Source organism: Artibeus jamaicensis, unplaced genomic scaffold (assembly GCF_021234435.1).
Source record: "Artibeus jamaicensis isolate MK-2021 breed Jamaican fruit bat unplaced genomic scaffold, CSHL_Jam_final contig_332, whole genome shotgun sequence".
Classification (NCBI taxonomy): domain Eukaryota; kingdom Metazoa; phylum Chordata; class Mammalia; order Chiroptera; family Phyllostomidae; genus Artibeus; species Artibeus jamaicensis.
In genome coordinates, this window is record NW_026521788.1 from 22,347,803 (window position 1) to 22,467,240 (window position 119,438).

The 119,438-nt window shown below is 54.0% G+C and overlaps 2 protein-coding genes across 12 annotated transcripts; one reads left to right on the forward strand and one right to left on the reverse strand.

Moving 5' to 3' along the window:
* Positions 1-3,016: 3,016 nt before the first annotated feature.
* ADAMTS14 (ADAM metallopeptidase with thrombospondin type 1 motif 14) lies at positions 3,017-90,319 on the forward strand. Of its 11 annotated transcripts, none has more exons than XM_053663923.1 (22): positions 3,017-3,397; positions 5,026-5,480; positions 31,657-31,813; positions 37,576-37,766; positions 58,110-58,193; positions 58,940-59,096; positions 61,074-61,179; positions 62,935-63,078; positions 63,645-63,807; positions 64,866-64,979; positions 67,008-67,156; positions 69,219-69,394; positions 71,726-71,859; positions 72,240-72,363; positions 73,584-73,664; positions 77,608-77,771; positions 79,036-79,204; positions 79,686-79,818; positions 81,397-81,604; positions 85,918-86,047; positions 86,185-86,295; positions 88,264-90,319. In XM_053663923.1, exons 1-22 carry the CDS (start codon positions 3,073-3,075, stop codon positions 88,755-88,757), a joined length of 3,969 nt encoding a protein of 1,322 aa, XP_053519898.1. In that variant the 5' UTR covers positions 3,017-3,072; the 3' UTR covers positions 88,758-90,319. The 11 variants fall into 11 exon arrangements, with proteins under 11 accessions (XP_053519898.1, XP_053519901.1, XP_053519900.1 ...); XM_053663926.1 differs by having other exon boundaries at positions 63,675-63,807; XM_053663925.1 differs by having other exon boundaries at positions 58,940-59,087.
* A 10,313-nt stretch (positions 90,320-100,632) lies between these two features.
* On the reverse strand, positions 100,633-114,703 carry TBATA (thymus, brain and testes associated). Its single transcript, XM_037130678.2, has 9 exons — positions 114,660-114,703; positions 113,056-113,288; positions 110,960-111,115; positions 110,024-110,103; positions 108,635-108,808; positions 106,665-106,746; positions 105,806-105,950; positions 104,173-104,225; positions 100,633-103,122 (listed from the first exon to the last, which is right to left on the reverse strand). The coding sequence occupies exons 1-9, from the start codon at positions 114,701-114,703 to the stop codon at positions 103,004-103,006; spliced, it is 1,086 nt and encodes a 361-aa protein (XP_036986573.2). The 3' UTR covers positions 100,633-103,003.
* Between the last annotated feature and the right edge of the window lie 4,735 nt (positions 114,704-119,438).

Genomic DNA, 119,438 nt, shown 5'->3' on the forward strand with positions numbered 1-119,438 from the left:
TGATGCCGTAGATGTCTCTGCTTTGGCCCTGTTTGTCTCCAGAGAAGGGATGGCCACCTAGCCATTTCCCTTGCCCTCTGGCCCAGACTCTGAGCTATGTTTCTGTGTCCCTTTTTCCTAACAAAGTCTTCCTTAGTAGAAAAAACTTGGACATACAATACTGGCCAACAAAAGCAGCCATTGTAGCCCCAGGGAAGGGGGCGGGTAGAGAATCGAAGTGAGGTTTTGCCTTCTGTTCGCCAAGACTGACTCCAGGGAAGGCCCTGCCCCATTGCTCAGGAGTCAGGCTACTGGGATCCCAGCTGTGATCTGTCTCTCTTGATTTACCAAATCTAAGGCAGCAATGGGGTAAGCCTGGGGAGGCAGGGCTCAGGCCCCTGAGTTGAGAATGTTTGGAAAAAAATTCCAGAAAGTTCCAAAAGCAGAGCCTGGATTTGCCACGTGCTGAGTGAGCACCATGCCGAATCTGTGTGGATGACGTGCGGGCACAGCCAGCTGCAGCCCGTAGGCGAATATAGGTTCCATGCACATACTGTGCTGTTTTATGTAAGGGACTTGAGCATTCAAAGCTGTGGTGTCTGTGAGAGTCTGGGAACCATCCCCCGAGGACACAGAGGAAACACTAACTGGCTGCTGTCGTGCTGCTTGGGACAGAATACACTCTGCATTTCCGCGGGGCTCTAGAGTTTGTGTCTGTGACTTTAGTGATCCGCATAGTTTTCCCTTTGACAGAGACATACTGTGGCCCGCAGGGAAACAACTTGCCCTCGGTCACGTGGCCTGCACTTGGCAAAGCCCAGCCTAGAACAGTCTCCCGACTGCTACTCCTGTCTCTCTCTCCCCCTCAGTGCTAGACTCTGGCTTCTGATCCCAGTTCTGCTACGAATGAGCTGTGGGACCTGGGACTACTTCAGCTCTGAACCTGCCTCATAAATGCATTGGCCCCCAAAACCTCAATGTCATTTCGCTCATCCCACAAGCGCTGCCTCTTGGGAGCCCCTGGGCCTGGTGCTGGGGCCACGAGGATGAAGACTCCAGTTCTCTGCCCATGAGGCAGGAGCATAGTCCGAGCCCAGCTGCTACGGGACAAGGGGCCTGGCCCTAAGCAGGTCTGCCGGGGGCCAGCTGTAGTGTACGGGGTCTGGACTTGGTGCAGGAAAGGTTTCATAACATGAGTCCAGGTGACTATGAGGATGTGTTTATTAAAGCTTGGGACAGTGAAACAAGGAAGGGCTTAGCACGGAAGAAGCAACAGGAGAGGCTAGGCTGGGCTGCCTTTGATCACTGGGAAGTCAGAAAAAAGGGGGCCTTGGGCACAGGTTCAGGGGATCAGCCTGGGACAAGCAGCCGTCTGCCCATTGCCTTAGAGTTTAGGAGTCGCGTGCTTGTGAAGGAAGAAGTGGGGGAAAAAGAAGGAAAAGAAAATAGTGTGGGCTGCTCCCCAGAAAGCCCACACCCTGGGTCCTTTGTCTTGAGGCTTTTTTCTCTCTCTGTTGCAGCAGGAATCTTAGAGCAGTTCTCAGGTGAGGGTTTCCAAAGAATATTCACCAGTTCTCCAGGTGTGCTCCTCTGACTGGTCAGTGACAGGGCAGAGGGTCTTTGGTTGGTTGGTTCTGGCGCTGCCCATCTGGTTTTGCTGCTTTTCTGGGCCTGGAGCTGAAATACAACTGAGGCCTAGGTGTTATCTCCAGAGATGAAAGGCCAGGGGAAGAGAAGGTACCCTAGGGCAGCGGTCCTTGTTTTCTCAGTTCTTCCCCCACCAGTTTTGACCATCTCACCTGGCTGGTCAAGTGCTCCGCCAGTTTGTTCAGCTCTCTGTCTCAGTTTTTCTATTCCGCTTGCCAAGGAATTTTCCTAGCTTCTTACTATTCTGTCTCACAGCAAGGCAGGAGATACCTCTTCTCCCCATGGGGAGGTAGCTCTCATGGGGAGGTATCCCCATGAGGTAAGAGGGCAGGAACCCAGGCCTTTTCTCAGGGGACTCAGGGATTCCCAACAGGAGTCTGGTTAGAGCCTTTCCACCACAAGTTGGCCTCCCTTTAAGAAAGCCCCACAACACAATGTCTGAACTCAAAAGCAGAAAGATTAGGGGTCTTTATACACTTTACACAAAGATTCTTTATTCTACAGTTCTTTTAAAAAAATCTCCAATTCCCTTCTCTGGATTGCTTGAAATACAGTTCATTTGCAAATCATTAGGAACACATTTACAGAGTAAAGCCAGAGAGCAGAGCAGGAGTTGGGCTGTTTGCCTGACTACTGAGCTGGTCCTGGCAACCCACTCTCCTCTCTCTGACTCTTGTTTTTTCCCACCTATGGCTGTGTGGCAGGTGCTGCTGCCGCCAGGGGTGTAAATCGAGAGCAGTTATGTATTGAACACGGGCTGTGTGCTATGATTAAGACCCACTTCACAGACGAAGAAGTGAAGGCTCAGAGGTAGGGTTTCAATCAGGGCTGTCTGACTATAAAGCCAGGGCTCTCCCCTCACTGTCGCTCTGCCCCATTCTTCTTGACTGGGACACAGGCCAGTTACTCTGTGCTTGGGGCAGGTAGCCCAGGGGTCCTATTAGCAGGAGATGGGAAATGGGTGAACTTGGGCTAATAGATCCCAGGGGTCCGAAGGTTAGTGGGAGCATCATGGAGACAATCTCTAGGGGCTTCTCTCAGTCTCCCCACTCAAATGCAGTCGGTCATCCGTTCTGCCCTGTGGCTCTGGAGAGCCATCCTGCGGTCAAAGCAAGAGGAGCAGAGGAGCCAGGGAAAGCGGCTACAGGCTGTCACTCCGGGAGAGCCCGGGCGGCTGATGGGACCCTCGACCAAAACGCTCGGAGCCCCAGCTGTGGCTCTGCGTGGCACTTCCGATCCGGCGGGGCCGCATGCAGCTGCACTCTCCAGCACCGCGCCCCGCCCCCGAGCGCGCTGCGCCCCCAGTTCCGACCCGCGCCCGGCCCCGCCCCGCCAGTGTGCCCACCCCTGGCCCGCCCCCCCCCCCCGCCCCATCGTCCGGTCCCGCGAGTCCCGGGGAGTCAGGGTGCAGGCAAAGCGACCCACCAACAATTGGCACCAGAGGCGATGGCACGTCGGCTGCTTCGCTCTCCTGCCGGCAGCCTCTGGTGCCCGGAGCCAGCTGTCCACTCGGCGGCGCCGCTCCGGGACCGGGGAGCGGGAGGGCGGGAGGCAACGAGGAGGGAGGAGGCGGCGGCAGCGGAGGCCGGCCGGCAGGCGCTCAGGCAGCCCCGGGTGAGCCCTAGCCTCTCTCGCAACGCGGAGCTCGGGGCTCCGGCGCCTGCCCGGCCGGTGTTCCCGCGCGGCCACATGGCTCGGCTCCGCGCGCTGCTGTCCTGCCTGCTGCCCCTGAACTGCGCGCTCTGCGCCGCCGCGGGCAGCCGGACCCCAGGTGCGTGAGGGCGAGGCGCGCGGCAGCGCGTGGGTTATGGGGAGCACGCGGGTGCGGGTGACCGGTGGTGCAGAGAAACTGGGTAACGCGAGGGTGGGAGGGGTGCGCACCCGGGGCTAAGCTCTCTTTTCTTCCTCTGTGTCACTGACGCTGTCCCGCGATTTCTCTAACTTTCTGGCACAAGATTCGGAGAGAGACCCCAGAAGAAGATTTGGGAATACAAAGCCTCTTTTAGGGGCTGCACATCTGTCTCTGCGGTTTTACCCCCCCCCCCCCCCCGTACTCTCTTTCAGTGTCTTCTGTTTCCAACTGGTATGCACGTGTGCACATGTATGTGCCTGTGTGCAAGTGTCTGTCGCACACACAGAATCAGGCCGGCAGGTGGTTACTCCACACCCCAGTGAACATGCCTGTGCAGAAAAACGCACCCCTCTCCCCAGCATTGCCATGCTCTCTGCAGACGCCCTTCCACACACAGACCAGACACGCCCCACCTTCACCTCCCTGTGTAGGATGCTGTCCTGGGCGCTCAGAGCATGGGAGGTGGCTTCCGTAATTTCCAGGCAGGATGGTTGCTTATTTGTGAGCTCTGTGCATGTACTAAACGGATCCCTCCGGCTGAAGTCTTGGGGTTACTTGCTCTAAGGGGTAAGCGAGGGCAGAGTTGGTGCTTCCCCACCCACAACTGCCTTAGATATGGGGCATTTTCAAGACACACCACTTTCTAAGTTTTATCAGCACTGTGAAGGGGGCTAGGGAGGCAGGAGATACAGCTGTGTGGACATGAAAATTCCTCCCAGACTCATATCCATGAATCACTAGGCCTGGAAGCCAGGGAACTGTCATTTCTGCCTGGCTTGGCCTGGGCTCAGGGAGAGCTGTGTGAGGACGGGCCGCTGGCACCCAGCCCAGAGCATGGGGCCATGACCTCACACTCAGTTCGGCCTGAGTGGTCAGGTCACCCTGTGCATCTTTTTTTATGTTTGAAGATCTATACTTACCCAGCTTGGGACTGGGCCATGGAGAAATCTCAGCAGCCACTGTGCTGCTTAAAAAAGTTTTCTTTCCAAACTTGGAAAAATATAGAACTCGTACTCCCTCCCTTCCCTCTCCAGCTCCACCTTTCTCCTTGACACGTGCCCAGGATCCCCTGGGTTTCTAGGTGTGTTTGTTTTGCCAGCTGTGCTCAGGGAGCTTGGCGAGGAGGGTCCTACCCCAGGCTGGTCTGGTGACATCAGCACGTTGGGAATGTTTGGGCAGACCCTCTCTGTGCCCTGGGGGCTTTCGGGGAATTTCCGTGCCTTGCTCAGCAGTGCCCGAGGTTGGAAGGCTTGTTGCTAGAGTGACAGGGCTCTGTTTGGCATCATTTGTTTTCTTCTGCTAAGTTGAAAAAGCACCTGGGGACTCCCAGACACAATTTGCGTCCACAAAGTGCTTGAATACCATTCATCCAGGTGCAGAGACCCAGGGGCTCAGGAAGCAGGAGATAGGAAATGGGTGAACTTGGGCCACAGGGTCCCTTCAAGGTGACGCTCAACGTCGCAGATCGCTCCCCGCCCCAGTGGGATGTCTGGCTTTCTCTTCTCTTTGCACAGCCTGTACTGAAGTGACTGTTTGTTTACCTCCAGCAGAGCTGCTGCGTCCCTCCGGAAGGCTCCGTGACTATGGTGTGACAGTGCCCTGCAGCACAGATTTTCAGGGACGCTTCCTCTCCCATGTGGTGTCTGGTCCAGCTGCAGCCTCTGCAGGGAGTGTGGCAGTGGACAGGCCACCTGCACCACCCTCACGCTCAGGTCACCTCCGGGTGGCCCGCAGTCCCCTGCGCCACAAAGGAGCTGCCCCGCCCTCTGGGCCCGGCAGGGCGGGACGCTACTCCTTGTACTTCAATGTTACTGTTTTTGGGAAGGAGCTGCACTTGCGCCTGCGGCCCAGCTGGCGGCTGGTGGTGCCCGGGGCCTCTGCAGAGTGGCAGGAAGACTTCCGGGAGCTCTTCCGACAGCCCTTGCGGCAAGAATGTGTCTACACCGGGAGTGTCACAGGCATGCCGGGGGCAGCTGTTGCCATCAGCAACTGTGATGGATTGGTAAGGGACAAGCATTTCCTCAAGCCTCCTTTTGCGCCTCTCCCCAGGCCCTAGTTAACCCCAGGCCCTGGCTAACTCCAGTCCCTGAGCCCCGCAGACCTGGTTTTTTGCCTAGCTCCCCTGTGTGTGGGACTCCTGTGGCAGGTGGTGTGGTCTGGGCATGCCGCTGAGAACCCTGCATGCCCTGCTGGCACCACCTTTATGCTCCGCCAGGTGGGTAGTGGCCCAGCTAGGATGACGCCTTATCTGGTTCATCCCCTCATCGTCTGCCGGCAATACATCAGGACCGCAGCTGACCTGGCCGGGGTCTCTGAGCCCAGACACAAGCAGGGGGGAGGAAGACGGGCTCTGCTGGGGTGGATTCTTTTCTGTGCCGCGTACTAGCTGCAAGGCTTTGGTAAGTTACTTACCCTCCCTATGGTTCCTTCCTGCGCCCAAAGTGAGGGTTTCTTCATTCAGCACATACTTCCTTTGTCTGTCCGATATGCCCAGCTCTGTTCAGGCTCTGGGGGTTACAGCAGGGCCTGAGGCACACACGGTCCCTGATCTCCTGGAGTTGATGTGCTAGTGCTGATCATGGGACCCACCTTACCGGGCAGCACGGTGGTGGCACCTGCCTGGCACGTGGTCAAGCCTCTGTCAGAATTAGCTGCTATTATTTTTACTGTCATGTGCCCCACTGTCTGTGGCCCCTGAAGCCAGCCTGCCCTTCCCTGTGCCCTGCTCTGTGAGTTCCCTTTCTCAGCATCTGCCCCCTCCTCCCAGGCATCGCAGTGCAAACCGGGAAGCCACGAGTGGCTTCTCTCTTTCTCACGCTCAGTTCCTGCTGAATCTTGGTCCCTTCCCTGGTTCTTCCTCAGGGTGTCAGGCCGCACGAGCCTGTGTTGCAGCTTCAGGGCAGTGGGCACTCCTTTTGTGGCGCATGCTTGGTCAGGTATGGGCTGACATGTCCCAGGAAAGGACCTACTTGCCCCCCACCCTGCACCTTTATGAGAGGGATGAGTCCCTCCAGGGGATGGGATGGGGAGTCTTTCCTTTCTGGCAGCCTGGGAACACTTCCCACCATCCTCCCACCCTTCAGGGCATCTTCCTGCTGGATGTCACGGCCACCTTTGTCTAGACCAGTGCTTCTCAGTCTTGGTTTCATCATGCCCCCCACCCTGTGGCCAAAGAGCCTTTTTAGACATTTTTGCTAATCGCCACCCCCATACCATTTTAACAACACAGATATACTGAATAGATGTTTATGAACTGTATGTGTATCTGCACTTTATTTAGAAAGAGTGATTTTTTTGCCTTCTGAAGAACGAGATATTGCCTGTTGGAGGATGGGGGCCCGCTGAGGGGCATGGTCTAGGCAGCAGCTGGTTCTCAAAGTTGGGTGTGTGCTGGAATCACCAGGGATGCAAGAGTCCCGTGCAGCAGACTTTGAGAAACCCAGGGTGTGCGCACAGCTGAGAAGGCTAAGACCTCGCCCTGGTGCCAGGGTGAGCCTCGGCTGCAGGGGAGACCTCAGTTGGCCTGCTGGCCAGTGCTGTGCCTGTGGCCACAGCTTTTGGTTAAAAGTCCAAGGGGACGTTTGGAATAACCCAAGGGTGCAGTGTCCGTGCGGGTGGAGAGGGAAAGTGCTGGTGCAAACCGGCAGCTTGGCTGGGCGACGTGAACTCTTCCCAAAATCATTGGGTGTTCGGGCTGTCAGCTGTGCGGTGACGGGGCTGGGTCTGCCGCTGCTCGGACCGCCCCTGTAAACGCGCAGTGGGGACCTGACTGAGGGCAGTAGTGGATGGTCATCACCATTAATGAGTAACTGTTTGCACCCTCTGCTCCTGAAAACTTCCCTGTCGTTGAACTCATTCAGCAGCCCCTTGATAAGTGGTTAGTGACTGTTGGGTGAAGCAGGGATCGGGGTCATGGAGGAGCCTGGCCCCCATCTCAGCGCCCAGGAACCAGAATCACGTGGCCGCAGTCTGTGGTGTACAGTGACCAGCTGCACTCTGGTTGTTTGGGGTGGGAGGCTGCTGGGCAGGCCTGGAGCCAGGCTTTGCTCAGCCGATGTCGTTGGCTTGTGGTGGCCTCTGAGTAAATGTTCTGATCAGCGGTGTGACCTGGGCGAGTCCTAGCCTGTCTCTGGGCTTTACACTCCCCATTTGTCCAAAGAGGGGCCTCGTTTGATGCTCTCTGGCATTTGGAAATTGATTCAATGTGATATTTGCAGAAGCTGGATAAGATCTTGGAGGCTGCTCCGTTAATGGGCTTCGCTGCGGGACGAGGCTCGCACCCTTTGCTCCTGGGTCCCCTGCCCGTGGTGAGGGGTGAACGTGGACCTCACAGGGCTGAGCCTCAGGCTGGGCCCCTGTTTACGCCAGGCCACTGCCTGTGCCCTGGACTGTCCCCAGAGGCCTGTCCTTCAGTCTGGATCCCAGGGCTCTTTCCCCTGCAGGTTCCTGACCGGGGGCCCCAGCCCAGCACAGCGGCCTCTCGGGGCAGAGTTGCTTCCTCCTGGCCCTTTGGAAGCCTGCCCTGTGAGGGTGAGGGGTTGTTTACAGTGACCCAGCCGAGCCGCCTTTGGACTCGAAGGCTACAGGGCAGCATTTCAATGATAAGATTGAACTCTGCATGTTCATGTGGCCTCTGGATTTTAACCTCATTTTCTTGAACAACGCAAATAATGCGTTCTGAAGAAAATGTGTACTGAGCATGGGCTGTGAGCAAGGCCCACAGGGACATGTAAGAAAACGAAAGTGACTCGGATAATAACGGAACAGGAACGCGTCCCTCCCACAGCCCGGGCATAGCATGCGCACGGTCCCGGCACTCGTACTCTCAGTTCACCCATTAACTTCGCTCCTGTGCACACGGGGAGACTGAGCCGTGGGGAGGAGGTCTGAGGGAATGCAGACGGCTCGCGGTAGCAAAGGACCTTAGAGTTCGCAAAGCCCTGTAGTCGTGTGCGAGGTGTGGGCAGGTACTGTTCTTACCCTGCTTTGCAGAGTCAGGTTTCTGCCCTCGAGGAACTTGGGTGCCAAGCCACAGGGACCCCAAAAGTAGATTTACTATTAACTTGTTGGTTTTTCAGAACACAGTGGGGTGGGTACTCAGTAAGTGGGAGTGATTATTATCCGTGGTGTCAGAAGATGGTATTTGAAGTGGGCCTTGAGGGACGGGCAGAAGTTTGCTGGGTCTAAAGGGTAGGGCAGAGGGAAGAGCGTGAGCAAGTGAGTGAGAGAGCCCCATGCTGGACGGGGCCGGGGAGGGGACCCGAGAAGACACACTGGGCAGGTGGGCCTTGGTCTGACAGTGAAGGAAGCGGAGGACAGGAGAGGGGGGCCAGGGAAGGGGTGCAGCAGGCTGCCCTCTGAAAGAATCTGGCTGGGGGGTGGGAGATATGGCTGTGTAACTCTGGGCAAGATGCCTCCCTTCTCTGGGCTTCACTGGCCTCCTACGTATATCAGAGGTGGAAGTGGATACTCTCAGAGTCCTGTCCCTCTGGCATTGGCACTTTGTGACACGCAGCAGGAGATTGAAGGCCCTTGTAAACCCATAGTTAACTCCTCCCTCCCCATCGGTCCTGGGGCCTACTCTGTGCTGGGATTGGGCTGGGCTGTAGGTGCAGAGAGGAAAGACAGCAGTCCTGAACTTGGCCCTCACAGCTGAGCAAACCTGCCAGTTGTAAGACGGTCTGAATAAAGCCCTCTTGCCAGCCTTGCAGCCATGTGGCATTTTAGCTGCTCTGGTGAGAAGCACTGTGTCCAAAATGGTGGCTCGATCCTCATTTCAACTGGGATCTGCGCTGGGGACAGTGACCATCACCCCCTCCCATTCTTCTGTCATCCACAGCGTCACTCACCAGTGAGCACCTGGCACAGACAGCAGGAGGGTTCTGTGCACTGCGGTTAGTTCATGCCTCAAACTGAGCAATGGGCACTTGACCTTACTGCCCACCTGCTCTTCTGAGGGGTCTGGTGTTACAGCTGGGGGAGGGGTGGGAGGGATCGAGGACTGAGGAAGCTGGGACCCCTGCCCTGGAGAGTTTGTAGGCTCATGGGGACTCAGATATAAAGGTTGACAAATTAAAATCCTGTGTGAGGCAGCACGGCAGGACCCATTTGTTTTGCTTAGGGCATCCAGGAAGACTCCCCAGAGGAGGCGGCACTGGCTCAAGATTGTGTACATATTGTAAATAAGGAAGAAAGTGCAGGGCCGTGGCCAGCAGAGAAAACAACTAGGTCAGATAAGCTTGAGAATGAAACAAGGGATGTGGGAGGCCAAGTCCTCCTGCAGCGTTTGCTCTGGGGGCGGGGTCAGACCCTAGGGTTCCTCATCAAGAACGCGCCCAGGCAGCAATGGCAACCTGTGCTCCTCAAGGAGCCTGGCCAGTCATCGCCACAATCATCCCAATGCTCCCCTGACCCCCGACCTCCGAGGGCCTGTGGGCAGGGAGCACCTGGTAGGACCCCTGGCCGGGGGCCAGGGGCAGAACAGCCCATCCGCTAGTGATAGTGCCTCTGAGTTCCTGGGGGGAACATGGAGGCCACTTCTTTGTGGGTCCTGTTCTGGGGTACAGGAATGAGGTGAGCAGGTGGGGTCCCTGCCTCTTGGGGGGGCCCTGTGCTCACTGTGGCCAGCTAGAACCTGGACTGCCCAGTTTCTCCTCCCTCCTGGGTCCCAGGCCTTTCCGCCCTGCACTGGGGCGATCGGGACTCGGCTCTGCTGCCTCTGAGTCACCGTCTCGGTGCGGAAGTAGGCGCACGTGTAAGATTTGTCACCATCTGGTTTCATTTTCCACCGTCGGCAGATGGTGTGTTTTTAGCAGGTTATGCTGAGTGTACCTCCAGCAGACCGTGTGGGCGGGGCCGGGGAGGCTGAGTCCCAGCCCGGCTTCTTACCTCTGTCTCCTGTTGTGCAGGTCACAGAAGCTGTCTGAGCCTCGGTGCTGAGTTTTTGAAGGGGGATTACAGTGAGTAATGCAGGGGGCGGCATTGGAGAGGCTGGGGAATTGATGGCTGCAAAGGTCAGGGCTGCTTTTCGGGGGTGATGAAATGTTCTAAAATTGATTCTGGCGGAGGTCGCATGACTCTGTGTGTGTAACCAAAAGCCATTGAATCCGACAGTGTAAATGAGCGAATTGTATGGTGTGTGAATTATATCCCAGGAAAACTGTTACAAAAAGTGCCGGCCCGCAGAAAGGTCAATGGCAGTCACTGTTAGTGGTAAGTAAGAGGCTACAGTTTGGGGCGGCAGAAAGTGTGGGGTCTCCTTGCCTGATACAGACCCACCGTGTGGCCTTGAATAAGTTTCTAAACCTCTCTGTGCTTACGGTCCTCATCTGTAAGGAGGAGAGAACAGTCAAGGGCGTCCAACTTTTTGGCGTCTCTGGGCCACACTAGAAGAAGAGTTGTCTTGGGCCACACATTAAATTCATTGCAATATGTAATCACAAAAAAAATCTCATAATGTTTTATGTAAATTTAGGACTTTGGGTTGGGCCACATTCACAGCCGTCCTCAGCTGCAGGCGGCCTGTGGGATGCAGGTTGGACGCCCCTGGTAGGGCTGTTCAGAGGATTAATAAAATAGTATAAAAAAGTGAAGAGTCTGGTGTATGGTGGGGCCTTAAAAATGGGGCCATTATTAATGGTAATGTTTATTACTTTCTTACAGTAATGGCTACAGTAGTTACAGTTATTGTGAATAGTGAAAAATACCAAAAATACCCTCAGGGTCCCTTGTATTGCAACACTGAGTAGATTGTCCGAGTTCTGTATGTGCGTCTGAGGCCCCTGTGGTTTCCGCATTGTCCAAAGCCTGCCTTCCTTGCTGCTTCAGCTTTCTCTGCACAACAGGTCACACAGCGCTTGCTCAGGGTGTGGAGTGGGGCTTCTGTAGCTGGTCTGTAATACGCCTTCTGGGACAGGGGAATTGGGGGGGGGACACTGAGAGGTGCTAAGTGGGGCACTTCAGTCCTGGGAGTGCAGGGATGAAACTCAGCCCGCCCCTCCCATGCTCTTCGGTTTAAAGAGAAGGCCAGCGCACAGTAGACAGTGCAAAACAAGACAGGCCGCACCGAACATCCCTGTTCTGTGGAAATACCAGGAAGCACCGTGCACTCAGTGGGTGTCCCAGAGGTGAGTACTGAGGAGGAGAGGTGCTTCCTGGGAAGGAAGGCTTCCTGGGGAGGGGCCATTTGGGCCAGGTTTTTAAGCATCAGTAGGAGTTTTTAAAGCAAAGAGGTAGGAATTAAAAGCAGTCTGCAGGGAAGGAAATCCTGTGTCTTCACGGGGTACAGGGAGTGGCAAGTCACCCCAGCTCCCCGTGGGAGGGGGGTGTGGCGAACACAGTCTGGAAAATGTCTGCCGCGCCGTGGAGCTCAGACTCGCCCCTGTGGGCACAGGAGCCACACTAGTATTTGGGGAAGTGTCTTTTCTGGTGCACGCCGGTGCAGCGCTGGCACAGCAGACAGGCCTGTGGCTCCTTGGTGTCCTTGTTCTGGGGGCTGCTCCTGGTCGGCTGTGGAGTGAATGGGTGCCCCGCAGCTCCTCTGGGAGCCCGGGCTCCGCTCTGCCCTGCTGTCCGACCCTGCACCTGGGACGTGGAGCGGGAGGTCTGGAGTATAAGTGGTGCCCCCACCGAACCACCTCGCGGGCCTGTCCCTGCACATCTCGGGCTGCAGGCTGCCTGCACTCACACGTCCGTGCTGAGAACCTGGGGCAGGGGTGGGCTGTCTGGCCCCACATTAGTGTAGACCTCGCCTCCTTGCCCCAACTGCATCTCCAGCCTCGATGGTGGTCCCTGCTCTGCAGACCCCTGCCACGCCCCCAGCCAGTTCGTGCCTCCCTTTTGGCCCCTCTGCCTTTGTTCATTCTGTTTTCACCTCCCATGGTGCCTCCCCCTTCTCTCTGCTTGACGCATGCCCGACTTGGCCATTTGGTTCTCGGACATCAGACACGCGCCTCACATCTTTGCTTTTCTCCGAGCGCTGAGCACAGGGCTGGGCTCAGGGCACACAGGGGTCCTGACTTCAGCACCTGCATGAGCGGGGAAATAGCACAAGAAAGAGAAGAGGGCCAGCACGAGCAGGGGAGGTGGGATCGGGCAGACGGGAGGGGACAGTGCCCTCTCTAAAGGGAGTGCCACTTTGGCATCGGGACATGTGCGAATGTTTTCAGGAGAAATCCGAAATACGGATTTTTAAGCAAAATGGCCTGTTCTTTAAGCAAAATGCTCTGTTCTTGAACGCAGCAGGTTTGCTAGCTAGCAGCCGTGGATCGCGGGCAGGCAGTGTGAGCAGGGCATGAGAGCGTGACGGCCAGAGCCAGACCGCCTGGGTTGAGGCGCAGCCCTCCTTCCACTGCTGCGTGGCCTTGGGCAGTTTCCGAATCTCTTCAAGGCTGGATTTCCTCATCTGTAGGGTGGGGGTCGTAATAGCAGCCGCTTCACGGAGTTGTGGTGTGTAAAGAAAGGGCCGAGCTCGAGCCGTGCAGTGGCGGCACTTGTCCCTGTTCGATGCTGTGGCTTCACGGCTGCATCGGACGGGATGGCTGGGGGAAGAAGAGTCGGGAGAGTGTGAAGTGCTGTTGCAGCGCCTAGAAGAGTGGCCGCTTTTACTGCTGTGGTTGGGCTCTCGGGATGCATATGAACACTGAGACAGAGCCCGCGGCAGGTTTGTTTCCGGAACTCTGGTCGCCCGGTCCAGCACTCTTTGGCTTCCCAGGAGGCCCCATCCCGCCCCGGCCTCTGTCTGAGTGGATGGGTGGTTTTCTGGGTCCTGGACAGTTCTTCCACCTCCAAGGAGGTCTGATCCTGCAGACTCCCCACAGCGGTGTCTTGCCGGATTAATAACTCATTTATGATACGGAATAAAAGCCAGACATCACGGCACTGCCATTCCTTGAGCGGAGCCGGCCTCCGGGTCCAGCGAGGGATGGTCTGGTCTGGGGCAGGTTTTATTTTCTTCCCTGGCATCTTCCAGGCTGGCTGGAGCGCTGGCCAGTGTGCTAGGGGCTGCCTTCCGCCTGCCTCCCATGTCAGTGTGGCAGGGCCCAGGGTGGGGCCTCGACGAGCACCCGGGGAACCTCTGCATTCCCCTGGCCCTGCAGCGGGAAGTTCCCAAACCACTTGCCAGGCCCAGCGTTCTGTTTCGGGCATGAGGGCCTTGCCCTGCCTCTAAAGCCTTAAAAAACAACAGCAGCAGGGACTACAATAGCCGTGCTTGCAGGCCACCTCATCCCTGGCAGCTCCAAGGTGCTCCTTGTCAGCACAAATAATCCTCCTGGTGTGAGAACCGCCAGCGGTGAATCCCAGCTCAGCGTCTTCGCGGTTCACCCGGGCTTTGGTCTGAATGTGCGTAGCTGTGGCCCAAAGAGGCCTTTCAGTCCCCTCTTCACTTTCCAGACCAGAAAGCCGAGGCTCGGGGAAGGGAAGAGACTCACCCAGGGTTGTGCCGTGGGTGCTTGTCAGGGCGGATGGAGTCTGGGTGCCTGACTCCCAGTCCAGTGCTCTCCCAACGATTCCACGCGGCTTCTCTTCCATCAGTAGAAAGGCCTGAGTAAATAGGAATAGGCACTCGAGGTCATAAACCATGTGATGGCCAGTGATGCGGGGGCAGTGGCAGCGGCTTGAGAGCAGGATGCTAAAGAGATGGATCCAGTGGTTGCCCTGTGGGGGTGTCCTGGGAGTCCTTGGGGCTGGGGCCCAGGTGGAGGTGTTTACAAGGCTCCCATTGTGTGGGTCATTGTTTCCCTCCCCTGGGAGGCCAACTAAGAAAATACACACATCAACAGCCCCGTTAGCGGGATCTGAAGCTCAAAGGAACCTGGCGTTTCTTAGCCCCCGGTTAGCACTGCCAAGTCTGATCATTTTTTAAATACTGCGGGGCAGTGGGCTGCTCTTGTGTGCACAGTACACAAGGTCACGGGCCTTGCAAAACCTGCATCTCACTCTGTTCTGCTTTCTGCAGCACAGCTGAACAGGCCCCTGTCACAGAAGCCTCTGAAGGTGGGATGCTGGTCAGGACATGGTTGTCTGACGCAAACCCTGTTCCCAGTGGACCGCTTGAAGCCCTTTGTCAGCTTTTGCTTCTAAGCCAACCAAACACTCATACTTTTGATGTGTCCAGAAAACACCCGTGCCCCCAAGACACCCCGGCCCGCAGCGGAGGTTCATTTCCGCCCATGAGGCTGGCAGGAGCTCACGCTCCCAATTAGCTCCTGCAGCCCAAAGAGGCCTTGTGTGCCTGGCCCCGCAGGCTGCCCGCCTGGGTGCGCTTAGCGCTTAATACTTTGTCACCTCATAATTCACAGTCCCTGGATGGGGAGGCTGTAGGTAAAACGTGCGTTCCCTAAGCCACAGCCACATTTTGTGGGAAAGCAGAGCTTTCATTAAGGGCCACGTGCCCAGGGGAGTTTGTTTTAGAGGTTTGGCGCCAAGGATGCTCGTTTAATGTGGTTTGGTTCCGAAGTTGGTGCTCTGTGTGGATCAGTACTTGTCCTCCTAGAGCATGTACCTGGAAGAAGGAAGGACAGAGGTACCTGAACGGGGGTAGAGCACCCACCAAGAACCCCTGGGGGCACAGAGGAGGGAGGGAGGATGGGAGGGAAGGGCATTCCTGGCAGAGCTCACAGCCAGGGGCAAAGGCCTGGGTCCGAGTGGTTCTGGCTACACAGCAGGTCCCGTGTCCGGGTGGGAGGATTCTGTGCTCTCAATTCCAAAAGGGAAACAAACGGGCCTTGACAAGAATAGCAAGTGCTGGGGTGGTCCGAACCGCCCTGCTGCCCCTCCCAGTGGTGGTCGTGGCCTCTCTAACTGATTTCCCTGCTGCCGTCCTTTCGTCTATTCCCCAGGACCTCCTGTAATACCCCTTGGGGAGCAGCCAAGCAGGCTCCAGGAGTAGCCCCTCCTCCCGGTCCTCCTGGCTCCTGTGCCCTCCTGGCTGGGCCACCCCTCCCCAGATACTGCCAGCACCTGCCCCTCGTCTTCCTCAGGCCTTTGCTGAGGCGTCACCTTCTTAGTGACATCTTCCCCGACTCCCTCATTTAAAATTTCAGCCTTCAGTTCTCTATGATTAATTTTTCTCCATAGCTATTTCCATTTGGTTCCATATTTTTACCTATTTAACCCCTCGGTAGAACATTAGCACTGGTGAGGAGGACCTTTTGGCTGTGGCCCCAGCAACGAGAACAGGGCCTGCTCAGTGAACATCTGAGGAATGAATGAGTGGCCGAGTGGATAACGCGTCTTGCAGACGGAGGTTCGGAGAGGTGAGAACAAACACATGAAGTGAGTAGGGGACCTGGTGCCTGGCCGAGTGGCCAGGATGCGTTGTTAGTGGCTGAGGGCTCAGCGCTGATGACAAGCTCTGATGAAGTGTCCCAGTTCTAAGGGACCTAGAAAGTGCGCTGCTGGCGGCGGGCCCAGAGCAGGATTACAGACAGTGAGATGCCTCCTTTGAGGACGATCCCCAGCCATTCTCGGCTCCTGCCCGCCGTGCTGTGCGAGGGTGCGGTGAGGCCTGAGGGGATGGGTGTTTTAGAGGTTTTAGAGGTCAGGCGTTATTCCGTAGAGCTGGGCCTGGCACAGGGACTCAGGCAGCTGGGTCTGCCCCTTTCCGTCCTCCCCTGCTCACCCATCTTCTGTTGGGAACTCTCCACACCCCACATCCCCCATTCATCGCTCCCTGCAGACCCACCACGTGTCAGACTACATGGGAAACATTTTTCATGCTTAATCTCGTGGCTGTAAGGCCATGTCAGCACCCCGCTGGGCCAGGCTGACGGATCAGAGGGGAGCCCTGGCTGGACCACTGACCTGGGACAGGTGACCTCAGCCTTGGGAGGGACCAGCTACATCTTTTCTCTGGAGCTGCCCCACCATCAGCTTGTCTGCTTCTGAGGAGGAGGGTTCGGGCTGCAGGGCCTCAATGTAGGGGGCCACTTCTCAGCAGGGCCTGGCAGCCACCCACCTTCTGGCATGTGAGGAACGCTTCCTGTCTCCTCGTCCCGAAGCTGCCGCCACCGCTGCCAGGACTCTGGGCCAAGCAGGGGGCCAGGCAGTGCTCCCAGCCCGTGCTTGGTGGGCTGTGGCGGTGATAGAGGGGGAGCCTCAGAGCCACGTGGCTCCTGGGCCCAGGGAATGGAAACTGGGGGAGCCTGCCAGCCTGGCAAGGTCTGCCCTTACTCTGGCTGGACTTGGGGGGGGGGTTGCAGCAGGAGGGGAGTCGCTGACACCTGCAGTGTGAGGCCCTGCTCTGCCCGTGGGGCCAGCGGCCCTGACACTGGGGTTCGGGCCCTGAATAGTGAGCGCCTTTCCTTTAAGGATGTTTAGTGAGCTTTTGAAGACCTAAGCGACTGGGTTTTCTATGGCCAGAGGACGGGATCAACTGCCGCCTTCATTTTCATCTTCATCAACATCGTCCCAGAGGTACTGGCTTGGGGACGCCCCAGCTGGGGTGGCTGTGACATCATTGATTTGCCACTGGCGGCCCGGCAGATCACAGTCCCCCTCCTCTACCTGCCGGACCCCCACCTTGCTCAGGGAAATTTTAGTGAATTATTCCTTACTCACAGTGGAATCACACCTCGAGGAGAGGAGATGGGTAGGCTCTAAGGCTGCACCCAAGGCCCAGACCACCTGTGGTCCAGATGATCCGCGGTCATGCTCAGCCTGGGGAGATGCCCACATCTCACAGGAGGGGTGTGCAGGAGCCGGCCGGTCCAGCCTCCCTCCCCCCAAGCAGCCTCTACACCACTCTGCAGGGAGGTTGGATGGCAGAAGGGGAGTTAATGTTGTTTGCCTCTTTTTAAAAAAACTTTGCTTAAAATAATTGTTACACGGTTATGACATGCTCACTGTAGCAGGCAGACAGACATTCTGTGCAGGCTTGGCTTTCCTTTTCAGATGAGGGAATTACAGAAACGAAAGACCTAAAGGCTTAAGGAGAGGAATCACCTACTAGTTTGCCACCCAGAGACAACTCTGCGATGTGGGTGTGTTTCCACCAACCTTTTATCTGTGCATGCTCTTGGTCACTTTAAAAATTACCCTGAACCAGACTTCTGGGCAAGATGGAGGCCTAGGTGGACACGCTTCACCTTCTGGCGCAACCATAAGAAGGATCACAACTAACCTCAAAACAAAAAATGCCCAGAACTTCCAGAAAATCGAACTGTGTGGAAGTCCGACAACCAAGGGTTTGAAGAAGACATATCATCCAGATGGGTAAGAGTGGCAGAGCCGGGCAGAGAGGACATGGTGTGGCAGCAGCCAGCAGAACAGGTGGGCTCACATCGACGTGTAGTGGGTAAAAATCGGGAGGGATTCCTGGGGAGTGGATGATCCCAGCTCCAGGCCAGGCCGTTCAGCCCAGGGTTCCTGTGCTGGGAAAATAAAGCCTCATAACTTCTGGCTATAAAAAAAAAACCAGTGGGGCTTGGGGTGGTGGAAGAAACTGTTGGTCTCTCAGAAGAGTCCAGTAAAGGGCCCACGTGGTTCTCGAATGTACGCTAACACACGCACTTTGAGAACCAACGCCAGGACAACAGCTAGAGGAGTGCCAGTCGCATACGGAAAGTGGATAAAGTGACTGGAAATGGAGAGAGAGCTGAGCAAACCTCCAGCAGCCAGGCAGCAGCATTGTCCCCTTTCCAAGCCCTCCCCCTCACGCAGAGCCACAAAGCAGTGAAGTGGGTTGCCCAGCCCTGGCAAATACTCGAGTCTCTGCCCTACACACTTAACAGGTTCACTAAGGGAGTCAAAGCAGTGCTACCTGACACACAGAACCAAACACAGGGAGGCTGCCAAATTGAGGAGACAAAAAAATATGGCCCAAATGAAAGAACAGAACAAAACCCCAGAAAAAGGATTAAATGAAGCAGAAGCAGCCAACCTATAAGATGCAGAATTCAAAACACTGGTGATCAGGATGCTCAGAGAATTCACTGAGCATGGCAAAAACAAGGGAAGAAATGAAGGCTATACTAAGTGAAATGAAAAAGTCCACAGGGAGCTAACAGTGAAGGGAAAGAAGCCAGGGCTCAAATCAGCTATTTGGGACATAAGGAAGAAATAAACATTCAACCAGAACAGAATGGAAAAACAAGAATTCGAAAATATGAGGAGAGAATAAGAGGACTGTGGGACATCTCCAAACATGACAACATTCTAATCATACGGATGTCAGAAGGAGAAGAAAAAAAGCAGGAAATTGAAAACTTATTTGAGAAAATGATGAAAGAAAACTTCCCTAATTTGGCGAAGGAAATAGACATACAAGTCAAAAGCAGAGAGAGTCCCAAACAATTTGGACCCAAAGAGGACCACGCCAAGACACATCACAATTAAAATGCCGGAGGTTAAAGATAAAGAGAATTTTAAAAGCAGCAAGAGATAAGGGGACAGTCACCTACAAAGGAGTTCCCATCAGACTGTCAGCTGATTTCTCAAAAGAGACCTTGCAGGCAAGAAAGGACTGGCAAGATGTATTCAAAATGATGAAAAGCGAGGACCTACAACCAAGATTACTGTATCCATCAAAGCTATCATTTAGAATTGAAGAGCAGTTAAAGTGCTTCCCATTCCCAGATAAGGTCAAATTAAAGGAGTTCATCATCACCAAGCGCTTATTATATGAAATGTTAAAGGGACTTGTTCAAGAAAATGTCAAAACTACAAACATTAAAATGACAACAAACTCACAACTATCAACAACTGAATCTAAAAGACAAAAACAAACTAAGCAAACAACTAGAACAGGAACAGAATTGCAGAAGTGAAGATCACATGGAAGGTTATCAGCGGGGAGCAGGAAGGGGGAGAAGGGGGGAAAGGTGCAGGGAATAAGAAGCATTGATGGGTACAAAATAGACAGGAGGAGGTTAAGAAAAGTATAGGAAATGGAGAAGTCAAAGAACTTATATTCACAACCCATGGACATGAACTAAGGGGGGGATTGCTGGAGGGGAGGGGGGTACCAGTCAGAGAGGGGCAAAGGAGGAAAAGTCAGGACAACTGTAATAACATAATCAATAAAATATACTTAAAAAATAAAGGTAACCCAGCTAACCACAAAAAAATAAAATAAAGTTACTCCGAATCAGCCTGTTCTCTTGGTAAGGACTTGTCCCCTAAGGATGCTCAACCACTGGTATTTTTTCCTGTTTATAGGCAGGGAATTTGAGCAGGTCAAAGCCGGGCCACAGTGGAGCCAGGAGTTAGAGACAAGCTGTCTTGTGATTCCAGAATGTTGCTCCTGGCACTCCCTTCATGAGACACCAGGGCTCCCAGCACACTTTGAATGACTGTCACGATACCCATGAAGCAAACTAGAACATGTGCCTGGTCCTTGCTGCCAGATAGGACCCTTCCAGGTGCTCTGTGTATGATCTCAGAGCAACCCCACTGTATAGGGCTGTTGTAATCCTGAAGCACAGGAAGTTAAGTGACTCGCCAAGGTCTGAGTAGCAGAGCCGGATTCTGGCTCTAGGGTCTCTGCATTTACCCACCACACACACCCACCAACCACATCACCTCTCCCCAGAGAAGGATTCTTGCTGCAGATGGACTGGGACCAGCAAGACCTCAGTATCTTTTCCCCAGCACCTCTCTGGGTGTGGGGCCTGCAGAGGTTATGACCTTAGGAAGTAATGCCAAGTGGTCATCCCAGATAACTTCCTCCAGATGGTGGAGGCTGCCCGCTTCCTGGTGTGTCTGCCGACCCTTGGGCCTACTCTGGGAGTTCTAATGCTGCCTGTGTGGGGCATGGCAGGGTGTGCCAGTTGAGGACGGGCCTGGTGATTCTCGGCTCCCTGCTCCAAGGGCTCTTCCTCCTGCCTGTCCCCAAGGCTGCAGCTTGAGATGAATCAGCTTTCAGACTTTCCTTGGCTTGGGCCCAGGCCTTGGCAGCCCAGCCTCTCCAGCAGAGCTCCCGTGGCTTGGGGCTTGCACATCAGGTTTGAATTATATGGAATCTCAGCATCCGCAGGCTTTCATCCCAGCTATGCTGACTCATGCTTTCGTGGTAGTGGGCAGCCTGTGTGCGGTGTGTGTGTGTGTGTTGTCTGCCTGCACATGTGTTGTCACTGTGTGTGTGCTGTTTCTGTGTGTCATCCTCATGCACACGTGTCACCTCCCTGCATGCGTGTCATCTTTTGCTTTATTGAGATATAATTCATATGCCATGCAGTTTACCCATTTACAAATCAGTGGGTTGTTATCATATGTACAGAGTGGGGTCATGAGGACCACACGCAATTTTAGAACGTCTCCACGTTCTCAGGAAGAAACCCTGTACCCTTCTGCCATCACTCTCAGCAAAGGCTGCAGCCCTGGGCGAGCCCGGTTTGTGTGGCTTCGGCCTGGATGAAGCACACAGGCCTTCTGACTTGTGCTGCGAGGGTCTCTAGCTTTGCTTGGCCTTGAACAGGGCAGGAACAACCCTCCTTCGTCTGTTGCAACCGCTAATCTACTTTCTGTCTATAGATTTCCCCCTCTCCTGGACGTTTCATATCCATGGGTTCATATAATATGTGGCTTTTGATGATTGGATTCTTTCATTTGCATAATGTTTTCAAGATTCACCACGTTATAACATGTACCGGGACTTCATTTCTTTTTTATTTTTATTTTTAAGGCCTCCTTGTCTTTTCATTATTTAAATTATATTTTATTGATTATGCTATTACAGTTGTCCTGATTTTTCCCTCTTTGTGCCCCCTGTGCCCCCCACTCCCTCAAGAAATCCCCCCGACATTGTTTGTGTCCATGGGTCATGCGTTTAAGTTCTTTGGCTGCTCCATTTCCTGTACTGCACTTTACACCCCCACGGCTATTCTGTAACCACCTATTTGTACTTCTTAATCCCCTCACCTCTACACCCGCTCTCCCCTGCCTCCCCTCCCATTTGGCAACCATTTGGTAACTTCTTTTCTTTTTTAAAAAATATTTTATTTATTTATTTTTAGAGAGAGGGAAAGGGAAAGAGAAAGAGTGGGAGAGAAACATCAATGTGTGGTTGCCTCTCATGTGTACCCCACTGGGGACCCGGCCCACAACCCAGGCATGTACCCTGACTGGGAATCAAACCAGCAACCCTTTGCTTCACAGGCCAGTGCTCAATACACTGAGCTATACCAGCCAGGGCAAACTTCTTTTCTTTTGCTGATTTTAAGAGTCTCTCTTTACCTTTAACCATTGACATTTTAATTATGATGTACTTTGGAGTGGGCCTCTTTGCATCCATCATAATTGGGACTCTCTGTGCTTCCTGGACTTGCACGTCTATGTCCTGCACCAAGTTAGGGAAGTTTTCTTTCCTTATTTTTTCATATAGATTTGAAATTTCTTGCTCTTTCTCTTTTTCTGGCACTTCTATAATGCGAATGTTGGACCTTTTGAAGTTGTCCCAGAGGCTGTTCATACTATCCTCATTTTTTTAAATTCTTTTTTTCTTGTTGTTCTGCATGGTTGTTTTTTGCTTCCTCATGTCCCAAATCATTGATTTGATTCTCGGCTTCATCTACTCTGCTGTTCTTTCCTGTAATTGTTTATTTCAATCAGTGTATCCTTTCTTTCTTACTGGGTCTTTTTTATGGTGCTGAGATCCTCACTAAGTTCCTTGAGCATCCTTATAAACAGTGTTTTGAACTCTGCATCTGATAGATTGCTTATTTCCATTTTATTTAGCTCTTTTTCTGGAGTTTTGATCTGTTCTTTCATTTGGACCATGTTTCTTTGTCTCCTTGTTTTGGCAGCCTCCCTGTGTTTGTTTCTATATATTAGGTAGAACTGTGTGACTCTGTGTCTTGCTAGTGTGGCCTAATGTAGTAGGTCCCTGTCCTGCAGGGTCCAGTGACACAGCCTCTCCTGTCACCCAATCTGGGTACTTGAAGTGCACCCTTCATGTAGGCTGAGTATACTGTCTCCTTGTAGTTGAGCCTTGATTTCTGTTGGCAGGTCAATGGGAGGGATTTATCCAGGCCAGTCAGCTGCAAGGACTGGCTATGATCACTGACTACCAAGCTCCACAGTCTGTAGATGATCAGCTGTAGAGGAGCGGGGTGGTGGTGCTCTGACATGGTCTGTAGCTGTCTACTGGGTGCGCTGGCCTTGGAGTTTCCTGGGTGGTGCAGGCCAAGGTCAGCCCCTGCCTGTGTTTTGCCCAGGGCACCCTGCCTGAGCTGTAAAGCAATGCGAGGTGGCTGCTACTCGTGCTGGGCTTAGAGATTCTGAAGGAAGCCTAGCTGTGAATCTAATCTGGCGGCCACTAGGGCTCACTGAAGCCAGCAGTTGCTTATTTGATAGGATTTAGGAGCCAAGACCAGTCACTCTTATGGAAATGCAGCTTGGGTGGGCCCACAGGGTGGGGCAGAGCCTCTGAGTATCTCCCAGGAGGGTCAAACAGTGTTAGCCCTGTTGATGGAGTCTCAGATATGTCACCAGCTTGCTGGCTCTGTTTGGTGAGGGTTTAGAAAAGGGACAATGGCCTCTGTTTGCCTCGATGCCAGACACTTCAGTCTCTCCCTGTGTACCACTGGTGCCTTTCAAGCTGCTACCCAGGTGCTGGAGCTCAGAGAGACTGAGTCTGAGTAGGTGAGTCTGTGAGTGGCTCTGTAAGAGGAACTGCTTGGGGCTCTAGTAGTTTCTTCCACCAACTGAATCTCTGCTGATTTTTGCAGCCAAAAGTTGTGGGGACTGATCTTCCTGCCACTGGAATCCTGGGTTGGGGGGCCTGGTGTGGGTCTGGGACTCCTCGCTCCCAAGATATCCCTCCTAAACTTTTATCTATGAGGGTGTTGGATCAGCCTGCTTTGCACCGGCGCCCCTCCTGGCAGCCTGGATGAATGTGGTTTCTTTAATCCCGTAGTTGTCAGACTTCATTCAGCTCGATTTCCTACATTCCCGAGTGATGGTTGTTCTGTGTTTTAGTTGTAATTTTGGTGTGGTTTGCGTGAAGAGGCGAGCCATGTCTGCCTACGCCGCCATCTTGGCCAGAAGAGGCCCTTCATTCCTTCAGTGGGTGAATAATATGTCATTGTGTGATACACCACATTTTGTTTATCCACTCATCAGTTGATGGACATTTGGGTTGTTTCTACTTTTGGGCTCTTGTGAGTCGTGCTGCAGCGAACGTTTGTATAAAGTTTTTGTGTGGGCATATGTTTTCATTGCTTTTGAGTATATACCAAGGAGTGGAGTTCCCGGGCCCTATGGTAACTCTGTTTAATATCTGAGGAAATGCCAGACCGTTTTCCAGAGTGGCTGCGTCACTTTGCACTCCCAACAGCAGTGTACAGGGCTCCAGTTTCTCCACATCCTTGGCAACAGTTATCTGACTGCTTGATCCCAGCCCTCCTAGTGGGTGTGGAGGGACATCTCACTGTGGGTTTGATTTGCATTTCCCTAACGACAGACGGGGTCAAGCACATTTTCACATGCTTATTGGTCATGTGTATATATTCCTTGGAGAAATGTTTACTTAGATTCTTTTTTTTAAATTTTAAATGGGGTTGTTTGTCTTTTTGTTATTGAGTTGTATGAGTTCTTTAGATATGCTAGTTATAAGGCCCTTATCGGAAGGGTAGAGGCTGGTCTCTCACGACCTCATGCACACGCCCAACCCCCTCATGTCCAGCTCGCAGTAGGTGCTTCATGAAGACCGAGGGAGGAAAGGATCTGGGCCACCTTGGGGAGTTCTGGCAGGAGTGGGGGTCCCAGGGTGTGGGGGTGTGTCGGGTGGAGCCGGCTCCCTCCCACCCGTTGAGACTCAGAGACAGCGGCCTAGGATGACCCATCAGAGGTTCCAGAACCTGCAGATCATGTCGGGTGAGGCTTTCAGCTGACCTGACATCGACAGAATGATGGATGGTGGGAGAGACAGGGAAAGGATTTGAAAAAAAACAATCTCTGGACCCACCACTCCCCTTGGTTTTTAGCTTGAGTGGCTGGGAACATCATGGTGCCATTTTCCGGGATGAGGATGACCAGGGAGGAAAAGGTCTGCTTTTATTTGTATTTTGTATTTTATTTAACCTTTATTGTATTTTTTTCCCTTTACCCTTCAGTCTCCTAATACTCCTATCCCCTCAGCAGTCACCACACTGTTGTCCGTGTCCATGAGTCCTTTTTCCTTTTTGCTCAATCTCTCAATCCCCTTCCCTCCCCCCTGCCCTGCTAGCTGTCACCCTGCTCTCTATCTATGAGTCTGTCCCCATTTCCCTTGTTAATTCACTTTGTTCATTAGATTCCACATATGAGGAAATCATATGGTATTTGTCTTTCTTTGACTGGCTTATTTCACTTAGCATAAGGTTCTCCAGGTCCATTCATACTGTTATAAAGGGTAAGAGTTTCTTCTTTTTCATGGCCAAGTAGTATTCCATTGTATAAATGTCCCAGAGTTGTTTTATCCACTCATCTCCTGACAGACACTTGGGCTGCTTCCGTGTCCTGGTGATTGTAAATAATGCTGCACTGAACACAGGGGTACTTATGTTCTTTAGAATTAGTGTTTTGGGTTCCTTCGGATATGTTCCCAGAAGTAGGATCACTGGTCAACAGGCAGATCCATTTTAACTTTTTGACGTATCTCCATACTGCTTTTAGGTGTGCTTTAAGGTTTGGTGTGCCCAGTGGAGGCCTGGGGTCTCCATCCAGAAGGCCGTGAGACAGTCCTGCATGGATTCTGGGAGGGGTCAGGGGCTGGAGCTGTAGCAGGGGAGCTCTCTGAAAGCACACACATGGTATTTAAAGCCATGGGATCGGGAAGTTTCCAGGGGGCATGTGTGGCTGGAGGAGCTCAGTGAGACCAGGACAAGGAATTGATTGCTGGCTCTGGGCACTTGAGGTCCCAGGTGGCCCGGATAAGAGCAGTTTTCAGGAAGTGGTGGCTCCAGAAGGCCCTGCGGGGTGGGGAGAGGGGAGGCACGAGACCTGGAGGCAGAGGCAGTGAGTGTAGATGCCTCTTTCTGCTTGGGAGGAAAGCAGAGACCGGCAATAACTGCACTGGGCTGGGAGGGAGCGAGGGAAGGAGTCTCCCCGACGGGAGGTCCCTGGTTGCACCTGTGTGTCCATGAGAACAATCCAAGGAGAGGCAGCAAGCACGGCGATGCCAGAAAGAGGGTACTGACTGCCAGAGCTACGTCCTCAGGGAGGGGAAGGGGAGGTGATTCTGAGCACAGGGTGGTGTGAGGACGGAGGCGGGCCCTCCTGATGGTGTCTGCTTTCTCCTTGGAAACAGGAGAGGGTGAGGGTGGGGCAGCGTGGGACGTCTAAGCCGCTGGGAGAACTGGAATGTGGGCAGAACACGGAGGTGAGGCAGAATCCCTGGCCAGCAGCGCGCTCACGTGAGGGTTGTGACCGCTGGTTTCGAGTGATCCAGTGGGCCCCACGTGCGTTTCCTCCATCAGTGTGTGGACATGGAGCGCGTGGCTGGTTGGGTGGAACCAGGGTAGCGGCTCCTCTGGGAAAGGAGGGTGGAGGGGAAGCAGGAGGGGAGAGTCACGTGTGTTTACAGGGGAATTGGGATTCTAGACCGAGAAGTCCCAGTGGTGAGACGGGGTGTGAGGACCTGGTAGGGGGCCAGGGAATGACAGTAATAAAGTGGTGGGGTCACACGTTGGAGGTCCCAGTGAAGTTTAACAGTAGTGGAGCCAGCATGCTGGAGGGATAAGCGAGCAGGGCAGAGGCGGCAGGGACGGGGACTGCTGAAGTCAAGGGTTCTGAGGTGGCAGCGGGTGATGCGGTCCTGGGAGGGGTCTGGGAGGGGCGTGTGGCAGTGCCTGGCGTAGAAGCAGGTTGCTGGGTTGGGGGAGAACCTGGTGGAAGCCGTTTCTGGTTCTCACCGCGCTCCCAGTTGTGTGCCTCACCGCAGACTCCACTTGCTGGGTTTTCTTTCATTTCCTACAGCGGAACAGTTTCAGGCTGAATTTGCTGGAAGCCTAGAACCTGAGACAGCACAGCAGGCAGTAAAACTCTCGTAATGGAATTTCCAGAACAAGTTCAGGCCCAAGAATACGCTCTCCTTGGGAGGTGGTGGGATGGTTGGGTTGGAGGAGGCCTGCCCTGCTCCTGTGTCTTCCTGGAAGTCCCCCGTAGGCCAATCTTGGAAGGACAAGGGAGAGGAGACCCGACTCTGCTTGAGCTGCCATCTTGAAGTGCTTCCTCCTGGCGTTCAGCAGGGGCTGGTGAACCTGAGGGCGCAGATGTGGGTTATCCCGTCCCAGGGACAAGCTGCATGCCCTGTCTGGGCCCCAGGCTGCATCCTTGCTTGTCTCTGCATTGGACTCAGTGCAGATGGAGCCCTGCCCTTGTCCAAGCCTGGGCTTCTGCACTGTCTGAGGGCGTGCATTCCGGTCCTTGGGGGTGCCTTCCTGGGACCTCTCTCTGCTGCCTCTGTACCCTTGCCTCCCAATTTACATGCCAGTATGTGCAATTTTAGAATAAATGTGTTTGATTATATACATACAGGCCAATTCCAAAATCACATGGCTCCAGTTATCCACTAAAATATTGGGGACCTCGCCCGGATGATAGCTACTGCTGACAACTGAACTTGCCCCCTCGGGCAGGGCACAAAGTGGTTTCTAAGCCAGCATGCAGCTCTCTGACCCCCAACAAGTGTCCTTCACTCTCTGGAATTATACTCTGGAGTCGGGGGCTTCCCCTGAGGAGAAGCAGGCTGGGAAACCTCAGTTAGCATGGCCTGGGGCCTCCGCCCGGAAAGACAGCAGAAGGTGTCACCTTTGCTACTGAAACAATGTCACAGTGATATCAAACAGGCCTCCCCCATCAGCTAGTCACCTCCTAAGAAAGGCCCCTCAAAGACAGTTATATTAAAGGGTCGTGAGCTTGGCTGGGGGGCCAGCCTACTCATTGCAGAGTTTCCATTTAGAAAAATAGCCTGAGGGTCTGACTAGTGCATGGGCTCAATTGGGTGTGAGCAGCTTTTTGGGTAGTTTTTATTGCATAAAGAAACTTTCTCACATGTATTTTCTACTTATTTATTATTTCCAAAAGAATAAGGTATGGGTGAAAACAGATATGGTTGACATTGCTTTTCCAACTAAGTAGAACTAATCTTACCCCCCTTTACTTCTTATACAGAAATCTGAGTTGATTTTAGAGCTTTAAAATTAGCCACCACTTTTCAGAAACATAAACATCTCATAAATTGAGAGGCAGGAGTAATTCGGCAAGGAGGCAGAGAGCCAGAAAGTTCCCTTTGCCAGTCTGTCTACCCTGCGCGGGGCCCGGTTTCCTGGCCAGGGCAGAGCTGGAGGGGATCATGGGCCAACCCCTGGTGTCGCAGATGGGAAACCGAGGGCCTTGTGGGAGGGACTGGCCCAGCCTGCAGCCTGATCTGGTGTCTGGGCCTGCCTTTCCATCCCCTCAGAGGCTGAGGGGGCACCCAGGCCCGGACAAGAACTGCCTGTCAAGACTGGACACAATGCACAGAATGGACAAGGAAAGCTGCTGGGGAAGTTCTGCCCTTGATCCTGGGGTCGGGGCTGGTGGGCCCCCAGTCACAAAGGGGCTTGAAACTGTTTGTCCAGGTTGCATATTACAGGGTTGTCTTTGTCCTAAACAGTTAAAGTGGGGTGGGAAAAATAGAGATTATTTCACTCTTGCCTGGGGAGAGGCTGGTAGGCAGTGTGGGGGCTGGACTCCCCTCGGGCAGAGCAGTGCTGAGGGTGTGATGACATGGCCTGCGGGGTGAGAACCCTTTCCTGCCGAGGCTGCTTCGCCTGGGAGTGGAAGGGCTCTGTTCCTGTGAGGGCTGTGCGCTGAACCCTCTCCCCATCCTCCCGCCAGGGTGGGCGGAGCACTGGCTTCCAGGGGAGGGGTGCTTTTTGTTTGTGTTTGTTTGTTTGTTCCCCCAGAGGGGGAAGTGAACATCTTGCTTGCTTTGCAAGATCAGACCAGACCAGAGGCCCAGGGATTTGCAAATGGAACTATGAAAGAAAAGTTTCTTCATCCCAAGGGGCCCTGAAGGGCAGAAGCAGGGCCCAGGGACGGCCTGAGGTAGTACAGCCTAGTAGTTAAGAGCCATGCGGAGCTGGGCTCCTGTTCTAGGCCTGTCACTTATCTGCCAGGCGACTTTGAACAAGTTACCTAACCATTCTGAGCCTCTGTTTCCTTATCCGTGAAATGGATCTAATGTGTGTGGCTACTGCATAGGATTGTTGTAGACTCCATAAGATCTGTAAGTATAAGTGGCAGATCCTGTTGTTATGATACACTCTATAAAGGGTAGCGTGTAGGTAAGTGTGCTTCAGCTAAGTAAAACATTGTGAGTGTCCTTACATATAAAAGATGGTATCTTGAGGGAGTTGTCTATCACCAGAGGCATCCAAACAACAGTTAGAGGTGCCCTAACCGGCAATGTGGTGAGGTTTTGAAGCCCCAAACCCTGGCAGGCATGACGATCGTGAAAGGCCAATGTGGCCCAGGACTGTGGGCAGGCAGGGGTGGGCTGGAAGGCAGTGCCTCGCAGCCCAGCCTAGGGCTGTGTGGATCATTCTGGAACCTGCCCCCATCATATGAGGCACTGAGATCTAGTGGCCAAATCGACTCACTGGGTGGTGAGGCAGGGAATGCCAGAAGAATCCTCCTTGTGTAGTTGGTTAACCAAGTCTCAGAACGGGGGAGGGCCATGCCAGGTGGCCCAGTGTGTAGGGGTGGCTGAGTGGGGTTTTCTGCCCCCTGGCCTGGAGAATTCTACTGCCAGGCTGCTTCTGGAGGTGTGATGGGCAGAGGCAGGAAAGGCTGCAGTACCTGGCGAGCCCGGTTTCTATGACTTTGGCCTGGATGAAGCACAGGCCTTCTGAGTGGTGCTGTGAGGGTCTCTTGCTTTGCTTGGCCTTGAACAGAGCAGAACAACCCCCCATGGGTATCAGAGCAGGGTACAGTAGGAGGGATGGGATGGGTGCGGGGCGGGGCGGAGAGTCTCGTCACAAGCCTCGTGGCCACAGAGCTGCAGTAACTTTGCGAGGAATGCCCTGGGCCCTCCCGCCCCACAGCCCTGTGTTCCCTGGAAAACAGCCCTCCTTTGGGGATTCTGCTGGGCTGCCGTGGCAGAGGCCCTTCGACTGGGCCACGTGGTCCGCGTTTCGGCTCAGTCTCTGCGCATGAGCCTGGACACCTCCCGGGTCCCCACACTGCCTTTATACTTCCATACCCTTGTCCAGGCCCCTACCTGACATGCCCTTTCCAGCTCAGGTGGGCTTCTTGTGCCTGCCCCCCAACAACTTCTCCTTTCCAATGCGGTCATCACCCTGCTGCTGGCCATAGGGTTGTAGCAGGGACTGCAAGTCCCAGGGTGACCATACGACTCAGGCTGGACCAAACACAGCTCCCATGGGCTGTTGCAGATGGGGCTATGGAAGGAGAGCCTTGTCTCTGGTGGCGGGCTGGAGACGTGTCTATAAGAGTGGGCTACATAGCCTTGTCTGGGAGAACAGAGTTACTGCAGAGGGTGCTGAGAGGAGGGGGAAGAGGGAGCTGAGTGCCTGCCCCTGCCGTAGTCTGCCATGGGGCCAATATACTCCACTTGGAACCAAGAGGGTTCAAGTTGAATGTCTGCCTCCTGAGAACCTGATGGTTACCCGCTCTTCCGTCAGACCCACCCACCACAGCAAAGAGCCCAACACGTGGCCACACTCTGCTTCTCCGTGGGCCCTTCCCTCCAGGTGATGAGCAGCTCACAGCCGAAAGCTGGGCTTTATTTATGATCTGTTTCTCCCTGCCCTTGGCACCTAGCAGGTGCCAAGGCAAAAAAGTAAAATCGCTTTGAAAGAAAGGAAGTACGCACAGTATAAGGTTTGATGTTGACATTTTAATAAGCAGACCAGAACTTTTGCAGACAACTGAGTATCTCCTTACAAGTGGTTACCTTGGGAAGCCCCACACTTATTCTGTTACAATGCCACTACTTTTCCCTAGAACGTGTTTGGCCTCCCGATTGGGTCAGTCTGTGAGACACAGGAGGCTGCCATCTTGGTCTTGATCCAAAGTGCGGTTTTCAGTCTGACCCAGAGCTTCAGCTGGAAGGGGCAGGGAAAAGACTGGCCGCTGCTGGGAGGCCCCGTGGGGTCCCTAAGGAGCAACCTCAAAGCAAGCTGAGGCGGGAAAACTGGGGAAACTGGTAGGTTTCAGGTTCATAAAGTGGCTGTTGAAAAGAGGCACTCCTCCTTGGACGGGGCGGGGCCAGCACGTTTATAAAAACGGTCTCTTCATTCACTGCTTTGTGTTCACAGCTGTATTCCCAGCATCCGAAGCAGTGCAGGTATGCAGTAGGCACTCAATAGATATTTGTTAAAGGAGTGAGGGAATTCAACAAATAGATGTATCTGTGAAGGATTGCCTTCCATTTCCCAGGCACTGTGGTGGGAGGGCAGGTCTTACTCCTCTCACCAAGTGGACCCTCGCGTTGGGGTGGGGGGAGGGCCGCGCAGCTACACACACATTCACACACATTCACACACACCTAGTTATAGGTCAGTGCCCCGGGGATTATTGCCTCCACCGGGGCCTAATAACATATTGGCTGGGCTTGGCTAAGGTTATGTGTTTTTATTTCCAAGGCCAATACCTGATGTTTTTTTACAGAAACTATTTTGATGCAAGAAAAAATTAGATTAAAAACAGAGCACAGGCTCCCGGGGCATGATCCCGGCTCATTTACGGTCAGTGAACAGCTGCTTTCCCGGGCCCGCACACACACATGCCTGAAATCTGAAATAATAGCACTTTGTACTGGAGTGGGGGGCCAGCTCCCACCTTCGAGGCAATGAGGCCTTACCAATAGGGTTTTCCCCTCTGCCTGCAGGTAAAGGCAGCCCCCTGTGACGGTGGCAGTGTGGTGCGGTGCCCTGGTGCATGTGCGTGTTCTTCACGGCTGTGGCCCCCCCTTTAAGCACCGGAACCCTTCGTTTACGTGAAGCGTGTGTAGCACTCTTGAGTGCACAACACAGTGAGAGTGGGTCCGCTTTTCCTGAAACCGGCACGGGCTCCCTCGCACGGCTCCTTCAACCCCTTCCAGTGGCCTGCGGATGCCAGAGCTCCCCAAGGCCCGGGAGAAGAGCCCGCCTACCTGTGGTCTCATGCACGTGGTCACAGATGTGTGCATTCACTAACAGTCACTTGTACTGTGCCGTGTATTCACGCCTCTTCTCTCTCCCCCCGTTCAGGCCGGCCTCATCCGTACAGATGTCACCGACTACTTCATTGAGCCCCTGGAGCGGGGGCAGCAGGACAAGGAGGCGAGTGGGAGGACACACGTGGTGTACCGCCGGGAAGTCCTCCGGCAGGAGTGGGCGGAGCCCGGAGGGGACCTGCACAACGAAGGTAGGCTGTGGGCAGGGCCCCAAGCTCTGCTCTGCCCACACCTTCGCGGAGTCTTCAGGTAACTTCAGGCCTTCAACCCCTCCATGCCAGGCCATAGTCTTCTCATCTGTAACGTGGGACTGGGCCATGCAGACCTGCTGCACCTACCGTGCCCAGGGCTTTTAGAGGCTACCATGACTGGCTGCATGCAGCTGGGGGCCAGAGGAGCTCCCTGAGCCCCCTGAATGATGGAACCTGGGACCGCAGCGTTGCTTTGCAAGGGCCGTTTCTCTGCTCAAGTAGCAGGTGGAATGGCTGCAGTTCGCTCTTTCCCCTAATGCTCAACTCAGCCTCCAGGAGCCACAGGAAGGAAGTTCTTAGAACACTCAGGGAACCTGCCCTGTGTCAGGGCATCGGGGTCGGCTTGGTGTCCACTAGACCATTTTAAAACCATGTCTCCTGTGCTGTCTAGTGTGTGACCCTAGTGAGTTACTTACCACCTCTGAGCCTCATGTTCTAATCTGTAAAGTGGGAGGAATTGTTGTTTACCTCTGAGATTGTATGCATTAGTGATAGTGGAGCTTGGCACGTAGTAGGTGCTTGATGACTACTAGTCGGTTATTAGGCTGACTACTGACATGTTAGGATGAGACCCCCGCCAGCAGAGGCACCCCGGCGACCAGCACAGCACTCAGGACCCATGGCTGAGCGAATGAAGCAATAGATGCCGTGCGTGCTGGTTCTGGGCCTGTGGCCAACTTCACAGTCCCAGTTAGCCTGGTCAGGAAGGCTTCGGCCAAGAGGACGTGAGAAGGCCCTGGGTGGAAGCCCGCCACGAGCAGCCACACCCTCCAGCCAGGGCCCTGGCGGGGTTGAGCACAGCATGAAGGAATGCTTGAAAACCGGTTGTCCCCACATACTGTGCCTCCTTTGAAGCTCCAGCTGCTCTCCGGGTTGCTCATAAGGGGAGCTGCAGCACCGGCACTAGCCCAGAGGAGGAGGGCCCTGTGGGCCTGCAGTGTGGGGTGGGAAGCAGGGGGTGGGGTGGAGCGGGGTGGGGGGGTGGTGCTGGGGTGGATTGCAGGGGCAGGGTGGGGACCGGCACCATTCCCTTGATCACTTCCCGCCTGGAAGGATGGCAAAGCTCATTGGGCTCCATTTTATTTGAGGCCAGTTCTGAATCAAAAATCCATAAATCCCCTGTTGGGGAGAGACCCTGGGGAAGTCCTGCTCACGGGTGTGAGCCTGGAACCAACCGCATCGTGGCCTGCCACCGTCTGTGGCTGGGAAGCCCGGACCCCTGAGCTGGTGGAGTTGCAGTTCCCGCCGGGACTCGGGTGTGATTCCCTCTCGTCAGGCTGCCTGTGGCGACGCCCTGCCCTTGGCCTGTCAGAGTTCTTCCTTGGAAAGACAAGGGGTGACAGAAGACTTTCTTGGAGACCTGGGACTCTCACTCACTCTGCGTTTCAGACCAGCGGTGGGTCTGAGCCCAGTGTGTGGAGAAGTGTTTGTGGGTGCGCCTGTCTTCCATTTACCATTCTTCACGAAGATGAACGGTTCTACCTCAAGTCTTTGGGTTTAGTTCTCAGCACACAGGGAAATGCGTCATAGGCCTGGGCCAGCTGGTCAGCACCTGCTTAGCCACCGGAAACAGGCTTTTGAGGAATCTCCCCCAGCTGAGCACCTTCACCCGTCTCTGTCTGTCCCCATCCTGCCCAGGCGTCAGCCCAGCTCAGGTGTCCCCTCTCCTGGATCCCTCAGCCCCCTGGATTTCTCCTGGGACAGTCCCCTTCTTCCAGACAGTCTGGGGTGGGGTGTCCTAGAGGACGGACGCCTAGTCTTAGTGATGTTTGTGTCACTTGCATGAGCCATGCTGTCCTGTGGGGAGTGTCCAGCTCTCCTCGGGGAAGGAAAGGCGGCGCTGAGGGCCCACCAGACTGCTTTCTAGCTGCCCCTCAGCGGAGGCATGTGAGGGGCACCGGTGAACTGGGCCAGTGGGGGGGGCTCTTCCTGTTGGCACTCAGAGTACGGCCTTGGCCGCTACTTCCTGAGGAGTGCACGCACGCACCCCCCCATGCTGACACACTCATCTGTACACACTTGCTCACTCACATGCTACACGCACCAGTCATACCTCACCCACTCACACTCAGTTTACGCATCCGCTCATACTCATTCACACACGCTAAATGCCCACTCACACCCTCCGCACAGTCACACATCTCCCTACTGACACTCACCCCCTCACACCCCCCACTCTCACATACTCAGCACCCCCCACGCCCTTGACGGGCTCCAAAGGAGAGTTAAGTGATTCTCTCTCAAGGACTCTGGTGCGAAATCCAAACCATTCTAAGTCCTGGGTAGAGAGTCCCCTTAGCTGGACCTCCAGGTGTAAACTGGGCCTCACCGCAGGCCCCCGGGGGCTTCCCTGCGGACCCTGCCTCGGCCTTGCAGGGTGTGCCCTGGACGGGCGGTGCCATATTCCTAGCGCTACCCTTTCCTTCCGTAACCCATGGCCCTGCTCTCTGTCACCCCTTCCCACCCTCCACTTCCTTCCTGAATGCCAACGGGCCATGTGGGCCTGCGGCCAGAGTTGCGGCTCCCAGGCTGGAGGCTGGGGCTGCCAGACGCCGGGGCAGCCCGCCAGCCTGGGGCCTAGGGCTGCTGTGTGTGTGTGTGTGTTTTAAGTTGAGATGAAATCCACCATTTTAATTAAAGTGTACAATTCAGTGGTTTCTTACTATATTCACAGTGTTGCATAACCATCACCACCGTCGAATTCCAGAACATTTGCATAATTCCCATAAAAACCTCTGGACCCGTTCATTAGTAGTCACTCTTGTCTCCCTCCAGCCCGACACCCTGGCAATCAATCACCAGTCTACCTTCTATCTCTGTACATTTGCCTGTTCTGGACATGTCGTGTGAACGGAAGCACGGGATACGCGGCCTTCTGTGACTGGCCTCTTTCATTTAGCACACACGCTTCCTCCGTGTTGGAGCCTGTCTCGGCTCTTCAGTCCTCTTTATGGCAGGGGTGCTCCATTGTGTGGACGCAGTGCGGTTTGTTCACCCACCTGCTAGTAGACGTTTGGGTTGTCTCCCTGTTTTTCTTTATGATCGTGCTGCTGTGAATGTTTGTGGCGGGTTTTGGTGGGACACCTGTTTTCGATTCTTTTCGGTGTACACCTAGGAGTGGAATTTCTGGGTCCTACGGCAGTTCTGTGTTTAACTTTCGGGGGAGCTGCCAAACTGTTTTTCGAAGCAGCTGCATCGTTTTATATTCTCTACGGGCTTCCTGGGTGGGCTCATTGGAAGCCTCCCAGCGGCCTGCTGCCCCCATCTCTCCGCACTTTGAGGGTCACCTGTTTTGGCCTGAAGGGTGAGAGACACATAGAAGAGGGTGCGGGTGAAAGATCTCCGGGGTCTATGGCCGACGTCAGTAGGCCCTCCCCAACTTCCCTCACTGTTTTTACTGAGGGAGATATCGGGTGGGCCCTGATAAGGAGTGATAAAGGGAGAGGGGCAGGTCCAAGTTTATATTCTGGGCTTCTGCGGTCAACTTCTGTGTGACCTGGGATGAGTCAGGCAACCTCTCTGAGCCTCCCTTTGACAGACTTGGCAGGGAGAGCTGTGAAGGTCAAGATCCACATTTCTCTCGTAGTTTGTGAACCTCCGGGTACTGCTGAAGGTACTTCCCACTCCACAGAGAGAGCCCTCGTCCCTTCCCCCCTCCTCCTGGGGGTCCCCCCTCCTCTCTCCCAGGAACTCGTCTGTGGGTTGTTGTGCACACTGCTGGGCTCGGGCCCCAGCGCTGCCAGGTGCTCTTGTGCAGAGTAGCCTGTGAAGAGGGACACATTGGCCTCAGGGGCAGGCGAGAGCGACCTGGGCTTGAGCCCCGCTTGCCAGGCTGTGATCGCCCAGGGGCGATTGCCCTTTTCCGGTTTCCACAGCAGGCCAGTGGCAACGCATTTTTTTCAGTCCTTATGTCTGGTGCTTTTCCCCCTTTGCCCTGTGGCTCTCAAACCTCAGGGAAAACAGACAGACAGTAGCACTGAGTCCTGTGGTTCCTATGGCCCTGTCCTCAGATTTCAGTTCCTCGAGAACCCGTCAGCAGAGGCTTAGAGGCAGAACTGGGTCCCCGCAAAGGTGTCTTTTGACTCGTCCCTGAGGGTCACCCACACTGTGGATGGTGTTCTCATAAAGTTGCTCAAATGGATTTTGCAGGGACCATTTTTTCTGCTCCCTGTGCTCCGGCAGGTTGTCCTGCTTCCTGTCCGGCCCAGCTTAGATGTCCCCACCTCCAGAAGCCTCCGTCAACACCCCGGTTCTGCTCTGGGACTTGGCGTGAAAGCCTTTGCTCGTCAGCCCTACTCAGCCCTCGACATTGCTGTGTTGTCACAGTCTGGTATCTTACCTGTCACCTGCACGTCACCTACCCACCATCCACTTTTAAGTATCGGGACCCCTCCTGTAGCCACATCCTTGGATGCATTCTAGGATTTTAGTGGTGGCATCTTTACAGCCTTAGCCCCATTCCATCTCTACAACGTTCTCAAATAACTATAGATAGAATGGATGTTCTTAGAAATCAATAGTACAAGTTTCAGAACTTCAGGGTGGGGTGGCAGAAAAGGCATTAAAAGTTAAGACTTTGAAGCTTTCTTGAGAGAACCCAGGCTTCTCTCTGGCTCTCTTAGCTTTCCCAGTAGTGTCCTCATGCACCTTTATTCCACTGCCCCAACAAATGTTTCTTCAGTCTTCATTCAGACTATGGTGTCAATGACTGATAACTGTTGAAGGTGTTGCCTTTATAAGTAGCAGTATACATAGTGATGTTAGAGAACATGGTCTTTTGATTCAGACAGCCCTGGACAAGCTATTCTGAACCTCAGTTTGTTCACCTGTGTAATGGGGACAATAAGCTGATAGAGTTGTAAAGACTGGATTAGATTAGGTTAGATTGGGTAGATTAGATTGGGTAGAAGTAAGGCCTATGGACCAAAAATAGCCCACCACTTGTTTTGGTCAATAAAATTTTATTGGAACACAGAAACACGTATTTGTTCATGTATTATCTGTAGCCACTTTTATGCTTTAATAGCTGAACTGAATAGCTGAGACAGAGGCTAAATGATTCGCAAAGCCTAAAATATTTATTATCTGCAGAAAAAGTTTGACAACTCCTAGATTACATAATATAAGTTAATAAATCCTAGTTATATAAATATTTTGTTTTTAGCCAAAAGGCCAAAGCTGTGGTGGTGAGATTTTGGGTCCCTAGCAGTGATTGGGTTTTGAGAGGCCTGGGACATGCTGTGGGGGTGCCTGAAATGTCATGCATCGGCCACAGTAACATTAGTTTTTTAAAAATCAAGATGTTTCTGCCCACTGCCACCTTTGGTTTTTACAGCCAGCTTTGGGGCAGGAGATCAGGGATCATCCATGCGCATGTCACAGGGAGGGAGATGGAGGCCCAGAGAAGTGAAGGGGCAGGGCCTGGCCCGGACACGCAATGGGGGTAGGACTGAGGAGGAACTGGGACTCAGATCAGTCTCCCTTCTCTGCTACTTGTTGCTTCAAAGGCAGCGATGCCCTGTGCCCGGAAAAGGGCTCCCGCTCATGAACGACGTGGTATGGAACAAACCCTCATGCTCTCTGGGTTTACAGAAGCAGAGAGGGGGCACATGTGACAGGGGCAGAGGTGGGGTGATGGGCAGTGTCACAGTGACAGCCCCTTATGTGGACTTGACCTTGGTCTCTTCTCATCCTGGTTCCAGCCTTTGGCCCGGGTGACCTTCCCAACCTGCTGGGCCTGGTCGGGGGCCAGCTGGGAGAAGTGGAGAGGAAGCGGCGGCACGCCAAGCCGGGCAGCTACAGCATCGAGGTACTGCTGGCAGTGGACGACTCAGTGGTACGCTTCCACGGCAAGGAGCACGTGCAGAGCTACGTCCTCACTCTCATGAACATTGTGAGTGTCCCCGAGTCATGGGACTGGGGCGTTGGGCAGAGGGCAGGGTGGGACCACTGGAATTGGCCTGTATGCACTGTTTCTCTCAGGCTTGTGTTTTCTGGGTGGACTCGGAGAGTCTCTCTTTGCTCCTTAGTCCAGCTGGACGGCAGGTTCCGTGGCGAAATGGGCCTGAGTTGGCCTGGCATCCACCCCAGCCTGACCTCAGCTGTACGCACGCTAGTCCCTGGCAAGCTGGAGCATTTGGACAGTGGGTTCTGGGCTTGGACACATTCAGGGTCTAGGTCAGGAGTGACTGGTACTTGCCCGAGACTTCTTATCCAGTGAAAATGTGCAGTGCCCCCTGGGGATCCCGGCTGGGTGCTCTCAGCCTGCTGGGGGTGGGCGGAGGGTGGGCTCAGGTCCCCAGTGTGGGCCTTGGGTGTTCACAGAGACTTGACAAGCAAGGAAAATGAGGGTCACAGGCAAATTTAAGGCCGGTGAAGCAGAGAGCTGTGCCGTGTCCCAGATGGTGGCTGCTTAGCTGCTGCTGGTGGCTCTTGCAGAGACATGGGGGTCACAGAAAGAAAAGGGCATTTCAAGAAAAGTCGGAAATGCAGTTGTTTTCAGTGCTTTTTAAAAACCCCTTATGGAAAAATTTAAGTCCATTTATCTAAGTGAAACTGCCAATTGCTAAGTGTTAAAATGAAAAACCATTGTGAATGCTGAACAGAATTTGTCTACACACCACATGTGGCCTGTGAGCACCTCAGAGCTGGGTGCCTCTGCACCACAACAGCAGAGACTACAGAGACCAGAAAGGGAAGGAGGGTGAATGCGTCAGAGGTGGGCCCCGCACTGTCTGTCTGCCGGCACAAGGCCTCTGTCAGATGTGCGTGTGGCTGTGATCCTGGGAAGGATGAGAACTGGTGCAGGTGAAAGTGGGACTTATGGTTGAAACTGTGCTGGCCACAGCCAGATGCTGGGGAAGGCGGGCAGGACCCCAGGTTCTCTCCTATGCAGCTAGGTAGAGGAGGTAGCATGCTGGGTCAGGCCCAGCTCAGCATGCTGAGGCACCGTGGGGTCTGGTCAGGAGGAGGCAAGCAGGGCAGTGGGTGGGCAAACGCCACATCAACAGGAGACAACAGGGCAGAGGCTTCATCCCCAAGCCTGCAGGTGACAGCTTAACGGCTCATTATAGACATGACACAGGAGCTGAGAAGGAAGGTCCATACACATGGTGGGTCCCAAAGAATTCAAGCAGGGCCTTTTTTGAAAGCCAAAGGCTCCAGCACATCTATGGGCCTCTACTGGCCTTAAGATTAGGGTCCTCTGACCTGAGGTTCGTGAGGAAGTTGGCTAGCTGCATTCTCATGCAGACCAAAAGATGACTGCAGGTGAGCCAGGGCTGGGATAGAATCACCGTACACTCAGTCTGATGTGGGCGGTTCTTGGAGGCTGTGACAGACATGCAGCCAATCACAGTACTGCAGGGAGAGAACATTAGTGAGTTGGCCAAGAGCATGGGCTTCGGGGTCACACCGTCTGACTCTTGACCTTGGGGTCAAGTTCTCCAGAGTCGCTTTCCCCACTCTTAAAGCAGCATTAACAATACTTACCATGCAAGGTTTGGGGGAGATTAAACAGCACATAGCATGGTACCTTCCATAGCATAAGCTCTCAGAAGTAGTTAGGGATGATAATGTGTGGCTCTCATGAGGGAAGTGGTAACACATTTCTGGGAACTCAGCAGTTGATGAGCAGAAGTGTCAACCTTGTGGTCGTGCCAGCCCCCTGGAAACATTTGTGGCGTAATAAAACAGCATGACACTGCCTGTGCTGGCTGGGGTCCATAATCTTGCCACATGGTAGGCGAGGTGGCTGCTAGGAGGACCTGAAGCCAGCCACTGGTTAGCCGTGTGACCTTGCACAAGAGACCTGCCTTGCCTAGGACTCTGTAGGTGGTAAATGATAGAAAACTAACTCATACTAGATTAAGAAAAACAGGGTAATTTATTGGCTCACTTATAGGCCAAACTGTGGGAGGGACATGATGGAGCTGGTTGTAAGTGTAATTGTTACTAGAGGTTTATGTTCCCTTCTCTCTATGATATCCTAGATCTCTCGAACTTTAATATGTGACAGATTCTGGCCTTTAATGACATCAGGCTGACTCCTATCTCCATAGCTCTGTGACCAGAGACAAAAGTAGTTTCCTCTATAGTTCCCAGGTAAAAATTCCCAGGGCTGGACTCTGATTGGTCCAACTTTGGGTCACATGACCACCCTTTGGACCAATCACTGTATGTTGGAGAAGGAAATAGAATTTTTCAAAGGAAGAGAGGGACTAGACATAGGATGGCCACTGGAGAAATTGTTCTGGGATGGCCATATACCCCAGTTTGTGTCAGCTATAATATTTAACATCTGAGAGACTCTATCTGCTGTTTTTTTTTTTGTGAAGGCTAAATATGTATAAAGTATTTAGCATACTCTTGGCACACAGTGAGTACTCAAGTTATATGTTCCATCGTTCTAGCACACACACACTATATTTGTCTTAGTGTGTGTGTGTATAGGCAGTTATTTGTCCAAGTCTCTGAAAGTGAGGTCCTTGAGGGTGGGGAACATTTCTTCTACTTTTTTGAACCCCAACAGCACACAGCAGAGTGCCCAACACCTGATAGGTGATCAGTACATGTGGACGCTAATGGTGTCTATGGGAGGAGCAGGGGGCCAGTATCCACTGAGATGGAAGAAGGGGAAGAGAGCGGATTTCCATCTGAAATGCCAGCATTAGGAAAAAGGCAGGGGTAGAAATCAGCTCCAATTACAGGAGCCCTAGGGAGGAGAGGAGCTGGCAGAAAGTCTGCTCCTGCCACCTCTTTGTTTGGTTATTAATTCTTCTATCCCTTACAGAGTATGTGGTTTGGGACTCAAAGAGCAAAGACTACCATGTGGGGCTGTTTGAGAAAGAGAGAGGGAGGATGACTGTTAGAAACTCATCCACCTCACTGGAGCACTGGACCATCCACCCACATTCTATAAATAACTGGCTCAACCTAAGACCACACAGCTGAGTACTAATCCCATTAGTGGGAGAGCCAGGTTGGTCCCAGTAGCCAGCAGGTGGAAGAGGAGGAGGAGCAGGAGAGGAGAAGAGGTTAAGGAGGCCCTCTGGTACTGGAAGTCTGGATCCAAAGCTCGGGCTGAAGAGCCTAAAATAAAAAAAAATTAAAATGATGTGTGTTGAAGATTTTGCTCTACTCACTTATTAATGAGGAAAACAGGCAGAGTTGTAACCTGTTCAAAGAGAACCAAAGAACAGAAACATTTATAGATCAGGAATGTTGAAATGAATGTGCAAATAGAGACAATATTGGCATTTTTCACTGAGTGGAAGGGAAGACAAAATTTGTATGTCTATAGACAAGAATTTTGCATTGCTATTAGTTATCTACAGTGCTCTCAGTTGTAAACCAGTTTTCTAGAATCATATTCAAGTGAGCCCTGAGGGGTGTGCTGTGGACAATACATAGTTTTATGGAAGTATGAGTTTTTATTCTCTGAGTACCAGGCCTGGACTTGCTCCCAGGTCGAGAGCCCTTTTCTTATATGGCGGGGCACCCAACTGCCCATCTAATTTACAGACTCCATCCTGCTCCTGGAGCTAGAGGGGTGGCAGCCTCAGTCAGGACAAACCCTGGATTCTGGCTGTGTGATAGTCCTAAGCAACTAAATGATGGGCCCTCCTCCTTTTTCCTCCCCTCCCTGAGAGTTAGCCTCACTGCCACCTCTCTCTTTCCAGATTCTGGCTGGGGAGTGGGGGTGTGGAGAGAAGACCTGGGGTTGGGATTGGTTGATGGTAGGCAGTCTGAGAAAGACAGAATTCCCATGGGCCATATGCTTCACTTATTCCCACATCTTTTAGAGAAACCCTCCTGTCTGAGCACTTCCACTGAGCATTCTATTGCTCAGCTTCTCCTTATATACCTCTTTGTTGGTGTGAGCAGGTCTGTACATTCTGGTAGGATGGGATAGGCTTCCTGGAGCCCCTTCAGGTGGCCTCAGCCCCCAGTCTGAGCTGTCATTTACTCATTTGTTCAAAGTCAAGTACTGTCCTGCCTTGGTGGGCTCCCCGGTGTTAGGCATTAGGCAGGGGTGATTGTTTGTTAGGGATCTGTGTTTGCAAGTGACAGAGACCCAACTCACATTAGCTTAAACCAAAGAGGTGATTGTAAGTCCTGACAGTGCCCACAGAGTCCTACAAGAGCTGTGGGATAGGCAGCTTTAGGGAGTACAGGGACTAGGGTTTCAGGCCCCTTAAGACACTCTCTCCTCTTCCCCCCTCTGCTCGCTGATTATCAACTGACAGAGCCCAGGCTTCCTCCCCATGATGGGAAATGGGGCTCCTGACAACCCCAGATTCTGACACTTCTGCCGTTAGGACCCAAAGGCAAAGGGATCCTTCCTGCTCTTCTAGGGAGGATTGCCCTAGGTTGTGTCATGTGGCCATTCTGGACTAATTGCTGAGATGGGAGGGCTGGCTTGGGGCCCCAGTGGAGCCTAGTAATGTGCAGGGGCAAGGTGGAGCAGGATCTGTTCCTGGAGAGCAGGCTGTGAAGAGTCCATGTAGGAAACATCCAAACCATACACAGCCCACATGGTGAGCGCACCTTGAGTACCAACCATGGATAACAGGGGAGGCTGTGCCACTGGACCCTAGAGAACAACTACTACATTAGGCCACTCTATCAGTCTTGGGAGATGTAGTAGCTCTACCTAATACATAGAAACAAGCACAGGAAGGTTGCCAAAATGAGGAGACAAAGAAACACAGCTGAAATGAAAGAACAGATCAAAATTCCAGAAAAAGAAACTAAACAAAATGGAGATAAGCAGTCAGTCAGATGCAGAGTTCAAAACACTAATTATAAGGATGCTCAAGGAACTTAGTGGGGACCTCAATAGCATAAAAAAGATCCAGTCAGAAACAAAGGAAATACTAATTGAAATAAGGAACAATTTACAAGGAACCAATAATAAAGTGAATAAAGCCAAGAATCATATCAGCGATTTGGAACATAAGAAAGCAAAAAACAACCAATCAGAATAGCAAAAAGAAAAAAGAATAAAAAAAATGAGGACAGTATAAGGAGTCTCTGGGAAAACTTCAAGCATACCAATATTCTCATCATGGGGGTGCCAGAAGGAGAAGACAGAGCAAGACATTGGAAACTTATTTGAAAAAAGAATGACAGAAAACTTCCCTAATTTGGTGAAGAAAATAGACATACATGTCCAGGAAGCACAGGGAGTCCCAAACAAGATGAACCCAAAGAGATCTACACCAAGATACATCATAATTAAAATGCCAAAGGTTAAAGATGAAAAAGAGAATCTTAAAAGCAGCAAGTGAAAAGCAGTTAGTTACCTACAAGGGAGCTCCTGTAGACTGTCAGTTGCATTCTCAAAAGAAACTGCAGGCTAGAAAGAATTGGCAAGAATTATTCAAAATGATGAAAAGCAAGGACCTACAACCAAGATTACTTTATCCAGCAAAGCTATCATTTAGCATCAAAGAACAGATAAAGAGTTTCCCAGACAAGAAAAAGCTAACGGAGTTCATCATCACCAAACCAGTATTATATGAAATGTTAAAGGATCTTCTTTAAGAAGAAGATAAAAAATATGAACAATAAAATGGTAATAAATATATATCTATCAACAATTGGATCCAAAAAACAAAATAAACAAGCAAGCAGAACAGAAACAGAATAATAGATATGGAGAATGTTTTGATGATTGCCTGATGGGAGGGAGGTCAGGGAGATGGGTGATAAAGATGAAGGAATTAAAAAGTACATATTGTTAGTTACAGAATAGCCATAGGATGTAAAGTATAGTGTAGGGAATAGAGTAGCCAAAGAACTTACATGCATGAACCATGGACATGGACAATGGTGTGAGGATTGTGTGAGGAAGTGCAGGGTCTGGGGGCAGGGGAAAGAGGTAGAAAAATTAGGACAACTGTAATAACATAAGCAATAAAATATAATTTTTAAAAAGCATCAAAACCTGTAGAGAATTTTTATGAGCTTATCTGAGCCCAGCCGACAACTGCTGGGAAGCAAAATTTCAATGAATTGAGAAAATGCTCTGGAGAATGGCCATTTTTCAGCTTATTGTATACATTACATTCAAAGGAGGAGACATAAAGAGGGTTGCATGAAATCTGCTGGTGGTAAATAAAGGGGGTGGGAGAAAGCAAAGTGGAGAATTCCCTGGAATTGGATAAAGAACAGAGAGATACATACTTCTTTTACAGCGGTGGGCACAGGAGAGTTAACGATTAACAGGAACTGCACACACAGGTGGGGAACAAGATGATGATGAGGAAAAGCTCCACTGTGGTGCGTGTGCCCTGACGGGTCTGGAAAAGGAGATTATTCTGACATTTCAAAAGCAAGTTATCTTAAATTTGAAAAGACAGTGGACAGGCTCACTTAGTAAAGACTGACCTCCTCAAGGAAGCTACAGGCCAGGATGTGACTACTCACGATGACTCACTTTTAGTTAGGAAGTTTTATGTCCAGACCATCCTATGCAGTTGCTTTCAGTCTCTGAGTCTGTAAGGCCACCGTGCAGGCCTCCCCTGAGCTTGTCAGGGTTAGTATGTGGCCCCCATTTTGTTCACAGAAGCGTGTAGACAAAGGAATAGCTTCCACAGTGAAAGGCCCAGGTGTAGAAAATGTAGCACCTGCCCTCAGAGCACTTACGCTGCTGTGTTTCCACAAGCGACTGTAAGTGACGTCACTGTAAAATCATCAGAATCATTTTTTGAGCAACCGCTGGGAACCGGACTCCTCATCAGCATGATTTCATTTAGTCATGTCTCCCCACAACCCTGTGAGAGGCTCGGTATCCCAGTGTCCTTACACAGTAACTTGCTGGCCCGCCCTTTGGTCAGCCGAGCGGCTGGGGTCCACGTGCTACTCTGTCATCTTCAGAGCCCACCCTCTCCCCATGGCCCCAGCACAGAGGTCTGCAGCCTCATGCCAGGTGGTGCTGTCCATGGCTGGTGACTCAGGTGACAGAGGAGAAAAGCAGCTTTTCCTCTACCCTCTTAGGTTCAGTGTCTGGAGACCGGCGATTTAAACTGACAAAAGCTAGATTAGCAAGAGAAGAGTTTATGTATATGTGCAAGGTACGTACTCATGGGAATGATTGGTGATGAGTAACTCAAAAGGGCAGTTAGAATGGGGCTTATGTATCTAACTTAATAGGAGGCCTAAGCGGGAGAAAAGGCTTCTATGGGGAGGAAAAATGAGTTTCTTTAGGAAAGACAAATGGGGTTCTGGGAGAACAAACAGGAAATAAGAAAACTTGTGATAATATTTGTCTAAGCAGGTACAAGTGGTCTGTCCTTTTTACGGCCATGAAATTCCCTTGAGTAAAGGACACATAGTGGCCTGTGTCCCACTAGATGCTCCTTTGTCCTATGAGGGAATTTCTGAGAAAGCTTCTCTCTGCATCTATTAAATCTCAAATGACCTTAGTTTATGATAGTCTTTATACCAGTTCTGGGTTCTGAGTCATTCCCCAGACAGGCCAGGGACAGGACCTCGGGAGCAACCCAGGAAATGAGGATTGTAAGTGTGCGTGTCCTAGAGGGGCCATGACCCCGTGCTGCTCCCTGTAGTCCCTGCTTGTGGTGGAAACCCTCATGGTGTGCATTTTGGGTCACTGCGAACCCTTGGCAAGGCCCCCCCAAGACCCCTGACTGGTGGGGTCTGAAGCCCTCTAGAGACAGTTCTGGGAGGGTCAGCTCAGGAGTCCTGGGGGTTGGAGGGGCTGCCCTCTGGGACCTTGGCCAAAGGTGAGTCCTGAGGTGTAGGGCAGCAGGCAGTGGAGCTGGGAAGGTGATGGGGAGAGTCAGCGAGATCCTGTTTCCCAAGCAGAACGCAGGGCCTCCCTTTGCACACTTAGAAGAGGTGTTTCGGTGGGTTGTACAAGGAGCTATTTCTTTCTGGAGAGAAAAGTGCACTTTTGAAACTGGGTGTTCCACTGCCTTGGCCAGATTGAAATGGGGCTATTTCAGAAGGGTCCAGTTAAGTCCCTCAGCCCCAGAATTGTAGGAGCCCATGTGGATGGTGGTGGGGAGGAGGCGGGAAGTTCTACTAAGTTTTTGAGGTTTACAATGTGGAGGCCAGTTGCCCTCCAGTCCCTGGTGTTCCTCCTCATGTCCCCAGAAACTTACTGTAGGAGTGTAAGCCCATGACCCGTTTCAGCCCTCTTGACCACATTAATGTGTTCCAACTTCTGACCCTTGACCTCTGACCCATGACTGACAGTCTTGGCCAGGGAGCTCCTTCATTTTGTCCTCACCAAAGACTATGCCAGGAGCACCTGCCTTGGGGACTGCTGTTCCCATAGCGTTGGTTCCACATTCCTCCCTCCACAGCCTACCAGGAAGCAGGAGAGGAGGAGAGTAAGTCCTCGGCGGTCTCCGAAGGGTGTTTGAGGCTGGTTGTGCTCATTATTGGCTTGCCCTTGTGAATGTGAGAACTGAAAAGGGCTTGGATGCATGAGGGGTGCATTTGAGGTAGAGCTCCCATGAAGAGTCCTCGTTCCTCTGGGGCAGACAGGCTCACAGCACTGAGCTGGCCACACTTAGGGAGCTGTTGCCTTGCAAATCTGCTGCTGCCACAGAGGGAAAGCTGGCAGGCGGGTTCTGGCTTCCCAAGGTTCACAGGACAGCCAGCCCCAGTTCCGGCCCCGGGGATGAGCGGATGGGCAGCCGACAGCCTCTCCCTCCCAGGGGGCCAGCAGCTCATCCTGAGCATTGTTTGGGGACTTTTATTTGTCTGGGATGTTTAAAGCACTTACTCCCTTAGGGATTTCATGAAACCAGTAAAAGGGTTTCCCTTTGCTCTTTCCTCAGTGCCTGCCGGTGTCCATTTCCGATCCTGATTTCCAGGGCCAAGGCTGGCTCCTTGGGGCGAGAGAGGGATCGGGTTCCTGGAACGGAGGGTCCCATTGTGCTAACCCAGGGAGGAGGGGCAGCAGCCGTTACTGAAAGAGTCAAAAAGGCTGCAGGCCCTCTCAGTACAGCTCTCAGAGGTGTCCTGCCTCGTTTTTTTTTTTTTTCCACACGGACCTGGGATGTGCTATAAATATTCATGCAGCTCCAGATGGTAGGCAAGCACTCCTCGTTCGCCCCTCCTTTACGTGTTGGTGGGCTCCGGATAGATTTCTTTTTCTCCGTGCCTCAGTTTACCCATGTTCCTGGGTCACTTTCCTTAAGGCTTCTTCAAATCTCAGGACTAGGGAACCATCTGAGAGCTTTGACATATAAGGGCTGTATGTTCAGCATTTAGTGAGTGTGTGGTGTGTGCCTCACATTTCAGACAGACTTTCTAGAGGCTTTGGTCCGGCTGCAAAAACAAGCCTCAGTCCCGTGGAGTAACTTGGGAACCGATGAAAGCAGTGCTGAAGCAGTGGAGGTGGCCGTCTCTGTGCACCGGGGAAGAGGCGAGCTTTCTGGTGGGCGCTGGAGCTGAGCCCGCCTTTGGAGGAGGGGGTTTTGGGGGGGTGAAGAGCAGGCGGAGGGAGTGTGGTGGTGGAGGGGTGGCAGGGCGGGGGCGTGGATGCAGGAATGGGAAGGTCGTCCTGGGTGTACAGGAAGGTGACGGGTGTGCTTAGAAATCTCAGGGGCTTAGCTATGGCAGGAATGCCATCAGGCCTTACATGGGCTCCTGTGTGGAGAACCTGCATGAAGAACAGCACCGGAGGGTGGCATCCAAGGCAGGTTTGGGGACAGAGAGGGTGGACACCAGAACCCAGCTGAGGCTGTGATGGGCCAGTGTAAAGGCCTGAGAAGCAGGGACTCCCTGATCTATGTTGGGTATCTAAGATATCACAGTTCCATTGCAGTACCTACTGCCTGCCAGGCACAAGACTGACAACTGTGCAGACGGGCTCCTTGAATCCTCACTGCAGCCTTATATGGTTGGCACTCCTTGACCTCTGTGGCCCTGAGAAGCCAAGTGACTTGCTCAGATTCCGCACAGCTAATAAGTGGCAGAGCCAAGATTTAAACCCAGGTCTGACTGATTTCAAAGTCTTGGCTTTCTCTGCCCACGGCCACAGCAGCAGAACTTGGGGTAAGCAGCTCTGGGAAGCAGGAGAACGCGGTCCCCGGGCTCCCAGCTGGGTGCTGCCCCTGGATGGAGCACCCTCTTCCTGAGATGGGTCTCCCCAGCTGGGCCGCCCGGCAGCGCTGGGCAAGGATCTCCTTGTGAAGGGGCGAAGCACCAAGCAGCTGGGGCGAGGGCTCCTTTGGACATGAGAATGTGGGGATCCTCTGAGGGCCTGGAGCAGGGGGAGGGTGAGAAGAGACAAAGAGGCCCTTTGATCAGTCCCTGCAGCCTGACCCCCCTTGGCAGCCCACTGTCCGGGTGGTGGGCTCCCTGCCTACCTGGCTCCTCGCGCCACCCAGCTGGGCTGATACTACAAAGGTGTTGGGTGTGGCTGTGGGAGACGCTGGCTGATGCCTCCGTGAGGGTCCTCCCAGCTCCGACCCACCTCAGGGCCCCTTTCGGAGCACCAAGGCCTCCCAGATACCCCGCCTGGAAAATCCAGGTGCCCATCTAGACCTGGGGGGTTTGGGTGCAGATGGCTGTCAGACCAGGACCTTGGTGGCTTCAGCCTGGGAGGGTGGCATTCTGTTGGCACATGACATGTGTTAAGCATTCCTCATGAAGGCTACTTGGAATACCGTGGAAACTGCCTGCCTGCTGTCCGAGGCCGTCGCTTTGCCAGCCCTTTTCCTCTCGGGCATGGGAGCCCCCACAGCAGCTTGTCCTCTGCACGCTAGATGGGCACACTCCTCTCCGCCCTCTTTTTGACCCTCTTTCTTTGTTTTCCTCCAAGAAGCCTTCCACTGCTTTTAGGTCACTCGGAGACCCCCTAAACAAAGCAAAAATTCCCCTACTTTAAGGCAGTGGTTCTTAACTGAGGGCAGTTGCCCTACCCAGGGGATATTTGGGGACATTTACAGATGTTGTTTGGTTTTCACAGCTGGAGGGGTGGCTGCTATTGGCATCTAGTAGGGGAAGGCCAGGGCACCGCTGAACATCCCTGTGTGCAGGACGGCCCCAGACAGAATCATCAGTGCCAGCGTGTCCCTCGTGGCCAGTCTGAGAACCTGCCCTGCAGGGTCAGCTCCTTGCCACACGCAGGTCCCTACATTTCAGAGCAAGCCCATTGGGCAGAGAGCGAGGTCCGACACAGAAGGACTTCCACTGGGGTTCCTGGCAGAGAGGTGGAGCAGTGGGTCCCATTGTGGGTGAAGAGAGCTTTCCAGTTCACAGAGCACTTTCGTACCCAGCACGGGTACTAGACATGTTGGCCAGACTCCCCTAATCTTATTCCTGGGGTCATCCAAGAGGCCGCTCCTCAGCTTCCGAAGTGGGAAGCAGCAGTTCTAAACTGACAGACGCCCCGGATTGACATTTGCCTCCCTTCCGTTCTCAGGCCCCTACAAGGCCTGTGTGCCCACACCCGGACGAGGAACGTGGGGTTCGAGGGGTGAGGTCACACGGCAGAGCGTGTGTCCTCCCAGGCCTCCACGCTGCCTCTTCACACCGAGGCGGGCTGGCCTGGGGCATCGAGGCTGCTGCTGCTGGAAACAGGACGTGAGGGGCAAATGCTGAGCACTGTGGACGGGCGAACGGCGCTCTGTTGGGCGGGGTGGTCTGTTCCTGTGCACTCTGGAGCCACCGTGCACAAACAGCGCACGGTGGGCAGGAGTGCTGGGCAGGAGGTGAACCAAGTCGCTGAGTCCCAGGACAACTACCCAGGCCAGCGAGCAGGCTCCTGGGAGTCTGGGACAGAGCCACACCTTGAAGAGGTGTGCTGGTTAAAAGGCGGCTTGAAGTGCTTATCTGTAGCCTATACCAGCCCTTTGAATTATGGGGCCATGATCATGAACTTGTGAGACGATGGAGTAGTTGAGCCTGTGGCGACTGAGATAGGAGTCAGGAGATTCAGTATTATCCACCCAGCACCCAGAGAGCAGCCTCAGCCTCCAAGATCTCACTGGGGACCTAAGGGGAGGGCCTGCCGGCATGGTGCGTGAGTGCGTGTGGCACATGGTGAGGTGCCAGGGTCCCAACCCGGGGGAAACCACAGCTTAGTTCTGGCTACTGCGTTGGTCAGCCCCTGAAGGCCTAGGGAGGCAGGGATCCCAGGCTGCAGGCAGCAGTAGTTGTGTGATATACACCCACATACAGTGCCTGCATGCACATATATAGTCTGTGTGTCCACACACATGCATATACATGTGCGCACATCCAGCCACCCCAGTGTGTAACACAGATGTGTGTGCATAGGTGCATACACCTGCATGTACTGGAACAAGTGAGGTATGCACACAGAGGACTCCACATGTGTGTGAACACACACCGGCACACTTCATCAAATCTAAGACCCCCTAGATGGTCAGACACGTTGTTTATTTTGTGTGCTTGAGGAAAAGTGCTATCGGCTGAACTTTGATGTGGTTTTCTTGGCACTTGCATTTTGATTTGTACTGTTCACAAGAGCTCTTTTTGCCTTATTTAGACTTTGATTTTTATCAGTGACTACTCTTGTACGTACATACATGTGGCAAGTTGAGGAAGCAAGGAATTCCCATAACTGCATGCTTCACATTCAGAGTGTCACTCATCCAAGGCGCTTTCAGCAGGTGGCTCGGCGTAGAGCCGTCAGTCTGCTTTTCTGCACAGCATTGTCCCCCATGCCTTCAAGAGTGTGGGGGTGCTGCTGAGCGCTCCACTCTCAATCCGGGACTTTGGCACGGCCACGGCACCCATTCGCAGGCTTTGATGTGGTGCCTTTTTGATCTCACAGGGAGCCGGAGGTTTTCAGACAACCAGGACGCACACTTCCTCCTCAGTGACTCACCATCTGCAATGTGGAGGGGTTAGTTGTCTAACCCCCCAGGAACAGGGGTTCTTGCTTGCACAGAAAGTGGCCACACACCATGACTTCCGCCTGGTCTGCTCAGTCGTAAGCAGGGAAAAGGGCAGTGTCTTAGACTCGTGAAATGCAGCACGTGCCTCGGGCACCTGGGTGTTGGAGACCTGGACTGCAGTCACCAGTTTCTAGAAGGGATTCAGGGCTGGGGAGGTAGAAGGGCTGGTCCCGGGGTCTGGGACTGAGAGGGCAGGGCAGGTCATTGTGGTCATTCCCCTGCTTTCAGGCAGTGCTGCACCCGTCCTGTCCAGGTCCAAGGGCAGTGAGTGTCTAGGGAAGGCAAATTAGCAGAGGCTGGGCTTGCCCTCTGACCGTGGTCGCTATGCTTGGGCAGCTCCTCCATAACTCTGGGCTGCTTTTCTCGCCATGAGAATAGAGGTCGTGGACCAGGCTCCTTGGAGCTCCTTGGAGGAATGGCTGACTCTAGAACTGGGGCGGGGATGTCCAAGCTGGGCAGCTCCTAGGGCCACTCGTAGGGCCACAAAGTAAGGAGGGGCTCGGGAAACAAAAAACCACCACCACCACCACCAACAACAACAACAAACCAGAATGCTGGGTGTGTTGAAGGGGCACAGGAGCCAACTACGGGAGTTCCCAGTGGCCAAAGCTGGGACAATCTGAGCAACAAAACAAGTAATGGAGCATTGAATTATACTCAGAGTGTAAAATAAATATCCACGAGTCCATACTGATACTTAAATAACTGAGTAAAATAAGTAGAAGGAGGAGAAGAAGCACATCGGTGCAGAAAAATTCCAAATAATTGGTGCAGCTACTCTGCTCTCCAGTAGGTAGCTTTCAACTCCTCACTTCTGGAGTGTGGGCTGTGCATAGTGACTTTCTTTTTTTAAAAAATATTTATGTCTATTTATTTTTAGAGAGAGGGCAAGGGAGGGAGAAAGAGGGACAGAAATGTTAGTGTGTGAGAGAAATATTAATCATTTGCCTCTCACATGCCCTTAACCGGAGATCTGGCCTGAAACCCAGGCATGTGCCCTGACCGGGAATTAAACTGGCAACCTTTTGGTCTGCGGGACGACGCCCAATTCACTGAGCCACACCAGTCAGAGCAGTGACTGTCTTTTCAAGAGCTCATACAGGAAGGGGGCAGCGGGGAGAATAACTTCACAGGGGAAACCTGGCAGACACTCTTCTAGCAGATGATCAAGGTCAACACCACCAGTGATGAGTCATGTTGGTGAGCTCACATCTTTGATGCGCCGATGGAAATGGCCCTTCGCCTGTCTTCTTCCCCTAAACCAGGGCTGTCAAACTCATTTTCACCAGGGGCCGCATCATCCTCGCGGTTGCCTTCAAAGGGCCCAGTGTAATTAGGACTGTATAAATGTAACTACTCCTTAACAGTTAAGCGAGAGCTTGGCACTGCTGCTGGATAAAACAAGGTGGAGGGCCTCGGGCCTTGTGTTTGCCGCCTGTGTCCTAAACCTACAAGTCCTGTCCCCTCTTGAGAAAAACCTCAGACGTGCCCAAGTTGAAGGATGGTCTACAAGATACCTCACCAGTGTGGAGGGATCCTCAAAACCCAGGAAAGTTTGAGGAACGTCAAAGAGGAGAAACAGCCTGTGCAGTCAGAGGAGATACAATGACTAAATGTGTCCTGGATGAGATTCCAGAGGAAAAAAAAAAGACATTAGGGGAAAGGGAGGGGAACCTGAGTAAAATACGGGCTTTAGTTAATATGGGCAATGTGTCCATGTTGGCCCACAGGTCGTGACAAACGCACCACGGAAACAGCCGTTGGTAACCAAAGGGGAACTGGGCGCAGTGCACGTGGGAACCTCAGTACTGTGCTTGCAGCTTTTCTGCACATCTACAGCTATTCTGAACTTTCGAGTGTATTAGTTAAAGACAAAAGAAGGGATAGCACCTCTGCCCGGGCACCTTGCTAGGAGGGCGTGGTGGGGCGACGCAGGGAGATGGGGGCTGCACCAGCCCTGACGCAACAGCTAGTGCTCTGTCCTGCTTGAGCTCAGGGTGGTCTTGAGACCCAGGGTCCTGCTTTCTCGGGGCTGCCCTTCCCCGTGTAAGACCTGCCTGAACCAGATGGGCATTCTGCTCCCTGCCTCCCCGGGACGTGCTCCCTGGGAGTGAGGAACTTGTGGTTGGCTGGGGGCCATTCTCCGCTGGGCTCCCCAGCTCCTCCCCACCAAGGAGAAGCCCATCTTGTCTGGGTCTGGAAGGGAAGTCTGCCAACTGCCCTCCCATGAGCTCCTTGGGGGCCTGGCTCCCCCCTCTAGCCACAGGCTGAAGCAGGGTATCCCTGCCGAAGGCCTCGAGAGTCTGACCCTCTCTGTGGGCAGGAAAACGGACTTAAAGCTCCCATCCCACTAGCCTCTCTTTCCCTTCCTCCTGCTCCATGGGCTTGACCACAGGGTCCTCAGAAGGCTTGGCCTTGCAGGGTCACGGAACAGGAAAGGGGTTCTTCGACAGACTCCCTGGCTGACAGCATTGCTGGCTACTAGCCGCGGAAACCCATCCCCATCCTGCATTTGGTCTTAACAAAGCCTTTTGGTGACTCAGAAGTTAGGGTGCCTGTAGGAGAGAATATTTGTAAGTAGGTTCTAGAAAGTGCAGAGAATGTGGTTGAGAATCAGAAGGGCCAGCCTCTCTTTCTGCCCCTTCTCCTGCTGAACTGCCTCCTAGCCCATTGATTCCTGGCCACTGAGCAGTTCCGTCCTTCTCCATCCCTGGCTTAGGTGAAATACCCCGCTCCCCGCGCCCTGCCCCTCCATAGCCTGCCCTGCTTAAGGTTCTCCACCCCGACTCCTTTGGTCTGCTCTGATCTTACCTCCACTGAATCTTGTGTTCAGATCTTGTGTTCAGAACCCAGTGCAGCTCATATCTACTTAGTAAGACTGTAAACGATTTGAGAACAAGGCCTCTTTCATATTCCCACCCTAGCAAGGGGGACGGCAGTTTCTGAAGTAAGGATGAGGAAATGTGGATTGAAGGGCAAGAGTACTGATGGAGACAGAGTGTCTGCAATCAGGGCTGCCTGGCAAACCCCAGGCCCCCAGGAGCTCGGTTTCTGCCTGCTGCCCACTGATGCCATGGTCAGCTGAGCCAGGCTTACGGGCTCGGGTAACCAAGGCGCCTGCAGCCTGCCTTCCTCCTCTGAGTTGCAAATTCCTCATCTTCTCCCCCAGACCAGACGAAGCCACCCCAGCCAGCCTGCCACAGAAGCTGGTTCTGGACAGCAGCTGCGTGTAGTCTATAAGAGTCACACAGACATGAGTTTGAATCCTGTTCCCCCCACTTTCCTGCTGGGTGACTTTGGCAAGGTGCTTAGTCTCTCTGAGCCTTGGATATCTCACCTATGAAAAGGGAATCATTCCCGTCTCCATAAAGCTGTCGGGAGATTACATGCAAAGCCCTCAGGACAGCAAAGCCTGGCACGTAGTAGGTGTTCAGAGTAGTGGCTCGTCCCTCCAACTCCAGCACTCTTTAGCCATTCACTTTCTTCTCCTGTTTTGTCTCCCCTTGGACAGAGGGAGTCCTGACCTTTGCTTGTTTTTCTGCCCTACACCCAGTGGCCATCCCAGGCCAATACGTGATACTGAACCCTAACCTGGGGGCCTTGGCAGACTACCTTGAACTTGGCGGCAGCAAGGAGACCAGACACACTGTTCTTTTCTGCCCTGTGGGTGTGTCTAAAGGCTGTCATGCTTGTGCCCACTGCCTTGCGAAGCAATTCCTGTTCCCCCTGAGCTGCCTCATTGGCCTCACCTCCGCCGTTCCGGAGGCAGAGTGGACAAAGCCAGGCCTTGGGTGCATGGCCAGGCTGGAGCCTGTCAGAGAGCTGCCTGTGTGTGCATTCCAGGGCCGGGGGGCCTGGGCCTCTCAGGGAGCCGAGTTTCTTAGCTGTGACTCCAGCCCCAGCCCGGCGCTGATAGCGGTGTGTGCAGATGAGTGTGCCAGGACCCCAGAGACGGGCCAGACCGGGGGGCTTGGAATGGCAGGGCCAGCCCCACCTTTATTTTTAATGGGGGAATGAGGGGGTAAAATGGAGCTACTTAGTTGTTATTATCCTTATGTAGTATAAGAAAAGACCGAACTATCTCATTGCTGAACCCTGTTTCTATCACCACCTCGAGGTTCAGCCATTCTTGTACCTTAGGTCAAATTTTCCAGCTTCCTTTTTGCAGATCCTTTAGTGGGGTCTGGGTAACTATTTCAGTTTTTTTAAAAATATGATAATGCCTTCATTTGATCATAGTTCTCTTTTTTTTAGGTTTTACTTATTTATTTTTAAAGATTTTTATTTGTGTATTTTTAGAGAGAGGGGAAGGGAGGGAGAAAGAGAGAGAAACATCAATGTGTGGTTGCCTCTCACATGCCCCCTACTGGGGACCTGGCCTGCAACCAGGCATGTGCCCTGACTGGGAATCAAACTGGTGACCCTTGTTTCACAGCCCACGCTCAATCCACTGATATACACCAGCCAGGGTACTTATTGATTTTTAGAGAGGGGAAGGGAAGGAGAAAGAGAGGGGGAGAAACATCGATGTGAGAGAGAAACATGCCTGTTGCATGTGCCCCAACCAGGGACCGAACCCACATCCCAGGCCGGGGCCCTGACTGGGAATTGAAGCGGTAACCTTTCTCTCTGTGGGACAGTGCCCAACCGACTGAGCCACACCGGTCAGGGCTTGTCATGGTTCTTAGAAGGTGGTTTGCTGGGTCCAGGACTCTAGGCTGACAGCTTTCTTTTATCTTGGCGCTTTGGTGGTGTCGCTTCACTGTCTCCCCGTGTCGCTGTTGAAAACCTATTCTCAACCTAGCGGCCATTCCTTGGTGAGTGATCTGTCTTCTCTCTTGCTGCTTGTAAGATTTTCTCTTTGACTGATGTAACCTGGAGAGAAGGAAGTTCTGGAGAGACTAGTCACCATCTGTCCCTAGGAATGGAGCAGATGTACTGAATGAAACTTCAAGAGGGAGACGAGGCCAGTGGAAGGGGCGTACGGGAAGGCTGAGTGGGGCTCGTGGCCCAGACAGCAGCCCATTACTGGGAGTATGTGAGTGTGGGCTGGGAAGAACGTCCCTTTCACATGCCTCAGTTACACCTCAGTTACTCCCCAACGGCCTCAGTTACCTTGATGGCTGATGACCCTGGAGCTCTTTGTGGCTTCTGCCTTGCTTCCCCCTGCACCTGGCCTCTGCCCATCTCCTTCGAGGGGTCCATGACCTTCCCAATCTGGCTCCTCCAGTGAGCCCTTCCTGACCCCTGCTGGCCACACACTGCCACCTTCTGTTCCCCCAGCTCCTGGAGTGTGGCCCAGATGCCCCGGAGCCCAGTACTGTAAGTCTTCGGTCTCCAGGTTGTTTCAAGAGTGCCGAGTGGGCACTGCAGACGGCCTGTCCTTTTTTGCTCACTCAGGATTTACGTTTGGTACAGGTGCCTCGGGGTGGGAGGTGGGGTCAGGAGGCCCCACCCAACCACCACCAGTGTCAGACACTCAGGTACTGATTCTGCCTCCGGTTCAGGGTGCAGCTGCCCCTCCTCGGTCCCACTGTGAGGACCTCCCAGAATCCCGGGGTGGAGATGGAAAGCACTGGAGCAGGGTCACTGGAGGGTGGGTTTGGCCTGCTGAGCGTGGGGACAGAAGTGAGTAACATGACAGCATTCTGGCAGCAGTGTGCCTGGTCGTTTTGGAGAGAGGGGAAGGGAGGAAGGCAAGGGCCTGGGTACTTCCAAACGCTGGAGGCCCTGCACACGTGTCCCCCCAGGGTAGCCCAGTGACCACTCTCTTCCCTTGCCCCTGGGCGACTGGTGGGTTTATATGTATACATCTGGGGCACAGGCGTGGCTACACGCGGGTTAGGTTATGTTGCCCATGACCCTATCCTTAGTCTGCGTGCCTACAAGGCAGGTCAGGGAGGTCCAAGGTGCTGACCCCACCCCCACAGAGAAGGAAGGTCCTGTTCCAGTATAGGAGGGGCTTAGATGTCAGGGTTACTTAGGAGTCATTCTGTTGCAGATCAGTGACAGTTTCTGCAGATCAGTAAAGAACCCTCGGGTTGGAATTCTGTTAGGGAGAAAGTGTGTGTGTGGCTGGTTGGACCCCAGCACTGCCGGTTCTCTACCCGGCAATTCTAGGTTTGGTCAGGAGCATGTGGGTTGAGAAGAATATTATCTCTTTATGCATCTGAGCACTTTGCTTCCATGATGCCTTTCCTCCTGCCGGGGAGGAAAGGAGGGTGGGAGGAAGCACCACCACCCATTGGACTTCCCGTCACTCCCTGTGGTGAGGTTTTGAGGGGACCTGCTGTCCCACGGTGGCAGTGGTCTTTGATCTCATTTGGGTCCAGACTCAGACACCAGGCAGACCACGGCGGAAGCCTCGCGTTCACAGCTCTCAAGTCTGCACTTGAGTGCGGGGGTGGGGCGCGGCCAGCTCTGGGCGCTGGGAGAACGGTCAGGGGCTCTGCCATGTCTGCAGTCTTTGCTGCTGCAGCCCTGCACCCACAGTCTGGCTCTGTCCTTGGCTGGCCTGGAAGGGGTGTGTCCACATAGGAGCAGGCCTCCAGTCCCCTGCCGGCTCTCCTCTCCCCGAGGGACTCTCAAATGTAGGGTTGGCCTCACTGGACCTTTCCCTTGGTGGACAGCAGTCCCTTTGTGGGTGGTAGGTCGGTCACTTTGCTGGAGAGACAGAAGTGGTAGAGCAGGGAGCCCAGAGGACTGCGGTTTTAATCGGCTGTGCAGGCACCGCCCCACAGGTCCCTGGGCTGTGGGACAAGGTCAAATGCAGACTTTGACCTGGGAGGTGGGCCTGAGACTGCATTTCTAACAAGCTTGCAGGGGATGCTGATGCTGCCGGTCCAAAGTCCTAGAGCAGCTCCCCCCGGCTTTGCCCTGGAGGAGCGCCCAGGCACCCCAGGACAGACGGGTGATTCCAGTGGCACTCAGAAAGGCACACAAGGATGTGAGAAGGAGCCGCCTGACCCAGATGGCATTTCTAGAAGGGCTCCTTAGAGATGAGGAGAGATGAGAGCCTTCATCAGAGTGGCTGACTTTGATAGAGGCCCCTCACACTGTGGCTTTGAGGAGCGAGCTCAGAGTTTGAATTCGAATTTGAATCCCAGCCCTGTAGCCTGCTTGCTGCATGGCCTTGGACAGGTCATTTCCTCTCTCCCTGCCTCAGTCTCTTCATCCGTAAAGCAGAGATAAGAATGCCTGCTCAAAAGGCTGGTGAGGGTGAAGTGGGACAACGTACGCCGGTACTGTGCCCAGTACCTGTTACACAGTAGGCCCTTAATGAACGTTTGTGTCCCCTAAAACTGCACGCTCTTCCCTCCTTGCAGGTGAATGAAATTTACCATGACGAGTCCCTGGGAGCCCATATTAACATTGCCCTTGTCCGTTTGATCATGGTGGGCTACCGACAGGTAAGCCCCTTGTCAGCAGGCAGGCCTTGCAGGGAGAAGGGGTGTGGGCCAGTGCATCGTCCCAGCTATGGCGTGGGGTGGGGGCCGGGGACAGCACCCAGGGAACACTTGGTCTCCAGAATCAGAACCCTGGGACCATTCAGATTGAGGCTGCAGTGGCAGAGGCATTTGGGGATGGTGGGCAGGGATTCCTGGTCTCCCTCCAACCTGACATGGGACAGTCCTAGATCCTTACCGCTGGAGGTCCCTCTCTTCGAGGAACTGATGGGGAGAGTGGGGCTTAGGGAGGGGCAGTGACCAAGAAAGCCCTGCTAGGGTTGGGCCCAGGCCCCTGGGCTCTGCCATCTGAGACCAGTTCCTTATTCTCCCCTGAGTTGGGGTAACAATCAAATGTCCCTCCAGGGGCTATTGTAAAGATGAGTAAAACAGTGAACATATTAGAGGAAAGGCTGAGAGCCGCACCACCTTGTGGGTTAGTTGAGGGATTAGAGATAATGCGTGTCCAGTTCTTGGCAGATAGGTGTGCCCACACAGGGCTTGGCTCTTGAACATTCCCTAAAGTAAAAGGGCTGTGTGCCAGCAGCAGCCAGGTAACCTTGGGACAACTAGTGACCTTGGGACAGACAGTGCAGTCCTGTGGGCTCCCATGTTCCCCACTGCCGGTGGGAGGGGAGCTCTCGACACCCACCAAGGTCTGCAGGCTCCGACCGTCCACTCTGCTGTTGATACTCTCCGGCTCCCCGCAGTCCCTGAGCCTGATTGAGCGTGGGAACCCCTCCCGCAGCCTGGAGCAGGTGTGCCGCTGGGCGCACTCGCAGCAGCGCCAGGACCCTGGCCACGCAGAGCACCACGATCATGTCATCTTCCTCACTCGGCAGGACTTCGGGCCCTCAGGTACGCCAGGTACTGTACTGCCCTGGTCAGGTGCGCGCAGCTGCAGGGCGGAGGCCAAGGCTCGGGGCTGTGCCAGCCCTGGGGCCAGGCTCCCTGTCAGCAAAGAGGTCCACCGGACTGAAGAGACAGGACCTGGATGGACAGGCGGGCAAGCTTCACAACATTTCCTGGGGAGCAGAAGTGAAGGGGTCCCTTCTCTGCTCTGCTATCTTGGCCTAGCCTGCAGCTGGCTCTGGGCTTACCTTCCCAGGGCCCAGCAGTCTGAAGACCCCCCCGGTCGCCTTCCAGGTGCTCTGCCCACACTGTGCTCATCTGTCCTCACCACAGTCATGGGCACCTAGTGGGGCTCGTGGGGAACCAGGAGAGGAAGTCTGAGCGCCACCCACAGGTGCACACATCTCTAGCCCGGTGACCCAAGTGCAGTTTATCTCCCTGGGCTCCCCCGACTGCCAAACGGGGAAAATGAAAGTATTTGCTTCCTTCATTCCAGGGTTGCTAAAGGGGCCAAGGGGATGTGTGACATGTCTGTGACAGAGTGTGACTGGAAGCGCCCTGTAAACACATGAAGCTCTGACTACCCTGGTTCTCCGTATGGGGCAGCCGAGGCGCGGAGCGGAGGAGAGGAGGCATGTCTAGTTGAGGGCTTTCTAGCTTTCTCTGGTTGATGCCAGATGTGAGTCAGCCAGCCCTGCCTCTGCCCAAAGGGCTTCTTGTCTGCATCCCTGAAGCCCCAGAGTGGGCTTGCACGCACACATACAGACACACATCCACACACACGTATAAACACACAGACACACATACAGGCCTTACAAGCAAACACAGATACACGGGCACAGACACACGTATACACAGATGCAGAGACATATGCCTGCGTGTGCACACACAAACACATTACACATGCAGACACGTGCACACATGCACACACACCTGTTCATGTGTGTACCTGCACCTGTGTAGGGCATGTCTCAGACCTTCAGGACAGTAGGGGCCTCAGAACCCCCTTCCCACCGCATCTCTCATTATTCGTCACTAGCCCGCACAGCACCTCACAGAAAGAGCCCTTCAGCGGTCCTGAAGACAGGGCCAGTGGTCCGATCAGCCGGCGGCCCAGGCGGGGAGCGCTCTCCCATCGTCTCCTCCTCGGAGGCCTTCCCTAGTCAAATCTGAACTGCCACCTGTACCTGGGCACCAGGGGAGGCTGGGCAGCAGGCCCCTTACAGCACAGGCCTCGTCCGAAACGGTGGCTGGCACACGTCGGCCCAGCTCTGGCTGGCGCTCACCAGCCCCGCGGCACTGCCCGTGGCTCCCAGAGGCCCGCGCCCCGCCTGTGTTCTCCCCCCACGTGCCCTCTCCCCTGGAGGGGTTGTCTCGCTTGCCCTCCAGGCCAGCTCTGTGCCACCCGAGTCATTCCTGATCCCCCTCGACCCCTTCAGTTGAACCCATCCCTTCCTCCAGATCAGCCCCGCACTGCCCCCTGTGCCCCCAGAACTCCAGCCCTGCAGGCCACACTGAAGTTGACCCCGGATTCCAGGTCTCCCTACCCAGCTAACGGCTCCTAATGTGTGGGTGTGTAGCAGGGAGGGGTGGGGGCTGGACCCCCTTGCTCTGTTTTCCCCATGGAATCTAACATAGTGCCACCCTATGCGCACATTTTGGAAAAAAAGCTTATTGTTGACTGACCAACGGACAAGCTGGCTGGAGGGACGTGGAAGTTGGGCGTGAGCAGTTTGGGCCTGTCTGGAACTCCACTGCCTGGTTTAGAGGAGGGGCCGACGAGCACAGAGAGGGAGACGCCGTGTAGCCTCTGGGTATGGGGCAGCTTGGCCCGGTCGCTCTGCTCTGGGCGGGACTTGACAAGGGTTCTTCTTACTCCGGGGACCCTCTGGCACTGGTCGGTCAGGGTGTCCCTGCGGGACTGCTGGGCACAGACCTCGGTGTGTCCCATCCCGCCGTGCGCTGGTTCTCTCTGCTCTCCCCTCACAACAGGGTATGCACCTGTCACTGGCATGTGCCACCCCCTGAGAAGCTGTGCCCTGAACCATGAGGACGGCTTCTCTTCGGCCTTCGTGGTGGCCCACGAAACTGGTCATGTGTAAGTGGCACCGGGAGGGTGGGCTGTGCCGTGAGCTCTGAGGGGGTCTGTGGGGGTGGGAGCTTTGCCCCAGCTTGGGCTCTGGTCCCAGTGTTTTGGGAGATGCCAGAGGAGCTGCCCTGGTGGGGAGAGAGCCCAGAACTCAGAGAACAGCTGTGGGCCTGCCTTGGGCCTGCTCCCACAGCCCAGGGTGATGGGGGACCAGATGTGGCCCTGTGTTTGGGCAGGGCCATGGCAGTGCCCCATCAATAGGCAGTAGTCAGCGTTCTGGGTGGTCTCTATCCCTTTGTCTCATCCATCCTCAAGGCCCCTCTGAGACCTGTTCCACACTGGAGTGCCAGCCTGAGCCTGTAAACAGCCTCACTTAGACTCAAGCCGCCCACTGGGCTGGTCGCCGGCTCGCTGCACCTTTGAGCCTGGGTTTTGTATAGAGTGTACTCATTCACTCCCTCACCCAGGACTTTGTGAGTGCCTACCCCATGCACCAGGCCCAGTTCTAGGAACCCACTGGGGCCTCAGTGGAGAGCAGGACAAAGAATGCAGGAACCTACACTCTGGGAGAAAGCCAATAAGCCTCCACCCAATGTGTCAGATGGTGACACGCACATGCCACTGTGCGTGTCGTGCCTCCCAGCCCTGTCTGTCTATGGGGACAGAGCCCAGGGACTCGCCTTCCAGCCCACACACACAGTGAGAGCTGTTCTCTGCAGCCTGAGGGGCACGGGAGGGAGGGAGCCAGGCCAGCCCTGGAGGAGGCGTCTGCCGCCCACAGTCCCGGCCCTTCTCTGCATCATCCCTGTCGGCACGGAGGCCCACTCGGATTTCCTCCCAGCTCTGTCCCTCACGGGGCAGGTTGCACCTACCCCTGGGCCTTGGTTTCCTCCCCTGCAACATGGAAGCTGACACCAAGGCCACCTCTGAGGTCCCTTCCCGCCCTGTAAGCCAGTGGTTTCACACATCCTAGAGTCTGTCCTCCTGAGTGGGGTAGGGCAGGGGATGTCCACTCTTCACCGAGCAGAGACCCCTCCGTGTGGAAAGATAAGGTGAAGCTTAGAAGACCATGTGTCTGTCTAGTGGTCAAGGCCACAGGCAAAACACGTGGCAGTATTTAAGAATTTAGAAACTTTGGGCTTCAGCATTAAATGCGAAGTATGAAGAGCAAAGTTTAAAGTTTACATGATCACATAGTAGGTGCACACCATATGCAACGCTGTGTGCTGAGTACCATAGGGTCTTGGAAAAGCTTGAGAGGCCAGTACAGAGGGGCTCCGTAAGTGAGGCTGAACTGAACGGAATGGGACCTGGCCTTGCACTTGAAGTCCTTGGGCCTGGTGGGAAGATAGATAGCTCATGGCGTGAGAGCTGTTAGTGGTAGGATAGGTGGCTTCCGCTGTGGGAGGTTGGTCCACAGGCTGGGCAGCGAGGGAGGGTACCCTAGGGCAGGACTGGGGCCTGAGCTGACCTTGAAAGCTGTGAAGATGGGGGTGTGGTTTGCAGCGGGCAGAGGGTCTAGGACTAGAGAACAGCAGGGGCAAGACTTTCAGGGAAGAATGAGTCTGGGTCGTTGGAGGGACGGAGTGGGGCCTCAGCTTCCGTCAGAGAGGCAGTCCTCCCCACTGCAGGGTTGGGAAACGGAGGCCACGAGGCACAGTCTGAAGCCTGGGTTTCCCGTTGCTGGCCCACCTGCCTGCCTTCTCAGAGGTGGGCTCCCTGGATGTGACTGGAGGTGCCCCCCTGTCTTCCTCTGCCCTCTAGGCTCGGCATGGAGCATGACGGCCAGGGGAATGGCTGTGCGGATGAGACCAGCCTGGGCAGCGTCATGGCGCCCCTGGTGCAGGCCGCCTTCCACCGCTTCCACTGGTCCCGCTGCAGCAAGCTGGAGCTCAGCCGCTACCTCCCGTAGGCCACACCCCTCTCTGGGGCCCGGGATGGGGGAGCATGCAGTCACCACTTCATCTCCCTCAAGTCATCTCCCTTCCCAATACCATGCCGCCTCTGAAACAGTTCAAAGCCTAGCTGGTTACTCATGGGCCTCCATCCCCCCGGAGGCCCAGGAAAGTGTTAGACTTGAGGGTGCAAAGCGGAAAATGAGCACAGAGTGGATTTGGGGGGGGGGCAGTGCAGGCAGAGATTCTGTCACTAATCTCACACAGCAGCGGGCCAGGGCCCGGCATCCTGTGACCTGCACGGAAGGCTGACGTGTTTTCTACCCTCAGTGCAGCAAGCCCTCAATTTGTCCATGAAGCAGTCCTTAACCTTGGCCGTAGCGTGTTCCTGTAATGTGGGCAAACTGGCCCAAGAGACAGCTGCTCCCTGGGCTCCTAGCCCCAGCCTGGGGTGCCCTAGCCCCCTCCCAGAGCACCCAGGGCACAGTTGGAGGTGGGCACGAGGCCCCGTGTGAGATGCAGCAGGGTGGGTTTCTGCTCACCTTCCTGCTGCTGAAATCTTGAGAATTCCCATCTCAGCCTGCTCCGCCTCCCCGTCTTCACTGGCAGCTCCTACGACTGCCTCCTCGATGACCCCTTTGCACCCGCCTGGCCCCAGCCCTCGGAGCTGCCCGGAATCGACTACTCGATGGACGAGCAGTGCCGCTTTGACTTCGGCACTGGGTACCACACCTGCGCTGCGGTGAGTTCCCGCCAGCCTCTGCCAGCCGGGCCACCAAGACCTTGTCCTTCTGGGACCCAGGCTGGTCATTCACAGAGCATCTTCTGCCCAGCCAGGCCGCTGGCCTAGAGATGGGTCCACAGGCTTGGTTCCTTCAGGTTGATTCAGGGAGACCAGGGCCCAGGCCCCACCCTGCACCTGCCCCACCCAGTCCTCCTGTCGGGGTGGGCGTGTGCGGTGGCTGAAGAGCTTCAGCCCTGGGAAGGACGGCGACAATCGCCAACCAGGGCCCAGGCAGAGGCTCAGAAAAGGGGATGTCCCAGGGCAGGGGGCCTTCCGCCGGATCAGGCCTCGGAGACCCACTGCACCGAGTGCCTCAAACCCCCAACCCAGGAAAGGAGCCCTCTCCTCAGCCCCCCAGGACCAGGAGGCCTGTGCCTGGCCACCTTCCCCACTGCCCAGGCCACACCGGGACACGTGGTCTCTGCTTTGGGGGTGGAGAAGCAGCCTGGGATATGGGATTTTAATGCCCAATGCTGTTTTGTAAGAACAGCTTTCTGGCTAGGGTGGAATGACAGGAGAGAAAAGGTAGCTGGGGCTACCTTTCTGGACAATCTGAAATATGTAGTTACCGACCTGTGGCCTGGCTGGGTCAGACTGGGGGAGATGGTGGTCCCAACCCTGTCTGTGCCCTACAGGGGGTGGGCTGGAGCAGCAACCCCCTTGATGCCCCTCATGTGCACAGGGCTCAGGGGCATTAGTGGGCCCAGCCTCCCTAAAGCCTCAAACCCTAGTCCCCACTCAGCAACAAAGTATTTACCTTCTGCAAAGGCAGGGAGGGAGGCCTGGGGAGGGAGACAAGGGGAGTGTGGGCTGTGGCCGGCTCCTTCCCCTTGGTGCCCTGCTGGAGTGAGGAGGGGTGGCCGGCAGCTGCAGGCACCTGGGGAAGGGTTGGGCTTGAGGGTGTGCAGGGCTCTGGCTGGACAGTCTCCTCCTGCTCCCAACTCCCTCCACGCCCTCCCCTTGTCAAAGCTAAAAAGCCAGGTCAGCCAGGTGACCCCGTTCCCCTTGCCACCCAGTTCACGACCTTTGAGCCCTGCAAGCAGCTGTGGTGCAGCCACCCCGACAACCCGTACTTCTGCAAGACCAAGAAGGGGCCCCCGCTGGACGGCACCGAGTGCGCGCCAGGCAAGGTACTGCAGCAGGAGTGGCCAGGACCCCAGGGGGGGGCCCTGCCTCCTCTGCCTCCTCACCAAGCGTGTAATGTGTGTGGTGGGGGGGCAGTGTTAGAGAGCAGAGGTGAGCCCCGTGTACTTGGAAGCCTCCCATGAACTCCCACTACTCACACCCTTTCTTCTTTCCCACATCACAACCTGTGCTTTTATAGCTGGCGGGGTTCGGCGTCACCTCCCAGCCCACCCAGCAGAAACGCTTACTCCCATTTCACAGATGAGGAGAGTGAGGCCCAGGCAGGTTAAGGAACTTGTGTAGGTCACAAAGGGATGAAGGGAGGACTCCAGTGTCCTGCCTGCTGCCCGCCCCCACCATGCTGTCTCTCCCACACACATGTTCTCCCCCTGCACACTTGACCTTTCATGTGTTTTCCTGGTGTGTGCTTGCTCCCACATGTGTATGTGTGGGCTCGGGCTTCTTTGTCAGGAGCCTTATGGTCAGGTGTGAGAGCCCTTAGCTGGCTTCTGAAACCCACCTCCGCTCAGTTGCCGCAATCCCTGTGCTGTGACCTCAGGCCATTTCTTGAACTTCTCCGGACCCTGCTGACTGCTGGCCACACATATTTCCCTCCCCTCATGGGTTTCTGAAGACACTGAGTCAGGCCAAAACTAATGAGAGGGCTCAGAAGAAGCAGATGTGGTGATTACTCAGCCCCAGCTGTGAACCCAGACCCTGGGACCCACCCCCACAAGCCAGTCCTCTGTCTGCTGCCTTCCGCCCTGTGCCCTCACCAGGCTCCTCCCACTCCCCTCCCGGTAGCCTCCAGTAGAGGCCTGGCAGGAACTGGCCTGCTCTGCGGCTGTCAAAGTGGCAGGGCTTCTGCTGTCACAACTTCACACAGCAGTGCATCAGTGGGTCTCAGTTTTGGCGCATACTGGAACTGTCTGGGGAGCTTTAAAGGTCCCCACCCCCAGAGCAGGGAGTGACTGCAGGAGGGGACGCGCTCTCCCTGGGCCAGTGATGTTCTAAAACTGGATTGTGGTGATGTTGCACAGCAGTGTAAATTGATGAACAATCATTGAAATACAGATTTGAAATGAGTGCATTTTATGGTATGTACAGTATGTATCTTATTATGGCTTTGTTTAAAAAGTTCCTTCCCCTAGAGATTCTGATTCAGTTGGTCTGGGTGAAGCTGAGCATCAGGGTTTTGGATGCTCCCGGGTAACTCCAAGGCTGAGAACCACTGAGCTGTCTCCTGAATAAGACCTGGAGAGCTCTGCTGTGTCTCTCTCCCGTTGCCTTAGTGGAGAAGGGAGCTAATTTGGTGGAGCCCCTTTGTGCCTGGCCCTATGCTAAGGCCTCTGTAGGTTATGGTCTTCAGTCCTTAGAACAGCTTCAGGCAGCTGGTGAGCAAACGGGCTCATCAAGGTGAAGTCCGCCAAAGCCACGCACAGCTAACTGTGGCCGAGCTAGGGCTCCAACCCTGGCCTCTTGGACTCCACACGCACACCCTGTGCCCCCTGCACAGATGGGTCACTCCGTGGGGCAGGCTCACCTCTGTGACCCCACAGACACACCTGCTTATGGCCCCTGCTTGGTGATTTCAAGGTGCAGAGCCATACCAACTCCAGATCATCAAGTGCAGGAAGACTGTGCCTTCTCTCCAGCGTCAGCCCTTCTTTGTCCCTCCCAGGTGGCGAACATGCGACTATCATCATCGTCACTGATAGTGCTGCCTGCCACTTCTCGAGGGCCACGTGCACCTGGCGCTGCCTCCAAGGCTCACGGCAGGCCGTGGGCAGGCGCTGCTGTCCCTGTGGCGCAGCTGAGGAGGGGCTCACAAAGGGGGGCCCTTTTTCTGAAGGCCACTCTGCTCGTGGCAGGGGTGGGATTCTGTGTAACCTGAGGCTTGTGCTCTTAATGACCCTTTCTCTGGGGTCACCTGTGGTGCCCACCAGCTGTGCCTTGTACCTCCTTGGGCACCTCCATGGCAGTCTAGATAGCAATGGCCCCAGAGTAACTTCATGCCCTCTGCTCCATCCTAGTGGTGCTTCAAAGGTCACTGCATCTGGAAGTCACCAGAGCAGACGTACGGCCAGGATGGTGGCTGGAGCTCCTGGACCAGCTTTGGGTCCTGTTCACGGTCATGTGGGGGCGGAGTGCGATCCCGTAGCCGACACTGTGACAATCCCCTGTGAGTATGCTTGGTTCCCTCTCCTTAGGCCTGAGGGGCTTGGAGAGGAAGGCCCTGGGGGGCAGCACACAAGGGAGAAGGGCCCCTGCAGGTGGCTGTGCCTTCAATGGGCGAGGACCCAAAATTGTCAGGGCCCGGGGAAGGTCACCCCTGCCTGGGTCTGCCATCTCCCACAGCTCTGACATCTTGGAATAGGTTCGAACCAGTGATTTTCACATCTGTGTGCAGAAGTTTTCCTAGGGACTTGGGGGCCCAAGTCCCTGCCGGTGTAACCGGCCCTCCTATGACCCTGATCCTCCTGCTAGACTTTGAGAAAACAGGGATCTAACTTGCTTAGTGGTCATGTCTTGGGAGAATAACTTCCCCAAGTTTGTTTTCCACCACATGAAACAAAACTTTCTTTAATTTTTCTTAACTTACCTCTTTCCAATATAAAATCTCCCCTCTCACCCCTTCCCACCTAACTGTCAGCATTCTGGGGGAGCATTCTATTTCTCCGTTATCATCCCCTCTGTGGGGCCTGCCCTCCTTAGTGTTGGAACTTCCGGGGGCACCAGCTCAGCACGGACTCCTTCTCCTGGGCTGAAGCAGCCCGCTTTCAGCAGCCGTATGAGAGGTGGGCCTGGCTGGGCTGGCATGGGGGCCCGCTGGCTCCAGGAACACAATAAGCAGGCGACAAGGACTGCAGGATGGCAGGGTCCTAGCACTGACTGCAGTGGCTCGGTAGCAGTCACCCCGCGCTGGCATGGGAAGCTCGCTCCCTCCTGGAGCAGCCTGTTCCTGTGTCAGGTGGCTGTTCTGACCTCTTGTGCACAGAAGCCAAAATACACTGCCTGGCAACTCCCACCTGTTGGGGTGCGGAAGCTGGGGCTAGGGCAAGGCCCATGGTGCCCGCTCTGAGTAGACCACCTTCCGGTCACGATGGGTAGTTACCCCCTTCATCAAAGCCTCCAGTTGCTGACTTCTCTGCAATGCTAACTGTTTTTATTTTACAAGGCTTAAAAGAAATAAATATGCAAACTGTCCACACCATACCCAGCACAGACAAAGCACAAATGAATGACATCTGCTGTTTTGATTATTACATCTCTGGAGCACTTTCTCTGTGCTGGGTGTGTTCCTGCGTAAACCCACGTAATTCTCCCAGCACCTCTGAGCAGAATGCCAGCAACCTGGTGCATGCAAGTACTTTGTACTAATAATCTGACCTAATCCTCTGAATTTAATGGAGTAAGGAGTACAGATTGCTTTATTTATTTTTATTTATTTTTTAATCCTTACCTAAGAATATGTTGATTGATTTTAGAGAGAGTGAAAGGAAAGAGGGGTGGGGAGGAAAGAAAGAGAGACAGAGAGAGAGAAACATTGATGTGAGAAACATCAGTTGCTTGCCTTCTGTACATGTCCCACCAGGGATTGAACCCGCAACCTAGGTATGTGTCCTGACCAGGGATCGAACCCATAATCCTTCCCTGTATGAGACAATGCTCCAACCAGCTCTGCAGCCCAACCAGGGCCAGATCCCTTTAGAATACCTTTTCTTATTTATTCTTCACAGACATACCAGGAGGTAGGTAAAATAAGAGGTATTATGGTCCCTCCTTTAAAGGGGAAATGAAGGCATAGCAAAACTAAGTGACTTACCCGATTGCGCAGTCAGGGCTTGGAGTTACAGGAAGGTTGAGTCACTTACTGGGTCTGCGCTGTACACCAGGCCCCTGTGGAACAGTTGGAAGAACATAGGACAACGATGAATGAGACTGATCTCTCTTCCAGCCCAGTTGGGAGGGGTAGTCATTCCCATCGTCCCCATCTCTCGCCTCTCTTTCCCCTTTCCTGTCCCCCCACCCCCAGTGGAGTAGGTAGCATATGATTGAAGGATGGAGCCGCTGCTCCAGCAGGCTGTGAGCTCAGCAGCCCCCAGCAGGGGACCCTCTACAGTTTACAGTTAATAGAGCCCCTCTTTAAGCTACTCTAAAAGGCCGAGCTGCCCCGTGGGAAGCCCGGACCTTCCCAGCCCTCCCAGCAGCGAGGTCACTGGGTGTCCCTGTGACTGCCCCAGCCCAGCCTACGGAGGCCGCCCGTGCTCCGGGCCCATGTTCCAGTACCAGGTCTGCAACAGCGAGGAGTGTCCGGGGCCCTACGAGGACTTCCGCGCCCAGCAGTGTGCCAAGCGCAATTCCTACTACATCCATCAGAACACCAAGCACAGCTGGGTCCCCCACGAGCCAGACGACGGTGAGTGGGCCCGACTCCCCTCCCACCCCCGTGTCCTTGAGCATCTGCTGGGTCCGTGTCTGGCCAGGCAGGGCCTCCCAGACCAGGGCCCACCAGTGAGGGTAGAGAGACAGTGGGAGAGCCAAGAGGGACGTTGCAGCCAGCAGGCTTGTCGCCTACGTCTGTGCAGGCCTTCACGTTGCGTGTACCTGGGGAAGGCCACTGTCCTCTTACAGTCATCCCTGACTTACAGACGTACGTACAATAACTATTTTCTGGAGGTGCAGGGAAGACGTCTCGAGCAAGGGCAGCTCCCCCAGAGGTGCTGTGGGGTGGCAGCTGTGCTGGCTGTTGGGGTTGGCGCCTTTCACGCCTGCCTCACCTGTATGGGAGGGCACGGCGCAGGTGCAGGCTTTGTGAAACCAACGTCCTGAGAAGGACTGAGAAGCTCAGTCCTGTCATGATGCCGTGGTTTTTGGTTGTACTGCTTGTGCTACCATTTCGGCAGTCAGTGAAAATGGTTTCAAAGGCAGGCGGATGGGGCCCTCTGGGGTCCTCATACAGAGCCCCTCCAGGCTGCTGTGGGACAGACCAAGGCCTTGGGACTCACGCGGAGGGGCCCAAGACAGTGCTAGGGCCTCTCTGATGTGGAGCATCTCCAGTGATGGCTCCTGTAGTGGCAGAGGGAAGCCAGTGAAGGGCTGGGATTCATGGTGCCCTCGAGCCTTTGGGCTGAAAGGGCCCTTAACAGTCCTCAGAACCCACCTTCCCTGCCATTCTCTCTACGGCTCCATGGTCCTTCCACAGACTGAGGCTCACCCCGACCACACAGCCCTCGGGCCTCAGGCCTCACACAGTGCAGATTAGAACAGCTTTTCCTCTCCCAGCCCCGGCTGCCTCTCTGTAGCCCTGGTCCCACAGTGTTACTCATAGGCCCCAGTCTTCAGCTCGCGTTCAGAATGACTGTCTTCAAGTTGGAAGGGGCCTCAGAAGCCTGTCCACTGTCCACCAGTACGCACACCCCTCTGGAACATGTTTATAGGGAGTGCCTTTCCTCTGCCTGGATTCCTCCTGCTCTGGGCAGCTCACCACTACCTTGCCACCATAGGCTGTCCCCCATGGCTGCCCCGGACCCACCTGCCCGGGCACAGTGGTCAGGGTCATACTTGTCTTTGGGATGGTGGCAGCCCCCACCCTTTGGCCCCACCAGGTCCCACCAGGAATCTGGCTTCCGTGTGTGAACTCCAAAGTAGTACTGGATGTTGCGGCTCCAGATGTGAGTCCTGCGTGCTAGGGCATGACATCGCTGGGTATCCTGGGAACCCAGGAACCAGGACAGGAGCCCCTCGGCTCCTTCGGAACTTGACCGGATGGGGGGCTTGCTTTGAAAACCTTGTAGATGCAGTTGGAATCTAAACAAGCCACCATAGCACAGGCTGCCGAGGGAACAGGGCAGCTGGATTTTGGGTTTTCCCAAGATTTTTAGACAAATTCCAGGAAGTTAGCTAAGCCCCAACCTCCCATTTTCTAAGAAACACAGTGAGTGTTTATATGTTCTCTGAGACGTTCTTCTTAGGACACCAATAGCCCAGATAGAGAATAGAGAATGGAACATTTAACTGGTGGAACTAGAAAGGACCCCCTTTCCTCCCTCACTGCTGCTCCATTTACAAACCAAAACACAGACCATCGTTCTACCTGCCTTTCACACAGTCTCGTGTGAGTCTGTGTTAACATTTAAAAGCATGTTAAGGCACACCATCATAGGTGTGACTAAGGAAATTGGTGTAAGATCAGAGCAGGACTCAACCCAGACTGCTTGGGTTAGAATCGGCTCTTCCACTTACTGTGTGGCCTTGAGCAAATTCCTTAACCTCTCTGGTCCATGGTTTCCTCTTTTGTAATGCTAGAGCTTACCTCCTTGGGGTATTGAGAGTTTACATGAGTTCATTCACAAAAAGCACTTAAAGTTGTACATCAAGCGTGTGTAAAAAACTTGGAGGTGTCTCCAAACCCTATGTACCTTACACAGGAAGCACTCACTAATTGTTGGCTTGTTATTGTTGTTATGATTTTATCACTTGATTTTTGTCAACAACCTGATGTTCCATTTTACTGATCAAGGATAATGAATAAGCAACTGAGGCTCAAAGGGGTCAGATCATTTGCCTAAGGTCACATAGCTAATAAATAAGTGACACAATGGGACTTTTAAGCCCCAGCCCCAGTGCTCCCCCTGCTGCCCAGAGCTGGACCTGGAGCTTCCCGCTTGGGCACTGTGCGGATGTCATGCCGGCCCAGCCCGCTCTCTCCGGGCCCAGCAGGGGCTCAGCATGGCCCCTCTCCCCGCAGAAGCCCAGAAGTGTGAGCTGATCTGCAGGTCAGAGGACACAGGGGACGTGGTCTTCATGAACCAAGTGGTCCATGATGGGACACGCTGCAGCTACCGGGACCTCTACAGCGTCTGTGCCCGTGGAGAGTGTGTGGTAAGCAACCCCCTGCAGGCCACCCACTGCCAGCCCCAGGGGACTGGAGGGCTCCACTGCCTGCCCCTTCTGGTCCCTACAAAGGCATGCATTGCCTCACTGTCCCCACCCATGACATCCTTTAGTCCTCAACAGCCCTGAGTTGCTAGAAAGGGGTTATTGCCTAGCTGCTTTTGAGAGGAGAGGAGTGGGCCAGTTTTAAGACCTTGCCCATGTCATATTGCAAGTTTGGGACAGAGCACCTGTCTAGAAATGCCTCTTGGTTCAGGGTCCTCTCCTGTGTGGGGCCTGGGGGCCAGGGAGGGGACCACGGGCTGCTGACCCCAGCGCAGTGGTAAGGACACGGGAGCCTCCTCCCCTGACGCCCTCTCTGGTCTCAGCCCATCGGCTGTGACAAAGAGGTGGGGTCCATGAAGGCAGATGACAAGTGTGGGGTGTGTGGCGGCGACAACTCCCACTGCCGGACTGTGAAGGGGACTCTGGGAAAGGCCTCCAAGCAGCCAGGTAAGCAGGCTGGGGCCGGAGGGGTGGCTGGGAGCGACTGGGGTGAGTCCCAGCCAGGGTTCTAGAGCCTGGGCTCTCCCCCTGGTGGGCCCCTCCTGCTCGATTTGGGCCACAGCGTACGGTGGGGAGAGAGGGCCTTAAAGCCTGTTGTCGACCTTCCCAGGGTGCCCTGGGCTGGTGAGCCAGATTTTTAGGTGGTCTGCTGCCTGCGTGTGGGGCCTGGAGCTCAGGAGCAGTTTCCTGCCGGGCAGTGTGCTGTGCTGGGAGGTCAGCTGCCTCTTGCTCTGGGGCTGCTGGTCAGGGTGAGGGGTCAGGCAGCCTGACGGTGCAGCCCAGACTGAACTGGTGGCCTTCCTTTCCTCTCTCACTTTAAAAACGCCTGTGGCACCCTGGCTGGGCGGGTCAGTTGGTTGGAGTGTTTTCCTCTGCACCAAAAGGTTGCAGGTTTGACCCCCAGTCAGGGCACGTACCTAGGTCATGGGTTTGATCCCTGGTTGGGGTGTGTTTGGGAGGCAACTGATCAATGTTTGTCTCTCACATCCATGTTTCTCTCTGTCTCTCCCTTCCTCTCTCTCTAAAACAATAAACACCCTCAGGTGAGGGAATAAAAACAAACACACACCTGTGGTGCCTCCCACCTTGAACTCCTGGCATTTTTTTGAGTTCCTTGATTCCCTCTCCACCTGCAATCTTGCCAAACTGGCTGTGGAAATGGCCAGACACTAGTCCTTTACATTTTAGTATGAACTAGATCCATTTCCCCTTGGGGGACGTTATGGCTTTACCGTGATTCTCCTTGATGGGAGAAGATTGGTGGCTCTGAGGAAGGTTTGTTCCCAGGCCTCGGACTGGGAGGGCCACCAGGGCCCAGGGCAGCTGTGCGGGTCTCTGTGGCCTGCTTCATCTAAATCCCTGCAGTGGTTTAAGGTGTGAAAATAAAGGGAGGAAGGAATATCAGGAGCGAAGGGGAGGGTCAGGAAAGTGGGAAATACTAGCGCCTAACATGCACAGCCCTAGGGTCCGCAGAGCATTCTTAGCTACAGCAGCTCATTTGATCCTGTCATCATGTTGTGGGGAAGGGCCCGGGCCTGGTTTACCGATCAGGAAACCGAGGTTCCTGGGTACATGTGGGGGGCAGGGGCGGGGGCGAGACAGGGGATGTGGGCAGTGGGGCCACCAGCTCAGGACACTGACAGCTTTTCTGGATCCCCCTCTGGCAGGAGCTCTCAAACTGGTACAGATCCCAGCGGGTGCCCGGCACCTCCAGGTTGAGGAGCTGGAGAAGGCCCCCCACCGCATAGGTGAGTGCTGGGGTGCCAGAGACGACTGACTGCCGGGCTGGGACCTGCCCACAGGTGGGGGGGGGGAGTTGGGAGAGGAGAGGAGAGGATTCCAATGCCATTATTTCACAAGTTTGAATAATGGCAGAGGTCCCCTTTGTACTCTATTTTCCTGTGGTTCAGCAGTGGGGGCTGGGCTCAGCTGGGGGCTGCTGGTGCCTCATTGCCTGGGGTCACTCTGCAAATGCAGTCAGCGGGTGGGTCTGTGGGGGCCTGGTTGGTACTGGCTGTCAGCTGGGGTCGTGGGGGTGACAGGCCATGTTCACAGCAGGCCCGCCCAGGGTTCTGTACGTGGTGTCTGTCATGTGGTTCTCAAAAGTGGCCAGAGCGGGCAAGTCCTGCGTGCAAGCACTTCTTAAACCTCCACTTGCATCATGCTTTCTAATGTCCCATTGGCCCAGCAAGTCCTGTGGCCAAGCGCCAACCCAGGTGTAGAAATAGACCATCTCTTGAGGGGAACCATGGTGGAGCCGCGGTGCGAAGGGGCAGGTATACAGGAGCAGGAGGGATTTGTAGCCATTTTTCCAGTCTGCCACATAGACCCTTAAATTATTCCCATAATGACAAACACAGAGTCACTAAACTACATGCCTACTCTTTATATTTATAACAGTTATGCAACTGTGTAGCCAAAACAGATTAAAGATTAGGGCCTCGAAGCGAATCAATAAAATTTAAATTAAAAACAATATACTGGGAGATATTTTTGCTGTTGTTGGTTTGTTTGTTCTGTTTTTGCTGAAACTAAGTTGGCAATCAAAAAATGGACACGTCCAAGAGAGGCAGACCCACGGAGATAGGAAACAGATCGGCAATTGTCAGGCGCCGGGGGAGGGGGAGGGGTGACTGCTAATGGGTCTCAGATTTCTTTGGGGATGATGAAAACGTTCTGGAATTAGATAGTGGTGATGGCTGCACGACCCTGTAACTGTGCTAAAAATCACTGAATCTCACAATTTCAAAGGCTTGGTTGGACAGTGTGTGAGTTGTATCTGAATTTAAAAATCCTAAGCATGGTTTAGAGCAGGTCCTGGCAGGGAGGTGGGCGCAGGCTTTGGCCTGCGCTCTGGGCCGTGGACGCTTCTCTGAGTCTGTGCTCAGCCCCCTCACAGAGGGTATGTGGGCGACAATGTCACCGAGGCCCCTCTTACGTACGACGCCCACCAAGTCACACGCTTGGCCCCCACGCATCATGGACACAAACTCGAAACATAACATCTCTTGAGGCAGGTTTTTATATCACAAAAATGCCGACATTTATATTTTTAGATTATCTTCAAAGTAATAAAAACCTTTTAAAAAGTCTCCTGGGTAACATCTCCTTTGGAAAGTACAGCCACACTAAGGTGGCTGTAACTGGTCTGGAAGGCACCTGCAGGGTGTGGTCCGCACAGGCAGCAGGCACAGGACCCCAGTGGATTGTGGGCCCTCTGTGTGCCCTGATCTGGGCCTCAGCCAGTCTGGCCTGTGTCTCCTGCCCACTTGTCCTGGGAGTCCAGCTGAAATAGAGCCAGGGGAGGGAGGGGCAAGCAGAGAAGGCTCATTTACTCCAGAAGGAGGATGGAGCTCCCGGGCCATCACTGCGCCCTACAAATGATTCCATAGCATCAGCAGCTCCTTGGGCCTCCTCCGCCGGCTCCCTCTGCCCCCATCTCCACAGGTCTAGTGCGTTGATCCTCTGTAGGAGGGGAGGGATCCAGGCAGCTTTGTAGAGATGGGACAGAGGCTTCCAGCACCAGGGCAGGCTCTGTACATGTACATTAGCCTGTGTGTTTATTGGATGTATTCCCCGAAAGGTCGGAGCTCTGCCGGAGCCAGGACGGACAGGGAGGGGAGTGGGACTTGGCACTGGCACAGGCTGTGTGATTATTCGGGAAGGATGTACCAGCCATCTGTGTGTGTGCACTTGTGCCTTTGTACACACCTGTGTATGCCTGATGGTATGTGCTCTCTGGGGAAGCCCAAGACAGGTGGTGGCCTTGGCAAAGAAGGCCAAGGTCCCGTCAAGCTGATTAGACTCTCCTGGAGTGTAGGGACATGGACTCTCTGAAAGGAAGAGAAACCATGCTGTTGTATGTCTCCCTGTATGTGCTGGCGCTGAGCTGGCCCTTTCTGCACATGGTGCCGTTTAAGCATCAGGACGACCCACGGAAGCTCCTGCTGTCCCCATTTTGTGGTTGGGGAAGAGGCGAAGATGGTTGCCTAAGGCACCAAGCGCACCAGGGGCAGGGCCAGGACTCGGAGCTCGGCCTGGGTGACAGAGTCCATGCTGAGTCCAGCCCACCGCCCCTCGCAACGAGTGTTGTGCTGCAGGGCGGGGCCGGCGGCTGCTGTGAGGTGTGGGAGCAGACAAGGGTGTGTGCAGATCTGCGGCTGGGCCCGGCCTGAGAAGCTGCCCGGCTGTAGCCTGGACATTCTGGTGACTCTGAAGGCTGAGAGATACCAGAGATGAGGGGGCATTTCTCCTCCTCCTGCTCAGCAGGGAGGCTGCTCCTCCAGAGCAGGGGTCCCCAAGCCCCTGGAAGGTACAGGTTTGTGCCGTTAGGAACTGGGCCGCACAGCAGGAGGTGAGCGGCGGGCTGGCCAGTGAAGCTCTGCTTGCATTACCTCCCAAGCACTGCCTCCTGTCCCCCCCCACCGCCACCCCCCTCCCCTGGCCATGGAAAAACTGTCTTCCACGAAACCAGTCCCCAGTGCCCAAAAGGTTGGGGGCTGCTGCTCCAGATATCTGGGCCACCAGCCCATTGCCCCTCTCGGAGCCTCTGACTCCCCATCTGGATTAATAACAGCACCAACCCCCCAGGATGTGTGTGAGGACTTCACTGAGGCAGGTAGCAGAATGATCAGCATTTGGCTCATGCTCAAGCTTGTTAGCTTTTCTATGACAGTTGTGCTGGGTGGCTTTAGTCGGCACTCGGAGGGGCCACACCCTCCTGGGCTGGAGCCTTTGCTTGACCCTCCTGGCTGAGGGGCTCAGGTCCCAGGTGACAGCCCTTCCTGCCCCTGCTGATTCTGGTGAGGCTGCAACTCAGGGCTTTGCCTGGGTGTCTGCACCTACGCACCTCCCACCTGGCCTTGTAGTAACAGGCTGTGAGTTACTCATGGACTAGGACTTTAACGGGCAGAAATTCACAGATATTTAAAAAACTCTCACTCCATGCCAGGCTGTGTGCCGGGCCAAGGACACGGAGAAAGAGGAGATGAGCTGACAGGCTGCAGGAGACATGAGACATCTGGAATCACAACAGCGCTAAAAGTCAGGCACTTTTCTGATGTAGCAACAGTGCCCACCATTTATTAACTGCCTGCTGTATGCCATGCTCTCTGCCTCGGTCTTTGTGTATATGAACTCTTTTAATTGTCCCCGGAGCCCCAGGGACGGTGGGTGGGGGTAGGGGACTGCATTTTTCATCCTGGGGCAGAAGCCCTGTGGTATAGATACAGTTCTCATTCCCAGGCTGTAAGTGGTGAAACTGAGGCAGCACAGGGAGGCTCAGGAACATCTCCATGGTCAACCTGACTTCGGAACCTGTACTCAACCCGTGTGTTCTGCTGTAGACATTCCAGGGAGGGTAAATCCCCAAGGACTGGGCAATCAAAGGAGGCTTCCTGGAAGAGGGGGAAATTGTGCTGGCCTTAAATGTGGGTGGACATTAGTCAGGCAGGAAGAAGGGAAGACAGTGAGGGTGGAAGGAATGGTGTCCCACCAGGGTCCAGAGGCAGCGACACTGTGGGGAGCACTGTGGGTGCCTGTTTGACTGGGGAAAGGCTTAGGTGGGAAGGAGTCACAGGCAGCAGGGAGCCCTGAGGGGCCCACTGGCAAATCCTGAAGCCCCCGAAGGGGTCTGGCTCGTGCTTCCGTGGAGGGGAACAGAAGTCTGTGTGTCCCTCTCACCCCGGCCAGCGGTGAAGAACCACATCACAGGCAGCTTCGTGTTCAACCCCAAGGGCAAGGAGACCACTAGCAGGACCTTCACTGCAATGGGCCTGGAGTGGGAGTACGTGGTGGAGGATGCTAAGGCAAGCCTCAAGACCAGCGGGCCCCTGCCGGAAGCCATCACTGTCCTGGTGAGCCCCTGTTAGACCAGAGACACCAACATAGGGAGTTTGTTCTCCCCAATGGAGGGTCAAAAATGGGGCCTAAAAGGAGTGGGAGGGACCTGGGTTGGTTCCTGGTGTTGTCCTGGCATCGTCCAGCGTCAGCGCGCATTATGGCATTGCCAACAAGTGAGTCGGCAACAGACCCCAGGGCTGCTGTCTGGCACTGCTGGCCTCCTGAGAAGGGCCCCTGTCCTGGCTGGACCCTCTCTGTCCCGCCCTTCTTCCTAGACCTTCTTAGACAGGAAGCACCTTCCTAGGCCAGTGCTTATTGAATAGGAACTGTGAGCCCTGCAGACCAAGGTGGGCTCTGTCCCCAGTGCTCTTGGCTCCGGCCGGTTGCAGCGCTTGGACAGACTTTGCTCCTGGTGCTCCCCTCACTGGTCAAGGAGGTCCTGGAGGCCAGTGTCTAAGGCCTTCTGAGGTCTGTGTAGTAATTCAACCCAACACGCATGTTCTGTTAATCCTCTGTTTCTTGATCACCATACATCTATGGCCAATTGATTTTCAATCAAGGTAGCAGGGCCATTCAATGGGGACAGAATATGGATTTCAACTGGAAATCCATAAGTAAAAGAAGGAAGTTGGACCTCATACACTGATGTTAGCTCAAAATAGATTAAAGACCTAAATACTAGCGCTCAAACCATAGAAGTCTTAGAGGAAACAGGGTAAGTCTGACGAGATTGGAGTCTTAGGTCTGACACCGAGAGCGTGCGCAAGAAGAGAAAAAATAGAGGAATTGGTTTTCATGGAAATTGAAAACTTTTATACATTGAAGGACAAGATCAGGAAAGTGAAAAGACAACCTACAGAGTCTGTAATCTTACCTCTGGGGAGAGCCCGTACCCAGTCTGTACGCACCGACTGTCTACCAGAGTCAGGTGGTGCAGGCGCTCCCCTGGGCAGGACAGACCTGCAGACGTGGCTTCTGCCATTGTTGGAGCTGAGGTCTGTGGGAGGAAGAAAGAAAGGGAGAGAAACATCAATTGGTTGCCTCTTTATACCTCCAGCTGGGGGTCTGGCCTGAAACCCAGGCCTGTGCCCGGACCCGGAATTGAACAGATGACCTTTCAGTTTGTGGGACAATGCCCAACCCACTGAGCCACACCAGCCACCTGCTGGCTTTTACCATTTCTGTTTCTGACCTCACACTCTTCCCTTTGGCCCTCCCTGGTGCTGGCCTTGCTTCCCTGCTCTCGAGTACTGTGCCATCTCCTCCATCTCCGCGTAGGTGCTCGCCCCGGCTGAGGGTGGCCCCCGCAGCAGCCTGGCCTACAAGTACGTCATCCATGAGGACCTGCTGCCCCTAATCAGGAGCAACAACGTTCTTCTGGAGGAGACAGACACCTACGAGTGGGCACTCAAGAGCTGGGCTCCTTGCACCAAGGCCTGCGGAGGAGGTACTGGCCTGCTTGGGCCCAGCTGCCCCAGCCATTCTCCTGCTTTGTGGGGGCAGCCCAGGGCCTCTCAGAAGGAGCAGGGCAGGAATGGCCGGAGGGCTGAGGTTGTGTCTACCAGACAGGTCCCCTGCTCATGCCTCAGTTTGTCCTTGAAGACCTTCAGGGTGTGGAAGCCTGTCTAGGTAGGGTCTCCGGGACAGGGCTGGGGTGCTCGGGCAGTATCGGGGGCACGGCCTCTGTGCGGACAGGCTGCCATCCTGAGCCATGTCCTCACCCACTCCACCCACGCCACACCAGGGACATGGAAGATAGGCTGGTCAAGGAAGGCTGTCTCCAAAAGCCACAGGCAGGAGGATGTCAGAGGGCACAGAGAGGTGGGACTGGCCCCCCAGGCTCTCCAGAGCTTACCGCCCCCAGGGCCCCAGGCAGGGCAGTGAGGGCCTGGCGGGACCAGCCCCTTGGCAGCCTGCGCTCCCCACAGGTATCCAGTTCACCAAATATGGCTGCCGGCGCCGCCGAGACCACCACATGGTACAGCGGCACCTGTGTGACCACAAGAAGAGGCCCAAGCCCATCCGTCGGCGCTGCAACCAGCACCAGTGTCCCCAGCCTGAGTGAGTGCACGGCAGGAGGCCGATCCCACGCCCGGGCTGTTGCGGACCTGTCTCAGCCCTGGCCTTGGACGAGGGGCTGCGGAGCCTGCTTCCTCCGGCCCTGTAGCCCAGAGACCCAGCACCTGCAGCAGGCTCCCGGAGCAGAGGCGCCACGCCAGGCTCGGCCCACGGCCAGGCTGCCGTCCGGTACCTCTGTTCCTCCGGGTTTCTGAATTAACTTCTACTCCCGAAAGGAAGGTGCTTCCTGTGTTCCGTCACTCCCAGCATTCTTTCACAGACTGGGAAACTGAGGCCCAGTTTGGGGACACAGCTTTCCCTCGGTGATGTGGGAGGTCTACAGAGGCAAAGTAGATTGCAGTGCTTCCCGGGCCAGGACGCTGTCCCCCTGCTCTTCTCAGCCCCGTCCTCCGGGCCCTGGACTTGGCCTGGCCTGCCAGCCCCAGCTGGGGTTGAGCCCCTGGTTGGGGTTCCCTGGCTTGAGTATTCAGCCTCTTTTGGGCACAGGGTCATGTTCTTGGGGTTATTTGGAGGGAGCCTTGGGGAGAGGAGAAAGCTGTGACTTGTGGAGGACTCAAGGTCAGGCCTCTGAGCCTGTCGCAGAGCCAGCTCAGCACTGGGAACCAGCCAGCAGGAAACTGCAGAAAGCCAAGTCCAACCTCTTGCCTTCCAGCGGTCCTCTCAGCGTGGGGTCAGGTGCTGACTGGCAGCTCCTGCTCCCTCGGGCTAAGGGAGCTCCAGGGCCTGGCTGGAGCCGGGACCAGTGCTAGAGCCCGGCACAGGGCCACAGCCTCCCTGTGCCGGCCCAGGCTGCGGTTCCCAGCCCCTCAGCCCTCCACGCTTTCCTTTCGTGTCTTACTGTGCAGCGTTATTCTGCTCGATTTCCCCACAAATGCCTATGATCACAGAGTGTGCAAGGCCATGGGTTGCCCACCCTGGCTTATCTGTAAAATTGCCCAATAAGTTTTTGGGGCTTTTTGTTTTTAAAGGAAGGATTTGGCTGAAAGAGCCCTGGTTTACCACCGGGTTAGCTGATCAGCACCGAAGTTTTGCAGTGATACTAACAGTGCCTACATTTATTACTGTATGCTATGCACCCTGCCAGGCACTTTACATATACCAAGTCCTTTAATCGCCGAAGGGCCCCATGGGAGGAGTCCACTGCACAAGTGCTGGCTCTCATCTGCTTTGTGCACTGCCGCACCTCAGCACCGAGGACAGTGCCTGCACAGGGCAGGCACTCGGAATATTCATGAGGTGTTGAGAGGCTCCTGGTGTGAAGATGGGGCAGCTGAGGCTTAGAGGGGTTAACAGCTTGCCCAAGCATATGCAGGGTGCCGGGATTTAAATATGCATTATACCGGTCTTTCAGATGAAGAGACAGAGAGATTAAGTGATGCTCTCGAGGCCACATAGGCTGGCAGACACAGAGCCAGACGGACAGCTGTCCTTCCCCCAAGCCTTCTGCAGCCCAAACCCACTCTCTGGCTCCTGTCTGCAGTTCAGTGGGTGGAAACGACCCTGGGAGGAATGTCCCCATGGTCCCGCCTCCCCTCCACCTTCTGCCCTGTCTGTCTCCAGGTGGGTGATGGAGGAGTGGGGCCCCTGCAGCAGGAGCTGTGGGAAACTGGGGGTGCAGACGCGGGGAGTGCAGTGCCTGCTGCCCCTCTCCAACGGTACCCACAAGGCCGTGCCAGCCAAAGCCTGCCCAGGGGATCGGCCTGAGGTTCGGCGGCCCTGCTTCCGAGTGCCTTGCCCAGCTCAGTGGCGGACGGGAGCCTGGTCCCAGGTGAGTTGTCCTCAGAAGGTGGCAGGGGCTGGGCCAATGGGATCCCTTCTCTGGGAAGTCAGGGAGGAGGCCAGTCTGGAGGGGGAACTGCTGAGAGATCTGTGCTGCCCGCAGGTGGCGTTTCTGGCTGACTTTTTCTCCCCTCATTGTGACCCAACAGCCAGTTGGGGTCCCGCTGCCTGCCGCCACCCTCTGGACAAAATTCCAGAGGCAAAGATTTGCTGAAAAAGGAAAGGGGTCTTTATTCAAAAGCTTCATAATTTTGGAATAACAGCTTTCCACATGCATTAGTCACTCAAGGCCACCAATTCAGACCAAACTCTTTAACTCTTTAGTTACAGCTTTAATCACTTAAGCCTGTTAATGAAGGCTAAACTCTAAACATCTGGGTTCTCCTAGCATTTTCCCCTGTTCATTTTTAGTTACGGTATCTTATTTCTATAGTGTTGGTTTACAAACTAAAACAACATAATACACAAATCTACACAATGTTGGAAGAATGGCAGGCCTCTGCCCCAGAGCTGGTCCCCTCCAAAACACCCAAAGAAGAAGAACCCTGCCACCCTCTGCCAGGCCAGCCTGAGCTTAGGCTGTGCCCGGAGTTCCTCCCCATTAAAAACACTGTCTTTTGGGAAACGCAGGAAGGTGCAGTATGATCATCCAGGCATCTGAGGAGGAAGAGCCTCAGAGCCCGAGAGCCTGAGAGCCAGCAAGCCAGCCCTCTTTTATTTCCAACCTTCTAGCCCGGAGTTCCATTGGCTCTGGAGGCATCAGCTTCTCAGCCAGTCCTGTCCTAGACTGTCTACCTCTGCCTGCCCCTGCGGCCCCTCCCTGCTTCTCCCCAGTGGTCTGAGCAGATCTCTCTGCATCATTATGTGATTTGGTTTTTCTCAAAACTAAGTGGAACGGCTCCCACGCACCCTGGGCCACGGCTCTGAGCCAGGCCTCTGCATTCGTTCGCTGTGTGCCTTGACCTTCACGCAGCACTAGGATGCATGGGCTGATGTCCCCAGTTACAGAGGAGCCGATTAAAGCATATTCTTGCATTCAGGGAATATGTACTGTGTGCCAGGCACACTGAACTGGGAATGTAGGAATCCAGCATTAGCCAGATAGTCTGGTTCTTGTGCCTGTAAAGCTTGGAGTCCAGTGAGGGAGACATAAGGGATGGGTATGCTCATGAGAAAAGCATTTACAGGTTGTGTGTGGGGGCAACTTTGCCCACAAAGTCCCCCGTCCACCACGGATGAAAGTGAGACTACCAAGACATGATCTGCTTGGGGAGGAGAGGTGGCCAATCTCTCAGAGGTGAAAGGCCAAGAGCCCCCTGCTCAAGGGGCTTTTATTGGGTTCATTTGCCCAAGAGTACAGGTAAGGATCAAACAATAGATAGCATTCAAAGAACTGTGAGGGCTTATTCTCAGTCAGGGTCTGATAGCTAAAGAGCCATAAAACTTTGAGGAACCAACTTCTGGCTTGGATCCTCATCATTTAAATGAGAGCATTCTAAACAAAGCAGGTTTCACAGGATTTTTACATATTCTTTCTCAGGCCTGATCACCTGGGGAACCCGCCCTTTCCAGTACAGGGCCGCACCGCCTTCCCCATCATAGGTTTTTAGACTTAAGTGGATTAGAGCTAGGAAGCACTTCTCCCAGATGGAAATGAGGACTTGGGCTATGTCAGAATAGCCAGAGGGTGAGGGTCCATCACTCCCTGTTTGTTGCAGCCCACAAGTCCTTCCATGATGGCCTCCCAAGTGATTGTGTCTGGCTTAGGTTGCCCTTCTCTGTGAGGAGTCTTACCCGTCTCTGACTAGCCGACCATGGTCTGGGGGCAGGGGCGTAAGCTGAGGCAGCGTTTGCTACCAGAGACAAGGTTTGGAGAGACTTGCTACCACTCTCCGAAGTGGCTTGCATTCCGGAGGTCACTCACTCAGTCTCAGCCATGGGAGGCAGTTACAGCTCCTGGAACCAAGCAGAGCGATTCCGAGCAGTTGTGGTTGGAGCCGGGCGGGAAGTGAGTAGATTATGTATCTGGAGGGGCCTGAGGAGGTGACCTTCGAGTTGAGGCTTGAGGTAGGAGCTGCAGGCAGCCCCTGAGGCAGGAACGGCTTTGCCGCATTCCAGAAACCGAAAGGACTGTGGGGCTGGAGCTTGAAGAAAGGGGCAGGGGCTACAGGAGGACATTGGAAAGATGGTCGGGGCTTGGTGACGAGTTGTACTGTATTCTCAGGGCAGCGGGAAACTCTTGCCGAATTTTTATGTGAGTGTGCAAGCTCTGATTTCAGGTTTCAAGGCTCACTCCGGCAACCCGGTAGGAAGTTTGCTGTTGAGGAGCAGGGTAGAAAGAGGAAAACAGGAAGAAGGCTGAGGGACAGCCCAGGCCCTCGCGGGTTGGCCCTGGAAGTGGCCACTGGGTCTTCGTGGACGTCTGGGGTTCTCTCTTAAAATTTCATGTCACGTGAACCTTGAAGACATTATACTACGTGTAGTGAGCCAGCCACAAAAGGACAAATACGGTGTGGTTCCACTTCCATGAGGTGCCCGGAGTGGTCGCATTTGCAAGGACAGAAAGGAGAACGGCGGTTTCCGGGCCTGGGGAGGGCGGACTAGGGCGTCGGTTGATGGGGACGGCGTCGGTGTGCGGGCGTGACGGGTCCCCGGGGTGACGGGTCCTGGGGGTGACGGGTCCGGAGATGGGTGGCTGTGAGGGCGGCACAGAGCGGTGTGACTGTGCTTAATGCCACAGAACCCGTATGCCTAAAGGTGGGTGAAATGGTAAGCTTTAAGTGATATTTTACCACAATATAAAAAGCTGATTTGGTCAAGGAGGGAAGCACAAAGATGCTTATCATAATAGCAAAAAAATTAGAAAACATTTAAATTGTTTATTCATCAGAGATTTGGGGGCAGAAATCATGGTCTGTTCATACAATAAAATATTCTACAGCAAGAAAAACGAGTAAGCATAAACTACATATCAACATGAACCCCAGAAAAGTAAATTTAGGTGAGAAAGTGCACTGAGGTTTGAAGAAAAAAAGCACTTCCAATTTACTTAGAGTTTAAAAGGCACAAACCATATTTGAAAATATGCCCAATGCTGACTTACTGAAGCTGGGGGTGGTATTTGAACAGGTTTCCATGACGAACTTCCTCATACTTTTCTGCATGCTTAAAATATTGCCTAATTAAGAGTGCTTTGCAATAACCAAAAATTCCCACACAACTCATGAAGACTTTATATTCTTCTCCATGATACATAGATTTATTTGCTCTAATATAAAACAGAAAGATGGCCGGTCCCAGAAAAGACCCCCTAGGTAAATCCAACAGAACTATGATGGGTGGTGGAGACAGTTGCCCCTTATGAGACTGACAAGCACTCAAGAGCAGTTCTTTGTAATTATTCACCCCAGGAAGGGTGAGCTGCTTTTGTCCCATGGTTCTGTGTGACCCTCGTATCTCCCTAGGGTTGCCCCCTGCCCAGTATGAGAAGCGGACCTCTGCAAGTTCCTTCCCATCCCACTAGGGGAGGCTGTGGTTCGTGTCTTACACCCAGTGACCTGGACGCAGGGGGCAGTCTTGCTTTTCTGGGAGGGCCCACCCGCCGCCACCCGTTGCCGCCTGATTATCGGGAGAAGAAAGGTGCCGGGTTCAGGGATGCCGTTGGTAGGCTGCCCTGGCAGGTGCTCCGCGTCGGCACACCTTTTCCTCTCGGAGAAGGAGGCACATGGAACGTGCCTCTGCAGGCTGAGTTTTGGTAAACTGAGTCACAGAATCACTGAAGGTCAGAGCCAGAAGGGTCTACAGCAATTTTGTCACCCAGCTCTCTGTTTAGCAGATGCCATGGTCCAGGTCCTGACATCCTATACCAGGATGTCATCAAGTAAACGGACCCACCCCAGGTCCCAAGGGCGGGGAGGTTGCACAGGGGAGTTTGCCAGGGTGACACACACAATATTCAAGGACCAGGCACAGAGCCGCCAGCATGGACGTAGGCCCAGGTGCCAGACGGCGCCCTGAGCCAGGGTTGGCCAACGGGGGTGGGAGCAGGGTGCCTGGTTCTGAGCTCCAGGCCGTGGCCACCCACCACCCAGGGCATTCGACAACTGGCGTGCAGTCCCGGTGAGGCTATTTAGAAGCAGTCCTTGCTTGTTCCTCTGGTCAAGTGGGGACTTAGTACCTTTCTCTGCACCCTTTCTGTCCTGGGCACTGGCTGGATTGGAGCTCACTGCCCCCTTCTTCTCTCTCCTCACCTACTCTCCCCGGGCCACTGTGGCCTGTCCTGTCCTGGCTGTGCCATGGCAGTGCTCTGCCACCTGCGGAGAGGGCATCCAGCAGCGGCAGGTGGTGTGCCGGACCAACGCCAACAGTGTCGGGCAGTGCGAGGGGGACAAGCCCGACTCCATCCAGGTCTGCAGCCTGCCTGCCTGCAGAGGTGAGCCAGATAGGATGGGCGAAGGGGGCAGAGGACGGGCAGGCCCAGCTCCTGTGGCCTCCACCCAAGACCCAGCCCAGCCTGTATCCTGGCCCCCAACAAACACCAAATAAGAGAGCCGCTGCTTCTGTTCACAGGAAGTCTCCAGAACTCCACGGTGAGGGTTGACGTCCAGGAAGTTGTGACCCCAGATGGGCAGTGGGTGCCACAATCTGGGCCGCTACATCCTGTTAACAAGATATCATCAAGTAAGTGTATTTCTGGGCTGCCTCACCCCACCCCCCACAACCTTCCAGTGGTCAGTGTCACAAGTATGGGCCATGTGGTGGAGCAGACCCAGCCTCCAATTTGTCCCTGTGATCTTAGCCTCCAGAAGCCTCAGAGGCCTCAGCTATGAAGTGGGGATAATGCTTGAACTGGTCCATGGTCCCTTATCTGCTATTTTAAAATGCTGAAAGCTGCAAACGTTTACCTAAATTTGGTGCAGACTCATTTGACAGTGAAGTCTGACCTGAACTAACAGCTCAGTTATTTTGCTATAAAAACATTGCTATATTTGGTTATAAGGTGTATCCCAGTCTCCACTGGGGATATTATATAATATAATAAAATATGGTGAGCATTTTCTAACCTCTAAAGTTTTGAATTATGAATCATATCTGATTCCAAGATTTTTGGCTAAGCAATTGTAGGTCTGAGCTGCCTTCACAGGGCTGTTGAGAAAATTAAATGAGATAATGCATGCATGCACTTCTGTCCAGCTGTCAGCTAACAACCAAAAGAGTAGTTTCTCTCTGCCTTATGATCAGTTCTTCTTCCTACATGTCCATTCACCTACCTACCCACCCACCCATCCATCCATCAATAACTGATTATGCATCTGCTGTTTACCAGGATCTACGTGCCCTTCCTAGGTTCCTTTCTCTTTGCCTTCCTTGCCTTTCCAAGGGTCAGGGTCTGAGAAGATGAGTAGCAGAAAGATCACAGACCCTAACTCCTAGCTAGAGGACCAAATTGGCTGTGTGACCTTGTGCAAATCCCTGAATGTCTCTGAGCTCAGCTACATTCATCTGTAAAGTAAAGCGGTCTGACTAGATGTCTTCAGAGGATTTTCAAGCTCTAGCTTTACTGCCTCTCTGCTTCTGCGCTGAGTGAGGCTCAGGTTGTGCAGGTTCCTGCCTGGGTTTCTTTCCCTTTTCCTCCCAAGAGCAAAGGGTGAGGCTCTGATTCTGGTCCCAGATTTCTGGCGCCACCTAGTGGCCACAAAACTCCTTCCTTCACCTGTTAGCACAGAAAAATGAAAATATTTTTAGATATTTAACGAAAGCACACAAAACTAGATAGCAAGCACCACTCTATGCCAGAAACTTTACAAATGTTATTTATGATGTTATTATTCATTGGTAAATGTCAGCATTATCCCCATTTTACAGATGGGAAACCTGAGGGTTGGAGAGATTGACTTGCCCAAGGCCTCAGAGCTTTTTTGAGTGGTGGAGCCTTGGTTAGAACCTAGGTCTGTTTGACTCCAAACTTACTGCCGGAGGGCTTAGCGTTCTGAATGTGCTGCCTGAGGCAGGATGTTTGATCAGCTTGGCACAAGTGCGACTTACCTGGTCATTCGCCTGGTCCTGGCTGGAGAGGATCAGACAGACTTCTTTGGTTTGACTGGGAGGAGGGTAGGGTTCCCAAGCTCTGCTACAGGTGAGGACCGCCCAGTGCCCAGGCCACACCCAGACCGCCCAGGCTCCCTGGTGGAGGAGCTGGGCAGCAGCTGTTTGTAAAGATCCCAGCTGGCAGCCCAGTCCGACAACTGATGTTGTAGAGCCTCGGCCCCGCTCCCACACAGGAGCATCACCTTGACGGTCTTGTCAAAACACGGAGCTGGGCCCCAACCCGAGTTTCTGATTCAGGAGGTCCTAGAATGAGCATTTCCAACAAGCCTCTCTGGATGCCGATGCTGCCAGTGTGGGGACCTTGCCTTGAGAACCACTGCTATGGGGGGAGAGGGTGTGTCAGTCCCTCTGTCATGCAATAAGGGCTAGTACTCAGTCCCGTGTCTCCACTGGGAAAAGGGCTTTATAGTGAGTCCAGACAGAGCAGGAGAAGAAGGGCCTGCAGCTGGTGGGCTGAGTGGGAGGTGGGGGGCTGTGTCCTGGTACCACCCACTGACCAATGTCCTCCTGGCTTTGGTCTTTGTGCTGGATGTGCAACAGAGCCCTGCACGGAGGACAGGTCCATTCTCTGTCAGATGGAAATGCAGGACCGCTACTGTTCCATCCCCGGCTACCACCGGCTGTGCTGTAAGTCCTGTTCCAGGAAAGCCTCAGGCCCCACCGCCAGCCCCAGCCCCAGCCGGACCTCACTGCCACCCTTCTCCACTCGGGGGAGCCCCTCCCCAGAAGCCAAGGCCCCTCCAGATGCTGTGGAGCCCAATGTGGAGCCAACGAACTCAGACAACCATCTGCTCGGCCGACCTACTCAGCTCCCAAGACCCCTGGGCACAAACTCCCCAGTGACCCAGCACCGCTTTACTCCCCAGAAACTGAGCCCTGGGACATTTCGGGGTACTCCCCCTAGCACCACCCAGTGGCTGCCTTGGGGCTGGACCACGGGCCCACCTCTCCCAGCCTCTGAGGGTAAAGGGCAGCTCAGGGAAGACCTGACGCATCCCAGCACCAGCCTTCCCGCCACCTCCCCGGTGACATGAACCCTGTCCCGCCCACCCTGCCAGTCAAGTTTACACTCTGTGGGCTCGAGACCCCCAGCTCGGAGGACACGCAGTAGGTCAGTGGCAAGCACAGACTTCCTTTTAAATTATTTGTCTTCTTGTTCTAGTTTTGGTCTGTGATACTTTTCACCCGCAAGGTGGGTGTGTGAGGAAGAAAAAATATCAGGGAAAGCCCTAACCTGAGATACCTCAGCAAGCAGCGCAGGTGGCCGAGTTGAACCTCTCAGGTGCTCTGTCCGTCTCCCCTGCCAGGACCGAGGGCCTGCTAATGCCCCGTCTTTACGGCCACTGGTTCGAGCCTTTCCAGAACTGCGGGGGCCCTGTGGAGGCCCTGTTGACTGGCCCATCTGCCCAGTGACGGGGGTGTCCTCAGGGCAGGCAGTCAGAGAGGAAGGGAGCTGGGGTGAGCGTGGTCGTGAGGCTCCAGCTGCAGGGCTGGGGCGGATGGAAGGCGAGTTCATCTCGGGCCCAGCGCGCTGCAGCCGGAGCTCCTTGCACTTCTTCCAGCCAAGGCCACTCGGTGTGAAGCCCAGCTCACTGGCACTGGCTGGAGGGCACTGCTGGTGGCCGCCTCTGCCCAGCGGCCAGTGCTTTCTGTTACTGCTGGGCCCCCAGCCTCACTCCAGCTCACCCAAGGAGAGGGCTCTGAATACTGTAGAATGTGTCTTCCTCATCTAGAGGTTTCCCAGCTGGTGCTAGAGCTCTGGCTAGACCAGAAATGGCAACTTTGTCTTCACTCCGGGACATGAGGGGGACGACCCGGAAGGGGACTTTGTGGGACACAGAGGGAGATGCGAGTTCTCAGGCTGTGCCCTGTCAATCACTGCCCTTTTGCCAAAGGCCACTCCTGCTGGAGTTAGGGGTCTGCCCCCCACACTGGCTGCAGCTGGGCCAGAGGGTTGTGGTGCTGTTGGGGGGTGGGGTTCAGGCCCCAAGACGAAGGGCCAGAGTCTACTCATAGCTGGGTCCTGGAGATGACAGGGGCCACCCAGGGCCAGATATGAGCCTCTGCCCCTTGCCAGGGTGGGGAGTAGACATGGACCCACAGTGCTATGGTGCTTCAGCCACCCCTACCCCCCTCACCTCCAAGGGTAGGTAACTTCCCTAGACACTCTGGCTCTTGGAAGCCACCTGAGTACCCAAGGGGTCCTTGCTCTGAGTTGTGCAGAGGGTCTTTCTGACTCTTCAGCAGGTGATACAGGTGCTTGCTGGTTCTTCCTTCCCCCGGTTGAGGGGCTGCTCTGAGCCACGCCGGGGGAATAGGAGCAGGGGGTTGGTCTGTAAGTGCCTAGAGAAGAGAGCCCTGTAGGGGGCTCCCGGGTGCCCTCTCCCACCGCCGCCTACCCCCCCCCACCCCGGTGCTGGGCACACACTGAATCATTCCCGAGACCCAGCCTGCCCGTGTTAAGGGCTGTAAACTCTGCAGTTGAAATCCAGATCTTTACATTTTTATGTATTTATTAATATTGTTCTCGGTGTTTTGTTTCGGACCCCAAAATGTTGTGCTATGGTTTTTTTCTCTGTTTTAGAGGACAGGGACAATGAAGGCAGAGCTCCAGCGTGCTGGGCTGGGCGGCAGCAAGATGATTGGGGGTGGGGGCTGGGTGGAGAGATGCTGGAGACACGGGAGACTTGACCTGTGGCTTCCTGCCTTGGCCTCCCTGGCTCTGGGCTCCTCTGAGTGTGAGTGCAGGGTGGAGAGGAGAGGACGAGGCTGGGGGCCCACTCAGGCTTCACCCCTGAGTAGCTGTGTGGCCTCGGGCGAGTCACCATCCAGAATTTGGTCCAAAGGGTAGAAGTGCCTGGGAGGTAGTTTTGGGGTCTTCATAGCAAAGAACATTCTAATTAGCAAAGCTGTTCAAACACGCAAGGGCGACTTCCTTAGAAGGTGGTGAGCACTCTCTCCCAGAAACAGTCAGAACGGAACGTGGGTGCTGGCCAAGGGGCAGAAGGAATGGGAGGTATCTTATCAAGCAGGGAGGCCTGACTTTAAACACGTGCTGCACAAACCCACACCCAACCTCCTGCTGTGTCACAGGCCCCTCCCTGATATTGAGGGGCCAGGACATGGGCACAGAGAATGCCTCCAGGGACCTCACATGCCTCTGGGAGCATTGTAGCCCTCAAGTTCAAGCTCCATTTACATCTCCCTGCAAACCACCTCCCCTTGGGAACTATCCCCTTTAAGTAGCTACCACTTGGGCCTAGAGATGCACACCTGGTAACCCAGTCACACCTCCCCGGACTGACCTGGCAGATGCTAGCACAGGCCCTAGAATTGCATTCAGGGTTGTTCAGGCCCAGTGTGGGCCCAGGTGCCCAGAAGGAGCTCACAAACAGGGCAGCACAGTCCTTGGCGCACTGCGTGGGGCGGGACTACCACACAGAAACCCACACTCTGTCCCCTCCCCCATGGCCCCTGCAACAGTACAATGGAAACAATATTTCCATCCTGAGATCTGTCAAGCTACATACTCATTTTTTAAATTTTAGTCCTCACCCGAGGATATGTTTATTGATTTGAGAGAGAGAGGAAGGGAGAGAGAGAGAAAGTAACACTGATCCCCGACCAGGGATGGAACTGGAAACCCAGGCGCGTCCCTGACCAGGAATCAAACCCACAGACTTTGGTGTATGGGGTGATGCTCCAACCAGCTGAGCCACCCGGCCAGGCCACATCCTCATTTTAAGTGACACGTAAAACCCATTGTATGGCCGAGTGACTATTTAACCAAAAAATCCCCTGGTACTGTACTTTTAGGTTGCTTCTAAATTCTGGCATCATAAACGATGATGTGAGGTAGAACTATTCATTTTTACCTGATTTTTCTTAAGAGAGCCTTCCAGAAGGGAAGTGGAGTGGAGACTGCACCAAAGCCACATTTCACAGACACTTCGTATACATTCTCCAAAGCTGTTCAGACTTGAGGCTCTCCAATGGGATAATAGGACCATCTGCCAAATCTTAAAAATTGTGGTTTTCATCATCTTCTCTCAAAACACTCACAAGAAGTCTTGGGCATTAAAACAGACAGCAGACATTACCAGAACTTCTGATTTTGCTGTCTGCATGGCAAGAATTTGGCATTTGCCGTGAGGTCCGCAACAGCCCAGGATACGTGAGGGGCCTTTGGAATCGGCTCACTGGCCATCCCTTTAAGTGGTCAGCGGGGTGCAGGGGCAGAGCACCAGTCGGGAGGCAGAAGGTGCGGGTTCCAGCCCGGCTCTGCAGGCCTTTGTGTCTGACCATCAGCACTTCACTACACCTATTGTCTGCAAGGGGGAGGGGGTAGGTGGGGAAATACTCCAGAGCTCCAGTGGGACTTACCAACAGCCTGAGTTTGGTCCTCTGGCTGCATGCCGCCTCCGGCCTGCTGGGCTGGACTGAGGTGGGCTGGCCCGGACCTGCCCAGAGCCGCTGCACAAACATCTCTGCTTGGAGCCCCTCCCTCCTCTCCTCCTCCTTCTCTCTAGTCTGGGACGTGAAGCTCCAGGTCAGGCTGTTTGGAAGGGCCAGAGCCCTGCAGGGGAGAGCCCTCCCTCTGGCCTGGTCTGGGGGGCCTGCAGCAGCTCTGCAAGGAGAGTCTAGAAGAGCGGCCTGGCCTGGCCTTGAAGCCGGGCACCCGGGGTCTGGCCGTGCGGCCACGGCTACGTCTGTTGCTTTGTGATCTCTCTGTGATACTTGGGGCGACGTGGGCTGTGCAGTTTACATGCACGGTCGCCCCTGACCTCTCTGCCTCTGTTTCTTCACTCAAAAAAAAAATGGTGATACCAGTAATGTTTGATCTTGTTATGAGAACTGAATGAGATAATATGTGTTAAAGGCTAAACACAGTGTCAGGGACACCAAAAGCCTTTAACAGCCCTGGCTGGGTGGCTTGGTTGGAACGACGTCTCATACACCAGAAGGCTGTGGGTTCCATCCCCAGTTGGGGTGTGTGCAGGAGGCAGCTGACCAATGTTTCTCTCTCACATCAGTATTTTTCTCTCTCTCTCAAATCAAGAAACATACCCTTGGATTAAGGTGAGGATACCCTTGGAAACATACCCTTGGATTGGTGAGGATTAAGAAAAAACCCTTTTTTTCATTATTAAAACTTTTAACAAATGTTAGTGATTTTTATTACAGGGATTTCCAATTAATTCTATAGTTCAAACTTAGAATCACACTGTCCAAGTAAGAAGGGGCCTAAGAGAGCTGGCGTGTGACCCGAGGCCCAAAGAGAGGAGGGACTTCCCTCCCCTCCCCCCCCCCCCAAGACAGACGCTCGCTGGGGCAGGGCCAAGTGCCACAGGGCTGCTCCCTGGCAGCGTCTGCTCCCAGACCCTGGGACGTGCACACAGGTCGTCGGCCCTCCCCCCGAGTGCTGTCCGTGGTTGGCACTGGTCCACTACCCACCTTGCTGCAAGGGCAGCAGTGTTCAGGGGCCCACCCGGTCCTGGAAGAAGTGGCCAGATCTGGGATTGCTGCTCATCGGCACCATTTCCCCCGTTTCCTGCTGGCAGGAAAGAAACACCTAAGCAATCGATACCTGGGGTTGGTTACCTTGGATGGCAAACCCAAACTGGCCAGAATGGAAGAAACAGAGCTGTTGCTACATCGATTTAATACCAGCTCTTAAAAGCGGAACAGCCAGTGACTGCAGAGGACAAGCCTGTGGTTCAACAAAACCAAATGGATTGATTGCCTTGGTGTGGCGAGGAGGCGTGGAGGGCGAGGAGGCCTGGAGTGCCGCTGGATGGGAGGGGCGGGAGGGGCGGGAGGGGCGGGGTGTCCCTTCCAAGGTTTGGGTTTCCACCGCAGGATTGGTCCTGGATTGGTGACTTTCTGAGGCAGGATTAGGGGAAGTGAGGGTTACTTGGGGGTCAGGGGCTGTCAGGAGGCAAGGGTGGTTTAGCAATTGGGTATCCTCAGGAATAAATCAGAAAGCAGCGGTGCTCTGGGAGTCTGTAAGAAGGCAAGTTACTCAGAGAGGGGGTGGTTGCGCCCTTTCACAGCTGCCCCGGACCTTGAGGAAAATGGCCTTGCCGTGCGAGTCCGCGAAGGGTGGCAGGCTGTGTGTGTTCCCCAGCCTGAGCTGATTTTCGTGCTTGTATCCCACTCAGGTTTTTACTCGTTCACAACCCAGTCGGCCAAAATTAAAACGCAATGACTATTACAGCATCTTGGTTGTTATTTTCATTTCTTTGTGCATATTTCAGGGGCTCAGAGGAAATGGAGATAGCAAGGAATGGGTCACTACTGTAGAGACCTGGGGAGGGTCTCAACCACACCCACGTGCTTCAGGAGGGTTCACCCAGAGACGCCACAACTGAGGCCAAACCGAGCGAAGGCTCCAGGAATGGACACCTACTTCGTTCCCTGAAAGTAGTATAATAGCAGTGGGCCAAAGACGTCGGGGAACCTCACAGGTGGCCCCGCCCCCCAGCCTGTGGGTGTGGGGGTGCCCAGATGGACGCTGTGGCCCCTGGTACTTATCTCCCTCCCATCAGGGGTGAAGGGCACCTTAGATGGAGGTGGAGGAATTGCTAATATGCATTTCCCCCCCACCAACGCCCAGCTGGCTTAGGTGGGTGGAATGCACAGACTGCTCGGCTGCGAAGGGCAAGCAGAACTTGGAGATCCTCAGACCAACGTGGGTGGAGGGCTTTTTTTGCAGGGCGCCCCCTGTAGACCTAGGAAAGTCCCAGACAGGATGGAGAGTCCTCATATACAAAACAGGAGTTTTACTTTTAAAACAAAATTATACCCAAATAGACAGTCCTTCAAAACGGATACATAAATGGCCAAAACGCACAGGAAAAAGGTGTTCAACACCATATGCCATCCGAGAAAGGTGCATCAAACCACAATGAGGTACCACTTCACACTCACTAGGATAGCTAGAATTTTAAAGAGACAGATAGTAGCAAGTGTTGGCAGGATGTGGAGAAATTCCAACCCTCACACAGTGGGAATATAAAATTGTACAGTTGCTCTGGAAAACAGTTCAGCCATCTCTCAGAAAAAGGAAACATAGCATTGTCATATGGCCCAGCAAATCCACTCTAGGCAGATGCCCCCAAGAATTGGACGCACAAAAATTCATACGTAATGTCTATAGCAGCACTATTCACAATAGCTGAAAGGGATTGTAGAAACAGCCCAGATGTCCATCAGCTGAAGAATGGATAAAATTGGTATGTCCGTATTATGAAATATTGTTTGGCTATAAAAAGAAATAGTAATACATGCAATGACCACATGGATAAACCTTGAAAACATTTTGCTGAATGAAAGGTAACATTCAGAAAAGCACATATTTTGATTTCATTTCTATGAAGTGGCCAGAATAGGCAAGTCCATAGAGGCAGAAAATAGTTGGTGGTTGCACAGGGAAAGGGAAGCTCCAGGCACATGGAAAGTGACTAGTGGGTGTAGGAAACTTACCGCAGACCTATTATGAAAGGGGGCATTCCTCCTGGGTGCAGGAGTCTCTTTCTGGAGTGATGAAAATGTTCTGGAACTGACTGTGTTGCACAATTCTGTGAATACTGAAAACCATCAAGTCATACACTTTAAACGGGTGCATTTTATGGTTTGTGTGTATGACCTCAATAAAGCTGTTGTATTAAAAAATAGTAGGGGAAACTGGGTGTGGGGGCTCTGTGTTATTTTCTGGGGTTTTTTTTCCTGCAAATCTAGAACAGTTATAAAGTTAAAAGCTCATTTAAAAAAAAGTATAGATGAAGAAAGCAGAGACATAATTGATTTGCTGGCTTCCTAGGACCCAGTCTGCTCCAGGCAGCTGAAGAGGAAAACAGGGAGACTATAAACCAGGGACACTCTGCTGTCAAGCTCATGTTCAGAGGGGAGGGCACAGGTGAACAAAGAGGAGAATCAAGAAGCCACAGTTTGTGCATATGGTACCCATGCAAAAAATGCTACAGGAAAAAAGGAAGGGAGGGAGGAGTCAAAGAAGGAAGGAAAGGGAGAGAGGAAACAGCATGCCAAAGAATGATGAAGTATACATTCTGGAAGAAGACACCCCCAGGAATAGAAGATAATATTATAGAAGAAATGTTGTGTGTTCTCAAAAAATTAAAGATAACAAACCATTTGAAATGAGAGTTTGAAGTGGAGAATAGAGAGTTGAAAAGGAGGTTGTGTGGGCTAAGAAGAGAAACGAAAGACAAAAATAACAGCATCACAGTGTCAATAAATAGAGTAAAGTAATATCAAGGGTGTAGTTGGAGACCAAGGCAGTGAAATAGAAGACAGATTTGAGAAAAATCACGCAGCACGCAGAAGAAGTGTATCCAGTGTGCAGCAGAGGTGAACCCTAAGATCGTTCTGTGAACCCAGGGAAGGATATACGTGCAAGCTGTTGGAGTTTGGACCAACTTAACCTCTCTTCTGGCTTCTCCTCTATAAACTTGTGCTAATACCAGTCTCTACCACGTGGAGTTACTATGGACCAGACAGGGTCAAGGGCCTGGGCTCTGCCCACTTGAGCTGCCACATTTGAATCTGGAATCTGCTTCCTGTTTGTATGACCTTGAGTAAGTTACTTCTTTTTCAGTTCCTTATCTGCAAAATTGTCATAATGCCAGTAACTTCCTTATAAGTTTACAATGCAGATTAAGCACTTAAGAACAAAACACTTATAAATATATATTTCAGTTGACATATATTTGATATATAAGCAGTCAACTTATGCTTAGCATTTCTGTTTACAAATATTAAAATGCCTACTATCATTTAACATCACTTAACTACATTCTATGAAAGTATTAGCTAACACAATAAGAAAAATTAAAAAATGAAAAGTATAATGGGGGGACTCTGCCCACAGGGCTCCCCGGCCACCACGGATGAGAATAAGTCTACCAAGACATGATCTGCATGGGGAGGAAAGGTGGCTGATCTCTCAAAGGAGAAGAAGGGCCAGGAGTCTGTTCCTCAGTGGGCTTTTATTGGGTTTAATTTGCAAAGGAATACAGGTAAAGCTCATCAATCATTGTCAGACAGTAAGAATCAAACAATAGATAACATTTGGAGAACTCTGAGGGTTTAATTTGCATCAGAGTCAGATAACTAAAGGGCCATAAAACGTTGGGGAAACACTCTTTTCATGCTTGGACCTTTATCATTTAATTTGAGGACATTCTTAGCAAAGCAGGTTTCTCAGGATCTCCTGCATTCCTTCTTAGGCCTGATTGCCCCGGGGAACCCGCCCTTTCCATCACAGGGCTGCACCCACCTCTAGCATTGTTTCAGGCTTAAGGCATTATTTCAGGCTCAAGTTGGGCAGGGGAAGTAATGCAGCCAAGTGATTAGGAGACTTCTTACAGACAGAATGAGGACTCGGGCTGTGTCAAAGCTGAGGGGCAAGTATCCATCACCCCTTTTTTCTGTAGCCCCCCAAGTCCTTCCCTTAGGGCCCCTTCAAGACCGTGCCTGTCTTAGATCATCCCTCCTTTGAGGAATCTTACCTGTCATTGGCTAACCAGTCATCTGCCTGGTGGCAAGCAGGGTGAAGTGAAAGGGGGCAGAGGCTGCACCCATATGAGGAAGATAAGCTTTGTCTCCCTAATGGCTTATGGTCCCAAGATCTTTTTACTCAATCTTAGCCATGAGGGGCTACAGTTTCTGAAATCAGGCAGGGCGGTTCCTAACAGTATAAAAGCTTTGAAAGGAGGCGTGGTCTAATCTAGTCTTCCAGCAGAGTTTTGACTTGGGCAAAATGAGCCAGGGGAAGGAGAGACTTGATCACTGTAGCTCCAAGGACAAAACTAAATTTGGAGCAGCTATGACAGATAGTGTAACCGGATACAGCCAAGGTTGAGGGCCCAAATGGGGATTTGTAATGGGGTCCAGAACTCAGGGTGTCCAGGAGATATTAGAGAAAAAAATATATATGATGTCCTCACCCCCACCAGTCTGCGCTGGGGAAGGGGCACATGGAGCAGGGCCATTGAGAGCTGTTTTATACAGCAACAGCTTTGCAGATAACCTCTGGCATGCTCATTTAACATACCTATAGTCTTTAACTGGTTTCATGGATATGTTAGATAGCTATGGCTGTGCTTTGAGACAGGGGGATGGAAGTGACTTCCACCCAGGATGTAACTGGGAATAAACTCCTCCTCGTTACAATGCCTACGTGAGAACTTGGAGATGATTGGCTCCATGCCATGGGGCCATGCCTGCCCAGACTTAACTATGGCAGCCCAGTAAAGCTGGTAGAATACAGGAATGCTGGCAGGTGTAACTGAGTGTGGGAGGAGTCAGAAATGGGGCTGCAGAGGAAGATTGGCGTGGGGATTTAAACCCAGGCATGGCAGCCATACCAGGTTGGGACCAGATGACTTGGCAGAGGTGGGGACCATGCAGCTTCGGGTTGGTCCCTTTTGCCATGTGGCTTAGGAAACAAGAGAGACTTTGCCTGGAAGAAAAGGGGTGAAAGTGTCACTGCCCCTTTGCCTGGTGGGCCATGAGAAGGTGCCACATGGCTTTGGATTAACTGGAGATCATGGTGGCGACACCGCTGATGGTGCTGGGAGCCTGAATCACAGACTTCTACTTCTTTTCCCGAAATACCATACCCTGGACTGGGTAAAGGGGAGAAGGAAGGACTGTGTGCATCTGTGGGTATTCTGAAAGACTTTAGTATTTTAACGAAGACACTAAGTCATTACTCTAAGTCTGTATAGCTTTTAAATAAATAATTCCTTTCCTTTTCACCAATCTCTGGTATTGAGAGATATCTTTCCTCTGGTGGCAGGCAAAGCAAACCTAGTATGGGGGAGTCCTTTAGGTAATAGTATATCGTTCATCCCCCATTCCATCCCTGCCGGTCTGTTCTGTAACGGTGGTGAGATCTCTGTTACTGCAGATGTCTAAGCTGAAGTTGGACACCATGTTGTGGCTGCCACAGTGGGGTTTCGCATGGGCTCAGAAGGGGCTACAGAGCTTCTGAGGAATGACCCCAGCCCAACAATGGGATCCTGCGGTTCTAGCAGTGAGGTTACAGCCCTCCTCCCTGCCTTTGCTGGAATGGGTCTCCATCCCGTTCACATCTATTTAAGTGGGATGGGTGGGGCAAGGAGATGGATGAGCCAGCAAACTGAGCAGCAATAAGCTGACCCTCCCCCCCCAACCCGTGTGCCCTTGAACCAGAGTCCTGAGGTGGCTCTCTTGTCTCCGGTTGCTATTGGTTCTAGTCGCTGTTTCTCAGGGGGTGGTGAGTACACTCTGGTAGTACAACAGATGAAGTTTGGTGGCCAATGATTTGATTTCACACACTTATTTTTCCCCCTGACATTTGATGACCGAACAATTCCTTTTTTAAATGTTTTATTTATTTATTTTTAGAGAGAGAGAGGAAGGGAGAGAGAAAGGGAGAGAAACATCAATGTGTGGTTGCCTCTCATGTAGCCCCCACTGGGGGACTTGGCCAACAACCCGGGCATGTGCCCTGGCTGGGAATTGAACCAGCGACCCTTTGTTTCACAGCCCGCACTCAATCCACTGAGCTACACCAGCCAGGGCTGATTTAACACATTTATATTTATCTTCATGGTATGAGGAACTTCTATAAATAACACCTCGTGACCATGATGCTATGGATATAATTCAAAGGGAAAATCTGTCTTCATGCTTCAGTCAGAGAAGCAGAAGGTAAGGAAACTCCAGGGCCCGGGTTTAGGGAAAAACTTAGGAGTGACCCTAAAGTGTCCTGACACCCAGACGTCAAATGGGGCCGAGCCACTGAGACAGGAAGTGCTGCCAAGCAGAGCACAGAGACTGTGCAAAGCCAGACAGACCCACGGGCCACAGCCCAGCAATCAGCCTGCACAAGGTCAGAGGGACCCAGGCCCAGCGCAGCTGAGAGAGGGACCCAGGCCCAGCGCAGCTGACGGACGAGGAAGGCCACTGACTACTCTGACCAGTGCTTTTTCAGATGTCTGGAACCTTCCACTCCCCCAGCAGGCTGTCCCCCTGGGATTTTGCAATGACTCCCTTCAGATGGGGAAAGAGGATGCTTTCCTGTTGGGAGACTTCAAAGAGGGCCCGGGAGTCAGAGCCAGCCGTGCCTTGCTCCATATCCAAGAGCTGGAGAGCAAGAACTGAGAGAGGGGGTGATATGGCTGGAAGTGAGGGAAGAGCCTACTTCTTTGTCTGGAGACTGTAGAGTCGGGGTGCGGCCTGCATGTTGGCAGTGTATCAGAAAGGGCACTGACTGAGGAGCCCCTCAGCCCTGGGCTTGAATCTGCTACCTACTGGCTGGGTAAACTTTGACATGTTACTGTAAACCGTGGCTAATTACACCTACCTTATGTATTGTTGTGAGCACTGAATGAGGTCAAGTTATCTCAGACAACCATAGTTGGGCCATACTTTTTCTTTTGCAATATGGTAGCTTCCATTTGCATATCACAGTGTTTATTTCCACTGTGTGTTCCTGTGTGTCCACGGTTCCACTCAGTGTCCTTATCTTTCTCCCTCCTGATAGACCTCGGGGCTGCTGAGAAATACTTGTTCACCATCCACCCTCAAAACAGGCGGGTGAGGAGCTGGCCCCGGAACATCTGCTCTTTAAGTGCAATGGCCATTGGGTGCAAAGGCCCGGCAGCGACGCCAGCATTTTGCATGGATTTGCAAAAGCAAACAACAGATGGAGAAAGCAGAATCAATACATTGAAGGATGGACTAGGTACATTTGATGAGAGGTGCAGTGTGTGGACTGAGAAAACCATGGGAAGCTGCAGTGGCAACCACCGCGTGGCAATATTTCCTGAAAAATCAAAGGTGAGGTAGAAGGATCACCCAAAGAGCCAGGGTTTTTTTGTGCAAACAAAGGTGGTTTATTTTGGAAGTAGACATCTAGAATTTTTTTGCTGTGTGAATTCTGAATTATTTGTAGTGGAGGAGGGTACATTCTCATAACCACAACTGCCAAGGGGCAAGGACCCTGTTGCATGAACAGACCTGTGATGAGGTCGGACAGGCCAAGGCAAGGCTGGAGAGGTTGGGGGAAGAGGCTGAACTGCTGCATCCATAAAAAAAATAAACATGAGAGGAAAAGACATGTTACATTGTGGATGAGCCCTGAGGGCATTACGCTGCCTGAAATAAACTAGACCCAAAAGGACAAATGCGTGTGACTGTGTGGTTCCACTTCCATGAGGTCCTGGAGCAGTCAGATTCAGAGGCAGAAAGTAGAATGGCAGTTGCCAGGGACTAGGGGTGGGCAGGGGCGGAGGATGGGGAGTTATTGATTAATGCACACAGTTTCAGTTTTGCAATAGACAAGAAGAGTTCTGCAGGCGGATGGTGGCAATGGCTGAACACCGTGACTCGGCTTAACACCGCTGAACTGTACACTTACAAATGGTTAAAGCAGTATGTTTTAGGTGATACCTATTTTACCACAATAAAAAATTGGAAAAGCATTAAAACATTGGCTTTCTAGAAGGAAACTGGTGCCAGGGGAGAGGACAGAGGAGAAAGCCAGCAATATGGCGAGAGGCTGCCACCAAGGAAAAATTCCCCCTGGTAGAGTGGCCAAGGACTTTTCAAAACCAAGACTATTTAATATTGAGCATGAAGTTGTTTGCTGGATTCACAGCAAATTCACATCCAGCCTCTAATCTCCACTGAAGCCTAGCACCGCACACAAGTTTCCTGGGAATGGAGTATTTGGGTAAACCCGGAGGGACTTCATCTGCCTGAACTGATGTGAGGTGGAGCAATGATGCAATGTGGGACGGAGCCACAATCCAGGGACTGAACTCAGAGAAGTAGGAGCACAGAGCCACAGGTGACTTTGGCATTGTAGATCCTCAGGGCCTTCCTCCCCTGCACCTCTCAGGGAATTTGCAGATATCTCAAGGATGACAGTGGACTTCCCAGAGGGTCAAGGCCAGCTTCTCCAGATCTTAAAAGACAGACACACCCCTGGGGGTATATGATTCACATTTATATGATAACACCCCTTTCCTCCTTGACCTTGTCAACCACCATCTTGCTAACCGTTACACTTTTCAGGAATGTAGCCACAAGTCCTGGTGAGGGGTGCTGTTTGTAAACAGTCAGTAGAGTGCAGCAGGGATTCTGGAACCAGACATATTGGGTTTGGATCTGGGGTCTGCCGCTGATTATGTGCCTCAGACAACTTGTTTCACCTTCCTGAGCCGCAGTTCACTCATGTATAAAACAGTAGTTCTAACATGAATACTCCACCTCATAGAGCTTTCTGGAGACTCAAATAGAGGGCCACATACAAAGTACGTAGAACAGTTCATGTAGTGTTTGGGGGCTAGAGTGAAGAAATAAAATGGAGTCGTTACCATCAAGCTGCTAAATTATAGAAATTAAGTAGGCTGAGGCAACGGGGAAACAATTCTTCTTGTTTTAACTGACCCTGGGAACTTAAACTTGTGAACTTTCTGACCCTGTGTCAAAGCCTGGATGCAAGTCAGTGCGTTGTGTGGAAATACCTGGACGTACATCCAACTTGCAGTGAACCAGCCGAGCGACCTCAGGAAGAAACTGTCCCGTGGTCCAGACCACCAGACACCTGACAAATACCACCTCAGCCCAGTCCGGGGGCTGCGAGTACAGGGCTGAGTGAGCTTTTTACTGTACAAACCCTCGACTTTTCTTTCTCCTTCGGAACACTCTGGGCAATTGCCTAGTTGTGTTTCCAGTTTGCAGATCCTAAGACCCTTGCGCAAATCTGTCATTTATATTTAGCCAAAGCCCCCTGACGTTTGGGGGTCAGGTAATATTGTTCATCACTAGCTATTACCAAAGTCCCTGCCTCAGTGCCTGGCAGGACCTCAACTGGTATTGATGATTGTTTTAAGGAGGCCTGCGGGTTCCTGACCTCTGCCCTAACCTGCCTAGAGCCTCGTGGGCCTTGGTTCAAGGAGCAGCAGGGCTTCCTCAGGCCGCCCCAGACACTATTTGCTCTTTTGTTCCCTGGAAGGCAAAGGAACAAGGGGAGCCCCACGTGGGCGGTGGCGTTCAGGAGCTCTCCAAGGGAGTGGGGGTGGTTCCACGCAGCTCACCCCCCTCTCCGGGAAGAAAGGACCCCAGCACAGACCTGCTGCAGATGGGAGAGTGGAACCGTCCTCTTAAAGGGAAGACCCTATTTTAATAGACTCTGTGTGATAGGAAAGCACGTATTGCTGCTGAGGTGGTAGAGGCGAAAGCAAGTTCGAACTCCGGGCCGACTTTAGAGCGGGGCGGGCAGAGCAGGGCAGACTCCTTGGAACTCTGTCTTTGGCTTTGGCACTTTCTCTTCTGTGTTCTGACTTGAATGTAGTCGCAGAACTTGTGCTTTTCCAATGTGCTCTGGGAGAAGGGGAGACATAGTGTGTGGGGGAGGATCGGGAGGGGCCGGAGCCTTACTTGGGAGCTGCCCAGGGGACCTGGGGGGACCCCTGCCCCGGCAAGGCCCCAGGCAGACGTGCAAGAGCAGGGGGAGATGCTTGAGAGCCCAAGTCATCGCTGCTTCTGCTCTGGGCTCTGCCGGTGGCGGGGAGAGCGGACTCTTCTCTGAGCCTCACGACCACCCTCTTCTTTCTACATCCAGGTAACAATATCTATGAAGCGCCCACTCTCTGCAGACACTCCGCCAGCCACTCAGGACCACGTACAGTCTAGTGAGGGAGAACCTCCTGCATGGCAGCTACTGCCTTCTCTCCCCTCGAACACCCCCTCCCTGCCTTGGTCTGAGACACCGGCTGACAGTAGCAGCCTCCTCCCTCATCTCCCTCATTCCCTCCAGCCCCTGAAAGTCCATACTCCATACAGAAATCAGAGGGGTGCTGCCCCTAACCCTCCAGTGTACCCGTGTCCTCTGCATGAGACCACAGACCAGGTCCATCTGTCTCATCTCATTTCTTACCACTGTCCCCAACCCACAAGGCCCGGGTCACCCTGGTCCGCTCACTCTTTCACCATCACACCAGGAGGTAGGACTCCTGTTTGTAGCCTCTCCCCTGACCTGCTTCGGACTGAATCTGTCCAGTCGTTCAGCTCAAGGAGCCCTCTCCTCACCATGCCAGGCCTTCTCACTGTCTACCACATCACCCCATCCTACTTTCCTTATGGCACGAGTGCCCCTCCGACGCTTTTATTTGTTGCCTGCCCACCTCCTCCCGAGAATGCAAGCTCCCCGACAGCAGGGACTTGTCTGAATTCTTCCCAACGATCCCTGGAGCCTGGCACACAGGTGCTAAGTAAGTTTCTGTTGAACAGATGAATGAGTGAATGGATGAGTGGATGAGATGAACAGCTTCTCTGGACAGAGGCCCATCTCCAAGGAGTCTTAAACCCCCCAAGGAATCCAGCCAGGGTGAGCCTCGATGAGCCTCGGGGACCTGCCACGTGGAATCTTACCTGGCTTTTCGCTTTCTGGTAGAGCTGTTGCCTTGGACTTCTTCGGGGATTGGCTATAACCAACACAGAAAAAAGAAGGTCGGGGAAAGCCAGGCTGGCGGGTCATGGCAGAGCGGCAGCGTGGACGGGGAGGCGAGCAAGGTTCTCCGGGGAGAGGTAGGAGCCAGTCCTCCCTGAGAACTGGCAAGTGTGTCTGTCCATGGTGGCACCACCCCAAGGGGGACCCTGACAACTGTGACTCCACCACCTGCCATGGCCACAGGGAATGGAGGCCACTCTGCCAGCTCCGCCCCAGGCAGGCTCTCTTGGTCTCTTGCCTCCTTTCAGACAGGAACCTTCCCCCTTAGTGGGGAAGATGAGAACCGGCTTCCCTGATGGATTACTTATAAGCACTAACAAGGCTCTTGTATTATCTCCTATCGGCTTTACACTTCAGCAAGCCTTTTCACGCACCGGATGTAATCCGTCCTCCCTACAACTATGGGAGAGGGGCTGTGGAGAGGAGAAACTGAGGCTCAGACAGGCTTCACCAAGGCCACAGTGAGGCAAGCCGGCCTTGCTCCTCTGCCCCCCCCCCCCGGCCTCCCAAAGTGGAAGAGAAAACCAAACGCAGCACCCGCACCTTCAACAAATCTAAGTGAGCACAAGCACCTGCCTATTCCTCCCCAAGCCCATCACGCTGCAGCCACCCCACAGCCTAACATCCTCTAAGTGCACACATCCCTGATTCCACTCCTGACACTCTGCTCCCCCGCACCCGCCCGCCCCACCTTCCCTCGTTCAAGTCCTATTCACCCAACAGGGCTCTCCAAGCCGTAGCTGAAATACCTGGGTGATTGTTAAAAATACACAGTCCCTGTGTACCCGCCTCTCACGCCACCGGCTGTGTTAGACTCTCTGGGAATTTTTACTTTGAACGAGCTCTGCTGTGAATCTGAGCACAGCCGGGCATATAAGGCAGGCAAGCCCAAGTCCGATCCCAGTTGTTCCGCTGACCAGCCAGGTGACTTGTGGTTATTCTGTTTCTGAGCCTCAGTTTTCTCATCTGTAAAATGGAGGTGATAGGGCCTCCACCGGTGGCTGTGTGGACTAGAGCCATGTAAGGCACCCAGCGATGGCAGGCAGCTATCACGGGCACCCAGTACTGCAGGCGCCAGCGCTGGCCGTCTGGCCCCCCTCACCTTTGTGAGGCCTTTCCTCACCTCTCCTTTCCCCACTTGGGGTTGGTCTCTTTCTCTCCGGCCGTCCAGGGCCCTTAATGCCAACGTAGAGGCACCGCTGCCTGCCTGTTAGCGCTCCTTCTCCACTTGTCTTCCCAAGAGCTTCTGGAGGGCTAGCTGCCGTTCTCCAGCTCTGTCTTGCTACAGCTGGCACAGGTCACCCCCTTGGGTGCCCCCACAGCTGGCAGCTGGAGTCTGGTCTGGCAGACTGGGTCTTTGAGCAGCACAAGTAGCCCTGGAGGGTCCCATGGGAGAGGCTCACCTCCCCCTCCCGGACAGGCTCAGGGAACCCAGGCTTTGGCCAGCACCGCCTCCCTTCTCCGGACCCCACTAGCCTCACCTGAGAGGACAGGTGGTAAATGTGAGGGAACAGTTCTGGGAATGGAGGGGCATGTGAGGGGTGTGAAGCCCACCTGTATGATGGCTGTTGCCTTTCTTGAGGTGGTTCCTGGACTTCTTGGAGCTGGTTTAGGAGTTTTTCTGTGGGGATGGAGACTAGAGGCTGGGGAAGCAGCTGAGCCACTGCTGTCTGCAGGAGCCCCAAGGCCAAGTCCTTCTCTGTAAGCAGAGGCGGGAGCAGTCCTCAGGGGCATGACCCCCAGACCCCATTCTGGCCCTGAATGGGACATGCAGGAAGTGGGGCCTCCAGCCCGTCCGCCTAACCCTGGCCCAGGGCAGCTTTCTCTAACCACCTCACGTTCTGCCCACAGGGCCCCACGGGGAGGTCCTACTTCTCCCTGGCCCTGTGTGTGCCGTGCGCCCAGCCCTTCCACACCTCTTCATGTGCACCTTACCTTGCTCCTGGCCCACCTGCCCACCACACACCCTGGCCCATCTGGGAAGCCCATAGGGGACCTGTCCCCTCCTCCTCCCCCTTCACTCTTCCCATCAGGAAGCCACCCCAATCAGCTCTCGGCTCTCACCGCTCCTCACCTTCCCACTTAGGCATAGCCTCTGCCCCCAATCCCAGTGTGTGTGCCTATATCCTTTCATGTGTTCACATGTGTGTGTTTGCATTTGTGTGCGTATTGTCCACGGTGGTGGGTGAGGCACTGAGTCCACTAAGTCTGGTCTTTGGACTCCTCCCTCCCAGGTGTCGAGGCCTGCGGTCAGTGCAAAGGAGGGGTCCCCTCCCAGGAGCAGGTCACGGATATCCTGGGGACTCGAGGCTTAGGCAGAAGGCCCGGTGACATTGGAATGCTGCCAAACCAGCGGACAAGGCCCTCAACAGCCTCTACTATGAGGATGATCTGGGGTGGGGCTGAGTCTCACCCTTGGGGGGAGCAAAGAGCAGCCAGAACTGGATAGCACTCAAGGAGTCTGTTTGCAGGATCTGACAAAGGAGCTCCAAGATCTGTGGGCAGGACAGACGGGGGTCAGCACGCTGAATGGCCTGTTCCAGCGGGCAACGTGGGTGCCTGCCCCCCGAAGTGGGCTCCAGAGCCACACGCTTGGCTAAAATGGTCCCCACAATCGTCCTTGCCTCCCATCTGCATGGGACTTTGCACTCTACAGAGGGCTTGCTCTCCCAGCAGCCCTGGGGGAAGAGTCTTAAATGCCTCACTGAACAGGTAAGCAATCTGAGGCCTTGAGGGAGGAGGGTACCTAGCAGGGAGGTGGAGGCAAAACTAACCCACAGAATCAGATAGGTGGACCCCTCATCTCTGAACCCTGCTTGGGCTGGTTGCACCCCAAGTCCCTCCCTGGGAAGGCGAAGCCAGAGCTGGACAGTCAGCTCCTCAGAGACGCACCGAGTCCCAAATGCCCGAATCCTTGGTGTGGGGATTTCAGGGACCCCAAGAGCCTCCCCACCCTGAAGTTCCCAAATTCAGAGTCTGGAGATGTTAGCAAAGAGGCGGGGTGACCCCAGTGGGGGCCTGCTGGTCCTGCAAGCTGCTCAGCTCGGGGCTCCTTCCCACCACCGAGCAACATGCTCGTTTTGCTTGCGGCTGTGTCCTCAGCATCTGCCATCTTTGCTGCTTCAGGGCCCTTTCCCCCCTGCATCCGCCAGTGAAGGATCATTGGGAAAAGATCCAGCTCTGTCTTGAAAGGGCTACGGGGGCTCCCTAGGACATGATGCTGGTGGCGGCTGTGTCTGTGGTTGGCTGGAGTTTGAGCCCTCGATGGGAGATGGAGCACCTGGTGTCCTAGGAAAGGGGGTTCCTTCTTTCAGGAGAGCCCACTTGAACCAGCGGAGGTCAGAGGGGAACCTGGGCTTGCCTCACCCCCAGGCCTATGCCTGCTAGGGTGTCCGCCCTTGCCCCCAGGTACCCACCCTCTGTGGTGACCCTGCCCCCACTCTGCCCCAGGGTCCTTCTCAGTTGCCCCAGCATCCAACTTACCTGCCCTGTGCACCCTCCCCAGGGAACCTGAGAACCTATTTCCAGGCAAGGTGGAGCCGCCCTATGGTGGAGAAAGTACTGTGTTCTAGTCCCAGCTGTGCTGCTTCCTCTATGGGGACCTGGGCCACAAAATGTCACCTGGGGGAGCCTCAGCCTCCCCATCTGTGAAATGAGGATCTGGGGCCCTGTCTGCTCCACTCAGGTCACTGGGCTGTTTTGACTGCACTGGTCACAGGCAAGGCCTTGAGATTCTGGCTAATTGTCTGGCCTTTCCTGGAGAACATGTGTGCATTTTAACAGGGACTTTCAATACCTTAACCCACTGGAATGGGTCATGGACTCATCTCAGGCCTTGATGGGGAAACTTGAATGTGGGGTGGGGGGCTCTGTGCTTTGTGTAGCACAGACCAGATGCCTCTCAGAGTGTGGGGAGACGAGGCTGGGGCCAGCCTTGCAGGCGGCAGGGTGCCACACACGGAGATGGTCTGAGGACACACTGGGCAGGACCTTTGTCTCCACGCTTCTCACTCCGCCACTGCAGCTCCCTTCGTTAACTTGCCAAGTGCCAAAGTGGGAACAGACGTTAGTGATAACGTGTCCATTCCCCCCATTTGGCTTGATCATGGGACTAAGGCCCGAAGAGGGGAAAGGACTTAACAAAAAGGGGAAAGATTACACAGAAACCTGGAAGCAGCAGAGGATTGGGCTCCTGACTCCCAGGTCTGGAGTTTTCGGGTCTTACAGTCTTAGGTGCAAGTGTCCCCAGGAGAGTTCACCCTTAGCAGTTTGTAAGAGTTCTAGTTGGGATCGCAGTAGGTCTGGGAGCAACACCACCCTGTTCTCTGGCCTCAAACCAGGGCCTCTTTAGGGCCGCAGTCCCCGGCCTTCCCAGGGTCTCACCAGCAGCTCCTGATCCTGCAGGACATAGTTCTGGACTCCTCCATCTCTGCTGGAGGTGTAGCTCCCTGGGCCCTGGCGGGAGTGGCGGCGGCTGAGCCCTCGGGTGGCAGCAGGGATGAGCCTCCCGGTCTCTGCCGAGTACTTTGCCCCCTGCTCCCGTTTAGGCTCCTCCTGCTGGAAGAAAAGTGTCCAGGGACTCCAGGGGTGGGGATATGGAATACAGAGACAGACAGACAGACAGACAGACAGACAGATGGGAGAGAGGGCAGAGGGGAAGAGAATAGGAAGCTGGGTCACGTCTCCAGGGTGCCTACCACCTCGTTTCCTGGAACCTCAGCATCATAGCATTGATGTGGAACATCAATATGGAACAGGCCAGCCCCACCCTGTTCTACACCCCTCTCCCCAGCAGGGGCCCTTCCCTTGTGGCCAAAGCTCTTCCTCCTGAAACTTCATTGAACACCGGCCACCCACTGTGGTCCTTCCCCCCAGCCCATCAGTATTCTGTGCTGAGGTCCCCACACCTACCTTAATTCCTAGCTCAGCTGCCCCCAGCTATGTCTCCCACAGCTTGGCATTCTTTCTTAGCCCTGGGAAACCCTCCTAGGCTGGGCCTGTGGGCACGAGGTCCGGCACCGCTAGACTCGGGAACTCCAGTTAAGACTGGTAAGATCTTTTTTCCCATTTTAAAGATAAGAAAAACTGAGAGCCAGACCATTTAGCTGAGTTGCCCCCAGAGCCACAGTGAGTTAGCTTTGGAGCAGAGATGAGAATTCTGCTGCCCATCACAAGCGCAGGACGAGACTCGCCCACAAAGGGCCAGGCCTGTCCTAGGACCAGTTCTACTACCTTTAAGCTGCCTCCAACTCATCTTTACTGGTCAGCAAATGGCACCCATAAGGCCACTCCACTCCTGTTTGAAAATTCTTCAGTGGCTCTCCACTCCTTATGAGATTAGGTACTACACTAAGTTCAGAAATCAGAACAAGCTGCTCTTGCCCACATTCTAAGTCGGCCCCTTCCCACCTTCTCCACCATTGCTCCACACTTCAGCTCCCTGCTCTCTGAATATGTCCTGCGTTTTCCAGCTTCCGAGCTTCCACGCTGTGTGCCTCTGCAAGGATGCCCCTCGCACTTCTGAGCTAGGAATCCTTCCCGCATTTCTGCCCCTGCTCCCACTCCCCCTACATTTCTCTGCTCCTCTGAGGCCTCACTGTGGCCGCCTCCCTTGGGCTGGTACTTGTGGTCCCACCGCCCCGTGTGCACAGCAGCGCTCCAAGCACTCTTGCTCCTTTGCTGATCAGGTCGGCCAGATTGGGGCGGGGCTTCCTTACAAAGGGCTGGGCCCGTGGCGTCTCTTCCCAAACAGCTCCTTTGTTCTGCACCCACCTCTTTGTCCTTCGGCTCATTCTCCTTGCCGAATGTGACCACCTGGGAAGCCAGGTCCTTCAACTCCTTCTTCCAGGCCTCTGGGGGAAGGGGACAAGACCCTGGCAACTGATGTCTGGGGCCCCTCTCCTTGCCCTCCCTGTGGCATCAGGTGTTGGGGGGCTGTAGGTGGAAGAGCATCCTCTCCTCCCAGTTGTCCACCTGTATCTTAAAGGGAAGGGGAGGTGGTGCCCTTGGAGGAAGGATTAAGAGTCGCACTGTCGGCGGGTAGGAGGGGCTATGGAGGGGCTGTGGTTATCCTAGCCTGTGGCTTGACTGGGAGCCGCCGGAGAGCATTCGAATATTTATGCCAAGATGTGAGTGGTTTAATCTACCTTTGTCCCTTTTAGGAAACTGAAACCAAGATTGAGATTCAGTTGATACGCAGTGCCAGTTACTAAAATATTGGTCTACTGGAGAGAGTGGTACAGAGCCCTGACCAAGCCTCCCAAACCGCTCTGTCCGCAGGCTGCACCAGCTCCTTCGGCAGGACACTGCTCCGCCCCCGCCCCGCCCCCCGCCCCGCCCCCGCCCCATGACAGAAAGGGCGGGGCCTGGCAGAGCAGAGGCCTCGAGCGCGCGGTAGCCTGCCACCATAGCTGACTGTTCTGACAAGCACTAAATCTCTCCAATATCGTTCCTGTTTGTAGCTGTAAGTTATATGACTGTTGCCCAAATCTGCTTGTCCTCTGCTTGTGATTACTCCTCAAACACCTCAAATCCAAGCAAGGGCATTTCTGAGGACTTGGGAGGTGGGAGAATAATGTAGATGCAGATGCTGGAAGAAATGAGGGAATCCGGTTGATCCTATTTTTTTCTCAGGCACCTATGCAAGTGGGACACCCCTTGGAGAGAGGCAAAACCCCAAGGCAGAGGGTCTGTGCCCCAAATACCCACCAGAAAAAAGCCGGGGGTCCCGATTGGACTGCGGGTCTCCAACGGGAGCAGGGACAGTGGGCATCCCCATCAGGCAGTGGGATAAGAGTGCGGCTTGAGGCAGACGAGACAGAGAGGACTTGTCCCGGACGACACAGACGGGCTTCCCGGTAAGATCTGCGAAGGGGTGGAGGATGCGGGAGGGGGGCCTGTGTGGCCCACAAGAGCCCCAGCAGCCTGGGCAGGGGGAGTGCTGGCCCTGCTTCTTCCAGTGCCCACAGCCCATTCATAGGTCATTAGGGCCTGGAGGGCCTGTGCGACCTCCCGGACCTTACCCCAGGCACTTAAGAACAGACAGCCAAGTGATGCGCTCAGTATCACACAGCAAGTCGGGCTTCCCGAGACCCTGGTCCTGAGGTCTGTTTGGCTATGACAAGTGTGAGCATACAGAGGTAAGCAGACTGAGAAGGGATACAGGGGGGTGGAGGCAATAAGCCATAGTCTCTGATGAGAGGGACCTGGGCTCAAACCACAGAGAGTGAGATTTAGCTAAAGCCTCTGGATAAAACCTTTTGCCATCTGTCGGCCTGTGCAGGCTTGAGTACCAGGCAGCCTGGAAGTAGTGGCAGGCAGCATACACCTGCAGACCCTTCGGCCTTCGGTCTGTGTGATACCATGTTACTGCTAGATAGTTCAGCGTCCAGGGCCAGCTTTATCAGGGCAGAACGAAGGCTTACTGTCTCCTTCCTGAAACACTTTCCCTTCAGGCCCCTCACTCTCCTGGCTTGTCCTAGCTTGCCAGCCACTCCTCATTTCCTTGGTTGCTTACTCCTGCTCTCAGCCTCTTAGCCTTGGGGTCCCTGGGGCCCGGCCCCCAGGTTATCCACACAGTCTCCCGGACAGTCCCATCCAGGTACGCCACTTCCACCACCATCCGTCCTTGAATCGTTCTCATGTTTGCACCTCTCCCCAGAACTCCAGACCTCCTCCGTGTCTCCACCTGGATGTCCAAAAGACATCCCACATTCTGAACCTCTTACATCCCCGACTAAACTCCTGACTCCTCCCCCATCCTCCACAGCCCCTTCTGAAGTCATCCTCATCCCAGCCAATGCAATTCCGGTTTTCCAGTCGCTTGAGCCCCAAACCTGAGAGTCAACATTGACTCCTCCCTCTCGCACTATTTTTAATCAGTCAGCAGATGTCGTTGGCTTTACCTTCCGTGTATCTCTAGAGCAGGGCCACTGACTCTCCCTCTAAGACCTCCCTGGTTCGAGCCACCACCCAGACAGAGGCCAACAGGTCACTTCTGACACTGCTATGCTCTCGACTTTCGGTGGCTCTCATCTGACTCAGTGACAGGGCTCAGTGATGGCTACAGTGGCCTCCAGGGACACATGACCTGGGTCCCCATTGCCTCTCTGCTGCATCTGCTTCTCCTCCTCCTTACTCTGTGCCAGCCACACTGGCCTCCTCGCTGTCCCACCAATAGAGGCAGGAGACTTGCCTCGGGGCCCTCACACTCGCTCTTCCCTCTGCCCAGGACATTGCCCTCCAGCCCCAACATCCACATGGCTGATTCCTCCAGCCCCTCCCTTCTTTTAGCTCTTTGCTCAAAAGTCATGCCATTGGTCAGCTCTCCCCCTCTACAGCCTTGGCGCTCACCATGCTCTGATGCCGGGTCTGTCTCCCGTCCTTCCCCCCACCCCCAGGAGTTAGCTCCTGAGGACCGGGACTGTCTTGTTCATTGTCATATTCCCAGGGTCTAAGAAAGTGCCTGATTCATATGGAGTTCCCACTCAGTAGACACTGCTGGGTTGGCGAAATGACCGGTTTTGGCGAACAGAGTGCAGCTCCGAGGCGGAACATTCGCCCTTTTCTCCGATTTATGGGATGATCAGCAATAAGGGAAACTCTGTAGAGCCATGTGGTCTGCCCTTGGCCTGACCCTCAAGTTAAGTCTTGGCTTGGCCAAGTGCTTGCAAGGAGCCAAGCAGCTCCGTGAGCCTGGCCAAGTCCCCATGCTCTCTGGGCCTCAGCCTAGAACTAGGGGCTGGATCCACCCTTTCCAGGATTTAAAGATCCCCACCACCAGCGGCCAGCCACCCCTGCCCTACCTTGGATGTGGGTCACGCGCTGTGGGTGGGGGTGATGCCGGGAGAAGAAGGAGTGGTGGCTGAGGCGGCCGAAGCGGCAGGTGCCAGGGACTTGGGGCTTGGGGGTCCTCGGTGCCTCTGGGATCACCTTGAAGTCCACAACCCCTGGGACCAGCGGTTCTTTCTGTGGCCTGTCGGTCTTGTGGCTTCTTGGCGTGTGCTCTGGCTTCTCAGCCTTCGGCTCAGCCCTTGGACTGAAGAAGAGGGTTACTAAGAAGCTAATGAAGCCTCCGGGCAGCGGTGCCTGCCCAGACTCAGAGTTCGGGGCTTAGTACAGAGTCCATTCCTGAGATACTCTGAAATGTGGTTTCCAGGATTTCTCTACAACATCCCTCCCCCGCTCCCCCACCCCAACCTGAGCTCAAAGCTGGGCCTGGGTGGGTGGGTGGGGGGAATCACTTCCTAACTGGAACAATCCCCAGTCCCAGGGAGGCTTCTGCCTTCCTAAGGTGCCTAGCAGGGAGCTAGGATCCCTCTGAGAGAAGGCAGATGGAATTCCCCAGGATCCCAGTTTTCTCGAAGGAACCATCTCTCTAGCCAGAAAGAGAAGCTATAGACCCACCTACTCATCCAAATACCTGGACTGAAGCAAAGGCACATTATATATTCTTCCAGAACCAGAGGGCTGACCCAGCAAGGCTTTCCCCCCAAGCCAGATATTGGCAGCCCAAGAGAAGCCAATTGTAGGCTGTCACTCCTCCCCCCGTGCCCCCCGCTCGTTCCATCAGGGGCAGTTCTAGCCCAGACTCAGCACTGGGGGCCAAAGCAGGCCTCAAGGTCAGACTACACCAGCAAATCCTTTTCCTGTGGGAGCCCCTCCCAGGAGATGCCGAGCTGATGGTGCAGCTCTGGGGGGTGCAACGCTGCAGGGAAGCTTCAAGCGCTTGCTTCGCTTCACTGGAGACAAGCCGTCTCAGGTTCTCTGTCCTCCACTCTGCACCCTTTCCCTCTCCTGCGCACGCTGTGCCTCTGTCCCTGAAGGAAGAGGTCGAAGTGCATCCAGCAAGGATCTGAAGGTGGGCTGCTCTCTGCCCGGTGCCTGGTGGGACCACCTGCCTGCTCGCCATCTGCTGTCCCTTCTCCCGGTGGCCCTGGCTGGAGGGAGTCCTGGAGTATAGATGGACTCTGGATATGCTAAGCAAGGGGTTCTGCCTCAGGACTCTCTGAGGATTTTGCTGACTAGGCCTCTGAGTTTCCTCTTCCGTCCTTGATTCGCTCCTAAGGGATCTGGGGCTTAAAGAAATAAATCAAACCTTTCCTGAAAGTTACTTTAGCTGGCCTCCCCTAACCCCCAACTGACAAAGTCACCCCTTGAAAATCCCTGGAATTCCTGTGCTCAGCGCTCCTGGCCCCTACTACCATACCCTCTCCCCACGCAGAGAGGGGTCCTGTCCGTGACCTAAGGTACCTCAGGCCTGAGAACCCATTTGGGACCTCGCTCATGGCAGTGGGAGGTGAGGAGGGACTGCCTCCCTTGGACCCTCCTCAGTCTGTTGAGTTCCCCTGAGGCCACTGTTGTTCCCACCACCTCCTCGGGTCAGCAGGGTAGACGTTTGGGGCCTCACCTCAGCAGATGCTCAGCCAGTTGGGTTGTCACCTCTGTAGCCATTGTATGCTCTCTATTAGGATCAAGATCGGTGCACTTAACACTAGTGTTGAAGATGGATATCCGGAGCTCTCACAGACTGGCAGTGAGGCACTGAACTGGAACAGACACGTTGGGAGAAAAAGGTTGGCAATATCTTGTAAAACTGAACATTAGCATACCGCACCAGCCAGCAGGTCCTCTCCCATGTGTGTGCCCACGTGCAACTCCTACACGTGTCCAGGTGGGGCTGTTTGTAAGGCTGTTCAAACCAACACGGATCAGACTAGTAAACACCTGAGGACAACCTGAGTGTCCAGTGGCAGAAGAGTGAGTAAATAAACTGTGCTACATTCAGGCAATTGAAATTATGTCGCAACTAAAACAGATGAACCACGTCTATACACAACTTAGAGGAATTTCACAAATAGAATGCTAAGACAAGGAAAGCAAGTTGCAGAAGACCGCATAGCTTGAGATCCTTATTAAACATAAAGTTCAAAAGCAAGTAAAATTATCTTCAACAAGTGATGAAACGAGAAAAGAAAAGCAAGGAAATGTGAATCACAGAATTCAGCTAGCAGCTCTTCCCGAGAGCGGGCAGGTGGCGGGGAGAGGAGCACCTACTATGTGCTTGTGGCGACACGCCGGGTCTCGGTTCGGGAGGTCTGTTTGCTGGTGTCCATTGTGTTATTAGGTAAATGAATTAAATGACACGGGTGCAAGATGGCAGGTGCCAAAGCCAAGAATGGAGATCCATCTAAATCTATGGGCCTGAATACAGGCACATGCTGCCAAAGTGCTGGGGGCTTCCGGTGCCAGGGACAGCGTTGGAAAGAACGGGAAGTTGGTGCATTCTGAAAATTATCACTCGGAATCACAGATTCTTCAAGGGGCTCCGGAGAACCCAGAAACTCCGGAAGCTCCAGAAATGTTAGACGTGATCCATTAAACTGATTGTATAAGATGCTGCTGGGTCGCACCCCACAGCGGCCATCAAGGGGTCAGGCCTGTCTTCCCCTTACTCCCCTCTCCCCGTGGGCCCCCAGCCGGCCAGGCACAAGGAGTTTGAACGCTCACAAAAGCCCAGGGACAGAACATCCCCCCCTGCATCTCAGACCCTCTGGGCCCTCCCTTGGGCCCCAGTCTGGCTCTAGCATCCATTTCCTGCCCTGGACAGATCCCTGGACTCACCAGGGCAGGGGCCCACTCCAGCACATGGGCGAGAAGCCCCTGTTGCTCAAACAGGAAGGAGCAAGAGGACAGTCAAAGGGAAGGCTTGTGGGTGCTGTGGGCAAGCCTGTCTGCTTTGTGACTCAGGAGCCAGTGGTTGCTAGGCTACCCCTTCCTTCCTCACAACTCCAGAACCACTCCCCAGCGCCCCTCACCCTCACCCAGCTCCTCTTCCTCCTCCCGGAGTGGAAGGCAGGGCTTGTTGGCGGCCTTCTCTACTCTCCCTCCAACCCCTCTCTGCCTCCCATTCAGAGCTCCCCGTGGAGACCACAGGAGGAAAGGAGAGTCAGGCTGGTTTCAGCCAGTGAGCGGCAGGCAGAGACGGGAAACTGGCAAAGAAGGTTGGCGGGCTGGGGTCCCAGCTTTGTAGGTGTGACTGGGCCAGATGCCACCATGTAGGGCTCTGTCCCCATGTGTCTTGTTTCTGGAGACGGACTGGCTGGAAGCTGTCTCTTAGATGGAGAGACATGACCCAGAGGGGCCCTCCAGCCCTACCCTCGCCAGGATCACCGTGGGGGAAGATCCCAGGTTTTCAGTGGGGCAAGAGTTTCAGGTAGATTCTGACTTTGTCTAGATGGGTTACCTTGGGTAAGTGGTCCGTATTGCCAGATGCGGAATAGTGGTAAGAGTGCTTGGTTCAAATCCCGGTTCTGTCACTCGCTGGCTGTGTGGCCTCCAATGTCTCCGAGCCTCAGTTTCTGTGTCTCTGACATGGAGATGACACCGGCACGTATTCTCACAGGACTGCTGGGCAGATCGAGGGGTTAGTGTCCATTACGGTGTTGAGAACGGTGCCCGGCACCAGGCGTGCTCTCTTATTGCTGCCGCCTTCTCCGAGCCCGTAGAATGGGGTGCTCTCACCTAGTTCTGGGTCCTTCTGAGGCAAGTGAGCTAATGGCCGTGAAGCACCTATTTGACTACATGCCTGGCTCAAAAGTGGTGATTCCTGCTATCTTTATTATTGGTATCTTGATGGAGGCCGACTATGAAGTGGGTGGGATAGGCCTGTCGCCTGAGAGCTGCGTTGGGTAAGTAGCTATTTCTCCAGGGCTCAGCTTGGACGCCTGTAAAATGGGGGTAAGGCTAATGCCCAGTCCGCGGGGCTGTGGAGGGGTCAGGGCTGCCAGGGAGCAGGCAGGGTCTGTGAACCACAGAAAGGTTTGCACACAGGGCTTGATGCTATCCTAGCCGCGAAGCCTCTGGCCCTTGAAACCCATGGGACTGGGCCTGTTCAAGGATCTTTATCCTTACAGCCCCTGGCTTCATATTAGTGGCTCAATGCTTCCAGACTCTGAGTCTCCCTCCTGGGGAGGAACAAAAGGAAGGACAGCTAGAAGCAAATCCGAGTCTCTCTGCCGAGGGGTAGTATGGGGTCACGATGGGGCGTGACCACTGCTCTTGGCCTCCCTAAGTGCTTCTCCACCCACACAGGTCAGAATGTTCCCCATTTGAGCTCTGGCTTCTCCTGTCTCAGCAGGAAGGAGGTGACTGGCCCCTTCGATGCCGTTCTAAAAGTCCCCTCTTTCCTGCTTCTGGGAATCCTGGTGACTTGTTAGGATAAATGACATGTTTGAAAGGAGAGAGGGCTTCTTCCCTCCTGGCCAGCCCTTCCCTGTCACTCTGAGCTCACTCAGGGATCCCCCACAGTGGGCTGACACAGCTGAGGGTAAAAGCCACGTTCCCCTCCCCTGTGCACGGCTTAACGCTTCTGTGGTATGACTCAGGACTGGACACCTGGTCTGCATGCGGATTGCAGCTGGGGGGCAAAGGGGACACCCTAGGGACTGCCCTCCACACCGATTTGTGAGGGTTGTAAAAGGGTGGCTGAGGAAGATGACATCTTTCTTTGTAGAGGGTGAAAACAGGAGGCAGGTTCTGTCTGCCGGGAAATGGCGTGAAGTGCCGTCCTCCTGGCCCGGAGGCCCCGGTTATGAGACTTTCAAATTTTGAAAGCACTCCCCACACAGCAGACCCAGTGCTATAGTATCTCATTTAACCAATGAGGGAGCTGGAGAAATCCTTAGTTATTGTGTTGCAAATACATTGTCCCCTCCCCGGCTCGCTCTTCTGTCTCCAAATGCAGTCCCCGATGGAGGCACTGATGGCAGTGAGAACGGCACCACGTGTTGGACCGGTGGGGTCAGGCTGGGCCTTGATTCAGCAACACGGGTACTTAGTCCTGGCTAGGGACGAATCCAGAGCCTAGACTCCAACTACAGGAGGAAGTTTACTTAGAAAGTCACAGAAGTGGAAGAAGTGAGCAGTAGAAGACAGAGGCTCAGGAAACAAGCCGCAGAGACAAAAGAGGGGTCCTTGGGGCTTAGTAGAAAGAGAGAAGCACCCTGGCTGGTGTGGCTCAGTGGACTGAGTGCCAGCCTGTGAACCAAAGGGTCGCTGGTTCGATTCCCAGTCAGGACACTTTCCTGGGTTGTGAGCCAGGTCCCTGGTTGAGGGTGCGCGAGAGGCAACTGATGGATGGATCTCTCGCCCGTCGCTGTTTCTCTCCCTCTCTTTCTTCCTCCCTTCCTCTCTCTCTTAAAGTAAATAAGTAAAATATTTGTTTTAAAAAAGGAAAGTGTCTTGGTAGTAAAAGACTGTGAGAGAAGGGAAAAAACAGAAAAAAGAACGAGAGGGGTAAGAGAACACGAGTCTGGTGGGGAAAGGCACGGGCGTGCCCCCCGGGGAGAGCCGCACTGGGTCCTCGCCCTTGACCATATTCATCTGGAGGCCTCAGGGCAGGATCCAATAGACCATTCACCAGCTTTCCAAGTGTGTCCTTTCTGGGCCGTGGCCTCTACTCACTGGTCCTGACGTCAGCCACCGTGTCTTCACTCGTCTGCTTTCACTGCTTTTCTGGGCCTGGAGTTGAAACACAACTGAGGCCCAGAGTAGCTAATGTGAGACAGAACCTCATTGTCCTGGGAGCTTAATGCTGAAGGGCTACCTCTGGGCCCTGCGTTCGTTCCTCCTCTAAGGGGGTCCAACAGCATGACTAGCAACACGCGGGGGGGGGGGACAGTGAGGAGGGGAGGGTCCGAACTACATGACCAGCTATACGAAAGGTCAGGGCATCTAAACTGCATGACCTCTGATATGCCAGGGGAGAAAAGGTCACCTGGGGATGAGTCCTTGTTTTTCCAGTTGGCCCATTGCTAGGCACTCAGAGCTTTCTGCGGTCCCTTTCTAGGGACCTTCTGTACCTGGTTCGTGGTCCTTTGCTCCGCTCACACTGATTTCACTGCCTACCACAGAGAGAAATTCCTTATCTGTAACATAGCCCAATTTACTGATCTTACCCTTAAAGATCAGTGGTGCTTGTGTCCTATTTGAAAGATCTTTGCCTACCCAAGGTTATCTCTAGTAATATTTTCTAGAACATGGGTCCCTAACCTCCATGGACTCTGCTCAAATTACCGCCTGAGCCCCACCTCCTGTGTCTCCCACCCCACCCTGGTCCCTGGTGCCACAAAGGTTGGGGACCACTGTTCTAGAAGATTCACTGTTTTACCTCAAACACTTAGATATC

Excerpts from the sequence above, each read along its gene's own strand:
- ADAMTS14 (XM_053663923.1), top strand. The coding sequence starts at position 3,073 with ATGGCACGTCGGCTGCTTCGCTCTCCTGCCGGCAGCCTCTGGTGCCCG. Across the intron at positions 77,772-79,035 it reads CGGAAGCCATCACTGTCCTG|GTGCTCGCCCCGGCTGAGGG; the intron begins GTGAGCCCCTGT and ends ATCTCCGCGTAG. Across the intron at positions 79,819-81,396 it reads CACCAGTGTCCCCAGCCTGA|GTGGGTGATGGAGGAGTGGG; the intron begins GTGAGTGCACGG and ends GTCTGTCTCCAG.
- TBATA (XM_037130678.2), bottom strand. The coding sequence starts at position 114,703 with ATGGCTACAGAGGTGACAACCCAACTGGCTGAGCATCTGCTGAG. Across the intron at positions 111,116-113,055 it reads GCGCGTGACCCACATCCAAG|ATCTTACCGGGAAGCCCGTC; the intron begins GTAGGGCAGGGG and ends ACCCCTTCGCAG. Across the intron at positions 106,747-108,634 it reads TGCAGGATCAGGAGCTGCTG|ATCTTGGAGCTCCTTTGTCA; the intron begins GTGAGACCCTGG and ends TCCTGCCCACAG.